The sequence below is a fragment of the Aphelocoma coerulescens genome, chromosome 4A, assembly GCF_041296385.1.
Source record: "Aphelocoma coerulescens isolate FSJ_1873_10779 chromosome 4A, UR_Acoe_1.0, whole genome shotgun sequence".
In the NCBI taxonomy this organism is placed as follows: domain Eukaryota; kingdom Metazoa; phylum Chordata; class Aves; order Passeriformes; family Corvidae; genus Aphelocoma; species Aphelocoma coerulescens.
In genome coordinates, this window is record NC_091018.1 from 18912535 (window position 1) to 19034885 (window position 122351).

Sequence of the window (122351 nt, forward strand, 5' to 3'; positions counted from 1 at the left end):
GCCCCTGCACCCTGTCACAGTGGGGGATGTTCTTGGGTGGCCTGGTTTAACCCCAGCCACCAGCTCAGCCCCACACAGCCGCTCACTGCCTTCCTGGGCACGGGGAGAGAGTGGAAATGGTGAGACTGAGAAAACTCATGGGTTGAGATAACAACAGTTTAATGGGTCAGAAGGGACGAAAATAATCATGGTGCTGATAATAAAAAAGTATTACAATGTCCAAAGCCAGTGGTGCTCAGTGCAGTTGCCCAGCCCATGGATGACTTTCCCCCAGCTTATTTGCTAAGCATGACTCCAGATGGTCTGGAATATCCCTTGGGTCAGCTGGGGTCAGCTGTCCTGACTGTGACCCCTCCCAGCTCCTTGTGCCCCCCCAGTCTCCTCACTGGCAGGGCATGAGAAGCTGAAAACTCTGAGCACAAACACTGCTTAGCATTGACTGAAAACAACAGTGTGTTATCAGCATTATCCTCACACTGACCCCAAACCACAATACCTGGAGCTGGTACTACTGGGAAGAAAATTAACTGTCTCCCAGCCCAAACCAGGACAGGGAGCTCTTAGGTCTCTTATGTCCAGAATATATGAATATTAAAAGTTTATTAATAAGCTTGTAAGGCAGCTAGAGATGCAGGTCAGCCTGATGAGGCTGACAGTGCACTGATACAATTAAAGCAGTGCCACTGGGGTGTTTATCCCACTCGGGGGTTTTCACAGCTCCCTGGAGAATCTCCCCACTGGGGATGGGACACTCCCATCCATTGGGACACCTCTGCTTTAGAAGGTGGACCAGCACTGGTGTGTTTTCTGGAGAGCAGCACACAGCCAGCCTGGGGTGACAACCTGAAAAAAGCTTTTTAAATCACAAGATTTGATGGCAGACAGTGAAAGGGAGCAGCAGAGAGAGGGGTCAAACTCCAGATTTGATGCCCTGGGCTCAAAAAGCCCAAAATCTGAACACAGATGCCAAGCTTCATTTCCAGTGATCTAAAATCCTCCTCTGTGTTGTCTTCACACACCAGGAAAAGGAGAAGACAGCAGCCAAGGGGTTTTGAACCAGGCCAGAACTTTTACTTCAGTCCAAGCAATTGACACCACACAGGGCCAACACACTCAGACTGAGACTTCTCAGGAGCAAACACTTCTGCTGCTCTAATTTGCCAACATATTCTGGCATCCCTGATGTACATTTCTGTCTAGATCCAGGCTGATGCAGCAGGAAGGCTGGGCTGTGGAAGCTGAATTTTACTCCCACTGACACAACAGTAAACCTGGAGTGATTCTCTGTGTGCCAGAGGCACTCCTGCTAAGGCAGCAGCACCATCTCCAATGGCTTGCAGTGCTGGTTGGGGGTGCCACACTACCAGCATTTGGGTTTCCTTTTAACTCTCTCCAGAGTCCCTGGAATAGCTGTGATAGATTTCACACAGCAAGCTTCAAATCTGCCATTTTCTGGACATTTTGCCTGGGCAGGAGCACTTCCTTGATTTTACTGACTTCATCCAACACACAGCTCCTGCAAGAGACACCAGGGTGCTTTGTTGGCTCTTGCAGTGCACAGGGACACAAGCACAGAGTTTTCAAAAGCACTCGTTCTGCTTTTCTGACAACATTTCCTTCACTTTCAGCCCATGCACATTCAGACAAAGGCTGCCCTGAGAGCCATTTTCTCCTGGTTTCATGATGAGAACTGCATTTTTTTTTCCCATGTGGTCTTTCCTTGCAAACAGAACTGCACTGTCTGTGCTGCTCTGGCCTGTCCTGGCATGGTGTGATCAGCCAAGGGGGTGCCAGCACTTGGCCAAGAGGGACGACTTGTTGGTAGCCCTGGTGCTGTTTGCCAGCTGGCACAGCCTCTGCTCTGGCCCACAGGGCAACAAGGACACCCTCCCTGGGCTGATGTGTGCTGGCCACAGGGAAAAAGGGAGGAAGGGCTCCATCTGAGCATGAAACACTCTGGAGAGTCCAAGGTCTTTCAGAGCACCCAGTCTGGAGCGGGGATGGCCAGAGCTGACTCACCACCCTCACTTTTATTTCTGCAGATGTGAAGCAGAAACAAACAGCAAAGTGGCTGGTGCTGGCCAGTTCACTGAGGAGGTCTAAGCCTTATTATCATTTCTCAGGGCTCACAGGGAAGAAAGCTTTTGTCTTCCCTGTGGTTCTGACAGACAGGCTGTGAAAAGACAACTCGGAGCTTTTTCAGGCCTGTGTGGGAAGGCAGGACAAACACAGCTCTCAAATCTCACCAAACTTTCCAAAACTCACGTGGGACCACACAGGCCTTGCCCAGGCCCTGGGTGCCAGGCCAGAGTTCAGATGGGGCCCACGTTTGCTGCTTTGGATCAGCAGTTTTCACTGCAGTGCTCACACAGGGAAAGACCTGCCCTAATTTGCCCCTTTTCTCCCAAAGTGGGACCCACAGGGAGCCCATCCCTTTAGGCAAAAGGATGGGTCCTGCACACGTTGGGCTGCTTCAGTCAGGCAGATGTGGGTCTTCATTAATTCAGGGGCATCAAGTTCCCTCCCCAGTCTCTTTTTTTCAGCATTTATACAAGTGGGGCAGATCTGGGAAAGCTGAGGTATCAAAATGAAAGAGTGCTACTATAATTCACAAGTCACAGTCAACACACACTCAACAAATGAAAGCCTCAGAAAGGTTTTTATCGGCCTAAATATTGAAACCAAATTTTATTTTTTGAAAATGACATTACACACATCTTGCAAATGTACATTTAGATGAGAAAACAATGAGTAACAAATATTGAGAGCAAAGCTATAAAGTGGACAGGTTCTCTGCTGCATGGCATTGCATTACAAGAATACTCAGACCCGGGATGGTTATTACAAGTAGTAAAAACAGTTCACAACACCTCACAAAAATGGAATTTTTTTTCCTAGAAAGTCAAATCTTCTAACAAAAGGAATGTTGTTAAGGGAGAAGAGCCATAGGGAATAGAGGTGTGGATCTAGGTACACTTTGTGATTTTGTGGCACGGCTTTTTGGGGTTTCTCTAAGTCCATTTCTTACAAAATGCATCTTTGTGGGTGATCCCATCTTTTCCAAGACTTTTTCCCATTTTCTGCCAACAGAACCACAGCTAATAAACAAGAAGCCCCTTGTACTCAACTCAGAGCTCGGGAGTGTGGAGAAGGAGTTGTCTACAGACCCCCCAACAACATAATTCCCTTATCCCATCCCCACCCCCTCGCTGCGTATCCAGGAAAATCAAAAGTGTGTGCAAACTCCGCAAATCAGGGGCCGTGGGACGAGTCCCAGGGACAACCAGCACCACCAGGAGTGGAGGCCACGGCCAACACCGCCCGTGCCTCTTGCCTCAGCTATGGTGGCCCAGCAGCATCTCACCCTCCACCAGAGCCAAACTTCCAAAGGCTGGATTTGCTCCCCAGCCCGAGCAGAGGCAGCGGGGGACTGATCTCCACCTGCTTCATCCTGGAAGATGGAGTCTGATCAACGTGCCAAGGCAAGGCACTGCGAGAAATACGTTCCCCGAGAGAACCTGTTGAGAACTGCTTTTCAAACCTGGTTGTTTATCGCTTTATTTATGCCCAAATCTGTACTTTACAACCACGAGAGAGAGAGAGAGAGAGAGAGACAAAGACAGAGTAAGAGAGAGGGAGAGAATCTTTCCAGGAGGAAAGGAAGAGCTAATTAAGAAGAGAGAGGTACAGGACCATGCATTTACTCTCAAGAGCTTGTTCACGAGCAAGCCAACATTTCTAACACTACAACCACTCATCTACATCTGTTTGCTAAGTAACTGAGTTCTACCTACAACTAGGGAGCAGAAGGGGTCTTTTTATTTTCTTCCCCCTCCCTTTAAAACGTCAATAAAAATGTTTTCTGTACAAGTTGAATGGCACAAAAGGTGGTTAAAATGCTAAATAACTCACCACAAATGGAGAATGCAAAATTAGTTCAAAACATGCATGGACTGTGTACAGGTAAGCAAGGAATCATTGGCATAAAGCTGCAATATATTACAAGATGATACAGTTGAGATCTTTTGGAATAACCTCTGCTTGTTCTGTCCCTTTGAAGAGACCTTCACATAAAAATTCAGCATAAAGGAAATTCAAGGTATGTATCCAAGCAGGAAGTTAACTATGGGCAACGTTATTTGTCTGAAGAGAAAAGCATTTCCCCTCCCCTTCCACACACTCCCCCAAGGTACAAAAGTCAACATGATCAGCATTGCTGCAGGCTTGCCAAAAAGAAAGGTTAGACAGGTCTGGGGTAGGAGAACAAAAGCACCATTTAAATTAATAGCTCTTTGTACAATGTCATTAATTAAATACCTTATTCTTTAAACAAAAACATCCTGAAGTTTACCAATCCCACCAAAATAGCAACGGACCCCGTCCCACCCCCGTGTCCTCCAAGGTTATGTACACAGAGTTTAAAGTATACCAGCTAAACTTTAAACCCAGCTGCCCCTCCAACCCCCACCCACTGAGCAACAAGAGAAAATACATCATGGTCTCTCAGTTATATTATATTGCAGCTTTGTCATTAATGAGGAAATCATACAAACCCAATGAATGACCTAAGACAGTAATCCATGATCACGTTCCAGTTCAGCTGCACATCTCCCTCCCTCAGCACCACTGGGTGGTGGCTCTGCAGCTCTGGGAGCCGCAGGGTCCTGAGCAAAGGCAGCTCCTGCTCTCCAGACAAGAGCAGCGTGAGGAGCTCAGGCTGAGGGGATGGGAGCTGCTCACCTCAGCTTGGGACAGGATTTGTACTTGAGAAAGCAGACAAAGGCTAGTGACAGCAAAGCCAGCAGGCTGATCCTCCTTTCCTGTGCTTCCAGACTAGACAGTGTCACAAAACCCAGAGAATCATGGTGGGGAATGTGTCATCATTTCAGAGAATAGAAGAGATTTGGCTAGACAGGTTTCCTCTTTCCAAAAGACCCTGGGTGTCTTCTAATTGCTAATCACAGCTGTACTAGGACTGCCATGGTGCTAAAGCTGCTTGGATCACCCATCATTTAAATAAGAAGCAAACTAACAACGATTTCACATGTCAGGATTCAGCATGTAATTATAACTCACAGGCTTCCTTGTTCTTACATTCAATACTTCTGCTTCACCGTATCTATAAACACCAATTAGCAGTGCAATTAATTCCCTAGACATTCTTCTTTTTAGGCAGATGCATCATTAGACATCACACTAAATCTGGAAAAAGCTCCTCTGTCTTAAAGAGAGGGAGAAAAAGGAAAAAAAAAAAAGCTGTGTGTTCTGCAACCCCCCTGTGACTGTATGGTCAGCATGAGAGGGAAACAGAATATCACAGGATTTCACCTGCCACCTGCTAAGGAAAGTGAATTACAAGTCCATCCATACCTGTTCTGCAAGGGTTGGAAGCAGATGGGGAAAAGCAGCCATGCTGGAGTTCAAAAAAACAACAAAATACTCCCCCAAACATAACCCCGAAACCCAAACAACAACAAAAATAAACCCCACAAAATGTTTCTCAGGGATTCTCTGAAGGTAAAATTTGTCATGTCAAGAACTGGGCTTGGACCCAAGCTTGGGATCCATTTTGGCCCTTGCAGGTATTTCCCAAGTTTGATCCTGTGCATGGGTTTCCCAGAACTCAGGGATTCAGAGCCAGGGTTTGGCTCTGGCTCCCCCTGACCAGGTGCCACCGCCGTGTTCCATCCTGACTGCACGTGCCAGGTGGGTCACTGTGCTCTGCAACAGCCCCACTGTGCAAATGTGACTCAAATTTAGCTCCATTTCCTATATATAACTCTTGCAAATAGAGATGAAAGAACCAGCTTGGATAAAATTCAAAAGCAGCCTTGAGTTTAGATGAGTCACCTAAAATGAACCGAACCTTCCTTTTTATTTAAGAGACATTTGGCAACACTTCTCTAAAAACCAAGCCAACCATAAATCTCTGCCTGGTACTAGATGGGACAAGAGTAGAAAAATACTGCTAGAAATAGAAATACTACTTCTAGTTCCATAAACCTGCTGGGCTCAGGGCATGTCTATTGGTAGACTGAGAGTAAAGTGAGATAAAGCCAACACTCTTTAGAACCAGAAAATATGGAGGAGGCCCATTTGCTGAGGTTCCTTGTTTAATTTTCAATTCTAAAACTTTTAAGATATTTCAACAAACTATTTCAGCTTTATCATTAACTATAATTAAACTATACAAGATATCTCCCATCTGTAACTTGCTATTCGAGGTCCATACAAGAGATCACTTTATAACTGGGGTCAGTGAGGTTTCCTCTGCAAAGGCTGCAGTTGTCACCCAGGAAACTGAATCCCCACTCAAGTAATCAATCACACAAGTATTATCAACAGTAATCAATCTCTGAAATAGGAGACCAACCTTGGACCAAATAGATTCATAGATTAATTACAGAGGAGCTTCTGCCTGGTTAAAGCAGCAGAAAATTAGGTGTATTGGGTTCCATTTGCATTATATTGAGTGTCTGAGAATTTGTGGAAACAAAGAGGTGCAATCTTTATGCAACAACAACAAAAAAATTATCTGAGCCTACACAACAAAAAAGTGTTTGGATAAGTCAGTGACTTTGTGGTTTAGGATTAAATTCACAAGCACTCTAGCTCAACTGAACTTAGGAAAAACATCTCATGAGAAAACCTGTGTTAAACACAGGTGCCTGTGTTCAGCACAGACTTCCCATTGCTGTGGTGGCTGCAGCAGCCCTCACACACGAGCTGGGCATTTCCTGGGCAAGATCAGCATCACCCCTGTGCCCGCACAGCAAACCCAGGAAACCTCCCTGAGGAGCCTGTCCTGGCTTTTCATCCTGGTGCAGCTGGGTTGCCACTTTTCCCAGAGTTTGTAGAGCTCTGTGGGAAGGGATGGGAGGCTCTGAGGTGCCCTAATTATTATCTTCTATTCTCCAGAGTGCCAGGTCTGTCCTCCCCAAGCCAGGGCACACTGTTCATTGATTGCTGTTTCTGATCTGATGGGGAGGAGTGTAAATTCACAGCTTGGTGCTGTCCTTCAGCAAAGGGCTGGATCTTCCTCCTCCCTTTGAGGGATGGCACGTGCTGGCAGGAGAGTTACACAGCAGCAGGGGAAGAGCTTCATGCCACGTTCTCCTGCCTGCAGCCAAGTTTGGCCTTATTTCTGCCAAGGGGAGTGGGACAGACACTGCTGTGGCAGGTACCTGTCCCCTGGCCTAGGTACCTGCAGGGACAGTGAGTCTCAACAAGCAGCCAGGAGCTGCTCCTGCTCTTCTGTCCAAACCAAGCCACAGATCCCCAGTTAGCCCCAGCGTTCTCTTTAGTTTGTCCCTAGAATTTCTTGGCTTTTGTCTTTCATCATTCCCACCCATCAGTGGCACTGACCTGTCCAGAGCTGTGCCTCATGCTCTCCCTGCCATTGGATTTTCTCTGAAGCCCCAGCTCATTTCACAACTCAGTACCTACCCCTTAACAAACATCCCCCACCATTCCTCTAAGGAACAGGCTTTTCCCTTCATTTCCCGTGTTTTCCATCACAGCATCTTTCCCTGATGGTGCCAACTTTCTTTTTTCAGCTGACAGATTAATTATTGCCAAGATTTCTTAATTCCCTTTGGGCATCCTCCTCCTTCTTCAGTTTGAGTGCTAAACTGTCAGACCTAGGGAACCCCTAAACTGGCTCGAGAGTCCTGAGTTCACTGAGATAAAGAGCAAGAGTCACAATAGGTGAGTTCAAGTGCACTAAGCAAGGACACTGCAAGGCAGCTCTCTTCCATGTACACATCTGGCCACAAACACTTTCTAAACAAGGTTTTCAACACCTGGCCCACTGTTTTCTTGGTAGAAAGCCACTGGAGTAATTAGATTTATTCACTGTTTATAAACACAAGGCCCGTATTTTGAATGGTGACACGAATTGCCTCTGATATGTGCACGTACATCTAATAAAAAGAGGGGCAGTGGAGGGCTGTGTTTAGGCAGGAGAGAAATGGGCTGCTGGATGAGGATATCACCTTCCTCTCCTCCCAGGGATGTTGCTGGCTCCCCCATGGTTTCGATGGGGAACTAATAATGAGGTGTCTTTCACCATGACTGAAATACTTAAGGATTTTTCCAGCAGAGTTTTTGAGAGAGCCAGAGTTCTGTGAGAGACTTGCCAGAGATACAGCTTGCTTCTACAATGTATTCAGAGTATTCATTGGTGAGTAATGAATACATTTTAAAAGCAAGCTCTCTGTATCAGCTTATCTCACAGCACCCTGCAGGTGGAGGGAAGTACTGGGACCAGCCCTCTGTGCACTGGGACACCACGGCACAAGGAGAAGTGATCTCTGCAGAGTTGTGCCACACCCCAACAGCTCTGAAACCCCACTGGCTCTGAAACCCCACTGCTGAATCCACTAGGTGTGATTCTCATTTGCTCAGAAGCTCATCTGTTGGCCAAAAATAGGTGTCAATGTGTTTAACCTTCTCTAAGCGGTGTCCTGAGGGATGGACAGTGGTCTGTGACCCCAAAACTCCACATTTGCACCTGCAGGTGTAGCACTCACACTACGCCCTGCAACTGGGATCCTGTCAGAGCAGCTGTGCAATGGCATTGCTGGAAAAAGCCTTTCCATCTACCTTATATTCCCTGAAAATCTCCCCTCTCCCTATTAAAACGTGGGTTTGTCAGCTTGGCCTCAGACCTTCAATCATCACGGACTAGAACTGTTCCAGAGGAGACAAAACAGAGTGGGGTCTATACATTGCTGCTCCCAGCCTCTCACAGCCAGGAGCAGAGGAGGAGGAGGATGAAGAACATCTGAACAGCAGAATCAACAACTGCTGCAGCAGAACCCAGCCCTGGTCACTCCACAGTGAGGAGCAGCTGTGAGGCACAAGACTCAGCTTTACCATTTCCTGAGATACTGTGGAGAGGCTCAGATTCATGCAGATGGGACAGAGGCATCAGCCAGAAGAAATCTGTGATTCTGGAGACAGCAATTTTCACGAGATGGGCTAAATACCTCGAGAATTAAAGTGTGCCCTGTCTGCTATGGTCAAGGCCGTTGTCCCCTAGGCCTTGCTGGGCACATGCACAGTCCAAAGGATGTAAGAAGGCACTTAAAGTCTTCACCTTCCTGCTCTCATTACACCAAGGTGGGGTTTCAGCTGGATCTCTTCCAGGTGTCTTGTGTAAAGCACTCGTCCTGTTGCATGGACTGGCCTGACTCTTTAGATACACAGAAAAAAGATCTTCCTCTTGTGCCATCCATTTGCTTCTACAAAGAACCTCACCAGCCCCAAACAGTGTCCCAGCCTGCTTCCATCAGCAACCAGAAAAGTAACTTGGGGCCCAAGTCATCACATGGAAAAAGAAGCTGTTTGGCTCCATCGTGGCTGTGGTCAGCACCTGGCATGCAGCAAACACACCTCTACAGAGCTTTTCTCTGGTTATGGATTGACTTAGCTTGAGGAGACACTTTCTAGACTAATTTTATATCTACTTTACTTGGCTATTTTTTATTCCTTTCTCTAAAAGTGATTCTGCCTCTCCTACAGTGAAGAGAACTCTTGCTGTGCATGGCTGTGAGGCACCACTGAGGTCAGCGACAAAAATCACACCAGAGCTCTCACAGCACACTGGGGAAAGGCTCAGCCTGGAAAATCCACACTGTGCCCCTGCAGAGAAGATGCCACTTCCAGGGATGGCTGTCCCTGGAACAGTGTCTGTGTAGGGAGTCAGCCTGGCATCACAGAGCACTCCCACAGGGTGTGCTGGAAGAGCAGCACTGACCTCAAAGGCATGAGAAAGCAAAGACAAGGCATCCTAGAAAATGTTATCCATATGGATAAGGAGAAACTAACACTTTAATGCCCTTGTTTCCCATTGGAAATGCCTGGGTGTAACAGTGCTTTGCTGTTTGCCACAATTTTTGTTTCTCCCTCCTTTTTTTCCCTTCAGAAGTACTCAACAAGCAAATGAGAAATATGTGGCAATTGTTTTCTAAGCAGAATCCTTCTACTGTCTGTGAAAATAACACAATTAGTGTTTCTAGCTCCTGAGAAGACAATAAATCATGTGCAGATATAGGAAACACAGGCAATGGTAGGGAAAAGCTACTTCCAACTCCCATCACAGAGCAAACCAAGGTAAAATCCCATTATCAAACTCTTTCCAAATCACTTCAAGATATTTAGCTGGTGGAACTGAACTAGCTCCAAATCTTTTAACAGATGAGGCTCTAAACCAGAAATTTCAGGATTATATTATTACAATTGATAAAAATCCCAAGGCTGAAGGTTTTGCTGCATTGCTCTCATCTTCTACAGTCAAGACCATCACCTGAGTGTATGAATGCTAAAGCCCTCAGTCTGTGCTATTCCTTCCTAATGACTGTGTCTGAAACAGGGATCTTTATATGCAAATTTGCTAAATTATACTGAATGAAGGCAGATTTCAAAGAAACAAAGCCCTACTACTTTAAGGGTCTCTCCAATTTGTTTTTAAATACTGTATTGTTTTACAACAATATAGTCCCAGTGATTCAATTAGTCTCTGAAAGCACTAAAGGCAGCCTCGTGAGGCAAATTAGACAGGGGTTTTATAGCAGAATTAATATGGCAAATCCTCATATCATGTGGAGCTTTATGTACTTGTAAATGTAAAAAAAATATAAATATGAAAGGTGAACTCTGGAGTATATAGTGGAATTACTATCATCTGCTCCAGGATCTCCCAGGGTCTGGAATTGCTGTAGTATATTGGAAGTAATTACTAATTCACAGCAGTTCAGGAAAGCTTTCTGACCAAACCCAAGCTTAATCTCATGAAAAGTCAACAGGAGTAAAGCACATGCTAAAATTTAAGCTTTTAAGTTCTTTCCTGAATCAGGGCTGTCCTTATGTTTAAAAAACTAAGGTCTGATGCCTGTGCACCGTTTCTCTTTGTATTCAAATCTACATGAGGGATCCTACAAAGCCAAAGATAACTAGTTCTGAATGTATGTAACATTCCACATGCATTTCTGTACAAGAACTCATGCAATATTGGCATTAATACAGACTTCACTCTATGCTACAGCTGAAATGCTCACTGACTTCTACTGCCCAGGCATTTCTACATAGAAAATTGCTTCTTAAAACTTGGGAGTTTGGCCTCATACCCTGTTTTCTTTGTGGCTTCTGCTGGTTTGAATGGCTATTTTTCCCACTGAACTTTTTTTTTTTTTAATTCTTTCAGGCCTTTTCAAAGGTCTCCCTAATTCCCTGAAGGAACTGCTGGGCTCAGCCCCACCACAGGATGATCTTCATGCAAACAAAGCTGCATTCCCAAGGGAGAGCTGGCAGGATCAGGTTTTAGATGTGTCCACCAGGTGCAGCTAAGGAGGAAGAGCTCAGTGATTTCTTAGTGATGCTCCACCAGGAAAAACATCTCCAAATAACCAAACACAGCTTTTGGCAGGGAGGAAAGGAAGCCCTTCTCAACAGCCATCCAAACAAAGAATCATTCCTCCCTTGGGATCCTGCTTTCTCTCACACAAACTGCACTCCCAGACACTGGGTGAAAGCATCTCCCAGCCTCCTTTCCTACCACCACCAGCTCCAGCAGCTCAGGCTGCAGAGAGCAGCCCAGGACAGCAGAGATTTGGGGTTTCCTGGTGGATGTGTGGTGAGTGTCCTGCACTGAGCAGCAAGAGAACCTGGATGGGATTGCATGGCTGGTCTCCTGCTTTATCTGAGGAAAGGTGGCAGGACAGGCTAACCCTGACAGGAATGGCCTCTGTCACCGTGTGACAACACCCTGGACTGCAATCCCAGTCCATCCATGGCTACTGCTCAGGGTCCCTGGAAAAGCAGAGACTCAGGGAGGGACTGTGAGATTTCCATCAACAGAACAGAGGAGAGGGTAAAATCATGTCACATTATCTGTCCCACTAAAGCTTTCCCTAAGACAAAAGCTCTGATGAATAATATTGTTATTAGCATAACCAAGGCCTTTGACATCCTTATGCTTAAAAAAAGTCCTTTTTGCTCATGACCAGTGTCTACAATAGCAATCACGGGATTAAACAGCCAAAAATTAGCACCCATAACCAAATCTGCACCCAGAATATTTCAGCACCTTCTGTTAGAGGATCTGAAAGCACTTGACAAATGTTAACCAACATTTGGCCTCACAACCCCCAGTGAGGTAGAACAGAGCTGTCCCTGCAGGGACAGACAGACAGCTTGAGGCACAGGGTTACTCAGAGACCTGCTCCCATTCAGACACGAAATTCAGCAGTGCCAAGGGCTCAGAGGTGTGCTGGCTACTGCACCCAAGCTTTGTCCACACCACCATCCTTTCCCCCCCACAAACCCTCAACACGAGCCCTTAGCCTGTGAACCAACCCCAGGATTCTATTTACAATATTTAAAATGACCATTTAGCAGTTGTGCAGTCAAGAGTTATTCAATCAAATGAAGTTATCAGTGAGAACAAATGGTTTCTTGTGCAAAACTCTGGGTGTAAATGATCATGCACTAAGACTTCTGGGTGCAAATTTGGTGCATGATAACTGTGACCCCTTGACAATTCCCAATCCTGGCCTCTCTCTGATAAATCTCTTTAAAAAAGTTGAATTAGAAGTATGACCACACAAGCCTCGAAGGATGCAGCCTGCACAGATTGTTTCATCCCAGCAATGCAAGCAAACAAAACGTGGAGTGGCTTTGGGAACAACCCAGCATTCATGGAGCATCAAACAGCACAAGGATAAAATCCATCCTAATCACAAGGGGTTGCAAGGCAAGAGGGAGTAGGTGTCTGTGTTGAAAAAAAGAAAGGCAAATAGAGCAACAAAGAAAGACTTGATTGCACAGATTTCATTTAGGTAAAGTTCTGCAAGAATCAGTTTCATCAAAGCTTATTCCATGAGGGAGGGAGGCAATGGCAGCTGGCCTAGGACAAAGCTTCAGCCATGTAAAAACCACCAGCCCTGCGTGAGGAGATGAACTTTGCATTCTGGAGGAGGCATTACAGATTAATAAAAGCAAAAGCTTTCTCTAAATACAGCGAGTTTGTTTTTCTCAGATAGAAGAGTTTCTTAAAATACGGGTTTTAGAACACCCCAAAACTTCATTTGTTATATAAGTAGAGAATCTGGCCATAGTTAGGAATACTGAAGTGTAAAAAACCAAATATGTAGTCTTAAACATTACAAAAACTATCAAAACATTCAATATTTTGAGTTGACCATTTTTTCCCCCCTACACGTGTCTGTTTTGGCAGTGATGACAAGATTTCTAAACTGAGTTGCTGTTATTATTGTTCTGCAGTTGTGGTTGGTTTTTTTTGTACTTTTTTTTTTTTCGGAACGTGTTTTTTAAACAAAAGAAAATCACCAGCTTTTATAAAAAAGAAGGAGCTTGAATCCTTACTCCCAAAACACAGATACAAGGTTTTCCTTTATAAAAAGTGTATTGATTTTTTGCTATAAAAAGTGACCTATAGGGTGTCAAACCTGAAAACAAATTCTCACAGTGTTTTCAGTGTTGGCTGTTCTCAAGGCATTACTGTTACAGAGATAGAGAGATACCATAGGGGAGGTATAAATATTTGTTACCAGCTAGCAGCATCCTTGGATTGCATGTGGAAGGTGTTCTACTCCAGAAAACTCAGCTGATTTATGGGTTTTTGCTTAATTATTAAAAAAAAAAAGGCCAAATAATATTTGAATAATTTGAATTATTGCACTAACCTTACTCAGCATCTGGCACAATCATTCCTCATCTCATCCAAGCTTCTGCTGGCATATTAAGCATCAAACTAGAAAGTCATTTTCCTTCCTGCCCTCCACAATAAAACCAAGACTCGTTAGAATGCAGGTGCCAAAACTGGGGCTGTGGATGAGGAGCAGGCGAGCTGGCAAAGGCTGGCAGTTTGCACAGGTGGAGAACATCATCTGCTCTACTCCAGCTTGCAAACTGCTCAGCAAGGGGTCCATTTGCACACCTCCAGGGGAGCTACTTTACTATCACTAGGAAAATCACATGGTTGCAGCAGAAGAAATAACAGAAGAAGATGGGAAATGCACAGGATCGTTGGCACGTCGGCCCCAAATTTCTCACAATGCCCATTTTGCATCCCTGTAACTTAGAAGAATGGTATCCCTCTATCTCTATAGACTGGCAGGTGTTGGTTTGTGGCACAGAGAGGATAAATCACAGAACAAAAATGACATATAACCGTGTGTCCTTTGACTTGAAAGCACCAGTCACCTATCTGCTTGTTCTGGCAGAAGTACTTTGCTGTATCCCAAATGCAACGTGGACATTTAGCTCCGTGCCGCTCTACATGGAGTCCCCAAGGGAATCGGAGTCATCCAAAGACAGGGGCAGGTACAAGTCCTGTAGGGAGAAAGGAGAAAATGTTAACCCTCACCATCAGTTCCCACCCTTGGCCACACAAAAGGAAGCAGCTGAGTGGCTCAGTTGTGGGCAGGTCAGAGGGTGGAGGAATCGTGCACTGGTGACTGGGCTGGGCTCACCAGAATCCAGGGGGTTCAAGGCTAAAATCAAGGCAGGTTCCTTGCACAGAGGAGCAAGAGCATCTCTGTTCCTGCTGACTGTCTGGGGATAAGTTTGAGAAGTGTTTTTTTATTGTTCTGGATCAATGTGTCCGTTCCAGCACATGCATGAAAGAGCAGCACCTTGCCTTAAACACATCTCTTTAAACCTAAGTCCACAATAAAGAGTCTTACCTTGGTTTGACAGCTGCCCTCAGGACAAATCTCCAGGAAAATCACATGTTCCATGGTTTATTCTTTATTTTAAGCAACTTCTAATCAATTGGAAGGGTTAAGAAAATAATCCCAAATTTATTATTTGGACCAAAAGCTTTTCCAGTGTCCCTTTCTGGGGTAACCATTTAATTCCATTTGTTTAACGTTCTGTGTGGGATTAGGTACAGGAACCAGGTCGAGGGCTAAAGCTCTTGTGGGACCTTTTTGAACTCTGACCCACACAAAAGTAATAACTGTGAGCAAAATGAAGAAAAACCCAAATATCCAGGAAGGAAATTCACAGAAATCTTGATACAAGAAGAGGTAAAATATGACTTTGTGGTGAACTCAACCTAAGCATTTATCATTTGAGCTTTAAGGGGAAAAAAGAAAAGCGATTTCATCATAAGCAGGAAATTGCTCCTGGGAGAAAGACAACGATGCATGAATATTCTGGTAACTTCAAATGCTGCATTTGTGTTTGCTGATTGGCTTAACTTAGTGCAGAAAATCATAGCTGGGTTGGCTTTGCCCTCAGCAGCCACCATCTATTACAAATGGTCTCCGGGCTGCACTGGAAAGGTCATAAATCAGCCAGCTGAAAACATACATAAAAGATTAAAAAGGTGAGTTTTACTTGTCTTGACCAAGAAGCAAATCCTCATCTCCGAAGTTCTAAATGAGATGGGAAGTTTGGAAAGTATTTTGTGTCCCTGATGCTGAAGCAAAGAACGCAGTTTGCAGCATTACTCCTGCTGAACTGCTGACCAGGGGCCAGATTCTGTTTTCAATTACAAATTAATAACAAATCTGGACACGTTGTGTTAAAGTTGGTGCTTATCCTCAAACTTAGACTGAGCAGCTGAGAAGAGAGTGAGGTCCTGAGGAAAACACAGTTTTCATTTGGATTCAGCTGTGCCTTCCTTAAACAGAATTAGTTCAACCCCTGCAATGTGGCCCACGGTGGGTTCCACGTGGCTGCTGACTGCAAAACCTCAGCACTACCAGAATTTTAAAATTACCCCTCAAAAATTCCGAGTCAATGCTTTTAAAGTCACACTCAGGCTGAGAGGTACACTCTGGTTACTAAAGAGAACCCCCCCTGACTTCCTCTCACACCCACATTTGTGTCCAAGCTCCAGTTTCCATATCAAGTGAAAACTGTTGGAAGCAGCACTGTGGCTACTCCAGAAATGCAAAGGCCCACAGAAATTAAAGTCTGGACTCAGCACAGAGTGGCCCTGAATAACAGGAACTGAAAAAGCTGTGACAGCTGCTGTACCTTTTAAATAAATCAATGCATGAATTATCCATGAGCCAGCACAGGTTTCCTGATCTCTGCCAGGATGCTGTGCTACCTGCTAGCCACACTGTCTTGTGACCAGCAAAACCAGCTACTCTTCCACAACACAATTACCCCACCAGCTGTAAGAATCACCTGCTTCCTGTAAAACAGAGCATGGCCTTAAATAATTTTAAAAATTAAATTCTTGAGGAGCATCATTAAAATGATGTTTCAGAGCTCCAGTAACATCCGCATTCTGCTGTTTAGTGGGCCTGGTTTGCCAGCACTTGAGGTTTTTCAGGACAGGAGGGTTTACATGAAACCATATCCATCCATGACTTTTCCAAATAGTGACACAAGTTCATGGTCAAGTTATCTCCTCTGATCCCTCTGGGTGGCCTCCAGCACAGATTAATGACTTCAGGGGAGGAATCAGGCCAATGGTTTGTTCACCACCTCGCCCTGAAGGACAACCCTTATAGGTAAAGGGCCAAATTCCACTGTTTGAACATCAGGAGTTGTCGTTACTCTTCCAGAGAATATGGCCATGACTTCAGAGTCCCACAAATGTGATGGACTGAGGCAGAAGGAGATGTAGTAAGGTATAAGAAACGTAATACCTTGTGCTTACGGAGGCTCCCTGGGCTGGTGGGCGTGGAGATCGGCGACTGCTTGGATTTGGGTGTGGACAGCTGACTGCTGGAGGTCCCATTTGCTGGCAGAAAACAAGACAGAAGCTGGAAATCAGGCACACAAGGGGAAAATCCTTCTTCTTTGGGGAGATGGAAGGTCTCCAAGTATTTAACACAGAAACACGATGGTTTATTCAGGTTAGGCAGGAGAAAAAAACCCAAGTGAACTGCATAGCTAGAAACATAACTCCAGGATTTCAGCTGCTCAGGGTGACTGCAAAATACAGTGAAATATGAAATAAATTGAAGGAGCAATATTTCACACAACAAATATTCACCAAGTCGATCTAAGGCACAGATCACCAAAAACCAGAAAGACAATTTCTGTGTTCTCAAACAGTTTAATTAAGGGCATGAGTGGGAACCAGAGGCTGAAGATATCCTGAACCCTACACAAGCAATGTCAGATGGCAATTATACACATTACAAATTACACAAACAGCAGCCTGGAATGGCCTGGATGTAGAGTTTGCTGTGGGTGGGATTAAGTGACCAAAGAGCCGGATGGAATGATGCTTTCAATTGTAACAGCTGAACCTGCAAATCATTACTTAAAATTCATCAAGTACTTGAGTGTCTGGAGGAGACTGAAGAAGTGTATGAAGTATCATAGAGTAAGATGTGTGAATGTTGTATTTTTATAGAGCAAAAGCAGCACAGCTCTTGCTTGAATGCCTAAAAAAGCTTCACCCCTCTTCTCTGTTACCTCCTTGTGAGGAACAGCGGGGTAGCTCAGGTTTGTAGCACAGGTAGGGGTCAAACAGGTGAGTTCAGAAGTGAAAAGAAACATGTGCTCAAAGCCCCAGGACAAAGGAGGAGCTGCCAGCAGTTAAAGCAACTCAGATGCAACAAATTCATGGTGATGTGGCTCCTCTGCCTTCACACCCATCATTTCCATGCATTTCCTCCTCTGCTGAAAGAGGAGGTTATTCATCACACACAGCTTTTTTCCTATTACAAATGCACCTTACTGAGGAAATGGGTATTTTTAAAAGGTGGTAGAAAAAATGATTTATAGATAATTGAGGAACACCTCCCTATCCTACTCAAGACCATGTTTTATTGGTAGGGGGAAAAAACAGTTCTGGAAAGGCAGAAGCTGTTTCCTGCTGGCCCCTGCACTGTGCTGTGCCACTCTTCACTGTGCTCCAGCTCTACAAAATGAGCTGCCTCCAGGCTGGTGGGGAAAAAAAGTGGAGTTCTCTAACTATATGCCAAATAATGAAGGCAATTCAGTAAAAAAAGAACTTGGATCTCTTTTATGTTTTATTTCACTGAGTGAATTTGTGTTTCCTATCAAAGAAAATGGGGGGAACAAGAGGACTGATACAATCTCTATTAGCTAGAATCCATTTCCAGTTTCTAAAATGCCTCTTTCTTTATCTCCAGTTGTCACTGATCCTTCTTAAGCTGAAGAATGCCACCTAACAACTCCGCAAGAAACCCCAATTTCCCTTCCACAAACAAGACTGGAACAACAGCAGAGTCAGTGTGCTGCAAAATGGATGTAATTGCTGCAGGGCAGGACAGAAATTCCCTAATACAATGAGAGTTTTAAGTGCTACAGCAGGGGTGTAAATATTTTATGAGCATCAACAAAAAACCAGATGTGACATCCAAATCAGAATGGAATGAGATGGATGGATATCATTCCAAACACAGCAGAATTCTGCAGCAGGAGCAACAATGAAGAAGCCCAGCTTAATTTTCTCTGTCTGCTAATGAAGAATAGTGTTCATAAGCAAACCTGCCTATGTTCCCTTTAAACTGAAATGCAAGAAAATAACAGGAGGCAAAGAGCAGATCCCAGGTGGTGCATAACACTGCTGCTCCACTAAAATCTGCTGATGATTGAGGGTAGCTCAGGATCTCACCTCCACTCAGCTATTAGGAACTGTGCTTTAGAAGCAGCTTTCATTTCAATTCTTGGGTTTTTTTTCCCCACCACGTTATTCTTTGTGCATTATGGCTTGTTCATGGCACTGTATTTGCTCTGCAGCATCAATTTACCTCAAAGTGCATGTCAGATCCTTTAAGTGCATGAGCACATGCACCTTTTTCCATAGGATCCCCACCTCCCCCCATGCACGAGGCAGTTTGTACTCAGGAGAGGAATCAGGCTTGTCCAGCACATGAGAGGGAGGATGGAGAATATTCCTGTCACGTTTGAGATAGCCATGAGAGATCCAGGTAAACTGAATTCTCTGTCTGCTTCCCCCACAGGTATTTTAGAATCCCAAAATGGTTTGGGTTGGAAGGGACCTTAAAGCTCATCCCACTCCACTCCCTGCCACGGGCAGGGAGACCTTCCACTATCCCAGGTTGCTCCAAGCCCCATCCAGCCTGGCCTTGGACACTGCCAGGGATCCAGGGGCAGCCACAGCTGCTCTGGGCACCCTGTGCCAGGTCTCACCACGCCCACAGTAAAGAATTTCTTAATATCTAAACCTGCCCTCCTTCAGCTTAAGTCCATTCCCTCTTTGTCCTATCACTCTAAGCCTTTGTCAAAAGTCCTTGTTCAGCCGTTTTTTAGGCCCTTTTTTAGTCAGATTTCTCATATGGAGTTGCTCCCTGAGTGTTGCTCAGGTTTGCTGGGATGACTGAGGCTCTGGATCCAAATTTCCAGTGGTGATAAGCACCAAGACCTGCAAATGAGGTTAGTGAGGTCCATCTTTTGAACTCAACATTTCTGTCCACAAACAGAACTGGAAAAAGCAGGGCCCGAGGCTCAGACTGAGTGCTCAAAATGTGTGTAGGTATTTATGTCTACTAATTTGTAAAGTAAGGTCAATAATCCCTGCTTGATTGGGGTTCCCAGGATTCTGCAGATGAGATCCCACTCTGAGGAGCTTGTACACAACAAGAGTGAGAGAAAGGACCATGAAAGACATGGATAGTTTGGTCTCCAGGTCAGGGTTTGAAGTGCCACCAAGAAAATAAAGAAAGGGAACAAGCAGAACAAGGACAGCATGAAGTAAATGTAGGAACAGCAGCTTGTTCAGTGAGCACGAGCCATCCTGCCCTTCAGGACAGACAAATAAAGCCTCAGGAGTGGAAGAACTCAGACTGCACAGGCATCCTTTGCTCAGGCACCTCCAAACTTCCAGGCACTCAGCTCTGCAGTGCTGACACCCTTTTCCCACCGTGTTTGGTGAGGGGGATCTCTCCTGGGTGTGCCCTGTGGGCTGGCAGCAGGGACAAGCAGGGAACAAGCTGTTCTCTCCCGTGTGCCATTCCCCAGACATCTGCTGCCTTTTGGACACACTCATCTATAATGACCCTGGGGAGCAGCCCTGCAGCCAGGACAGACGGACACTCTGGGTCTGCTTGCTAATTGCTGCTGCCTGGTGAATGTGCTTTTGTCCCTCTGTCCAAACCCTGCCATTAGTGGACAGAGACACTGAGGTCCTGCAGCAGCCTCAGCACCCTGCTCGTGTTCTCCCTGAGCCAGATCAAGGCAAAGACATTTTCAAATTTCAGTTCATGTACCTATGACTCTGTCCTGGTTTGAGCAATCATAAGCTCTCCCATCACAGCACATGGTTTTATACAACTGAACCCTTGTTTGATATGTCAGCTAGAGTAAGATAAATTCATATTGTTTTAACAAAGAAAGAATGGCAAATGACATCATTATTTTCTCTCCTGTGTTTCTCCCCTGAGATTTAGCTCTGGCTTTTGCTTGGTTTGACTTCTTATTGGAGCAGTCTGTTAAAGAAATGTTGCCAAACTTCATGCTGACCCTAGTCCATTTAAATCTCAGGGATCAGAGCAGCAGCACAGAGACTTTTCTCCTGATGCCCAGTTTCCCTCTGTCATGTCAGGAGGAGCAACTGGATGGTGCCCTGCAGGTGTGGTTTAGTATGAATTTCACTGCTCTAAGCTGTGCCTTTTAGCAAAGCTGACTCAGAGGAAGAAAAATTGAGGCTAGAAATACACAGAAGCTTTGTAACTCCAATTTTGCCAGAAATACACTGGCATTGCTTAGGAAGTGTATAAATATGGGTTGGGGGTTACTGAGGGAAGGGAGAAAGGATTTCCTTGGGAATGTAAGTATTGGGGTCTGAATCACTTCTTCATTCTTCATTCATTCATTTAATTTTCATTCCTTCATTCATTGAAATGACTGCATGGTGAGTAAAGAGAAAAGCACCGTGGCAAGAAACCAACGTTTAAAATGCTTCTGTGGGTTAGCAACCTCACTTTTTTGGATATCCTGGGAGCTGAAGGGCTCTGGCTGCTAAGAGGGGATTGAGTTTTTCACAGTGAGGCCATGACACCTTACTGAGAAGCGGGTTCAGACTTCTCTCACCCAAAGATTTACCTCCAAACCTGCACTGGCATCAGCGCCCAGATATCTCATAATGGCCTTGGAGACAGAAACCTACACAGAAAAGGATACAGAACCTACAAAACCTACAAAAAGGATACAGAAACGTACACAGAAAAGAACTGGAAAGAATAGAAGCAGCACAGAACCAAGGAAACTCTGATGACAGCCACAGCAGAGTGAAAGGCAACAAAGTACAAATGGGTGAGAGAGCAAACACATAGCAGAAATATTGAATATATTTGAAGTAAAACTGCTTTCAATAGTTTCACAAATTAAATGGGTGAGATTCTGTGGGGAAAAAATAGGTCAGATCATCTTTTATTAATCAGACTTCATTCAGCTTTGCTTTTTGAATGTGGTAACTTCAAAATCCATCTAAATGTAAATATTGATTCTTAAAAGATGTGTAAATCCACTTAATTTATTACCAATTCAATACAAGAATACAAAATGGTATTCCTTTTCCTCTCTGTCCTGAGAAAACAAGAGTCTTCTATTTTTCAGTGCTGAAAGAGTTCAGTCTTTTTTATTCTCATTAAGCAGGACAAGTGCCATTTTTTCCTTCACTGAAATTACAGGAAAGCACGAAAGACCCTTGTCTGGACAGATTAAAGAAACCTGATTTGCTCTTCATTACTGACCTTAACTCCAGGAACTGGTCATTGTTCAGCCTTTCTGGTTGTTTTAATCTCCCTCTGAAAAGCTCTGCTAAATGTGTTCATTAAAGCTCATCAGATGAGTCACCATCCTGGGCCTGGAGTCACTCAATCAGTTAAAATCAGGCACACAATAGTTGCCATTTCATATTAAACTGTTGTGTTCATGCACTGAAGTCTGGTCCTGGTGGGAATCAGCACCTGATGCTTGTGGAGAAGGTTTAAAGCTGCTCATGCAGGAGCTGACTCCCACATCACTGAATGTTAATTTTGGGGTTTTTTTTAAATCAATGTCACATTTCCCATCACACCTTCAATGTGCCTACACAGCTTTAGCATGCATTTGGGATTGTGAAAGTGGTCTAGATTATGGCAAGCCTGAGTTTGAGGACAGCCAACAATGGAATCTTGAAGAAAAACTTCATGAATGCAAAACCACTGTAGAGAGAAATAATTTTTTAAAAAACACACAGTCTTGGCATGTGCCAGCCAATTTCACACTGGCTCTTTATGTAGCTGAAGAACACCCACACACCCTAAATAAATGAACTGCTTCCTGGGGGAAATCCTTCTGACTACTGCCAAGAGAATTTTATATCTAATAAACCCTATCTATTGATGGGCAGCTGTTGTGTGATGTTCCCATGCAATATGCAGTGTGTTAGCACGAAGGTGAAAAGGAATTTCTGGCTTATATCACCTGTGTTGATGCTGGGGGATACCTGAACTCAAGCTGTGAAGCTCTCCTGGAAATCTGATGTGCTTAATTGGTGATTTGGCTGTTTTAGTGATAGGCCATGTCTGGTTCTCTTTTGGAACAGAACAGGCAGGCAGGTGAGAGATCAATCACAACTCTAGAAACTCTCCATGACTCTAAAAACTATCAGTTACCAGAATTACTGCAATATGCAGCCCAGCCTTGGACTGACAGCTCTGCAGCTCTCCAGGCGTGCTGCCAACCCAGGTGCTACTGAAGAAGGAGGGAGCCATTTCAAATGGTGCAGGCTGCTGCAGCAAATCAGGATTCCCATTTTCCTTCTCTTCTACTACTGTGTGAGTGTCTCAGTGTCACATCAATAAACCCAGCACCAGTTCTACAATCACAAGGTCACTGGTCTACTTTAAATAATGATTGGAAGGAGCCACTCCTGAGCTGTGCAATAATCACCATTTGCTTTGCACAGGTGACACCATGATGATTTTTTGCCTTTTCTTTTACACCCCTGTTATACCTTTTTTACAACTTTTGTATTCCTAGTGCTTTTTGCCTACATTCTTGGACTTGTTAGTCAAGCTAAGAGGGTAAACATTTTAGAAGCTTCATAGTTAGGGATCAGTGTGCCCCAGAGCCCAAGGTCCTCTCCAGAACACATTCTGTAAACCAAGATAGAACATCAAGGGGAAGGTTCTTTGGGGAGGGGGGCTCACCTGAGCCTCTCATTGGGGAATCTTTGATAGATCTGCTAATTAGTAACACCTAGAATGTTATACCCGATCTTTTGTGGGGTGTGCATTGAGGTGCATTTGTCCTGGACGTGTGCACCTAAGGGTCCTTAAAATAAATACCAAGGTAAAATCCCTTTTCCCCTTCTAACCGTGTTTGATTTTTGATTCTTAAGACCAGGAAAGACAGGAGGTTACTTTAAATCACTCTCTATCTACAGGGACCATCTGGGAGCACTGTGGGCCTTGATTTCCTGCCTGGGGAATGGAAACATCTTTCAAAATATTGTTGGGGAAGGAGGCTGTGAGACTGTGGGCGGAACAACCTCAAGCCACAGTTGCACTTCTCCAACCAGGGAATTCCTTCCCAATATTTACTAAGTGCCCCTGTAGCTTCTTCTTCTTCTTCTTTCCAAAAGACACCCGAGCTTCCTATGCAAACACACAGAGTTTGTGCTTTTCCCTTGAGCAGAGTTCAATGCAGACACCAAGAAACAATCACTCACCATCTTGGTGGTTACCTGAATCGGCCGGGGACTTGCTGCGGCGCATGGGCGCGGGGCTCTTGGCTGAGCTCTTCTGAGGGGTGGGCGAGGATTTGCTGCCCGTGGCACCTGCTGGGCTCCCCTTCATCACCCGGCACTCTGGGGAAACACAAACCCACCTGGTTATGGCCCTGCTGCTCCCGCTGCCCACGGACACCAGGTGTGAAACACCCACGGGCAGCCTGGTCCACAAAAAGATGCAGAAAATACCAAGGGCAAGAGGGAAGCTGATATCATCACTTGTTCTCCAGGGCTGAAAGGAGACTCTTTAAGGGGAGGGCAAAGAGAACAGCTCTGCTCCTCTAGAGGAGGTGCTGAGACTCTGTACGTGTCAGGCTGGCTCCTACCTCTGTCCTACCAAGTATTTTCTGACTTTCCCCTTCCCTTGGCTCTCATGAGCACAATGAAAATGGTCAGCACTGACTGAGGGAACACTCAGGCCAAAAAAATCCAGCTCATTTGCTGTAACCCTTCCATGAAGACCCAGTAATAGGAACAGTGAGTGCCCTTTCTGCAGGTGCAGAAAGCCAGCAAGCAGCTCATGGTGTGATGTAAAGTCTCCAAGTGGCAGATGGGGCAGCTGCCCCAGGAGGCTTTCACCCAGCTGGAATCAGCCTCTTCTGTCCTCAACAAGCTGCAACTTCTCAGATGCAGAAAGCAAAGAAGACAAAGATGTGGTTTTACAAAGCACATCCACTGGTCCCTTTCAGAAAGGTTTGTATAAACAAGCCCAGCAGATTTATGTCCTGGAAGACATGAGCAGAAGAGAACCCCAAGTGTGCTTTCTTAAAAAATAAATAGGCCAGGAAGAGTGGAAAATGTAAACATGATCTACAGGGTCCTGCAGAGGGGAACTGAAATGCTAACAAACCTCCATGCATCCCAGGATTTCAGGCATGCCTGATCTTCAGAACCAGGCTTTATTTACACTGAGAGCTAACAGAAAAAGAACTTTCCACCCCCAAGTTATTGACTCAACCCAGTTAAGAAGAAGGCAATAAAAAAGGGATTTCCTTTTTGTCAAATGTTAGCCGGTCCCACCTCATCTCCTCCAACAGCTTGTCCTCACCAAGATGTGAAAAATGTGTCGTTTTTACAGATGTGAATTACGTGTTCCACGTGCAGGCAGTTTTTTATGGGAAAGTTCAGCTCAGCTCCACATGCTCCACACTGAGGACCCCCTGGAATGGATTCCCCAGTGGAATTAAGGCAGCACAGAGCAGATAAATAACTGGTCAACCGAAAGCAAGTTGTCTGACCTAAATGTATGTGTTATTTAATTACATATCAGTATATCTATGAAAGTGGAATTGCCTTAACATTTTCCCCAGGCTTTCCTCATTCTCAGACAGCCAAGGGTCCATCTCTGCTCCTTCCAGATGGTTTGAGAGAGAGTTTTGCTGTTGGGCCAGGCAGCACAAGAATGTGAGGAGAGGAGGCCTTGTGCTCCAGGGATGCTGCATGGCAAGAATTAAACCTACAGTCAGATTATTTTCTCTCCTGCTAAATCCATTTTGGAAATTGTAAATCAGGGACAGAAAAAGTTGTGGGTTTTTTTTTTTTCAAAAGTACTTGACTTCTCACAGGTGATGTCACAGAAAGGCTTGTACAGGTCCAGCACCAATACAGCCCCAATTTTTTATATGTGAAAAGCAGTACTCATGTAGTGAGGGGACTTAAAGGGTGTCAGGCAGCTGTGTTTAGTCACCTGAATTACTCACTAAAAAAAAAAAAAAAACTAAAAAGTAAAAATACTTCATGTTATGTCATTGAAAGGGCTTCCAAATTTATCTTCTTCCCAGGGGAGTAATTCCTTGGAAGGGAACCTGGCTTTGCATTTTCCAGCACAGAAAGGCTGACTCTGAGGAATTCCTTGGCAAGTGTCAGTACACCAGAGGCAATCCCTGAGCTTTTGCAGGAGGGGGAAACCTGGCTGTGCTGAAGTTGCTGTAAACAGGTCTCTAAATGTCACCAAAGTGTGACATTTCCATAATGCTGAAACCAGTGGCTACAAAAGGGACAGAGCAATGTCATCTGGAAGGTGCTCAGCAGCAGGGATTAGAGGGTGGAAGCTGTGGTGGGCAGCCAGGAGGAAAAAGATGACATAATCCTCTCTTATGCTGTTTCTCTTTTTGTTTCCTGATGTCCTGCCAGAGTGAACATAATAACCAGCAATCCTGGTGTGTGTCATCCAAACAGGCAAGAGAAATTTCCCCCTGACAAAGGAGATTTTAGTGAGTGACACTCATCTGCAAAACCTCAGGAATTACAGTTCTCCTGGCAGCATCTGACTCGGAACGAGGAAGGGTGATGGGTGTACAATGGGAAAACAGTGCTGAGGCTCCTCATCTGCTTCCTGAGAGCTGCAAGGCTCCCCTGAAAATACCTCTGGGACCTGCAGCTACTCAGTGCCTTCCCAACAGCAAATTTGGCTTCTTTATGCCTGAGAAATCCCAGCTGGAAAAGTGAGCAGTGGCCAGAAGTGTAGGCAGAGAGCTGGGCTTTCCATCCAGTTGTTCTGCCAGGGCTGCATCCAAACTTTTCCAGCGTGGAGCTCCCTGTGGAGCTGACTCAACTGCTGAGTGGTAAAAAACAATATGAAGCTCAGGTTACAGATCACTTCCCCAGCCTGAGACAGGCTTTATTCTCTGCCTGCAAAGTCTCAGCTGAACCTTGGAAACTTTCTTTGAATTACCCAAGACCATCAAGTGGGTTCATCTGCAGTACACAGGTCAGAAGAACCAGCACTAAAATAAAACCAGGCTTGCAAAGGAGTCATAAAAACCACGGTGTTTGAAGATTAGAGGCTGCTTAACTTCCTGGCATCCAGCAAAAATCCTCTTTGGTCCTCAACGCTGAGCCAGTTTGCAGCATGTAGGACAGGATGAGGCTTGTGTTCCTTAAACAGCACACCTAGAGCCTCAGGAAGTGAGTCTAGATGCTTGGAGACCACATTTTCTTTTAGTTTAAATGGTCAAAATGGCATTAATTTCCTCTTGCTGCACTCACTGGCACCTGCGGACAGGTGAGTACAGTTCCACGTGGGGTGGGTGGTAAGTCCTACAAGCAAGCTCTGTAAAATCTGTAAAATCAAGGATTTCATGGCTTAATTGATCATAGAAACTCACATTATTACAGACTTCTGCTGGCAGTGGTAACAAGGAAAAATAATGGCACTGCCCCAGTCATGTCCCCCAAAAAGGGAATTATTGCCCTGCTTTTTGAATCAGCAGAAGAAAGCAGTGGAAATGTGATTTTTTTAACTGTTGCTTGTTTCCATCTTTAATATGCATGTGTCTACATAAGGATGGTTAGTTCCCAAGAAAAATGTATCTATCTGATTGTGACTGGAGAAAATTGAAAGTATAAACACTCCCAGATTTTGCAGTGGATGTCAAAATGCTGTAGGAATTAATTTATTCTGACTTGGGCTACCTCAGTCGGTATTTGCCTGATTATAATATCTGCTGACTGGATAAGTCTCACAAAAAGATGTTAAATTCCATGTACTGGGTCTTAAAAACCAGAACAAAGGCATGCAGCATTATTATCTGATACAAGCAAGTGAATGGCAATCAAATAAAACCACAGAGTGTGTTTGATGTTACCGCTTTCATCCAGGGAAAAGTCATCCTGTGCATAGCGGAATTTTTCTGGACCACAGGCGATAAACACATCATCATCCCCAAAGAAATCGTGGAGACAGGTCACCTACAGAGAGAGCAAAGTCATTCATTTTATTTTTAATTGGCAACATTCTGATGTGGCTTAGCTTTCACTGGAGCAGAAGGGGGCTCTGCCTCTCTGCTGTTCCCCCCAACCCATGTTAACGTGGTCCTGCTTTCCATAGGTGCTCATCACACAACTTCCCTGGGCAAATCAAATGTAACAGAGTCATTAAAAAAACAGAAATAAACCCCAAACATGTCCCTTGCAACTTCTAGGAGGTTTGGCATTTCCCACCCTGCTGACAGGGTACAGCAGTCACCTGAAGGAATGACACAGCTACTTCTAAAAGAACAACAGAGGTGCCCTCATGCCATGCTGGCAGGGCTGTGACACCACTGCCCGTCCTGGGGAGTGTCTTGGTACCTACAGAGCCTAAAACTTCAAAGAACCACTGGGTGTAAACACAGATGTAGATGGGACTCCTCCTGAGCAATCCTGATGATAAATTTTAAAGCCAAAAGGTTTGGTGGAGAGACCCAAAGTATGACAGGACAACTTTCCCACCCAAGCACCATTTAAATCCACAGATTTACTGCAGGTGTTGTGCCAGCCTCTCCCTCACTGAATGCCTTGCTCCTCTCTTTTTTGCCATCCTCAGTAGGAGGAAGTTTTATCTTGCAGTACCTGAAGCTCCAAACTCTGCCTTGCCTTGTAGCATCAAACAGAAGCAAAGCACAAGATGTGGGAGCTCCAGATCCACTGATTTAATCAGAGAACTGATACCTGGGAGTTTGGAAATGTGAAAATGCATTCAGGTTGCTCAGAGCACTCCAGCAGGAGAAAAGTCTAAAATTCCGTCAGGCTGGGAGCTCCTCCCTGTATTCAGCTGGCAGAGATCTGCAGTTCTCTACAGAGAATGGGCTTGTTTCAACAATTCCTAACAACATCCTGATATCCCAGCCATATACTGACCAAATCTTGTGTCAGGAGCAGCAAAAATGCTCGTCTGCAAACACCCCAGTGTGGAACAGCTCCAGCACAGCCAGCCTGGGGCAGCCCCCACATCTGAGCACCCAGCAGAGCCCAAGGTGGCTTCCTAAAGTTCCATTTTTCCAGGAAGCCGTTCCAAGCAAGCACAAGGTCAGCACTGACATTCAGAACAGAGGTAAGAGGCTGAGAGGTGCTGCTGCTGACCAGTGTTTCACCATGTCTGGGCACTGGAAGGAACTGGAGAGAGCACTGGAGATAACCATGGTGGAACTCACTGGAGGCAGAGCTGAATTTCCCTATCTACTGATCTCTTGGAGCTGGACTGTGAAAAGTTAATTTCAAGCTCTAATAAATCAACTATAAAGAAGGCTTTTGGCTATCTTAATAAGGCTCAGTATTTCACACTGGTTAGTATAATGTGTAATTAAAGCACTGCCTGTGAGTGCCAGCACTGGTTACGATGCCAAACCTTAGTGAAAAGCCTGTTTTTCACATTGTCATGACTTTCCAAATGGAGCAGGCTGAAATCTGCCGTGGCTTTGATCAGAGTTAGAATTTTCTCTGCCGTGGCTTTGATCAGAGTTAGAATTTTCTCTGCTAGCTCCGGTGAATTCCTATTTCTGAGTGCCTAAAATTAGATTGAAAATAACTAACTCTATCTGTAGAGAATTCTCCCAAAGAGAAGATGACATTTCAAACCGGCACTTGGTATTACAGCCCTCCCCCCGAGGATGTGTGGCGCTGATTCATTTGCAAATAATTGGGTTTGGCTCAACACACAAGTTCCCATCTGAATGCTAAGTACTACACTTATGCCACTGAAAAGACCAGTGGGTTGCTCTGCTCCACTGTGCAGTTAAATCCGTGATCTAAAGTTGGATCAAAAGGCTTCCAAAATTTCCCAGCCTTTTGCAGGAAATCAGAAAGAACCCACCAATGCTTTTGTTGTCTCCAGGTCAGAAGCCCAAGTGTGGATTTTGTCCTTGACTGCCCACAACCACCCCAAGCACAAAGGAAGTCCAGGCAAACAAGAAAACCTTCAGATCCAAGGGTGCAAACAAGATGGAGAAGTTCCAGGGTGCCCAAGGACAGGAACCTGATTGCATGTCAAGCAGAGCTACTTGCATTTCACTTTTCTGCATTCCTGTCCCTTCAGAGGGCAGCTTATTATGGGTATTTTACAGTTATGAACAGCTGGCTGGCTGAGCACTGGAGGCTGGCAGAGAATTAGGGAATCCACTTGCTGAACTCTGAATATTCAGGAAACAATAACTTTTGTATTTGCCTTATTTGTTCCTTTTTGATTTCCTGTTGTAACCTCCACTATTAAGAGCTCACCACTACACAGTAGAAAGGACAGCCAAAACCCAACCCCTCTCTCCTTAAACAGTGCAAAATATTGCAAAATTCAGAAAATAACTGATGTCCACTATTATGGGGCTGTAGCTCTGTTGCTTATGTTCACCACGTGTGTGGTAATTTCTATTTACCTTTTGTTTATTCAACTCCAGTCCCTGATGATTGCTCTGAGTCCCTGAAACACGTCCCAGATGGATTCCTGTCCACAGGAAGTCGCTGGAGTAAACTTTCTTTGGGAAAACCTGTGACCTCATTGCTGGATCTGAGAGCACCAGAGCCAGCTTGCCTGAGGGGTGCATGGAAAAAAGAAACCCACCACAAGAAAGCCCTGGATATGCTCATCCCCGAAGGACATGAAGCTGGGAAGTGGGGCCATGCTGGGATAACTGGTTTGAGACCTCGTTAATCAGTATGGAATATTTAAGGGTTGTTCTTGACAGGCAAGGCCAAACCTCTACCTGCAGTAATGGTGTAGAGGCTTTTAGTGACTCCCAAATAACATTATTGCTTTTCTCTCCATTCTTCAGAAGTCTTTTTTCTTGTGTTTTCTCAGTTTCAATAAAATAAAAGCAGTACAAGTCTTCCCCCAAGCAGTAAGGACTTTTTCAAAGAATATTTTCTGCTTTAGCTTACTCTGATCTACCACTCTAATTATATCCAATAATTCACCTGGAACATCATGAAAAAGGAAACAAACCCTGAAAGAAGGTTCATATCAACAAAAAAATTATCCCAGATGATAACCTGATAATAATTTTTTTTACATGCTGCGTTTTGCTTTTAGTTATAAATTTATTAAAGCACAAGACAAACCCCAGCAATAGCCAGATAGTGCAAGGACCAATGCTGCCACCTGAAAATGGTGATTTTGTTGGTGACTGTTGCCATGCACCCTCAGCAATGACAGGAATGACAGGAACCAGCAAAACAGAAAGACTTTGTCTTTCTCCAGTTCTCAGTCTAGAAGCATTTTTCATCTATAATAAAAATTAAACTCGTGTATATAATACAGCAGACAAGATAAACAGCATTGATTTCCAAGCATGCCTTTGTTTAAGGGAGGATAATATTTAATTTGAAATTCAGGATTGAAAGGACAATATTGACTTAGTAAAGGATCATACTGCATGAAATGTTTGCTCTCCAATTCCTGTAGCTTAAGCAATTCCAACGAAGGAAATCATATCCTCACGCTCCAGTCGATGATGCACAAATTTATTTCTTACAAAGTCATTATTTCTAATAGATCTGATGGTAGCATTTTTCTTTGTGCCAAGGTCTGATCTTTAAAAACCTTTATAATATATATTATGGAAGAAATAGAAGGTGGTAGAGATTAGTTTGCAGTTCCTTAGGTTTTCCTTGTTAAATGAAATCCTTCTCTGCTTATATGAGAAAAAGCTTCCCTGAGAGGACAATAAAGCTGGGGTTTCTGCAGTGACAGTCCATCAGTGTCTGCTGCAGCAATTTTAATTGCAGAAAGGAAAAGCTACAGCCTTGTGAGAGCTGCTGAGCCCCTGCTTCATTTTAATACAGCACTTGTGGAACTAAGCATTTTTCAGGGTTTCAACAAAATGGAGCTTGCCTCACACACATCCCTGGATGGGAGCTCACAGTTTGCTCCAATGCCTGTGATGGTACAGACAGGAATTCTGAGGTCACCTGCAAGAGGAGCAGTGAACACACAGGACCTAAGCTGGCGCAGCTCAGAGTAACTGGCTGTTCCCACCTTCCTCCAGGAGGCAGCAGCACTATTTAGAAACAGTAATTTATTAATAAATAAAACAATTAAAAAGAATTAGAAATAAAAAGTCTGAAGACTTCAGCCTCAGCCTGAATCACCCAGCAGTGCAGAGCCTGGGGTGCTTTGAAGGGTTAGGATTCCCCAGCTCCTTTTGCCCCATCTCAGCCCCTTGCTGTCCCTTACAGGTGATGATGTCCCTCACTGTCACTCCAGGACCAACATGGGCACAGCAGTGACACAGGGTGAGCTGAACTGTCCTCTTCACCTCCAAAGAAATGTCTTTTTCAGTCAGAAAATGTTCTTATTTCTAGCTCTCTCTTTCAGTCATAATGATTTTGTAAACCATTCTCTCTGCAATATCCCTCCCCTTTAGGAATTTAGGCAGCAGAACAGTGATAGCAGTATATAAGTAGCTTCAAAGTCCCTACATTTCTGCAAATCTAAAGATTATGCTCCAAGAAAATCAATCTCCACTTGCTTTCTTTAAATCATCACAATCTTCTTTCAGCTTGTGGGCTTCCAGAGGTCAGAGCAGGGGGAAAACTCTCTACTGAAACAGCTTCCTTTAGGGCCAAAAAGACCACAGAAGATATTTGTGTGCCACACACATGTAAAACCTGTAAGAACAGGGCTGAATTAAGAAAGACTCTTCTTTTCTAGGCTGCTTTGGTCAAACTGAACACATCCAATAATGTTAGCTAAAGACAATTAATGTATTTTAGCTGCCTGCTCCTGTCCTTTCTCTCTCAGCACTAAGCCGAGCAAGTCAGACCAGCAGCCAGACAGGCACCAAGAGTTAACTGAGCTGAGAAGGTCACTAAAACCTCCTTAAACTCTGTTTTAACTCACACCAGCAATCTCACGGATTTATTGATACCCCATCAGCTGTACTCCAAGTCAGACTGGCAGTGGCCTGTTTGTTTCAGGTCTGAGGAGCCAAAGTCCTAAATCACAATGGCAATTGTGCTTTAGGATGTGTCCTTTGGGTGTTTGCAATCAGCAAAGCACAGCAGAGAAACCAAACACACTCAGATTGACCCACAGAGAGACTCAGAAGGAATATGGGAATTGATGACCATGAGTAGTTCAATCTTCACCGCACACCCACAAATAAAAAGATTCCAGAAGACTGAAGGGTTAAGGGAATGTGATGGAAAATAAAGATGTTGGTATTGGAATGCACAGCACTTAATACATTTTTCTTTTTAACAGTCTGAAGACTGCAAGCCCAAAGCAGACACTGAATTGATTTACATTTTATTAGATTCTGGTTTCCTGCATTTAAAAATAAGAGATGTTTGGATTCAATTATTTCTTTAAAGTACGCACACACCCACTCAATAGATTCCACATTTGCATTCACAGAAAGAGAATTACTGATCTGCTTTCCTGAAAAAATACTGCTTAAAATTGACAAGCAATAGAAAGAGGAGCAGGAAAAACACCAACACTGCAAAGTGGACCCAGAGCACTCCTGCATGCCCAGCCTGTGCCACACAAACATTTTAATTGCACTTTGGAGAGCCCTTCTCTGAGCTACCCAGCAGTGAGGGAAGGGGCCTCTGTCACCTTTCATCTCTGCCCCCCTGGGCCACCAAATGTCCACGTGGAGACCAGGCCAGATCGTGGCCATGCTGTCCCCTCACTCCTGTGTTTGCTGAGAGTCACCAAGAAGGGCAGGAAAAGTCACCTCTGCCATCTGTGTTTCGCTGTGACCTCTCAAACAGAAACATGCAGAGACTTTTCCATTCCTTCATGCATTATTCAGAGATCTCAACTTTTTCTTGTATTCACAGAGACCACTCAGGCCCACCTACACAGTTTGATTGAAACAATCAAATTCCACTCTCCTGTAGAGGTTTTTTTTCTTCTTTTCTCACCTACAGAAGAGAAAGTTCTGGGCCAGTCAGGATGATCAAATGTTTTCTTTGATTCAAGAAGGAATTTTTGCACCTTTTTATTGCTGAAAAATGCAGATGCTCTTAATTAGGCTGCGTAACTCCAGCACGTTGATCACGAGTGCTTTATGCCCACTTTATGAGGCAACTAAACCAAAGCAGGGACACCAGCTCCTGAACAATATGCATTATTTCCAGAATAAGCATTTGTGATGCTTATTTAAGTGGAATGAGAAATATTCATGCATGTATGTCCACAGCAGCTTGTAAGACTTCATGCATGAAGAAATGCTGCTCTCAAGGGGCTGCAGCACATGGTGCCTGTTTATTTAAGTACTGGAAATGGGTAAGTTTGAAACAGAATGGGATAAAAAGCAGGAGGGAGGAAGGTCAATAGCCAAGCTACCCAGTAGGAATGTTAAAGCTGAATTTTAATATATCTGATGAATTAGTGGTGCTTCCAAACTGTGTGAAATCCAATTAGCCTCTGGAAGAAAGGTTAGTTTGTTATCCCCATTCCCTATACATATGGAGGAGACTATGAAACAGATATTCAGGCAGTTGATTCTTTTTAACCAGAAGAAAGGCTTGCTCTTGCATTCATGAGGGTATTACGCCAAGGATAAATGTGCTGTGAAGTTTGGGGGAACAAAGAGCACAGCCATCCAAAGCAATCTATAAAACATTACCATTTTTCCAGCCAGAAAAGCATGAAACAAGGAATTCTGGGTGACAGATTGACTTTGAAAGGAAAGATTGCCAGCACAAATAGCCCCAGAACAGGTAGCACTTAGGAATTCAGAAAACTGAATCCTAATCAGCATCCCCTCATCACTCTTGAAAGGAAAGAGTTTTGGATGACAGAGGAGCATCAGAGACTTTGGAAGCAGCACTACTTGAAATGGGAGTCTTGAAACTAAGGACACAGGGAGCCTGTCAAGGTGAGGCTGGAATATCCATTAATGAGACTTCCAACTCCAAAAAACTCCTAAAACCTGTAGCTGTTGCTGGTCCTGTTGTGCACAGTTTCATAAAAGGGAAAGGCTGTTGTTCAGCTTTGTGCAGCTCTCTCTCTTGAATGAGGCACTGACAGTGATGAGGAGACTTTGGGAAATAGATCCTCACCCTGTTAAAACACAAACACAACACACTGTGCCAGGATGGAGTGGTTTGGGACAAAACTGATGTATTTGTGCACTTCCATTTTCCAGGGATAAATCCACTGTCTTTCAACCCACCCATTCTGCCTAACTGCTGCCCAGCACGCAGCCATGAAGGAGAGGGCAGCATCCCAGCACGGGGCTTTCCAGCAGAATAAAGTTCTGGAAAAATGGAGATTACACAAAATAGCTGTATTTGTTCCTACAGCCTCTGTGATGTGGTGTAAAGAGACATGAAAGAAAATTCTGTGTTCAAAAGTCACCCAAAGTGACAAAGGAAATTACATTAAATACAATTTTGTTTCCCCGTAGCACGTGGATGTGTTTTACTCACTGAGCAGCCACTCTGAGAAATGGAGTTAATTGAGGTTGTCCTGTGTCCTGCTGACATCAGTAACTTCCTTCCAAAATAAGTGCTAGGGAAAAATGAGTGTCAGACTTGCTGTTTTTATCAGTGCATCAGGAGAGCTCGGGGACATTTCAGCTCAAGTCAGGCGTCAGCACTCCTTTGAAGGAGCAGATTTTGAGCTGGCTGTGTCTCTCCTGGCACAGCAGCACACTGACACTTCAGAAGGGACACCCTCCTCCTCCTTGGCACTTGTGGTAGACAGAATATGTTGATTAGGATTGAATAACTCACAAAAACCCCACAAATCTCACTCTAAAGGACACAGCGGCCTGGCCTTGTTTGGCCTACGTAACTTTCTTTTCAAGAGTGGGCAATAAAATTTTTTTTAAAACCCAACAAAACACAATAAATCAAGAAAGTAACAGGAAAATTGCTTTCCCTCCATCTTATTTGGTACTTTGGCAAATGTTTTTGGACTCCTCTGTGCCATCCTTGGCTCCCCACCCCAATAAAGACACTTCTGCAAGGGCTGTGGGCCCCAATCCTTCGGGGCCTGGGGCACAGGTACAGGTTTTACCCCTCTGTTTTGTACATCTGTAAAATCCTACACGCTTTCCCATCAAGGGAGTTGTTGAGGAATTGATATTTTTACTTCCTGCCATCAACCTTAATGGAAAAAAGACACCAGTGTGAAGTATTCAGCCTCCAAGTAATTCTTCCTAATACATCTCCAAACCTGGTGAGGGACACACTGTCCTGTCCTCCAGCAGTATAAATCCATTTACAGCCTAAGAATACAAGTCAGCCTAATACTTGAATTACATGAGAAGATACAACTGGTCTGTGTCTAATTAACACTGGCTTTGCATTTCATCTCGCTCAAAGCATCAGTGCTGTTGCTCCATTCCTTAAATATTCTGTAAAGGCTCCTAGAGGCATTTTGACTCGTTAAATTTCAGTGTTTGCCAGGATCTTTATCACACTGTTAATTCTGGAGATTAATGGGAATTAAAAATGGTGGCTTTTAAAAATTAAATTGTAACAGATGCTACGTGAAATCTAAAGGAAAGTAACAATTGTTATCAAGCTGTTCTTCCAGGAAGCTAAAATTTCTTCCTTAATTATAATTCTGAACCTGTTCTTTGTGTTTTGGGAGATATCCTGAATTTGCAGCAAATGCATATCCCCTCTCTATCGGAAGAGTTTTGTTTTCACCCTAATTTCTGTTAATCTTTGAATAAAGCTATTAATTTCTTTTTCTAATTAACAGGTCTTTTCAACTCAGCTGACAGCGAATAGAGTAGTGGAAAATTCAGCATTATGTCCTGAGCTAAACCATATTAGGGTAGAAATTAACAGTGTTAAGCAGGCTGGGAGATAAAAATACTTTGTATAGCACATGTAGTGAGGCTGCTGAAATGGATGTCCCAAAGCCTTTCACATGAGAATACCTTTTTTTGCCTTTTTTTGAAGTGTGTTTCACCCCTTCCACGTCTGCAGGACCAGTGACAGGCTCTAGCTTAGTGTGCAGCAAGGTTAATGGAATAATTGATGCAGGAATAGTGAAATAGATGATGTGTAAAATGGCAGGCTGCATAATTGTCTGGAGTGAGTTCAAGTACTTCTGCAGTGAAAAACTGTCCTGTTTTACACTCCCATCACGTCTCCTTGCTGCTGCGTAGCAAGCAAATTTCATTTGGAGAAGATCCCAAGATGCAGTTGGTTTACTGGCGGGATTCCAGAAGACAGGAGGTTAAAACCTTCTTACCCCATCTAAACAGCACCTGGGAGAGGCATTACAGGGTTCACACTGGTTTGGGGAGTAACCACTCCAATTCCAGCATGGTAATAAACACAGAGCACATCAGGGTGGATCTGTGCCACTGAGCAGTGGCAGAAGAGCACCTGATAAGAGAAACAAAAATATGACTTTCTAATATTTGACCTTTTTTTTTTTTTTTTTTTCAATATAAAATATCCTGTGATGGTAGAAGGGGGACTGGAAAGAACAGGAGTTTTTAAAATTATGATGCAATTAATTTCTGCTCCTGTGAAACATGCAAGAACCATTACATTTGCATGGCATTTCTCATCAAATCAGTTGTAGACTACTGAAGCAATTAGAAACTAATTGCTGTGAGATTCCCCCAAGAGATATATGACGGAAACAGGAGGTGGCCAGAGACTTACAAACAGAAGTGTATCTGTTTCTCTGCCAATCTCTAAGAAACAGCACATTCCACTTCTGGAATGGTGCAGAGGTGACTGCATGAGCTCACAGATCAGCTCGCTGCAGATGGTTGCACACACTGACATTCCCCTTGTACACTCTCGGGGATAATTGGGTGTTGCTTTGCTTGTTTGAACCACAGAAATCATGCAGCTGGATTTTTAACTCCTCCGTCCACTGCTGCATGAATTCATCAGCTCTTCACCCATCCTTCACTCTCCAGCTCTTCCCCAGCCCTCACCCCTAGAGATTGAGTGTCATTTCCATGATAAATGGATCCTTTCTGCTGGCGTGAAGGACACCAGCCTGGCATCTGCCACGCAGTGCTTCCCTCTTCTCCTGCCACAGATGGGCAGGAACTGGGCTGAGCTGGTCATTCCCACTGGCACTCTGGTGTGAGACAATAATGAACACAGGGAGCACCTCACAATGGTCTTCACCTTTGCAGGAGTAGGTATTGTAGATTCTTTCCTCTCCTGACCCTTCCTGCTGATCCTCACCTCTGCAGAAAAGAGTTTCTTGTTCCTTAGCAGGTTTTGAGTCAGCTTCTGATCTCAATTATGCACCCACCAGCCCTGGGTCAAAGCATTCTGAGTCCTCTTTGTGGCTGTGGAGATCGGTAACTTTGCAACTACAGTTAAACAAAAGGATGTTAAATAACCCTTTGTTAGGTTCAGCAAAGCAGACCCATTAATATCCATTAAAAGATGCAGGTGTTTTGTTTGGTTGGCTTGTCATTGTGGGGTTTTCTTGGTTTTTTTTTTTTGTTGTTTCAGAGTTTTTTAATTTTGTTGTGGATGCCAAGAAAGAAACAAGATTTGTTGTCCGTTCATGATGGGAATGCTGCTCACACATAAACTGATATGTAGACATTGCATAGAGACTGAGCACCCAGTTGTGAACAGGAATGTAAATAGAAGGGCCAAAACCACACTGACACATGAGCCTCTTGGTGCAAATCTACTGAAGAATTCCACAGGGCATCAATCGGGCTTTACTCCCTGATTACACTGACAGCACTTCTGAAACTTTGTATTTTTAGTTTTTCCCCCTCGAATGTTTTACAGCCTCCCTTTGCTGCCTTCCCCTTTCATCTCAGACCCAGATCACTTCTGACAGGTAATCCAGCAATATCAGCCTCTCCTGTAGCAATCTCCCTCCCCACGGTGGTGTGCTTTCAATTTGCTCCAGCACTCTCATAAACATCCAGCGCAGACAGTCAGGGCTGAGCTTTTCTAAGAAACATTGAATGTCTGCAATTCCAGCTGGATTCAAGAACTAGGGAAACACAGCATTTCTGAAGCATGGGATAGCAGGAATAAGTGGAGACAGGTAACTGTAACAAAACCGGTGGTACATTTTCCTTGGTGTCTCTGAAGAAATCATGCTCAGAAGATGTATTTCCATCCGGAATGTGGTGCTGGAGTTCACCAAAATGTCACTGTGCTAAAACAACTGCACTTTTCCTTCCTCTTATTTCCCCCCTGTGTGCCCAGGCAGTGAAACATCTGTAACCAAATAAGGCAACACACGAGCATCCTTAAAAAAGAATTAGGGAATCATGTCCTGACAATTAACATGCTGGTGCAGTCAGTTCCTGGAACATCAACTCAGCCATGACATTGCACACTACAACGGCTTAACAAGCATTTTGCTTTTGCTGTCTTGAACTCAAACATGCTGAAGTAATTTTAAAAACTTGACACTCTTCTCCCTTTGTAGTCCAGGCTAAATATTTTGTTTCTTTCCTCAAGAGAATATATAATCTACACTATTGTCTTGTTTTAGTTCCAGGGCAGCCTTCTTAGACAAAAGAAAAATACTGGCTGCCTAGAAAATCAGCCTGAGATAATGAACAGTACATTTTCTTTGCAACTCCTTTTCACTTCCTTGTAATACCAAGGCAAGTATTAAATTCACTTATCCAAGCTGACTCATAATTCAGTTTTCCCTGAGAACTCTGCTGTCCCTTTCCCCCAGTTATCTGATCTGCTTCCATAGATCCACCCACTGTCCCTGGGTGTGTTTGATTAAGTCACAGTTTTATTCAGCTGGGTTCTGACCATGGAAATCCCAGCTTGGGCACACGGAGCCACTGGGAGAGCAGGGGGAAGCTCTCCAGGTCGTTGTGTGCAAACCAAACTCTTCTGGTCACTGCTCTCTCAGTGAGATGCTGTTTTGCACCCAGACCTCCTTCACTGGAAGCAAACCCAGACTGTACCAATATACACTTATTTAAGGACTACCAGGTGGTCACAGAACTAAGCATTATATCAATAATACATTTTTAAGTGTTATAATAATATATAATGCATAAAAGGGCATTTTTATGTTATTTGGCTACTATGTGTAAAATTTAGGCCAGCGAGTGGCAGAAAAGGTTTCCAGTCTTTTCCAAAACAGATTTTTTTCTTCTCTTCAGGATGCAGATGGAAATCTGGAAAGTCTTATCTTATGACCTGAGCCTTTGTCTTTGTAATCTCATTTAAGGTGCCCATTTAATCCCACTTCAACTCACCTACCTCGAATTAGAAATAAAGCATCACTCTTGTAAGCTCTGCCAGCGTGCAACACTGGTCCACTCCAATTCTGCATGAAAGGGACAGGCCTGAAGAGCCCTGGGGTGCTTTTATTCAGTCCTCCTCTAATGCTGATGAAAGATGTCCCAGAATTTGGGGGAATTTTGGGTTTACCCTGGGGAGCACCACACCCAGTGAGAATCTGGAGCAGGTCTGAGCCCTGGACAGGAGATGAACGCTTGAGAGCTGCTCCTGGAGCTGCGTGTGAGGCAGAATTTAAGCAATGTGACACAGCTACTTTGAAACAAATAATGAGATACAAAGAGCAGCTGGACCCCATGTTGTGGTGTCTTGGGTCCAAGTGAAAAATAATGTAAAATTCCCTTGTATTAGATTTAACTTGGAGTGTGCTGATGAGAACTTGGTTTGGTTGGTTTGGTTTTTTTTTTTTCCAGCAGGTAGCATCACAGCAACACACAAGAAAAGGCATCCAATTAGAACTGTGTATATATTCATTCTGTTGTAATTTCCCACTCACGGTTACAGCCCCTAATAAGATGACTATTGCTCCCTTGTTTGTGTACCCTGCCCAGCCTGCCATTTGGGGGTTAATGAATGATAGCAAGTGGAAAGCATGAAAACAAAATTAGCAATGCCCAGAGCAACCCACTTTATCAAACTCACCAGTTTATAGGATTAGCAATGGATTCTGTGCAAATCTCTGCTATGGGTATTACAAGCAAGATTTATGCCAATTAGCAGTAACAGTGCAGATTATTTGGGAAGAGCACTGGCAAGAGTTAAAAGCTCCCTCTACTTTCAAACTATGTTGTTGGGACATCCATTTCAAGCATTCAAGTCCACTTACAAGATTATTTTTACTCATCTCCCAAGTGCTATTTGATTTCTTAGATGTATTCATGGCATTGTTTCCTGAGGCAGTGAAGAAGGCTGAGTTGTTCCTTTCCTAAGATAAATCTTGCACTCTCAAACTTCTTTGGATTCGGGTCAGGCTGCCCTCAGCAGAGCCCCACACGTGTTCCATTCTGCACTCCTCTGCAGCAGAGCTGATTCCTACCACACAGACCCCACTGGGGAAATTCCCTGCTGACTTCAAGAGGGATCAGGCCCAAATTCCCGTGGCAATCAAGGACCTGAGGGAAAGAATTCCAGGGAGTGTGTCAGTAGGTGCCACTTGAGCAGCAGCAGAGTCCAGCCTGTCTCCAGCAGAGGAACACTGCTGATGGAACACAGCTCCTAAAACCTGCACTTCTCCTGTGGGCACCAGGACAGCAAATCCACGTATAGATTTCACTGCTAATCAGATTAGAAAAGGAAAACTTCATGGAAGGTCAGCTTTTCCCATATGCTCAAACCTACAAGACAGGGACAAGGCTCAAACCGGTGCCACTGCAGATAAACCATCCCTTGGAAAGCCAAGGTTTTGGGGGGAGGGCCATTTGTTCAGCTTCTCTACAACCAAGTTTTAATAAATTAATGAACTTCCAAGACAGCATCCTCTCATCTCTGCACAGGGGATTATTTGGAGCCCCGGGGGATGCGTGAGCTGGTCCCACTCTGCAGGGATGAAGGTGGTGAGTTTGGTCTAATTCCACACACACACGTGCCACAGAAACACTAATGGGTTTTTGCTCTAAAACAGCTGATAATCTCCCAGCCAGTTTATCCTGAAGAAAAGCTGGTTAATAGAACTAGGTATTTACAACTGTGACAATTACATTGAAGCAATTTGTGTGCGGACATAATTATGTTTCTAATGAAGATTAACTTAAATTAAATGCTTTTAATTACAATTTGCACTGCCTTTAGCTATTGTGCAGACAATATTCTGACATTTCTGCCTCACCAGACGTGAGATTTATACTTTGCTGTGTCAAAGCTGACCATAATTATTGGCTGGATATTTGATGTCAGGCGCTGCTGACATTGCAGAAGGGCTCAGTGCTGGAAACCACAGTGTGGAAGGATCAGAGATTGAACCTTTCAAGAGAGATTTGCTCAAACTCCTCTGGTAACACCCTGTCTGCCTTTGTGATTGCAAGTTCTTCTACCTGTCTGCTCCAGCTTTCTCCAGAAGAAGAGGGAATGTTGCTTTTTATTTCAATAGGAGCACGTGGAAGCCTCCATATCTGCATAATTTGCTGGAGTCCCTTCTTCTTGACAACTATGGGAGCCCAGCTTACATATTAGATCCAAATTTGAAAAAATTAATTCCAAAGGGTCCTTAGAGGCAGCATCTTCATTATTCAGAAAATCTTGGCATGTAAACTCCACCTACCAGCATTCAAAAGGAATGAGTGATCAAAGCCAGATTACAAATTCATTAGTGATTAATCTGTTCAGGAAAACCTTCCCTGGTGCTTTGCAGGAATATGATAGTAATATGATTAATAGTAATAGTTACAATAGATTATGGCCAAAACCATGAACAGCTACTAAGAAACATAACCACAGGAGCCTTGGAGCTTCCTTCCTAAAGAGATCTCCTTTGGTGGAGATCTGTTCAGAGCTCTGTGACCTTCCACTGTGGCTGGAGACCTTTACAAGCCTTAACATCACACTGAAGAGTTGGTAGTAAGAGACCTCAGCACTGGAGATGCACTTCACTGCCAGAATTGCAGAGCCTTGCCTCCCTTATGTCCTGTCCAACTCTAATGTCTTCAGTAAAATCGAAGATGACATAAGGCAGGACAGAACTTAGCCCAGGGCTCTCCTTTTGGGGCTTGCCTTGTTCTTTCTCTCTGTGTGTTGGAATGGGAATGAGTTACAGAAAATGTTTCAGCTCTCCTCCTTTCTTTCTGTAAAGACTGTCACAGAAACAACTCTCACTGTGGGCACACATGTGATGCTCCACCTCCAGCACAGCCCTGTGGCTTGGAGCCTGCATCAGCACATTGTCCTTCCCCAGGGGGCTGTGGCAGCCCCCTGCCTGCCCTCCTTGTGAAGGGGAGATCAGGAGGGGCTAAATTCCCCTTTAAAGCATAGTCTCAACAGAGAGAAGGAGTGTTTTGTGCAGTAAGAAACACAAAACCACTACAAAAACAGTTATAGCCCATCTGATTTGCCTCACAAGAAAGAATCACAGAATGGTTTAGGTTGGCAAAGAATCCTGAGATCGTTGAGTCCAGCCATAAATCCAGCACTGCCAAGGCCACCACTCAGTTGAGAATAATGCTCATCCCACTTAGCATTCATCCCAATACATATTTCATCATGTTGATGCATATTTTATTGCACTTTTTGTACCAATTCCTCCAGCATTTTGCTTTTGCAATGGTGCCTAATAACCCATGATTGCATGTAGCCCTGTGTGCGTGTTTGTGACTGCTGTGATTCCCTCCTGTCCTCAGGAAGGAATGATCATTCCAGGCTCCTATTTGCCCTGGGTATTGCTTCCAGTTCAGTTCTCCATCCCTGGGTTTCTCAGCCCATGTCTTTTCCATGGCAAGAATGATCCCATATTATGTCTTCCCATCTCCACTCAGGCCATTCCTACAAACTCACACCATCCAGCTTTCCAGATACAACATCCACGGCCACTCTACCCAGATAAACCAGATCTTGTAACTTCTATTTTCACCCACAGCCATCCTGATTGGAATAAGTCTTATCCACAGAAATGCAGATTATTATCTGGTAAAATATGAAGGAAAATGCGTATTTGCACAAAAGATAAACCAAAGCTCACCATCATTGTTTTCTTTCTGAGCTGCTATCTCTGAGTTAAGAGGCTGGCTCATGGGTGGCCACTGCAGTGCACCACACTCTGCAAAATCAGGCAGGAAACCATCAACACTTGTGCAGTGCATTATTTCCAACACGTTATTTGACCCACCAAAGAAGCCTCCCAGCTTTTGAGAGCTCAGCAAGAAAGATGCAGAGCACAGTCTGATGATTCAGTTCATTCCACAGCCCAAGCTAATCCTATAAAGAGCCACCTGAAAATGCATAAAAGGTCGTGTCTGCAGAGCTGCACGTGTGTGTTTATGTTTATATACTTTATGTATATTTATATCCTTATGTGCAAGTTCACAGAGATGATTTCACATCTTGAGAGAACACCCAATATAATATATTACAATATCCCAGAGGAAGTGAGGACATGGTTTCACCATCAGATCCTCAAGGACAAAATGTCAAAGCAGCTGTTGAAGGTCCTACATCAAATTAGTTCCTATAAGGAAATAGATTCCTGTCTACAGAAATCACTAGTGGCTTTAATGACCCATGTTAGAACTTAAAGCTCCACGAGTGCACCAAAATAATTTAAATCAATACACTTGCAGAGTTACGTCTTTTTAATCAAATGCCATATGTGTTTTTGCATTTAAATTTAACACATCAATTTTAGGCTGTTTCCCTATGAGAAATCGAATAAACAAATTTCACATGTATTTATTTCTAGCAGTACAAAATACATCCCCTTCCCAACACACTTCAGGGCAGATTTGCAGAAACTAATTTAAAAAACATGCACATACACACGCATATGTGTGTATGCATATATATATATATATATATATATATATATAAAGTTACCATCTTTGTGGACACCCAACCATGCCCAGGGAAACACAAGAGTGAGCAGCACCACTGACATTTTTTTCAGTGTGTTTCAGGCCACTGGGAAGGCAGTGTCCAAATGGGAGGGCCTTCAAGGTAAAGTTACCCCTGAGGTATTGGATTTGGGAAGCCCTCAGCACACCTGCCTGATCTTTGCTGGTCTGAGGAGCCCTCTCGGGAACTCATGTCCCAAACTATCTGCAGTTTTGGAAATCCAAGTCAGTACCCTGATTTTGTAACAGAGGAGCAGTGAAAGAAAAAAAGAAGGAAAAAAGTGTTTTAGGAAACGACAGCCTTGTACTTTTTTTCCCTCCCCTCTTGATGTTCTCTAGGCAGAAGAGCAGAGAACAAAGCCCAGACTGCCAGGTTCCAAAGGGCTGGATTAGCATACTGAGACCCAGCTCCCCAGAAGCAGATGGCCATGGGAGTCCCCTGGGACAGGATATCACAGACACAAAGCCTGTTCCCTGAGACAAGCACACGAAGAACAGGTCGAGATCCCTTCCATGACTGCAGCCAGAATCTTGTCTGGGTGGGCTTCAGCCAGCTTGCTCTTTGGCCAGTAAAGCACAGACACTAAACTGGCTGAATTTAGCCAAATTCAACCATTTTGCCCTCTCACTGGAGGTGACATAAGCCAGCCTGTTCCCAGTTTGCACAGCCCTAAGGAGCACTGACACAAACCAAGCCCCAGAGATGTGTCCTGACAATGCACCAGTGTCCTGTGACAATCCCTGCAGTCCCTCAGCAAGTACCTGCCCTCCACCTTTTCTGCAGCCAGGAGACTGGATCAGGACGGGCAGGACATTCCCTGCACATCCAGGTGCTCCAGGAACAGGTAAGGCCATTCATCTCATCACCAAATCAGCTTGAAAAGCCTCTTCTAATAAACAGCAAGCTTCAGTGTTTGCAAAGGATGCTGAAAAAGCACAGCTGACTCCATTTTAGCTAATTCCCTTCTCCTGCTCTTTCAATTCATTCTGTTCCCTGTGACAAATTAATGATGAAGAGGCTCTTCTACCCAGACACACTCGGGGCAAGTAAGGATCCCAAGTTTTAGGTCACCAGCCTGTTTGTTGCCCTCACCTTTCATCCTGTACTCTCCATGCACACCTCCCCCACAAGGAATTCTTCATTCATTTTGGAGCTGTGAAAAAAATCAAGTTATTTCAGCTGCTCACACCTACAGACCCATTTCCACACCTGGAGGTCCTCCAGGGAAAAGTGGAGATTATTTGTGCTCTCCCCAAGTCCTTACTTTGATAAATGAAGTTTGCCTGCATGCTTTGTCCAGGAAGAGCAATTTCAAACAGGTATGGAGTGCACACAGCGCAGCAGTTCAGCACAATGCAGTTGGGAGCCTAGTTAATTGACAAGGAAAAATAGAAATAAACCTTCCAAGGACTGTAGGGAACCAGGCTACATTAGTGGGGGAAGGGAGAGAGGTGTGGGAAAGGATGGCTCAGCTGGGCAGGGGAGGAGGGGAATGCTGAAACCTCTCAGTTGTGGTACCTGCCAGGTGACCTGGACCAGCCAAGAGGGCTGAGGGTGTAAAGTAAAAAGAGATCAGTGAGGGAAGGGGTCTTGGCTGCTTTTAGGACCGGTGTGACATCTCCTACCCACAAAATGAGATGTAGCACATGCTTCATTTGTAACACACCTGAGCTGCACTGGTGATGTCCTTCCTGAGGATGCAGCATCACCTCCCACATCCAGCACCGAGGTCTCTGCATTCCCCAAATGTATCTGATTTCCCTGGATTTTGGTCTCACTCATCCTTGAATAATTTAAGCAAGCGAGGTGCCTGGGGTATTCTTACGCTTGACTAATTGCCTGTTTTGGAAGGTGCTCTTCTCCCCCCAGATTAAAAGGTGTGCTCAGCCAAAGTAATTCTGTTTTGTTGAGCCATAAATCCACTTATGCTCATTACCAAAGTTACCACTCGGCTTTTGAGGGCTGGAAAACTTAAAAGGGTGTCCTATATTGAACTGAATCACAAGTACTTCTCCATTTCATCAATATTCCCTGAACTTCCCACTCTGAATTCCTGCAGGAGAAAGTGTCTTTCCCTATCAGTGTCCTCACATGAAAATTTTTAATCTTTCATGCTGCCTGCTGGGACCGTCTGAAAAAGGAACCCAGAATAACCACAGTAATCACAACAATTCTAAACTTTGTACTTGAATTCATCCATTTGGCACCTGTGATTACTGAATTTGAGCCCAATTTGACACCGCCCTTATTTTGACGCAGATTTGCCACAACATTTCTTTTGCCATGTGCCAGTTCAATTACAAATACTCTGTCTCCACACTGCTGCCTTCCAGATGCACTGAACTTCCCTCCTGCAGACTACGAGAAAATGACTTGGCTCCCTTTCCACTGCTTTCTTTTTATTCCATTACATCAGGCAAATAAACAAGACTAGTTTGCATGAACTTAGTACAGCACGTAAAATTTCCTGGACTACTTTTTTCTTCTGAAGAGGTACCAAGAAAAACAAAGCATCCAAGCCCCATTCATTGCTATCCTGTATACTAAAATACCCATATTCTTCCTTGTTCTAGGGAGAAAGAGAGGGATAGAAAGCTAGAGGAATTACTATAACATCTCTCCATAAGGCAAATGTTGGTTCTTTCACATAACTGAATTTTATTACTGGTGTTAGAGGGCCAAATCCTACTTAAGCTTCATTTTCAGTCCACCAATTTTATATAAAAGCTGGAGTAAGAGGGAGGAGAATCTGGCCAAATTCACTATAGTAGGTCAAATAGGCACTGGATACTTGCCTCCTACAGGTTTTGGGGAGGGTTTCTTTGTAACTTCCAAGATCTGGTATCTTGGTTATAATTCATCCAGTACTAATTCTTAGAGCAGCACTGATCCACAGACAGAGATGCCAAGCACATGGCACTGCTCACTGTCCTGAGGCCCCAGTGACAAATCCCTGACAGAACAAGTGCTCACCTTACCCAAGGCCCTTTAGATTTGGGATCTGCTCTAGCAAGCAAATGCAGGCAACCAATGTGATAAGGCTGAAATAATAATCAGACTGGATACCTCTTTATAACTAAGCAAATGAACTTTTCAACCTTATGATGCCCCTCTGGAGCTCTACAAGAAGATGAACTTCTCCAGTCTAGTGCACTGGCCATGCTGGATTTAGAGCACCCGAGCATTTGGTCTTCTACAACAATTTTATTTCTCTTTGCAAGAAGGGGTCAGCACATCCCCTGGGCACCCTTCCATTCATTCACCTGTGCAGATGCATGTTTTAATTCTCTGCCCACTGGGGTGTGCAGAAACGTCTCTTTCCTTACCTGTCTCCCTCCACAGGCACACAGAAGCTGCTGTTGCTGACCTGCCAGCCAACCGCACTAATGTGAATTGGTGCAGCACCTTGGCAATGACCCGGGTGAACCAGGGCTATCTGCAGAGCAGTGCTACCACAGCAAGGCAGAAGAGCCCTGTATTTGCTCCCCTTCCGATCTGCTCTGGCTCTGGAGACCTCACACCACCAGAGCTCTCCTCAGACCCCACTGCCAGCAGCCGCAGGCTTTGTTCAGTCATTTACACCAACACAACGTGAGCGCAGACAGCAAAGGAAGACAAAATCAGGGGCTCTCTGGCCAGCTGGGCAATAAACAAGCACCTCCACTAATAGGATTAAACTCTTGCTAGATTACAAGTGTGTCAAGTTTACAATCAGATTGGGGCCGTGCCCTCAATTTGCAGCGCTTGCCGCTACAGGTGGCAGCTCTGGGGCAGGCACACTGAGCCCTTTGCTACACACATTTCTGTTTGGAAGTTCCATATAACGCCCTCATCCTCTCCAGTCAGACATTTTCCTATTTTTCTTTCAGCACATTAAGTGGATCCCTACCTCAGTCCCTCTGACCAGGTTCATGTCACTTGCTGCCACACCGATGACTCGTGCCTGCTAATGGCACCTGCACAGTGGAGAAGCCAAGTGAGATGTCTGCTCAGTGAGTAAAAGAAAAGTCTGACAATTCAGGAGTGTTAAGGACCCCAAAGGAGTGGAGGAAACCTGGAATCAGGAGATTGTTTTGTGTTCTGCAGCTAAACAGACAAATGGTTGGATTGATTAAGTCCAGCTCTGCTTACAGATTCTCAGATGAGATTTGTACCCCACTATTCCTCGCTGCTCCAGTCCGTCTGTTCAGTACATCCCTGTGAATTAATGAGCCACTGTAGGGTCTCCAAAGGTGCTTGTCTCACCCTCCAGTGATGCAGCAGAGGAAAAGGGGCCGTGTCCTGGGCGAGGGAACGCTCTGGACAGCAGGAGCTTGGGTGGCTGACAGTCCAGCTCTGACCCGTGCCAATGGCACAAACAGAATGAAAACAAGGGAATTAGGGAAACACCTCTGAGGAAAATCTCCCTTCTAAGGCAAGCACGAGAAGTTATTTCTTGGAGCCCTTCCCTGCGAAATGCAGCTCTTCAGCCACAGCCCGAGCAGCTCAGCATTTCCAGCAGGCTGAGGCAATTCCTCAGACAAAGGATGTGCCGGGAGCTCGGTTACATCACTGCTGCCGGCTCTGGCAGGCTGCTGGGGAGAGCTGTGAGCCCAGCTCCACCGAGATGCTGCGTGCTCAGCCCCTGGCAGCCCCACAGCCCTCACCTCCCCTCTGCTGAGGGAACTCTGCTACAAGGATGCAGCCGCTTAGAAATTATCCTGAGCTGCTCGGGCTGGATAAATTAGGAGGGATTTTTCTTCTGCACGTTTTGTTTTTCCTCTGCAGCCACGAAGAGGACAAACACTGAGCCTCGTGCCTGGAGCTGCCTTGGATGCTGGCAGGGAGAAAATAGTAAAGGTTGTTTTGTCTGGTGCCTAAGTGGATAAAATGGCAGATTTGCCCTGAGAGAAAACTGGGTAATTTCTGAGACTGGCAGAACAATGCTTCTGTTAACAGTATCATGCTCAAAATCCTCTGTACTCCCTTTCCAAATGCATTTTTAAACTGTTAGCACTTAAACAAGGGACAGAAGTAACACTGTTAGGAAGGACAAGGGAAAGCAGTATGAACTCCATTACTTTGGTTTTAAAAGCAGCTTTAGGAACAGATTATCAGCCAGTGTAAGTCAATAAATCTGCACAGTTTTTAAAAGAGTGTCCCAGGCTTATATGAGTTCTCCCTCTGCAAATAGCACCTCAGACCTTCCCTTTTACAGCATCTCAAATTCATGCTTTGGGGATATTCCACTTCAAGAAGGGTCTATTTTTCCAACAGTTCTCTTGCAAACATATCCCAAAATGTGACAGCCAGACAACTCCCATACCAGCCCTGCTAATGGATTTCTGCAAAGTCTAGACCTGCTTGCACTGCGCTTTGGGAATACCTTTGTTTTGAGTGCTACCAGAAATAGCATCTCCACCACTGTGCCATCAATTATATGGGTGCTACCCACAAGTCATTCTTTCACAGCTCTCCACTGAGTTCAGCATCCTGCTCCCAGCTAAAAGGAAGAAAGGGGATAGAAACCTCGAGTATCATGCCTAGTTGTTACAAATACACTTAACTGGTAATTGATGTGGCTGAGCATGCAGCCTCCTATCTCCATGAAGCCTTGTTAGCAGCACAGAGGTTGCTCTCCTGCTTGGGAAGCAGTTCAAATATTGAGGCATGGTCCCCAAATGACACCAGTCAGAGCCCCTGTGATCTGACACCAGCATTACTGGTGTGTAATGACCAGGGGAACATGGCTGAGGCAGATGAGAGTGTGGTGAGGGCAGGGTGAGGGCCTGCTCTGCACCATCTGGCAGGCACAGGATGTGCTCTGGGCCCCACAGAATGGTGCAGCAGCAGTGGCTGTTGGAATATCTGCTGTCCCAGGGATGCCAGGGGCACAATTCCACTGGGAATGGCTGTCAGCACACACCACTATGGATCCCCTGCCAGGACAGAGCTCACACTGCTTTATTCTGAGAGCAGGGCCAGGAGCACATGCTGAGAATCCAGCTCACCACCCCTCTTTACCCTTACTGCTGCAGCCTGATGGAGACAGTAAAAACCTTGAGGCTATTTATGTTTATGGCATTCATTTGCCACATTCTCCACGGCTACACCGAGTAGCTGCTGCAGTGTGACCCACGCAACACAAACACCCCCACTCAGCCAGGTACCACCTGCAATCTCCATTAGATTAATCTGCACTTGCTTCTGGTGTAACTTCCCACCTGACAGGCAAGGTAGGAAGCTTTAGCCTGGCCCTGGCAGACTCCAGCTGTTTGATATGGGAGTTTGTTAATGCCTGGCTAGTGGCTGAATTATCACACTGCATGTGAACAGAGGAGCACTGCGGATGTTCCTGGGCTGAGGTCCCCCCCTGCAAAGTGTCACAGAGTTTAATCTCTCCCTAAGCTTAGATATTTTCTCTCTTACAGATCTTATTTAAAATCTGAAATCAGGCTGAGGCAGCTCCAGCCGTGCCCATTTCTGCATTCAACAAGATGCACTGCTTCTATGGGAGAACAAGCAGAAAGTGCTGAAACAGCACTGGGCAACAGAGAACAGGCTCTGCTCAGGCACCTTTAGTACAAGAAAATGCTGATGCAGGGCATCAAAACCAGAAAATATCAGAATTGCTTTAGTCAGGCTGAAAAAAAAATTACATGCAATTATCAAAACCATTAGAAAAGGCTGCATTTGCAGGGGATCCACCCAGAGACTTGATTACTGCCACAGCTGCCTCTGGATTTCTCAGGGGTTCCTTAACATCACAAAAACTGAACCCAGCCAGGGCAGGGCCATCTGCAGGAGGGGACAGAGCTGCACAGAGGTCACTAACTCCATGCTAGAGGCGAGTAAAACAATACAAACTGCAAGTAGCTCTTGGGGATGCTGTGACCTTTGCTGTTACAGATGGGTTTATTCCAAATGACAGAAGCATTTAAATGACTGGGTAATGGTTTCCCCTCCAGAATTGCATTTCTTGCTACATCAGACATTGCTGACTCTTAAATTATAGTTTGTCATAAAGTAGGTTTTTCCAGTCCTTGCTCCTCAGGAGCTGGCTGGGACAGTGATATCATTCCTAAGGAAAAGCCACAAACTTTAAGTGAGCTACAGTCAAATTCAATTAAAAACAACACAAGCATTTAGAGTTACAAAGAACAAAACTTTCTAGAGCCAGCTGGCCTGGGGGGGGGGGGGGGGGTGGAAAAAATAAAATCAAGGCTTAGTTTGTATAGCAGCAGATTTGAGTCAGTGCTGGCATTTGGGATGCAAATGCTGCAAGGGGCTGCTGTGGGAGAATGGACTCTGCTGAGAATGGGGATAAAGGCCTGACTGTTGAAGAGCTTCATTCGTGCACCGGTGAAAAGCAAGTCCAAAGTGCAGCGTGGAGTAACAACGGGGCAGACAATGAGCAGCCCAGAGAGGCTGGAGCCACAACAAGAGAGCAGGCAGGGAGTAACAAGCTTCTGCAGCGAGAAATGAAGTAAAACAAAAGGCTGGTCTGGAAAAGCTTTGGCAGTGGAAAAAACAGGACACATTTATACAGGTTTCTTCCAAATGGCCAGCTAACCACTGCTGCTTGTAAAGCTGGGCACACAGCGTGCTCTGGGGTAGTGCTTGATGCCAGCTGACTGAGATCCACCCTGCCCAGGTTGAGGAGGCAGAGCAAACAGCAGAATGATGCTCCATAGCAGCACATCCAGGTGCTTCATTGGCACACAAAACTATTTCCACAACCAGGAACACAAGAGATACAAACGTGGCCCTTCTGAGGCTGAGAAAAGGAGCCTCTGTGTGTGAGGCAAGTAGCTCCCTGCTGTGAGGGGAAACACAGGGAATATCCTTCTTTTCATCCTTATATTCAGAGGTGACAATTCAGGAGCAGTGCTGGTCTTCCCCTTGTCATGGAAGGCATTGGACCATCAGACTGAGGTCATGGCCTGTGGAAGTGTTCTACAGACTTCAGTGAGCTTTGGATGAGGCTCTGCAGCTGGGCAAGAAGTAAGTCTCCATGCCTGAGAGAGTAATGCATACCTATGTAGAAAAAGATGAGCTCAAGGCACTGCCCAGTGCCGTACTTCAGCCTTTTTAGTGCTTCTTCGAGGTTACATAATAATGTAAATTACAGGTTTATTCAGAATGACACCACCTGCACTGATGGACACTTCCTCCAACCTGAGCAGTGGAAGCCCAGGACTCAGGGAGCCGTGTCAAGCTGCAGGGCACAACCTGGATTGCTGCAGGGCTCAGGAGGGAATCCTATTCCTCCCACTCCTGCAGACCCTACTGTATTGCCCAGGGAGCATTTCCAGCTAAAGCAAAGTCAGCCAGGGGCAAAATGAAGGACTCAGTAGGTTAATGGTCTCATTTGGTGTGGCAAATCCTCTGAAATCCACTGACAATTTAGGAACATAATCCCCTCTCTTGTACTAGTGACATGCTTCAGTCTTCCCTACAAATCTGAGACTACAGTTTCCCTACTACCCCAAACCTACACAGAGTAATTTTCCTCAAAAAGGATGGACTCGTCAAACTGCCTGGTAGGAATGTCTTTGCCCCTGAACACAGCGAGGATTAAGGTGTGAAATTCCTATTAGGGCAAGGGGATTAGGCTGTTGCATTTACATAAGGATTTGACACAGAGGATCAGTTCATCCTTCGCTGGTGCACAGCCTCTGTGAGGGGCTAACAGCTGATGTTTCAGCAGACAGGGAAGCTCCTCCTTCACAAATGTACTTACATCTTTCTGCACGATGCTGCCTGGGAAGGCAAATTCCTTCCTGATCCCTTCAGCAGTCGCTGTAAACCCTAAAGCATGAGCTACAGGATTGCCCCGATTATTGTCTCGATACATTTACATCGGAAGCACCGGAAAGTAATCGGTGAGAAAAACTGCTAGATTTGGAATCAACAAAATCCATGCAAATACCATGCCTGCAAAAAGTGTCTGGGAAGCACCAGCTCAGGGATGAAAACTATGCCAGAACTGCCTGTATTAAGAGTGACAAAATGTTTTCAGATCAAAAAAGAGACTATAGCTTAAGTATGTGTTTTTTAAGAAACAAATTCCACCCCGGCTGCTGTTTCTTCACTGAAAAGGTTCCTGTAATAAGGCCCTGTGCAGGCATGTGGGCATAAATAAAAGGTGCAGGGCACCCAAGTGTCCACTACCACACCTGCTATCACAGCTCATGAGTGTGAGGCACTAAAATTCAGAGTCCTCATTCTTACAATAAGGTCAGAAGATCACACCAACGCAGCCCTTTCCCTCAGCAGCTCTGCATGCTACATTTAGCACTCAGTTAGGCAGGTACGTTTCCACTTCGGTTCACGTTCCTCAATCATTCTTGACTTTAGCCCTGGGAGAACAGCAGCCCAAACTCTCAAAAGGTAGTTTTAGTTCTTGGTACCTCAGGGCTTTTGATCTGGGAAGAAAATGAAGAAGCCAGCAACACTTTCTGGTCTCGAGTTTAACAGCAAACCCTTAGTACATTCATTCATCAGCTTATCCGTGTTAGTGTGCATTTCATCAGTGAACTGTAAACACTCAGTGCCAGGGTTTCCTTGTTTGGTTGCCACAGAGCACCTCGAATAAATAAATTACCAAAAAGCCATTCACACCTGACTAGAATAAATACATTATTCATTGTTTTATCTTTCACAAAATCCGAGGAGCAGTGTGCTCTTCTGAGGCAGAGCAGGAGTCATTCATAGCTATTTAATAGATGTGACCTGCACAGCAGAGGATTATTACAAAGAATGAGCAGACAGGCAGTCACACACGGGATTAAGGAACAGTGATTCATAAATCCAAATCCCTGTCTCACATGTTGCTTTTATACGGAACCTGGTAAAAGCCTGCCTGAACCAGCAGTGGAAATCACACCTTTTAATTTCATTCCTGCATTTCTGAAATATCAGGCCACTTCTGGCACACGCTGTCACTTCCCTGACTCGGGAAGAAAAAGGTACATGCTAAAGAAGCCATAAATAGTATCTGCTGGTGCTCCCAGCAGATATTTGTTGACTTTGATTCAGGTCCTTGTAATTACCAGGAACAAGAGAAAGACAAATAAAATTCTGCCAGCTGTTTGTGGCGGACAGCCCCGGCCTCCCAGCTGAGAGCTCTTTGTGCTGCTGAGAGCGTCACCAAGCAACCAGCCCTTGCAGCTGCCAGGCTGCAGGAAAGAAGTGAAAGCATGACTTCTGGAAAGGAAGCACATGTGAAGGTTGGGACTGAATCAATCTCAGCTTTGTCTCCTGCCTAAATATGGCACCAGAGATCGCCCTCAATGGATCTCACCCGCTGAGGGGGCAGAACCCGGATGCTTATTTTGTTTTAGAAGCCAGAGCCTTGCAGAACTAAGCCCAGGTACTCTGAAAGCTTTGGGTGCAATGAAAAGAGGGGACATTCAGTCTGTTAGGATGCTGTTGAGACTTCTACTCTTCATCAGCCTTAGCTGGTGGTCCCAAAAGCAGCAGAAGGTGGCCCACAATGCAGCTGCCAGAATGACTGCATCGTCCCAGCTGTAAGTCACACCCACGTGTAAGTCAAGTGGAGGTGAAAAAGGATTGTCTGGTAATTGAAACAGTATGGCAAGGAAAGCAAAGCAAACAGGCAAATCCCCATGCACACAGGCAGGGAGTGAATAAAATGGGAGGAGGGAAAATGGGGAGATAAATGACCATTCAAAGTGTGCTCTGCTCGTCACCGATTGTACAGCACTGTTTAGGGATGGGCAATAGACATTCTTCCTGCAGAATTTAGGGAGGATTGAGAAACCCTGGCTGGCACCATCCCTGAGCCATAGCTCCCCCCAGCTCTCAGCAGCCTTACAAGAGAGTCCTGCTTTACCTAAAGGCAGCTAAGACAGAGATCCGTGAAAACTCTTCCAACCTGGACATTGAAGACAAATTGACAAATTCATTTCAGCTCCCTGAGAGTTTAAATGTGCCACAGCAGCCCTGTCTGAGAACACCAAATTAATTGCCTTGCTCCTGGTCACACAGTGCAGTTGGATTCATGCCAGGAGCCCCGAGACCCACTCTTGAATACCTGCAGCACACTGCCACTCATCTGTGACATCAGATATTTCCTGTGGCAATTACCTTCTTCTGCTTTTGAGAGAAAGGAGGTCTTTGTGAGTGTGCTTAGAAGAAAAAAACAAGTTGGTTTTCACTCATTATGAGATCTGTAAAAGAGTGCTCAGTGCACTTTTGGCCCAACTTTATTTTTCCTTGTCTGCTGTCCATTTTACACTACAGTGAACACATGCAACTGGAAACAACCCAAACAATGAATGTTAGGGTCAGATGCCATTTTTCCCAGCTTCTCCTTTTTGTAAGCCTGAGGCTTCTGCAGAAACAGTAAAAATGGAGCAGTTCTACACTGCTTGGCACTAAATCACTACCTGCTGCCAAGAGCAGTGCAAAAGCTTTATGAAGAAGCTCATGATATGGATGAAAATTCAAGGAAAAGCAGACATTTCAAGAGCTGTTCTCCATTTTAAAACTGCAAGAAATGCCAAGACTGTAAAGATCTCTGTCGCTCTACAGTGCTAAAAATAACATTTGCCAACAACTCTACCGAGTCTCTTGTACAAAATTCAGCCTTATGGCTTTCATTTCAATTGTGAAATGAACACATCATTTTGCAAACCTCCGTTACCAGGGTTGTCTAAAATGAAGGAAATCCCCAGTACCATTTACTCTGAAAATATTAAAATTCACTAGAAGCAAAAGAGATGCTTCAAATTTCAGCTGGTATTAAGAGATGTAAGTTCTTGTTTCTAATCCATTATGAAGGGCTTTCAAGTAGGCAAGAATAACGTTCTTAGATCCTAATGTTGGCTACCTAACTCAACTCTTTGATACACTTCATTTACATGTAATCCTGCAGCCTGCCAGCAGTTGATAAGGTTCCTGATATCTGCACATTTGAGAAAGGGAAGTTTAGTTCCTGATGGGCTAAAACTGAGCTCCGTGATGGAAGGCTGCTCAGGTTTAGGGTTTCACACAGATTTTTTGCTTGTCTGCAACTGCTTCTCAGCATTTCTCCCCAAATAATTTATCTGCCAAGTTAAAAACTCTTGACCAAGTTGAAATGGCTGCACTGGATTTTCCCTTTTTGCCATTATTAAAATATTTTACGAGTTCCTGTTAACACTGGGTGGTGGTGTGGAGAAAAGTGAGGGGCAGATTTTTCTCTCCACTCCAGTGATACTATCTGGTAGATAAAAACAGTGCACAAGTTACATATTGAAGTGGCTGAGAGAAGTTACAAACACTGAGTCAGTGGCTTTACAGCACATCTGACTGAAGAATGAACAGGTCCATACTCATCAAGAGCAAGACATTTACAAGCACTAAATTTTATGTCCCTCATGTAAAGAGCAGGATCACTCCATGCAGTTTTGAAAAACCCATTTCAAATGCTCCACCACAAAATCATAGAACAGTTTGTGTTGGAGGGGACCTTTAAAGGGCATCTCATGCAACTCCTCTGCAATGAGCAGGGACACCTTCCACTGTCCCAGGTTGCTCCAAGCCTTGTCCAACCTGGCCTTGGACACTTCCAGGGATGGGGCAGCCACAGCTTCTCTGGGCAACCTGTGCCAGGGCCTCACTACCTTTGTTGTAAAAAACTTCTTCCTTTTATCTGATCTAAATCTACCCTCTTTTAGTTTAAAACCATTACACCTCGTCCCAGGTAAAAATGTGTCCCCATCTTTGTTATAAGACCCCTTTATTTACAGAAAGGCTGTGCCATGCCATGCCATGCAGTGGGATAAGATGTGTCACCTGGCTGTAGAAATTCTGGGTATTCCCCACACGCAGAGCTACAGCTTCTCTCAACATCTTCACATAACTGGAAACTCTGGGTCTCCAAAGGAAGTGAACCTGGGTGCCAGGTCACCTCCATAGCCCAGCCACAGGCAAACTCCCAGGTTCAAAGTTGCAGGCACAAAAATACAGCAAGCAGGGGGTGATTCACCACTCCAGAGTGAACAGGCTCTGACCATTTGTAACCTCACCAGAGCCCCAGTTCCCAAACACTGCAGGGACACAAGTACCCCAGCCCTGCTGGCTGCTTCAGGAGAAGACAGGAGCACAGCACAGCCACTCGAGCAGCTCTTTATTTCCTTCCATACACTGAGACACATCTGAGAACATGGAGAGGTGAAGTGGAAAGATAAATGGAATATAACAGTATTTTAAAAAGCTGCTCCTTTCCCTGTGAGTTTCGAATGGATGCCATATGCTTTAGCGTGCTGTTTTGATTCTCTGCTAAGATATTATTTACTAGCCTGCCTCAGCAAGACAATCCTCTCTCCAGAATAGTTATTTTTAGTTTGAAAAGATAAATATAAGAGTAATTTCCACCTGTGCTGCTTTGAACTTACGATCATCCATTACACTGCCTGTTCATCTCAGTCCCCCAACTTTTTAAATTCAAACAGTCCTTTCATCATCTTCACCAAGTGCTTCCACCTCCAGATCACTCAAGAAGATAGCAAATACCACTTGTTTCTTGATATTTCATTTTTACTCTGGTAAGAAGTTATTCCTACCCTGGTTTCTTCTTCTAAACCTGTTTCAAATCTGTGATAATATTTTCACTTCTTATCACTGCTTCAGGTTCCTTCACAGGTTCTTGGAGGAGCCTTTCTTTCCTCATGAATTCTGAAGTCCAAATGTCCGCTGGCTCTCCTCCATCCATGGTTTTATTATTCTATACTAACAGGTCAAGTTGAAAGGGGTTTTTGCATGTTATACCATGTTTTTTCATGGTTTTATCTTTCAGTTGATTTATCTAGCACAGAAGCTGAGTTTCCTGGAGTATTTTTACCGCCAGACATACAGAGGAGAGCAGGTACCATTAGTCCCACTCTGCTCCTCTTTCAGCACTATTTTGAGCATGAGGGAGTCAGGAAGGGCACAAAGATGATGTCAAGAGTGCAGGGGCACAGCAATAACTTGAGGAAATGCTGCTTTCACTCACAGAAGAGTGCACACACGAGATGCTTTCCTGGACCCATTTCAGTTCCCTGCTCAGAGAACCTGAATAAAGACAGAAAACCCAACACCTGCAGCCATAAGCTGCTCCCCCAGGAGCACAGGGAGGTGCTTCAGGTGGGGGCTTGGACTTCCCTGCCACAGCCAGGGATCGATGTCCACGGCCCCAGGACCAGAGCTGTGGGTCCTGCAGCCCCAGGGGACTGAGCACAGAGCAGATGGCGAGGGCAGGGAGTGAGGAAGGAGCCCGAGTCCTGCTCTCCCCTGCTGCCCTGCAGGCTCAGGGGCTGCATAATTATTCCTGTGGAGCCAATAAAGCTCCTTGAGCTCATTGTCCTCCAGATAACAGAGCTCAGACCTGGAGGACTGGCAGGACTGACCTCTCATGCCAGTTCTGACTGGAGCAAAATCCCCTGGAAAAATCCTGCTAATGAGTGGTGCATATTATCTCATCTTCCCCATGTCTGGTTTTTGCTCATAACTAAATCCCCCATTTGGGAAAAAGGAAAAAAAAAAAGAGAAAAAAAGAAACAGTAAAAGGAAGGATAGATCTTACACCCACTCTAGCTGAAAAATCCTTGTTCTGAAAGTATTTTTCAAGATAAAAAAAATAGAAAAGCACCATGAGCTAATACACGCTAATTTCCTACTTATTTCAGATTATGTGGATCATTTTAAAACTGTTAATAACAATGAGATCTGCATTTATCTCATAGAATAATTTAAAAGTAAGCAAACATTTTCAAAGTGCAGTGAAAGACTGCAGTGAGATTCCTTTGGTTTTGGTTTATTAGGGTGAGGGAAGCAAAAACAAGAACATGGCTCGAGGATATCAGAGCACAATAGTCCCTGGGATTCTTTAACTGAAGGAAGAGTTTAGATTGCTTAGACAGCAAATTGAGCTGCAGAGCTGTGTTTTACAACACTTAGTAAAATGTATTTATACATATAAAATCATGTTTACTCACACACACAGTGCCTGCTGTTAACCAGGGAACTAGAACTAGGTCTAAGAGTATAGATTATTATTGTCTATCCCTGTGTAACATTCAGCAAGGTCTGGCTGCACATTCACAGGGGACAGGGTGTGCCTGTGGCTCGGAGCAGTGAATGCTCTGGTTATTAGCCCTGCTTATTCCTCCCTATTCAGCCTGAGCAAATCTCCAGGAGCAGAGCTGCAGTTCCAGCTCTGTTTTAATCGATTTGCCGCAGCCTGAGGAGCACTGGGACAGCCCTCAGCTCTCCCAGCTCCTCTCTGCACCTCCCCACACATGCAGGCCTACCTTAACCAGCTCTGAAAAGCTCCAGGGATTGCATCCAACTTTTTTTTTTTCTCCTCAACTCCTTTAGACACACTGGTATGACACACATTTCTGTGTATCTTTTGTCACTCCTGGCGGAGCTGAGGGTGGATGGAGGCTGCATCCTCTGCACGTGAGCAAGGCTCTCACTCCTTCCCTTACTGACCCAGACAAACACCTTTGTTGTCACTGGCATCATGGTCAAAAGATGGGGTGAGGAGGCTTTGACAACCTCTCACACTCACAGGGCCCTTTGCAGCACGGATTAATTTCCTTAATATTTAAGCTCCATCAAGACACACAAAAATGAATAACCACTGGTTCAGCCCCCCGTGCATTTTCAGAGCCAAGAAAGGAGGAAATGCTGTTGTGCTGGCTGACAGCTCTTTCCCTCCATTTCTTGCCAGCCTCTGTTACCTGGTTGGTTGCCTTTATTCACACCTAGTGCAGGCTTTTCCCAGAGAGAAGTGTGAGCCATGCCATAACTTACCTCCTATGAGTGAAAACAGCTTTTTGGGGGAAGGGAAGGGAAGGGAAGGGAAGGGAAGGGAAGGGAAGGGAAGGGAAGGGAAGGGAAGGGAAGGGAAGGGAAGGGAAGGGAAGGGAAGGGAAGGGAAGGGAAGGGAAGGGAAGGGAAGGGAAGGGAAGGGAAGGGAAGGGAAGGGAAGGGAAGGGAAGGGAAGGGAAGGGAAGGGAAGGGAAGGGAAGGGAAGGGAAGGGAAGGGAAGGGAAGGGGTTCCAGGCAGACAAGAAGAAAATGTGAACTTGGCCCAAGATGTGGAACATGGCACCAACCACCATGAGATTCTCAAGGTGTGTCCCCCTGAGGGAATCCAGGGGGTATTTGCTCACTCTGTGACCTACTGCAGGTAGGGAGAGGTGAGCAAAAATAATATATGTGATGCCACTCACAGCCTAACACTAAGGACACTGGCACACCAGAATAAGCAAGACATTTCCCCACTAAAAACAGGGCAAATTCACATATTGGATTATTCCAGGTGATCAAAATAAGACATTCACAAGAGTCCACACCCTGAGGTAGATGCTTGCTCAGAATATTTTAAGTGTTACCTTCTCCCTCTCAGAGCAGGAGGGACTCTCATTCACACTGGTGGGATTGCTGCCCAAGCATCAAAAAGGAACCAGAAACTTGAGTTTAATATAGCGACACAAACTCACAATGGAAAAAACAACAGGGCTTTCTTGGCCTGTCCACAGCTCCAGATATTCAGCCTTATTTCCCTTGCTCATTTTCAGCCCATTTATTCCAGGATAAACCCTCTGGCACTACAGTGAATAATCCTCTTCTCTCTTGGGATTCAGAGTGAAAAGGGAACATGTCACTCTGTATGACAGAGAGAACTGCTAAAATAAAGATGCTACTGAGGATCGAATTTTTAGCCTACGTCCCTTTCGGGGTGTGAATAGCACCAGGATGCAGTAATAGGGGCCACGTACTTCTAGGTCACCAGGTCAGGTCTGACTGCATCTTTCAATAATTTTGACAGCCTGCCATCTGTGACACAAGGAGCAGGTGTTCATGTGGAGCGTGGTCAGTACATGGCTCTAAAATCAACCATTTCCAGCAAACAGCAGCACAACTCTGGAGCCTGCTTGTGGACTGGGAGCCTCACTGCCTTGAGAGAAAAATGGATTTACCAGTATTTTTTACCACAGCCAGGATCTGCATAACAGCAACGTGCCAATGAGTACACAGCACCAAAGCCCTCTGGATGGCAGGCAGGAGGATGACACCTCCTCCAGAACCTGAGAGGCAAAGCAATGGCAAAACATCCAGCAAAGTCTGCAAGCTGATGTTCTCCTCCACTGTCTCCCTTTGCTCTACACACAGAATTATAGAATGCTTTATGTTGAAAGGGCTCTTAAAAAACATCTCACTCCATTTCCCTGCTGTGGGCAGGGACACCTTCCACTATCCCAGGTTGCTCCAAGCCCTGTCCAACCTGGCCTTGGACACTTCCAGGGATCCAGAGGCAGCCACAGCTTCTCTGGACACCCTGTGCCAGGGCCTCACCACCCTCACAGGGAAGAATTTCTTCCCAATATCTAATTTAAGTCTGCCCTCTGACAGTTTAAATCCATTTTCCCCTGTTCCATCACTACCTATCTTGGGGAGTGGCTGGAGACCACACCAGTGGTAACCAGGTCAGTACCATGCTCACAGGAGAACAGGTTTGATTAAGCCTTCAGCTGCTGAGATCAGCCTGTGTCTGCTTTAAGAAGCACAGGAATCAGGATTCACAGTGTTCCTCTTCACCCAGATTCTGTGGCCCACAGACCCGAGGAAACAGAAATTAATAAGCATAAGGTTTCTGAATAACATCTCGGAAAGTCTTCTGAATATTTTATCCTAAGTACTCAGATACACACTCGTGGAAGCTCGGCTTATTCATTCGAGCGAGCGCTAAAATCCTTGTGGGATACCTGCGGACTAATTGGTTTTGTCTGTGTTAGAGTCTAGTCACTGCATGAATCAGGCAGTGCTGAACCTCCAGCTTAGACTAAGAGCTCCCTGAAGATAGAGAACTAGGCTGTGTTGTCTGGCTCTCTAAGTGACTTGGGTTCAGAAGTTCTCCAGTCCATACATTATTACTAATCCTCCTTGCATGACACATGGCTGCTGCAGAGGAGTCATCTCACGCAAGCACCCTAAGCCAGAGCATCTGCAACAGCACTGGGGAGGAGTGAGGCTGGGAGCTAATCCCCATCCTGAGTGATGGGGAGGTGGCTGTGGGCAGGGATCCTGCCTGCTCGATTCCTCTGCGAACCCAGACCTGTCCTCTCACTATTAAAATGGGAGATTTATGCGGGGCCTGGCAAATCTCAGCAGCGAGCAAGAAGCTCTGAGAGGAAAGGGCTGAGGAACAGACACAAACCAGATCCAGGTTTGTTGTTGCAGCTCTGTGCAGCAGAGAGGGACGGTGGGACTCGCTGCTCCCCTTTGCACTGGCTGCTGCAGGAGCTTTAGCAGAAGGTGGGATACAGAACACACTTGCACTTCTCTCCTGCTCTTACACTTCCTTTGGGCCCCAGCTTTGTATGAGTGCATGGAACTGCTTTTCTGGGGTCACTTCAATGCAGTTTTTCAGTATCCCAAAGGGCAACCAACAACTTAGAAGGATGAGGAGTTCTGACATCCTTCCCCTCAACGTGTGCAATAACCCAAAGCAATTTGCTCACTTCATAACCTTGAACCTCGTGCCTCAGGGTGTGAGGTACCTTTGCCTGGGCTCTGGAGGGAACAGCTTCCCTCTGATCTTCCAGCCTTGCAGATGCTACTGGGTACAGTCCCACAGGTGTCACCTTCTTCCTGAGCACCAATCACAGATTACAGATGTTGGAGGAATTTTAGTATTTCAGTACAAACCTTGTCCTATGTCCCATTGATACAGTTTCATTAATACAATCAATAGATCTACACTATCTTGGAAAAGTTTGGTCCACTATTAACACTTGAGCAATTAATTTTTTACTTTTTTTTTTTTTTCCAAATACCAGCTTAAAATCAGTGCAGCAGCTCCAAAGTTTGTTTGGTTTCTCCAGTGCAGTATTTAGGAGATGCTTTATCAACCTATTTCATTGACTTTGATCACAAAGTCCCAACTTTAAACTTGCTGTAAGCTTAGTCATCCTGCTTCTCCCTCCATGGCTGCTGCCCTTCCTCAGTGCAGGAAACCTGAAATGAAATGAAATGGCAACTTCTTGCCTGGCCAGGAGAGGTGGGCTGGCCCCCGGGGCACTGGCATCAGCTCTGCAAACAGGGAATGAACTCCACTCATCACCTGCCACTCGATATCCTTATCAAAGCAAAGGCTGCTAGAGGGGACCATTTTATTAAGACTGGGAACTCTTTTGGGAGCACAGTCACAAGTGCCCTGACATATGGAAATGGATGTAATTTCATCTGATGAGACAGCTAACACTCAGATGGAGCAGCAGCACTGTGTCTGGGCAAGGGAACAGCCAATGAGCAGAGCATGGGTGACTTCTCCCCGTGTTTGAAGATTTCAAAGGCCAGAGGAGATCACTGCATGTTATCGTGGCTAAAACCACAATCTGTTCCCTGCTTGTTGACCAGAATATCTCCATTTATGGGGAACTGAAGCATACAAGCTCTCCCTGCTCTGAACAGCACCTATTCTGCTTATTTGTGGTGATGATAATTGCTGCGTCACACAATGGGGTGTTTAGCTAAACAGCTGAAGAAAAAGGAGGAGGAATTCTATACCAAAAAAGCGCTAAAATTTAATGCTAAAGTACAACTGAACATGTCTGATGAATTTCTGGTTATGCCAGAGTATCACCCAACTCAATGACCAAAAAAAAAAAAAGAGTGATATTTCTCATTACATCTCTTCAGGCACTTGGCTGAACAACTCACAGACCTTGGAATAAAAAGCAGGGCAGAAAAAGAGAAGTTCAGTGTGCACAGAAGACAGCAGCTTTCACTCAAAAGCAGGAAGGAATGCAGGCAAACCCCACCTGCAAAGCAAGGTGCTGAAAGGAGCTGTGCTGGGCTGCCAGCGATGGAGCAGCCTCCCCTATCCCAGAGAGCACCGACCCATTGTGCACCACGGTGAGAAGGAAGCTCAGGCACGAGCAGGACAGTAAATCTATGCAACATTTGCAGAGTCTAGCTCAGCTTACTGCATTCAGAATATCCAAATGCAACTTCATCCACGGTCTCAAATTCTGCTTTCTAATTTGGTTTGCTAACGACGCGAGGCAGGATCTGTCGTCGTGTGTTTATCAAGTAGCCAGTGCTGCCAGGAATCCAGACTTGTTTGGGACACTGGGTAGAACTAAGAGTTTAAAAAAGGAGGAAGAATCTACCAAAATAACTGTTTTCCAGCGTGATTCACAGGCCTGACCAAATTAAATCCTGAATGTGTATATTTTAATTACATGTATTACACATCTCAACACGACAGCAGTTGTAGCTGTGGAACAAAGTGCTGGATTTGGCCCATCATAGCATTTGTTCAATGCACTGAATCCTTTGACCTACACCACTTCCTGTACAGCCATGGAAGTTCCAAAGTCAAATCTCTGTTGTGATCGCCCATCACAACCCATTTTTGGTCAACTACCTGAAAAACCTCTTGAGCTCCATGGTGTGCACCAAGAGGTAATGAGATGCTCCAGGGAGAGAAGGAGCCTGAGTACAGACATTAGAAATATGTGCAAGTTAAATATACTACTTAAACACAAGATGCTCATTTAGCAGCTTCAAGGGCCATATTTCTCCAGCCAACCCAAGACATAAAAAGAAACAAAAATTCATTAAAATAACCTAACCCCACTATTGTTTCAAGTGCTACATTTATTCAAATCCAGCCCACCAGCTCTCAATTAGCTGCTTTCTCACTCCAACTGCAGCAGGTCTGCAGTGCACAGAAATGTAATTATTCACACACCACCCTGTCATTGCCACCACTGTCTGTACTTCTAAAGCATCTTGATTACTCCACTGATGAGCACTATGGAAATGCCTATAAATAAAATAATCATCTCCCCTCATTAAGTTCCAGCTCGTGGACTGAGGAAGGATGATTTTCCTTTGTACATTCCTTTTGTAAATTTTATCATTTCACAACAGAGGGAGCAATGTGCCTCTGATGGCACTCAAAGAGACAGGCTGTCAGGATTCTTGTCAGTATTTCAGCTTTGAGCAGCTTGCGTTTTTGCATGAATATTTCCTCCTGAAAATAAAGTGCTGTTTGTCAGAATTACGCACTCAGTAATCTCTTTCTAATGTCAGCATCAGACATGCAAAACCCCCTAATGTCATGTCAGGAGGTCAGATTTTATGGAGCAGTATGTCATGGAAACCCTGAACAGCCAGCACTGCACCCACAGCAGAAGCTTCCAGCTCTGACTTGCACACTAAGAACAGACATCTATAGTGAAAAACAAGCATGGAAGGGAACCTTCCACTACACACAAAGCTTTGGTGAACCAGGTGTGCTCTTCAGGAAGCTTCAACAGTAATTGATGATGCAAATAAATATCAAACATCCCATTATTGCCAAATCACAGTCTTGCTGTTTCCAAGGACTGCAATACTGGGTGCACGTTTGCCCACACAAACTCCCAGCAGTGCCTCCAGCGTGCAATGAAATATCTCACTGCATAAAATGGTGAATTATAAAGCCAGAGAAACAAGTTAAATGTCATATCAGGGCTGATCCTGTCTTGCTCTCCAGCCAGAGGAATCACCACTTGCTCCTGTAAACAGCTAAAAGGGGGAGAAGAGAGCAGTTTGATGGAAGCTCATGGAGCATCCTGTTTCTGCACCATCCAAAGCAACATCTCACCTCCAAACTGCCAGCAGCTCTCAAAGAACTGAGGCCACTCACAGGCTCAGATGAAGCTCCTCATTCCCAGCTGGGAGAACAACAGCACTCTGTGCATCAGCATGAGCAGGGAGCTGCTCTCAGGCCAGATGGAATTGTTAAACCCTCTGCAAAGCTGCTGTGATCCAAAGGGCATGGTCCTGTGCCCATGTGTGACCACCTCAGGGAGCACAGGTCACCTGACTCTCTCCTTCCTCTTCCCCTGGTCTCTCCCAAGGTTTCCAGCACAATGCTCCTTGTATCACAGGTTACTGTGGCTATGGAGAGTGCAGCTGGACAGTCACCCTCTCATGTTCAAACCATGCACCTTAGGAAGGAAAAGTGCTGAGTTGAGACAAGTGGAAAGGAAAGCTTTGGCAGACAGATGGGATTTTTTGTGTATCTGAAGCTGGAACCAGACAGTAACTAATGTGCAGGACACGGAGGATGGGACAAAGCAAGAATCACAGGATGGTTTGGGTTGGAAGGGACATTAAAGATCATCCAGTTGCAGCCCCCTGCCATGGGCAGGGCCACCAGACTGTCAGGCTGCTCTCAGCACCCAGGCACTACACCTGGACTGTGCAGGACACTGTAGGGACCTGCATTTGGGACAAACATTTTTATATGTAAAATCTGCATGTTCTTGGACAGAGCCAGTATTTAAATAATTTTCTCCAGAGACAGGACAGAGTTAATTTAAAGCAAAACCATCAATCCCTAGAACAGCCAGCGTCCAAACCCACACAAGAGCTGTGCTGCCTCACTCCAGAATCTGGAGCAGGAAAAATAGTGACGAAAATAAGATTGTTCCTCAATTACAGTAAACAGAAATGTTAAATCAAGCTCAGAATTGTCCTTGAAGAATCCAGCTCTCCCCAGCTCTAAAAATGATCCCTCACATTCCTTTAAGGCTTTTCATAGATACAGCAATCTGAAATGGCTCATTGCTGTGTAGCTGCTAACAAGAGACAGATGTTTCCCTCAGTTCCAGCAACATGTAGACATGAAGCACATTATGATGACCTGCTAAATATTTCTGACTCTTTCTGCATGTTACCTCCTCGTGCATTTAGTCAGGGAATTGCACCACAGTTCCACGCTTTCCCTGCTCACTCTGCAGCTGGCCTGAAGAGCACGCTTGGATCAATCACTTTATCTTAGCAAGCCTTCATCAGAGGGCAGGGAAAGTCAAGCAACACGTTTTCACTGAGCAAAGCCAAAGCTGGAGAGTTCTTCCAGTTACTCCAGAGCCAGATCAGCTGGTGGCAGCGAGCCCAACTCCCCCTGTTATTTATTTAGCTGGCCCAGAAGACACGCACCGCACGCCGGCGTGCAGGGCGAGCATCTGTTCCACCCAGACCCACGGCTACATTCTTCACTTGGTATTAATATCAGGGAAAATTTAGTAACCTAACCACTGGCATGAGAAGCCACACTTCTAAGAGAACAGATGGCAGCAATCATCTCAGCTTAATTTTAGGCTTCAAGAATTGGTCTGAGTCAGCAAAGCCGCACGATAAGAGGAAGAAAAAGACGGAACATCTGTAAAACCTCCTACCTGCTTCCCATCCAAGGTGTACAGCTTTTTGACCACCCCTGTCTCCAGTTTGATAGCTTCAGTGATGTCAGTGAGGACTTGCTCGAAGGAGTGGGCAGTCTTCTTGTTGAGGAGCACCCGCACGGCCTTGCGGGGCTTCACCCCGCTGCGGATGATGGTCACCAGCTTGGGGCGCACGAAATCCTTGTTCTCCTTGGCCTGGGCGCTGTTGCTGCTGGCCAGGGACTGAGGTGCTTTCTGGTTGGCAGAGGTCTTCACGTTCACTGACCAGTTGGGGTTGACATTCTTGGTGTACTCCACCTTCTTGAAGAAGTTGTCGGACGAGCAGACGTAACTCTCCCCTTGAGGAAGGAAGGAGATTCTACAGTAACTACCAGGAAACAGGCTCTGTGCTCTTCCCCCATGGATCATGCAAACCATTAATAATTGCTTCCATTAGCCCTCCCATGACAGCTCATTCTTAAAACATTCTGCCTTATTTTGATGTCGTATTTATGCTTATTTTAAATATTGCCAGTATTTCCACAAAGTAAGCAAGTCAGCCATCAGCAAATACATACAATCACATGAGCCAGGGGTTAAAAGAGGTTGAGTTATAAAAATATTTAGGTACTTGAAGATGCAGCTAAGCTTTCCAAGAGCTTCAGAACAGTAAATTCATTTGACCACCCCCATTATTTCATAAATTTGCCAGCTTCCCCTTTGTCTTTACAGACCTAGCTACTACTTCAGTGTGTCATTCCCTGCCAAGAGGACATCAACATTCATCCACAAAGTGCCTTCTGCCTCATGCCTGAAAAATAATCAAAATCTTGTCCTGAATAGTCTCCACTAAAAGTAGCCTTGATAAATCTAGCAAGCATAACAAATATGCATTGTTAGATCATCAGTGGTTTATTAGGGGACAGACCTAGCGGCAGCTGAGATTAAACACTGCACCAAATACCACTGCTTGCTTTTACATGGCTGCTACCAACCAAAAATACATTAAATCCAAATTTAGACATGGCAGAGAAGGGTTACGTGGTCTTGTTAATAATTCACAAAAAGCCCTTCCCTATCCCACCCAAAATTACTTTCAGGCTTTGTCTGTAATTTACAGGATCCTATCTATCTAAGGTTTTAAAAGCACCTTAAAGGATTTGTAGGAGCTTCTTTTGGGCCTGCAAATCTGATGGATGCTGGAAGAGTTATTACTAGAACGAGACTGTAAACCAGTATCCCTAAGGGAATGTAGCTGTCTGGTCTGAAATGACTCAGGCTGCTGAGCACTTGAGGATGCACTGAAAAAAAGTCACTCACTGCCAGAGGAAGGAGCTTTCGTCTCGCCATTAGATAAAACTTTAATAGGAATGGAGGCATGACATGGGTACCTGTAGGATTTTAGAGTCTCTTCTGGTGTTTTCTTTGATCTTACAAAATTAAGTTCTTCGATACATTTGAAATCAAAATATAGATTTAACTATTTTGAAAAATAAAAAAAATAAATTTAAAAAATTCCTTCTTCATAAAAACCAGACTGGCTGCATTTCCTTGACTGCAAACTCCAGGGCTCAGATATCTTTGAAAATCACAACAGCTGTGTCTGGGTTCCCATCCAGGGATCTCTAGGACAGGATTTGACATCCAGTTGGTAAAATATGGATTTCCAGACATCCCACTGATTTCCACATGGCCCAGGCATGTGCCAGGTCCAGCATGAAGTTCATACTGGAAGTCCTTCTGCTGACTAAACTGCATTTCTGATGGAGGCACCAGGTTAATCCCTTCATAGAACCCATGGAGAGACCATAACAGGCACACAATAAACAGGTTTTAACAGGCTTAAAACAGCACTCTGAGCATTTCTGCCCCTCTTCCTGATAAGGGCGTGATGGCACAGGCAGCCATAGGAAAGAAGCAGGACTCTAACTTATTTTAACCCCACAGTGATGCCCACTCATGGTGCTTATACAACCAACTGCAGCTCTTCTCCATCAGCTGTACAAAAATGACCCAAATCCTTGACCAACAGGAAGCAGATACTCTGTTCCCCCTTCTAAAGATGGAATACAACTACAGAAGAGAGCTGACAAGGTTCATGATGAACACTCAGTTGGGAGTTTTGTCAACTAGTGTACCCCAAACTAACACAAATCCCACCAGCAGGTTCTGTTGGCTTGAAGGAACAGTAAAAATCTCTATTTGCTGATGGCAACACCCCTCAATAAACTGACCATGCAGCCCTGCCCATAGCTGGAGCTCCTTAATCCCTACATTTTCTGAATCTGACTCTATAGATGCTCAAATATACCCCCAGAGTACCACACATTATACAAAATTCCCTCTGGGGATATCGTTTTCCAGAAGCTTTGAATACTTCAAATCTTTCTGATTAATAAGTGATAAGTTGTGGTTTATTCATCTGCTTCAGCCAAGTAACACCTGCTGCAGAGCGGGCCCAGGCTTCTCTCCAGTTTCACAACTGAGAGAAAGCCAGCAAGGGGAGTTTGGAATGCTCCCAGGGAATTAACCATCCTAAGAACCTGAGCCTTCCCAAACCCATAATCCCTGGGCAGCAGAGCCCTCAGAAGTGTGCTCAGCAGAACTGTGCATTATCCTCTGAGAAAAGGGATCTCTCTGTTGAAATGCAGCACTAAGAACAAGTGATTTGAGTGCTGCTGTCGCCCATGCCCCAGGCTTCCTCACCTGCACCTCTGCTTCCCTACCTGAAAAGGAGAAGTAGACTATCAGCCACTGAATTGTGGCAAGGCTCGACTTTCATCTGCATTTGACCTTCATCTGTGTTATTTTCACAGTGAAAGAAAGCACCTGTTTGCACTGTGGTCTGTAAACACGGGAGGTGGTGGAGCCTATTTTCTATTAACGAGTTCCATTGTTTTGAAGTAAGCTGAAGAGGTTCTTGATCTGTTTGGTACAATACCATTACTCTTAGTTCCAGCTGAGTCCTTCTGAACTCCTCCCCGCACACCACAGTTTGTGTATTTACACCACCACACACCAAAGGCAACGGTGGCACGAAGGCAAAACTCTTGTAGGGTTTGTTCCACAGATGTGATCTCAGGCAGACCCACACACAGGCCTCTCAAGTGCAAAATGGAATCTGCCCTTTCTCCATTTGTCTCATTTAACCCAAACCCTAGCGAATAAAATCCACACTTTACTGGATTCCAAAACTGGGGAGAAATTTCCTTGGAGTGACACTCCAGAACAGCAGTTCAGAGTAGCAGCTCTTCTCAGCAGCATTTCTGCAGTCACAGCAGCACAGCTCCAGGGAAGAGGAGCTTTTCTCTCCTCCCTCCCTGACCTAAGGATGTGACCTGAAGCTTTAACTTCATTTAAAAACCACTTCAACTAATGTCTTCCCTAACTCAGTTTATGACCCCCAAAGAGCAGCAAAATCATCGTTCAAGTTCCTCAGTGAGGCACATGCATTTGTCAGACAGAAACACACTTTTCACAGTGTATTTCACTTCCCACAGTGGAGCTGTACCCAAACCTTACCATGGTGGTAGCAGGATTGGGCAAGCATGGGCTGAAGACCTGTGAACTTTCCAGCTTTGAACTGCCCACTGTGGCCAGGAAACCATAAAAAAGAGAAATCGTTCGGGGAACAGTGCTACCATGGAGGAAGGAGTGGATTCTCTGTGGGTTTCTCTGCCACATCTGTCTGTGCTAAGCCTATAATGAGAAGTCAAGGTGTACAACTGTGCCAGCCACAGAAACATGACTGACAGACACAGCGTGGTTGCAGAAGATGTGCACAGCATAACAGAAGAAATGGGAAGCAGGCTTGAGATCGTGTCACGAGCAAAAGAAACAACCCCAAGAAGAATATTGCTCCCCAGCCCTAAGCACAAGAATCTGTACACAAATATTTTCAGGAACACACGTCTCGAGCCAGCAAGCAGCTGTGCACACGTGCAGAAATCCCACTGCAAGCCACGAGAAGCTACAATGGACAGCCACATCATTAATTCCAAACAAACCCCAAAAAGGGACCGCAAAGAGACACACCCATGCACTGGAGGTGGGGAGCATCATCCTGACAATATCCCTGGGGTGCCAAGGACAGCTTTTGTTTAGTGCAGGGCCGGGTCAGAGCATGATGCCCTTTGTGCACTGCAGAGCCAGAGCCCGCAGGAGGATGTGCATTGTCACCATGCCAGGGTGCTCCAGACATGTCACAATTCCTATCGTGCCACCAAACCAGCCAGGGCATTCCCTCACTCCTCCTGCCTGCCCTGAGCAATGGATGGGCTGACTGCAGACCTCAGACCTTCTGTCATGACCATCATATTTGCCATTTGAAGCCAGGCTTCTATCACACAGAATTACTCCGGCTTCAAGTGCATGACACATCCTGGTGCTACCAATTTGATGCAAGCACAAGGAGATTATTCAGCTCCTAAAGACGGGATGATCTCAGCAAAGATAAGGTTTGCCTTAGAGAAGATTCCTTAGAAAAACTCTAAGCTCCAGATGAGCACTAATCCTCCAACCCTCTTACAGCAGCTCCCTGTGACAATACCAAAAATGACAGGCTGAGCTTTCAGAAAAAGTTATCCTTCCTCAGCATGCACCAGCAACTTTCCAGGGATAATGAACTGCGGGCAGAAGTCTTTTGAGAAAAATCAGGAAAGCTGGATTGAGGCCATTTTGAATGTCTAAGTGTTAACAGTTATTCCAGGAACAGTCTCTGTGGGCAGCAGTCAATTATTCTGGCTGTTAGCTCTGCAGTTGCAAAGTTGTGATTGTGCTACTGTGCCCAGCTTTTGTGTTTTGTGGAATTTACCAGGACTGCAGCAGGAATTAAGTGGACTTAACACCTTGCAGAGTTCATTCCATATGGTGTTGGAGGAGGCCTTTAGTTTCAAATGCATGAACTTGCTGCTGCTTTATGAGTTAAAAAGACCTGCTCCAGCACAGCAAAATTAACCCTGGAAGAGCTCCCTTCCCTTGGCTCTTCCACAGGGAGCTCTGCCATCAACAGAAGCACCTCTTGTTCTGCTGAAGAAGTGGAAGAAATGCTTGATTAGAAATCACCTCCAAAACTACACGATGCCCGTAAAGAATTTTGGGACCACACCAGTCCTAGTGTGACAGCCAGGATGAGCAAGCAAATAAAACAGAATCTCGAGGACAAATTTTGTTATGTAGGACACAATTAGCTGGGCTATCAGGCCAACAGACACCCACAGAAAACAATTCCACAGGTTACCAAGGTTTCAGTATTAGACTGCAGGCATTTCACTTTTCCAGGCAAACTGGAACACACACACATTGGGTGGAGATTCCAGTATGTTTCCTATAAACTCCTCGGTCCCAGCACACACCAGACTCTGCACAATTCCAGGCTGCAGCCCCTCCTATGATTACTTTAAATACTCCTGGACAAGATTTTGGAAAATATTCCCAAGGGCATGACAGGATACAAAAAGCTTGGAATCACTTTCTGGAATATCTCACGCAGCCCAAGAACATTTGCAATGAAGCCACACTGAGCAAAACAAAATCCTATTCAGCTTTTTCTAGTGTTTGATCTGCAGCAAGAGCAAATTTCAAACAAGGAGGCCAGTACAGGGCATAAAATCCACCTCTGGATGTGCCTTTCCCTCACTCCTGGGTTGTGCCTCACTGTGCATTTCATTATGTCAAGAAGCTGAACATGGGAAAGCAGCAAAATTACGGAGAGGGCTAAAAAACCCCTTTGTCTCACAAAGAACTCATTTATGGGACAGTGGGAACTAGAACAAGTGGCCAAGAGCAGCATTTCTTAAGCCATCTTGGCTGCTGAAGTCAATGCACAGCATCAGCTTCCACCTCCACCCAGCCAAGGATGAGGTGGGACAACTTCTCATCACATCAAGTCTACATGAAGAGGCTCAAATTGAACCAAGGACCAAACCACCATGCCCAGATGCCAAAGGAACTAAATTTTAGCAAAAACTTGGGTGAAATGTGAGCTCTCTAGCTTGAGAAAGGCTGGCACATGATTATTTTAGCATCTTTCATATGCAAGTTTTGTCACAGCACAAGGCACAGAATTATCCACTACAACAGTGACTCACCCAAAAATGCAGCTTCATAAATCAACTTCCTGAAGCCTTGGTCACTGGAACTAATTCTATATGAAGGGGAATAAAGCTCACCTGGTGCTCTTCTCCAAAAGATTCACCAGCCACAATAAACAGCAGCACCTGGACCCAACATCCACTCCTGTCTCAGCCAAGGCAGTGGGACACAAGTGGGAGGTGCTGTTAGCAGTTCACCACTGCCAGGATCAGCTGGAACAGGGCAGTACCAGGATGCTGCACTGCTCTTAAACAGCAAGAGATTGAGGAGGAATACAGTCCTAATCAATGGCAAGAGGTGCATTATTTACAAATATATTAAAGCTGACTGCTGAAAATAGGGACTTAGGATTGAGACAATGACTACAGCGATGGAAGATGGCCATTAGGACTGGAAGGGGGGAGAAAAAATGATCAGGCAGGTGGATTTTGAGAGAAGGTCATTGGGAGACCAGACAGCTCCCTGGAAAAGAATGGAAAAAGCAACCTGTGACCAGTGAGGGAGAATTCATATGACAGCAAAAAGGCACCTGTGTGACAGAGTCCCGTGGGCTTCCAAAATGTGAGGTGTTAGAGTGCAGTACAGGAAAGGACCAAGAGGCACATCCCAACAGATGGAAGGAATGTGAAAAAAGAGTAAGAAAAACTTCACTTGCTCTCAGTATGAGAGTAACCCCGAAGGCCAGGGAAGAACTCCGGGTCTGAAGAACAAAAGGGTGATTCCAAGCCCCAGTCAATTAGCAGCACACCATGTGGGTTTTGTTCACCTGAAGTGTGTGTCTCTAGGATGCTGCTGCTGTGCAATATCATTCTCTGCCCTCCAGAACTACATTCAGGCTACACTATGTAAGTACATTTTTAAATCACTCAGAAGTAATCAATTTCTTTGTACATGATGTGAAATCCTGTCAGTGATTTAGAAGCTTTTGCCATCAAACCACTGAGATGAGCCTCTTTGATGACTTTTCCTACGTTCTACTTGCTTATTGGAAATCACAATGATAAATTAGCCCCACTATAGCAACAAGCACTGGTTTGGTTATCCCCAGTCTCCACGCAGAAAGCCGATTTACAAGGCAGACATGCCCTGGCTGTGTGTGCACTGTTCTTGTGTGACAGAGCAGAATTACTCCCAGGTCCTGGGTTTCATGCAGGTACTGTGCACACAGCTATGCAAACACCCAAGCTCATGGCAGAGCTCACCACAAGGCTGGTTACAACCACGGTGTTGTAAATTGCTTTTCTACAACAGAGGTGGAGGTCACCCCTAGAAATACGGGATCAATAACAGCATGCAGACCCACTCTGGCATGTTCAAAAAATGGATTCCTTTGTCTTCACTCTGCTCAGGCTTTATTTTCCTAGATGATGCTCTGCTGAGGACACAGCCACACAGACAATCCCATTTTGGTTCTAGTGTCTCTTCTTCAGTGCTGTTTCCAGATGCCATTTTGGCAGAAAAAAGCCAGAACCCAAATGCCAGCACCTCCTGTCTCTACCTGAACCAGCAAGATACATTTTCATGAACTAGGTACCTCCTTACCTGCAGCAAAACCCAGTGTAAAGCAGCTGTAACAACTGAAGGTTTCTTAACTCCACAGACAAAAAGCAGGAAGAGTGTAAAAAGAGAATAAAGAACTGCATTTTCTCCTGGAGTTATTTCTGAAGATTTGCATAAAACCTAGGACAAGCAGGACTGAGAGCTGCCATTAGAGAAAGGCTGTGGCCATATTAAGAGACCAGAATGAAACATGGCAGAATCTCTAAAATTAAGGGAGGGCACACCTCCATTCGACAGCTGTAATTGGGCTGAGAATAACTCCACTAGGAAGCATCACAGCTCTGAAAGGCAGCAATTTCTTCCCAGGAAAACTCCTCTGTGGAAACCAAGATTTATTCCGCGTCCTTGTCCCCTCAAAGTATTTTGGGGAAATGAGGATCCTGCTTCACAGTCAAGGAATTCTAGGGAGAGCTGCTTTAGTCAAGGTCACACAATGACTCGCTGCCGAGGCAGCCCCTGCAGTTCACGCCTCACACACTCACATCCATTGTCTTTTACTAAAGGCAAAAGCCTCGTGGCTTTTCGGTAGTTACCAAACCGGCCAGGTCGTCTGCTTGGAGAAAAACACCAAGAAAAAGGGAAGAGCAACTCCCCTCTTGCAACGGGATATTCCAGGTGCAAACAAAGAGCGAACTGCTCGGGGAAGAGAAAAGCAGGGTGGCTGTGGGTGCCCCGTGTCCACGCCGCTTTGGCTGTGCTGCCAGCAGAGCTGGCCCACGGTCGTGCCTCGGGCAAGGAGGCGGGACTGGCCATCCCAGCAATTTCATCCCAGGGCTTCTCCTGACCCTCCCGGGAAAGGCAGCACCCAGGGCACCAGAGGGAGCACCCCTGGCACAGGCACGGCTGGCAGCTGAGTTCCACGGGAGCAAACCTTCCCCCGGGGCACCCCTTCCGAGCAGCACTGATTTTTGACTCATCCCTCATGCCACAGTGACACGCGGAGGGACAGGCACACCCACACCCCCTCTGGCCACACGGACACGCTCAGCCCTGCCCTGAGCACCCCCTGCACACCCAGACCGGCCAGGCAGGGGATGCCTCCCACACTGCCCCCCAGACCCACCAGTGCAGCCACCCCACGCTCGGTCCCTGCAGAGACCCTCCCCAAATACACCCGAGGCACCTCCCTTTCACCCAGCCCCTGCACGAACCACGGTCGCGAGCAGCCCGTGAACTCCCCGTGCCCTCTCCGCACACATCGCTCTGACACACGCACACCCAGCCCAGCACACCCCGCACAAACCCCGCCGCAAAGAACCCCCCACACCTCCGCTGTAATTAACCCTCCTCGCACCTTCCTCCGCACAGACACGCGCATAAACCCCCAAATTTCACCAAGTGCAACCTGTCCGAAACGCCCTTCTCCGTTCATTAAATCCCCTCTCTATTGAGGCCGTGAGAACTCCCAACACAGCCCTGCACACGCTCCCCGAACACTGACAGCCCCCAACACCCCGCCCTCCAAACATCCATGGCACACTGCCCTGCACCCCGAACACCCCTCTCCACACACCCCCAAGTGCCTGCACGGCCCTGACCACACCCCTCTGCACACACATTGTGCGCATAATACCCCAAAAACCCCGCCATACGCCGAGCGCACAAACCCTTCCCGCCCCCATTACACACTCGCTACCGGAATGCCTCAGCATCCCTTCCTTTTCCCTTCATCCCCACCCACCCCACTGGGAAACCCAGCGCACCCTCCCTGCACCCATCTGGGGTCACCCCCCAGCCCGGACAGCCGTGGGGACACCCCGAGCCAGCCCCCCGAGGCACGGACAGAGCCCCGAGTCGGACACACCCCTCCGGCCGCACAGCCGGCGGGCTCCCGCACCGCTCGGCACGGCTCGGCACGGCACGGCTCGGCTCGGCACGGCACGGCTCGGCACGGCACGGCACGGCTCGGCACGGCACGGCACGGCACGGCTCGGCACGGCACGGCACGGCTCGGCACGGCACGGCACGGCTCGGCTCGGCACGGCACGGCACGGCTCGGCACGGCGGGGCTCAGCATCGCCGAGAGCCCGGGGCAACGCGAGCTGCTCGGCAGCCCCGAGTGGTGCAGCCCCCTCCCCACCCCGCCTCCTCCCTGCAGCAGGCGGCGATGCTCATTTACCTTCCTCCAGCTCGTCCATGCTGCCGATCTTCCGCGAGCCATCGATGGTGTAAATGTACCGCACTCCCTGAGGCAGGTTAATGTTGTCGGACAGGGACCGGGTCAGGTCCGCCAGGAGGGCATCAAAACTTCGGAAGCGGTCGGAGGACACGGCGTATACAATCCCCTTGAAGTAGCGGTCCCCGTTGCGATAGAAACGCACCTTCTTGGCTTTCTTCTCGTTACTCAGCGCCTGTAAGGTCCGGGTTCTGTAGAAGCTACAGTGAGCACTGTGAGTGGGGCTGGGCAAGCCGTTCATCCGTGTGCCTCGCATGTTTCTGGACGCCTTGTCTCTTTCGTCAAAGTGTCCAAAATCAAGTTCCATAGTTTGGTGAACCCTAAAGATCTGAAGCTAGGCAGGAAGGAGATGGGGAGAGAAGGAGGGCAAAGGGACGGGTTAGAGCCCAGCAAGAGCCACAATCCGGAGAGCAAAATGACACTAAGGCTGTGTCTGGAGCAGGACAGATGCATTTGGGAAGCGCCCCCTCCCCTGACCCAGATTTGTATCGATTCTGGGGACTGAGAGTAGGAGGGGTCCTCGCATTTTGAAAGGGATCCAACTACTGGGGGCAGGGAACACGTTTCTAGAGAGCTGCCTGCTCCTGCACCTGGGAGTTTTCAAAGTGCAGCAAATCGGGACTTGGGGCCAAAGGGATACATGGCAATCACAACTCAGCCCCCAAAAACTCATCCAAACACCAGTTGGCAATGAATTAAACCTCTGAGCCCTGTGAGGTTTCCTTTGGCAACAGAAAACAAGGAGATCCCAGTAAGTCAGCCCTTCAATCTGTCGAATCACGGAAGGACCCAGAGCATCTGAATGTTTAACATTAGAATAAACTGGCATTTATGAAAGAATGGTCACAGGGGAATAAGCAGTTTCTTTGTGACAGCCTGTTCAATAAGGGTTAGCAATGAGATCCAGCCCACCCTTCCCCCTATCCGCAGCCCCCTCCTAGCCCATCAATCAATTCCCAGGACCAGCCTACATCTCTAAGAAGAAATGACTGCAAAGAAAAATCTGTCATTGAAACGCAGCTTCGGTAAGCTCTTTTCAGCCTGAGCCTCCTCTGAATTGCATTTTTGCTCCCGTTTAATGAGGAGAAAATAAAGGGGCTATTTCCACCCCACCCCACTCCCCCCCGGCAGCCCTAAGTGATTTAATAGCTGGAAGTGCCCGTGCCCCAGGGACACGCCGCCCCTGCTCCTTACCTTTCATTGTTCTGAGCACAGAAAAGCCGAGACTGGAGCTGACACCCAGCGAGCAGCGATTTTGCACTGTCTCTAGTTTATGCCCAAGAACAACCTTTCTCCTGCACCAAACCCCAACACAAAAGGAGAAGGAACCCCCCAACCCTGCGACAGAGACCCTTCCACTCCCCCAGCACCACCAGGAACATGCACCTCACGTATGTAGCTCTCACGTTAACACAGAGCTGAAATGGGATTTACAACAGTACTTGGCAGCCAGGTATAAATCCAGGAAAAGCTGTTGCTATCTCATCCCCACCCTTTACACTCGCCAGAATGACGCTCCTTCCCTGAATTTTACAATGTCAGCGTGACCCATGCAAGAAAAAATCATTGTCCCCAGCTTGCAGTGAGGCAGATGACAATGCAGGCGACCTGCACAGAAACCCCAAGCTGGGAACATTCCCCCCACGATGCCAGCTGGGGTAGATTCAGTCTGGTGTCATGCACTGAACAATGAAACATCCAAGCAACTTCGGGAATGAATCAGAGGATGCAGGGGTTTTGATTTTAAAATGAACTGCAGATGCTGTAAGGCACCAAGGAAAGATTCCTCCTTTCTGTTACTTTTCTGCATGCAAGACGCTCGGGGAAGCTCTACTCACCGGTTTTCAGCGCGCAGGGTGGAGATGCTGAGAGAAAGAAAACCAGGCTCACTCTGCCTTTGTTGTCTGAGCTCCAAGCAAGAAATTCCTGCCAGGGTGGATGAGACGCCTCCTAGGTCCTAGTGCCTTGTTCCATCCCTTCACGGTAACTTTGCCTCAGTGATTTTCACCCTCACCATCAGTCGTCTGCTTGTAGTCTGTGTTTGAGGGGAAAACGGGGTGCTCATTGCAGCTCTGGATAGGTCAACAGATGAGTAAACAAAAGGTTTAGAGGGACAGGTTTAGGGGTGATGTTTGGAAGGATGCAAATTTCCCCTTGAATGCAGTTGTACCAAGAAATCATCTGGCCCCACTAGGAAAAAAGAAAAAAAAAAAAAAAGAAGGAAAAAACCCAGGATAATTGCCCCAATCCTACAGGATTAGCAGTACAAGGGGGTCACAGTCACAATCCTACAGTGTGGCACAGCGCTGGCACAAGACTCCTGTGCATTGGGAAGGCAACTGAGAAAATCTCTGACCAGTGGAACTGGGCACAGTCCTGCTCCTGTGCTGGTTTTGCACGGCATCTGTGGTTTACACTGGCAAGCAGAAAGGGAGAATTCACTTGGTGGTTCTGCATGAGGTGCCCCTGAATACTTTTTCTCTGTTAACACTGGACACAAGCCAAAGCCAGAGTGCTGAATCCCAGTTCATTCAAATCCCATGGGGCTTTGGGATGGAGTCATTCAACACAAGCTAAACCCAACAGATCCAGCGTGCCTCATATCCCACAGTAAGAGAAGTTTATTTTCTGATTCCACTACAGGAGGACACAGCTGTTAAAAAATTGTACTGGGCTCTTTCACTTGGACAGCAAAATCTTTCACCTGCCTTCTGGGGGGGAGGCTTCTATGCTGCTGCACCACTAACCCTGCTCCTAACCCCATCGGTGCTGGCCTCATCTTTCCTTTAGAAAAGAATGGGATTTGCAAATTGAGAGTTTTCCCATCTGTAGAAGGAAATCTTTCCTAACAACACTGCGTCTGTTTCGAGTGCAAACATCAGATGTTGTCATTTTGGCACATCACAGCAGTATCACATTTACACAGAAGAAGTTGGTATTTGTTCCAGCTTTGTCTGCCCTGTGCATGACAGTCCAGGCAACACTGACACAAACCCACTGAGAGCTCATCTTTGTTTGCCAGCAACTTTCACACATGACATTTGTAAAAAGTTTCTTTTCCCTGTAACCACCCTTTTATTCAAAGGCTCCCATGCACTCTCTGAGCTGGAGCTTTTGGCTGCTCCCTTCTGTGCGTGGTCAGATCACTGCAGAGACAGATCTGCTCTCCTTCCTCAGGAATCAGCACTTGAGAGGACCATGGGGAAGAACAGGGTCTGTGCTGTCCAGGGCATATTTCAGGAGGTCTCTGGATGCAGTTGCAAGAGGTACATGGGACTTCCAACCTTCTCCTTCCCATTAGATCCTATTCCAAATTAGATAATTCCTGGCTGTTCATCACCATGAGCTTAATCTGCCCAGAATTAACAATTCTTTCCTTTACCACAATACTGCTGTAAATATAAATCTGCCCATGCTTTAAAAAATTGCCAAAAATATAAATCATTCAGCATGTGCCAAGTACAGCAGCAGCAAGAACAGAGAAAAGGAAAGTCCTCATTCAGCCTTCAGTGGCACACACAGCTCTGACAGAGAAGAGGCAGATGTTGGGATGGTGGCTAAGGATGCAAGTACTACACCAAAGTGACCTGGCAGGATGATGTAAACACACGTGGGATTGTACCACAATGTGTTAATCTCCCAAATTCGACTTGTATGGAAAGTTCTGAGGACAGCAAAGGGTGGAAAGCAGCACTAACAGATGGCTCCTCTTTCTGCATGTGAGACCATACCCGCTGTGAGATGAGCACGTCTGTATGGACACGTCTGCTCAGGACATGGACAGAAGCTTTTTGAAGCATGGGCACTTCCTTTGAAAAGCAGAATTACTCCAACAAGAGAACAGGAATTTGTCCCTGACTGAAGGATGAGGTTTCTATAGCAAATGATGGTAAGGTTCATCTTGGGTAAAACCTCAAGTTCCTCCTCAATGGTGCCCAAAACACCTCCAGTGTGTCCTCCTTTAGTCCTGCCACAAGACCAGGATGATCTCACAAGCCAGAGCACCATCAGAGATGAAGAGCCCTGGAGCCAGACTGATTTCACGTGTTCTCAGTGAAATCACACCATATTTGCTTCTCTCCAAGTGAGAACAGAATCACTTCATAACTCATACCACAGACACAGAAATAAGCAGCACTTTCTCAAGGAAAGCAAGGGCCTGCTCCTGACTTCATTTCTGTTGGCCAGGCATGAGAGCTTCTTCCCTGGCCTTAAGGAGTTAATGCCAGCCAAAACATATTTACGTCAGAAGAGTCTCACCTTCTGGAACACCATCATCTAAACAATTTTAGGCAGCATGAGTGATTGAGAATTGGAAAGAAAATTCTGCTTCCCATCAATAATTTCATCTAGCTGCAAAGGAAAGATATATTTAGCTCTTCAGATTAAATTATCTACCTTGAATCAAGTGAATCATCTTTCCTCCAGGAAGGTAATATTTAGACTTCTGCCTGTGTAACTAAATCTGTATAAATACATGTTTGTTGACACTGCTGAGCAACCGTGACACTCTGGAAAGGAATAGACTGCAGGTGACAGGGGTTGTGTGAATGCTGTGTGCTAACTTCTTCACATACACCTAGAAAATCCAGTTTCTAGCATCACTAGGAGCTGCAGTCCCAAATATTCTATGTCAATGCCCAGTTGCTTTGCTATGTAGCTTCCTGACTGCATCTGATAGCACAGCACATTCCCTGAACAGGATGTAAGTTAGGGTGATATGCAGCCAAGGCCTGGCTGTCCCACAGAATCATGGAAAAATCAAGTGATCACTGGGTTTGAAGGACGTCTTGGATCAACATCTTCAAGTCAGTCTATTTAGAAGCACATGTTTAGTTAGCAATTCTTATTTTAACCTCTGTTGTTCTGGACTGGTTTGAAATTGTCATCCCTGGTCACTGCTGTCACAGCTTTGCTTGATGTAACTTACACACCAAAACCCTCTGAAACGATAAATTATTATTTCAAGGGTCTGACAAGTGTGTCAAGGCACTCACAGCTGAAAGGCCACAAAGTCAATAGCTCGATCTTGACCCTGTAGAGCAACATCCTTTAAATCTGAATCTTCAAAAGAGCTGAGAGCTCATCAAAGAATTATCCTATCTCAGACTATAGAGTTAAGTTTCTCCTACATAATACTGCGAGCTAATAAGCAATGAGGACTTGGCAGACTTTCACCACATAACATTTGTTTCCTTTGGAGATTTATTTTTATAGGGACCACACACATCTGAAAGTCTTTTAAATACCAGTGCTGGAGAGCCAAAGCCAACCCAGCCGCTGGGGAGAGAGGGGTGGAGGATCACCCCCAGAGCAGCTTCCCCTCTGCAAGCCCTGGAAACATCTGCAGGGGCTGCTCAGAACTTGAGGATGAAGAACCGGACCCTTCACAGCCCGAACCACTGGAACCCCCAGGGAGGAGCAGGGACAAAGTTTTCAGTGTGAGGAAGGAGGAGAGGGTGGAAGAAGCTGGGACTCCTCACCTGTGCCCAGAGCAGCAGTGTCCCCTGGGTGGGACCTGCCACTCCTCCACGCCCCACGGGCTGTGCTGAGTCAGGGCATTGCAGCCCCACACCCTGGGCAGATGCCCTCAATCTCAGCAGGCAACTTTAGCTTTGGATATTTCTGAAATTTGGGAGACAGAGGCCTTTGCATCTTCTGAGGGGCCATCAGGGAGCAGGCTGAAGGTGAAAAGGCCATTTCCTGTGCTGAGTGTCTGGAAACTGTGCAGCTCAATGAACTCACTCAAGATGTTCCCAACGCACCCAGATACAACAAAGCATTAAACCCCACAACAGTCATTCAAAAGAATAACACCTTCCACACTAGATCTCTTCTGGCTCCATCCCCTCTCTTCTACAAGCAAACCACCACAATCAATAATCTTTCCCAGCTGAAAACAAATTCCCTGGCAGCAGAGAGTGAAGCACCCCGCCCCAGCACACCCCCTGGGTATTTTGGGTGAACTCTGCCAGGGACAGCGAGTTCCACGAGCCAGGTTCTGGTGGCAGCTCAGTGGCAGCGTTGTCCCTTAAAATCAACACGCAGAGCTTGCAGAAATCCATGGCCACGCCTGCCTCGTGCACTGCCTGCAGCCCCAGGGATGTGCAGAACCCCTCTGAGGCTGTCAGGACATTTCTGCTGACCAAGTTATGGATGATACATGGTCTGTGAGCCCCAGCCGAGGTCATGGCAAACAGAACAACAAAACAGCCAAACTCTCCTTTTCCCGAGGTTGTCCACGTAGTCAGGAGACTCATGGCCAAGAATTTTGTAACTTCTTGACAATTCCATTTTATACAGTAATTCTAACTGAATACCTGATTGCAGCCTCTCTCAAAATGCCTGCTGAGTGTAACATTGGCTTGAAGGACTTTCCTGATGGAATTCTAAGTGATAGAAAGGAAAATCCCATCAAAGCCATCCTGGGGGATCATGTCACATTCAAGTTGGAAGTGCAAGATGTCTCCTTTCAAACACAGATCCTTTCTGTCACTCTGAAGGCAGTGACAGTGAAGTCAGGTGGGGGAGCATTTGTAAAAGATACCCTAACAGCTCATCTTGCAAGCTCAGAAATCACAACAGACCAGTTCAGAAGTTGTTTTCCATGAGACTTCCACTCAGTGAATGTCATCCCAGACCAAACCCAGCAGAGGATGTGGGATTAGCCATATCAGTGTCCTAGGAGTAGGGTAGGAGAGTAGGAATTAAGAGGTAGGAGAGTAGGTAAAGAAGGCTTTTGTGCCTGTTTTACTGTTTTCAGGAGATGATTCCAATCTGTGTTATCCTAAAAATTCACACAGCACTAATGAATGGTGATTTTTTTCATGGCAGCAAATATTCCCCAGCTATTTTGCTATTGTTCCTCAGGCACACATATCATGTACCTACAATAAACTATTGATTATCAGTGCTTTGCATCTGTATTGGCATTTAGAGGTGGATACAGCAATGAGAAAACTCATTTAGCTACATCAAAAGAAAAGCTTATCTGCCCGAAGTCTCATGCAAATTAGGAGCACACTGAAAGACCATTGTTTAAACATCAATGAACTGGGGTCTCTTGTCTGCAGAGCTGCAGTCCCTCTCTCCAGAGAGACACGGAATCTCAGTCTGACAGGCTGGAGAAACAATTAAACACTGCGAGTACAAGGTCAGCACTGGCATCTTCAGCCCCCTTTCCCCAGCAAGGAGAGCCAGCACTGCAAACTCTGCCTCCAAATAAACCAAATCTGGTATTTCTTCTCCCAAAATTGCTGCCAGGCTTTGGAAAGCTGGGTCTTGCACACAGCAGCCAGCAATACCCTGTTTGTTTCTAGCACAAGGCACCCTTGAGCACGGGAAGGAAGCAGGTTCCAAACACATCCTGACCCAAGCAGCTACTGAGGCATCCAGGGATTTCTAAAACACCTCCTGAGAACCAACGTACAGCCCTGTGTATTTTTTATCTTTAAAGCAAAGGTCACAGTAGGGAAACACTGTGGGACATTCTGCCTTCTGAACAGCTTTATTTCAAGTACTGAAACTCTGAGCTGGACTCCTGCAGCTCTTCCCCTGCTCCCTCCACGCACACCAGAGTTGTGCTGACAGGTGAGAGATGGCTTCAGGCAGGAGTTCTCCCTGTCTACAGCGTGACCATCAAGAGAGAAGCACTGAGCATCATTAATGTCCCTGAACAGACTCATTGGAGAGAAGCATCACCCAGCAGGGACACAGTGACTTTGGTACTCACCTTTTTGGGAAAAAAGCAGTACCCTTTTAGCTTGTGAGCATCTGCAGCTTGCTGAAAACTAAGTCCTTTTCAACATTGCAGGGGAGTACCAGATGATTGTAGGAGCTACTGGACCAGAACCCAACACCAGAAACTCCCCAGAGCTGATTCTGATGCTATTTTATCTTCATGTTATGCAGATTCTGTTTGTTAGGAAACCCTCCCAGGGGGGCACACACTGCTCACAGATTATTTGATGAAATTCCCAGCCTGGAAAACTTTGTGAACCACAGCATAACTGATCAGGGGAATGAGAACCATATCAGAACATCAGGATCCGCATCCCAAAGTCCGGATGAAGAGCCAGGTCAAGAAGAAACTCCTGGTCTTGTCTGAACGTGCTGCCAACTACATTTCTGATTCCATGAGCTCTCCTAAGGGCTACCCAGCATCAGCTATGTAAACACTCATGGAGCAAGGATAGCAGCTGCTCAGGCACCAAAAAAATGCAGGTTTCCAGTGAAAATCCGTTCTGAGCAGTTATCAGTCACCACAAAGCTGGAGCCAAAGAGCAGCTACTTGCAAGTCACAGGGAGATATGGCTGTTTCCTATGGCCTCAAACTCCAGGGAAACAAGCCCTAGAACCACTGTGTAGTGTGTAAATGGGACTTAAATTCACCCAGTGTGAATTTGAGCACTGTCTTTACATGGGATGCAAGGGGCAAGTGACTCAAGACAGAAAATCAACTGATGAAATGCTGTGGTAGTGAAAAAAAAAAAAAAAAGAAAAGAAAAAAAAAGAGTTTCAATCCTGGCTAGATGCAAGAAAATTGTATCAGCAGCAGCCTGACTTTACCAAGGGCCCTGTGGGCTGTAACCACAGGCATCTCTTTCATTAGAGCAGCTAAACTGCAAAGGCAAGGGCTCTCCTGCAGCAACAAGGGCTCATTTCCCAGTGCTGTGTGTACATTAAATCCCAGCAGAATGTGTCCATCCCACCCTTGTACGGTGGGATAATGGTGTATTATTATATAATTCCTACAGCCACTACCTTTGCCCACCTCCTGCTTTACTCTAACTACCAGGGCAAGGCAGCTGAGCTGACTGCAGCCCCACTACAGGACCAGGGTGAGCCATAAACACTGACAGGCCACTGATTTGTTCTCTGTGTCCATGAAGTGCTGTGCTGCTCGGAGCTGAACTTTTTATTCTGTTTCCAATTAGAAACCCAAACTGCCTGTTGGATTAGGTGACTTTCACTCTCTAGGCAACCCAACAAATATTTTCAGTTCAATCCTTATGTTTCTGACCCCTGAAAGCACACGGAGCACTCTGCCCAGATACCCTGTACCCCATAACTGCAGGGCCACCCCACATGAACACCCCTGCACGTCCCCTGGGCATGGCCGTGACTGGTTTCATTGTGGTCACCCTGCAGCTGTCCAGCCCTCAGCTCTGCTGACCAGCCCAAATCTCCAGTGTGTGGGCTCAGGCTGTAGCCATAATCGGGGCAGAGAGTTATGAAAGGCAGGGCTTGTCTCCCTTTTAGCCCACAAAACTTTTAGGACCATCTCCAGGCTGGTCAAGCCAGAGACGCTTTCATTTTCTTCTTTACAGCACTTTCCCCTCACTTCGCTGTGGAACATCCATTCCAGGCCTCCTTCCTCGGCTCTTCCATGGAGAGAGGACCTGCAGGGAGCTCTCGAGTGCTCCCTGCAGTGTTAATTATATCACACACCCGTGTCACAGACAGAGTGACATCAGTGCACGCTGGGTCCCTGTGAGTCTGGAAGGAATGACAGCAAATATTTGTGAGGCACCAACATTTGTGAGTTCAGCGCCCATAGGGGACCTGCCCTGTTGCCCTCGGAGCAGCTCGGACCTGCGGAGTGTCCGTGCTGGGCTCGGTCACCCTGAAGGACCCGCGGTGCCACCTCCCCGTGCCGCGGCAGCGATGCCACCCCGTGGTGACACCGAGCAGGAGGACCGGGGACAGCCAGCCCAGCTCGGGCCGGGGACAGCCATCCCAGCTCGGACCGGGGACAGCCAGCCCAGCTCGGACCGGGGACAGCCAGCCCAGCTCGGACCAGGGACAGCCATCCCAGCTCGGACCGGGGACAGCCAGCCCACCTTGGACCAGGGACAGCCAGCCCAGCTCGGACCGGGGACAGCCAGCCCACCTTGGACCAGGGACAGCCAGCCCAGCTCGGACCAGGGACAGCCAGCCCACCTTGGACCAGGGACAGCCAGCCCAGCTCGGACCGGGGACAGCCATCCCAGCTCGGACTGGGACAGCCAGCCCAGCTCGGACTGGGACAGCCATCCCAGCTCGGACCAGGGACAGCCAGCCCAGCTCGGGACAGCGCCGTCGGTCCCTGGACACGAGGGGAAGGACGGAGGGGGACAGCGGACACCGACACCACCCGTGCTGGCAGCAGCAGCTCTGGGATAGCGATTTAAGGATGTGGAAAAAACTCCCAACAACTGCACAACACCGGCAGGAGTCAGATGAGAGGAGTGGGAATATGTGAGTGAAGGAGTGAAGCTGAGCCCAGGAAGAAGGGAGGGGTGGGGGGAAGGCATTTCATGATTTGCTTTTATTTCTCGCTGCCTTACACTGATTTGATTTGTAATAAATTAATTTCTTCAAGACGAATCTGTTTTGCCCGTGACAGTAATTGCTGAGTGATCTCCCTGGCCTTATCTCAACCCATGAGCCTTTCATCACATCCTTCTCCCCTTATTCACCTTCTCTCAAATCATTTTGAATGGTTACTCAGGCCTGGACTGCCTTACAGGATCAGAAGCAGAATAGCCCTTATTTAGATTATACCAGCTTTTAATTTGAGTTATTTCAGGGCTGAAAAAAAACTCCAGAGATGGAGTTTTAGCTTAATCAATATTGCATTGAAACAGCTGTAACGCAGCTTATGTGAATGGGGTCAGACCAAGTAAAGACAGTGGAAGAAAACGAAATATCGGGCATTTTACCTTTTGTCCCCGTTTTGTAGGTGTCCCCTCTGCCACCCCGGCCGGCAGCAGTTAAATGCGGTGCCAGCAGATGGCAATCCAAGAAGGGTTTGCGTTCCCAGCAGCTGCCGGAGCCACGCCGGCTGTCAGAGCCACGGGGACCAGCGGCCACCAGCAGCTGCTTTCCTGCCTCAGCAGCGCAGCGAGAGGGTCAGGCAAGCTCTGTGTCACTGCAGTCAAACCTCTGAGGGAGCTCAGAGGCTGAAGAGAATGCCTGGGTGGTTTAGACTCTAGCCAACCACTCTGAAGTAGAGACACCTTCGTGGTATTCCCCAAAATACTCATTTCAATAGCCTTTAACTCATTCCACTGAGTTCTTACCCATTTCAACAGCCTTTAACTCATTCCACTGAGTTCTTACCCATTTCAATAGCCTCTAACTCATCCCACTGAATTCTTACCCATTTCAACAGCCTTTAACTCATTCCACTGAATTCTTACCCATTTCAATAGCCTCTAACTCATTCCACTGAATTCTTGCTGGCTTCTCAGTGCTAAGACATGGGGAGTCCACCCCACTGCATGTGGTCCCTGCCTGCTGTGATTTTGCAGTGTCAGAGTGTCCCTCTTCACTCCCAACACTGGAGGTTGGGTGCAGGTGGATTCCTTTGAGCAGTGCTGTCCAGAGCACAGCGTTGAACTCACACACTTTGGTATTTCATGCAGCATAAATCCATATGCACTCAGCCCATTTTCTCAAGTCCCCTTGCCCAGGAATTCCCTTTGGCCATCTCTAGAAGAGCTCCTACCTTATGCACTGAACTGCAGTGATTTGCTGTTCGTATTTCCCTCTTCCCCCAACAACTTGTGATTAGGGTTTAGATGCAGAAAACATTTCAAATATTGCTTTAAGCAGAGTCCTCCTGCATTTTCAAAGGCTGTCAGGGAGCAGGTCTGATGTTCCCTGCAGACTTGCTGTGCTGCCTCTTCTGAAGGAGCAATTCTTGCCCACAGCCACAGGACCAGGGTGCCCAGGGACATAGCAGAACCCCAAGGACTGAAGCTAGAGCAGGAATTCAGACAAGCCACAGCCCACATGCTTTTCCTTCATGTTGCTGTCAATGGCACAGCTCTGTGCTGAGAAAGAGCCCAGCTTAATATGCCGGTCTGCTGACTGTGCCTTACCTAGCCTACATGAGAGATACCTGCTCAGATTAGAGTCCAGACTATTCTTAAACCTCTGTTTCTACTCCTGCAAAGTGGAGAATTTAGATCTGAAATGGAGAAGACTGCTCAGTCTTCCCAGCACTTGGACAGACCTTAAATGCAGGCACATCTTCACCAACATGAGTTCTCTTGAGAAGAGATGAACTATTGAATATCCCTCCACAGGGCAAACTACTATGGCAAACACATACAGAAGGACTTGAAGTGACCACTTGGAGTCATTAAAGGGGATATGAGTGACCTGTCTAGTGAGGGGTGAGATTACAGCAACATCCAGCTAATTAATAGACAGGAGTCCCATCCATTAACTACGGAGCTGGTCTTTTAATTAGACTCAGAGTTGCTGTGCTGCAGGGCTGCTTTCCAACCCCTCACCCAGAACAGAGATTAGCAGTAGTTTTTATGCTAATTTATGTTGGCTGAAAAGCTGGTGATTTTAGGAGACATTTAGATTTCAGGGAGGAACTACTTATTAATATTCATCTCAGCTCCTATAAATACATTTCTAATCCACTGCAGGGTTTAGTAGGCTGTGGATGGCAGCTGTGTCACTGCACACATTGGATTTGTTGCAGAGCAGGGGTCGTGTTGGGTCAGGGGGCTGTTGGAGCAGAGCAAGCCTGGGCTGTGACAGGGTGGATACAGCTCACAGCTGTGGGATGTGGTAGGTGGCATTTCTGTGTTTCTGCCACAGTGATAGGAGCTAGACAAGTCCCAGGATGAGCACACACAATCTCTTGGGCTTTTCCTAATTCTGGCTTCGCAAACTAACTTCAAGTTACAGAGGAGGTAGAGCTCAGCTTTTTTCTTATGCTTCTTCAGGGGCTCTCTGAGCCTCTCCTTTGCATAATAATTGTTCTCTGTCTTGCATTTCCCAAACACCTTCATATATCTCTTTGCCCCAGAGGAATGTAGAGAGCTTGAACCCAAATTATACTTGCTAACATGAAGCAATCACTCATCACACTTTCAGCTTTGCTACTCCCCACCTAAACTCCTCTCTCCAGTTTAGCCACAATCCAGTTGGATATGGACATCCCAGAAAGTCGCAGTATTTTCTAGCCTCTCTGCACACACATCTCCATGCACTGACCTTTCCCCCCACACCCCCATTTACTTTCCCATCAATAAGAACTGGTTCCAAGATAGCTTTTTTTGCTGTGGACAGCCCATATTGGTTTCAGCCACAGCAGAAGCGAAATTTTGTTTGGTTTGGCTGCCCTACTGTAAAATCTCTGCTGTTGCAAAGTCTCCAGAGGGTACAATGGGATCCATAAGCAAAATCACACCATACAAGACCTAGAGCCCTAAATCCACATTTCTAGAGCACTTAAACAAAGGACACAATATGAGTGGAGCAGCACCATTCCAAACAACCACCAGCAAGCCACTCAGAAGCTGGCAGAGGTTGCATCACACCAGCTGGCAAAAGAGCTTTTACTTCCTTTATGTTCACCACACCAGCCGGGGGAAAAAACACAGCCATGGGGTGGATAAAACCAAGAATAACCAGCCCTAAAGTGACAGTCATCACCAGACCAACAGCTGCAAGGAGGAGAGGTGCTACTACACCTTTGTTAGAAGGCAGCCTGCTCCACGCCTCAGCCAGGAAGCCCCTGGAGCAGATTCAGATGATGCTAAACAAAGATGCCTTAAACAGCGGTGAACGCGTCCTTCAGAGGGGAAACAGGCAGCGACTCCTCCTCGTGTAACCATTCCCTGAAGTGAATAGCGTTGGATTTGTGTCTGCAATAACGAGCTCGGTGCCTGAGCCCGTGGCAGAAGCAGCAAGTGGCAGCCATCTGGAGTGTGAGGTGGCCCCGTGCCAGCATCGCTCCGGTGCTGGGGAAGGCTCGGAGCAGGGGTGACTTAGAGCAGGGAGCACATGCACAGCGTGGAGAGAAGGGAGAGCAAGGCAAGAACAAACCGAGGGAGAGCGACTCTTAAAGAGCCTGGAATTGATGTTTCACTAAGAGCAAGCACATGTTGGAAACTGTAGGAAATATTGATTATTTCCAGTCTGTTTGCTCGCATGAAGACAGGGAAAGGAGGGAAACCTGAGAGCAACACTGGGGGGGGGGTTGGGGGGAAAGAAGAAAATAAACCACCGAGGAAAGTTCTTAACCCCACTGCACTGAGTCAGGAAATCCCCCAGCAGTGAAAATACTGTGATCTGAACACCAAAATGACAGTGGGGACATCACAACACACAGTTCTCTGCCACACTTGCAGACAGCCTCCCTTGCTGAGGGAGTCCAGGGTCTGTACAGCTTAGCACACAGACTTCTATAGACTGCCTGGCATCTTTGGCACAAGTCATCACAGTCTTCCCGTGCCTTTATTCTGATACTACAGCACAAAAAGCACTCAAGTGAAACCAGACCTTTTGCACAGTCCAAAGCATTTTTTTTTTTCCTTTTCAGGTTAAAAATCCAGTACTATGGTGGTATTCAGTCAGAGGTTGGACTTGATGATTGTGAAGGTCTTTTCCAACCAATTCTAAAGCAAAGGCCAGGTCTGACCATTCAGAGTACTTAAAATAAAATGGATGATTTTCTTGTTCTTTTCCTGATACCAGTAAGGTAAGGCTGTGATAGAGAAACCCTAACACTTGAATAGTATGTAAGCTTTGTAGCCTGCTGTACAAGGTGTTTATTTCCCTCTTCAGTCATTATGAGCTCCTAAAGTCTAAGCCCTTTGTGCTGCAAGGGGTTCCAGGCAAAATCTGAATAGAGAAGCCAGGAGAGATGGGTTTGCCTTCTGTTGATGTGAGGATATCAACCAGCCTGTGGTACTCTCCTCTTGAAAAGTCAAGGCTTGTAATGGGTTCTTGTCCTTCCTTATTCCCTCAGGCTCCCCAAAGAAAACTGTTCCACTGTTGAAGCCACACGTGAGGGTCATGCCTGCAGAGAGAACTAATGCAGCAGTGCTGTGGGCAGAGCTGGGGCCCCTTGCTCTGGAAGCACGGGAGAACAAGGCTTTCCCTCTAAAGGATAGGCAAGTTGGATTTTTAGGTGAAACACAACAAAGAGTTTTGCCTTTTCCCCCAAATTAAAATGTGCTCGTTTGGGCTGATTCTAGGGGGAAATGCTGAATCACCAAATGATCAGGAGGCCAGCAGCTAACACTGATTGCGCCAGCCACAAACTAGAAGCTAGATCAGATCAGGGTTCATCTGGATTTGTTGGTCAGGGACAAAGCCTGACAGCTGCTTCTGAAGCTGCTGTAAAACCTGAGCAGTAAGGCTGGGGCAACAGCTTATCCCTGGGTTGTTTGTCAGCCCCAGATGGGTGGTGGTTGCCCACGGTGTAAAGTTTGGGCAGTGCTGACGCTGCAGCAGGAGCCTTTTATGTCAGCTACAGCTTTTGGGGTCTGGGCTTTCAGTTGCCCCTTTCTTCTGGAGTCTCAGTGAACCTACACTGTGTGAGCTACGAGCTGTCCCTGTCCCAGCCCATTCCCTGCTTGGCTCTCGTTCTCCACCCCTCTCTCACTGCCATCCTCAGCTACTTCTGCCATTCCTTGCATCTCCTGGGTTTTAACTGGTTGCCCATTAGTTATCAAACATATTAATTACAGAGAGGGTTTTATCTTAGCTTTTATTTAGCTTTTATCTGCTGCAGCCCCAGAGAGGTTTGGGGATTCATGGCTGGAGAATGCAGTTTGATACCACCTGCCTTGGGGGAAGGATGTAGAGCCCAGGGCCATTACACCACTCTGATATCTAATGGCAAAAACATTCAAGTTTCATCCACAGACAGCAACAACAGAAATCGTGTCCATGGGGTTTGTTTCAAGTGGAACCCTCCCTGCAGGTGCTGCATCCCTCTGGAGTAGTTGGACTGGGATGCAATGGGAAAAAGTGTCTGCTGGCACTTGTAGAGCAGCTCTTCCAGCTACCAGGGAAAAGGTTGTGCTCTCCAGGCCAAACCTGGATGCTGCTCTTCTTCAAGAAGGTATTTATCAAAAAGGCTGTGCTCTCCAGGCCAAACCTGGATGCTGCTCTTCTTCTCCAAATAGGCATTTATCAAAACTTCCTCTGGTTCTCTCAGAAAAACCCACTAAACAAAAGGAAACATAGCTGGGTGATGGGAGAAAAAGAGCAAGAAATCAGAAATGAATCTCTGCCTCTCCTTTACATCAGGGTCTCCAGGACATCTCTAGTGAAAAGCACCTTTTTGGTTTCCCTGTGCTGGGAAGAAAGCCATGCTTTGCTGGTATCAGCCATCTAATTAGGAAAGGGGTTGTGTGAGTGAGCAGGTAGCTCAGGAGCAGATCTTTTGTGAGCAGAGCTAATTTCATTTGTGCAAAGAGAAATGTGGGGCTTAGGCTGAATTATCAAATGAATTATACCGACAGATCATTTGCCTTCACAGTGATTTAATTATCAAAGATCTTGCAAATGAAGGGAGGGAGGGAACCAGATGAGGGACAGAGCATTTCCTGAGGGAAATGTCAGCTTGCCAGCTGCATCCCTCACCTGGCTATGTCAGGCCAAGGTTATTAAGGGAAGGTGACACGGTGCAATCATTTGTGATGGAATTCTTCTGTACATCTGCACTCCCTCCAGTTGTGCCTGAGTAGCTGTTTCCAGCAGACAAGCATGTTCCCTGTGCAAGGAACTCACCCTCTTTCTCAGATGAATTATCCCAAGCACCTCAGACACTTCAACATTTCTTGTCAGGCTCATAAAACAAGTCTTACCTCAGCTGATAATGAATGTGATGTGCTGTGACAGCCACAAGCAGGCCAACAAAGAGAATCCTCACATGTCAGTAGATCTGAGCAAGACCTCAATCTCCCACTACCAGAAAGAACAGGATGTGTCTCCGAAAGTGACAGTCATGATTTCCTCACACAGGAACGTGTGAGTGCAGACATTGATGTGCCACGTTCTATTAACACAGGATTCCTTCAAAAAGAGTTATTCATTTGTGGACCTTGTATTGCCATCAGGTCTGAGATTGGGACAAAGAGCAGGAAAGAATTCCAGATTTCCTTAATATCTTTTTAAAAGTGTTTTCCTGCCCACAGGAGATGTTTGATGGGAGAAGGTAGCTTCTGTATCACAGGTCATGCACTGCAAAGTGTCTGTACATTTTAAACAGCATGAAGGTACCTTGTGGAATTATAGGCACTGAAAATGAAATATCTCAAAATATGAAAGGGCATTTTATGAGTAGAAAAAGCAGTGCTACAAATCTTCCTTCTTCTTGAAGGGAGATCAGGTATTTCAGGAAAATGCAGAGATTTAAATTCCCTTGAGAGGACTTACATTTAAATCAGCAGAGTTGATTACACTGCAGGGTGTTGTGATGATGTCCTTCAGTGACTGGACTTCACAGATCCCCAGTGGAATTTAAGCTGCACTCTCACAGTTATCTGTATGATTAACTCAGTTGTTTGCATTCAGCCAGGCAGGGCACTCCTGCAGTCTGGTGGGGTCCACACACAGAAGTTTCTACAGAGTGGTGTGAAAATCTCCTAGCTGATGATTCTGAGTCTACTCCAAGCTCATGGCCATGGAGATTTCCTCATTCTAAAGCTGTGGCCCTCGGAGGTCTCTTCTCTTACATTCTCATCCCATTTTAATGCACACATTTTGTCCCAGGATAATCTTTGAGAGCCCCAGAACATCACACACATGCTCTACATGCTCCTCTTACAGCTTAAGAAAGACACCAGCAGTTCAGCCACGTTATTCCTACACTTGCTACTCTTTCTCTTTATTCTTTTGAGCCTGTCATCAGAAGCAGAGCTGAAGCAGGAAGAAATGTTGCTAATAAATTGTATGCAGAAGCAGATAATGTGCCTTGTCCTCCCTGTAGCACAGGGCTAAAATCCTTGGAAATGGGAACAGGGATTTTGCTGGTATTAGTGGGTAAGACAGAAAGCTCCTCTCCCTTCCAGAGGTGGAAATAGAGAATTTGAAAGCTTTACAGAGAACAGCACTGAACAGACACTGACACAGACTTCCTATTTCCCAAAACCACTGCCAGAGAAGGGTTGAATACCTTTATAATTCCAGTGGGAGTCACAGGGGTGCGTGGAGAGCGGATTAATGTCCCTTAATCTGGGTACATGGAACTGCTGTTAAAATAACAACAGGGACAAAAGCCCATCTTCAGCAACAGCTTGGCATCCACACCCTGTCTCTTTTCAGTGTCCTCCCTGCAGCAAGGGACATCTCAGCTGGCCACTACTGCCCAGCAGGGAGGACAAGAAGCCCCTCTCTCCTCTTAAAGAGCATCACCTGATTTCTGCACAAGACCCATGTGGCAGAATGGACTGAGTTTGGAGCTGATGCCCAGGCACTAGAGAAGTCTGGGGTTTAAGAAGCTGGGAGCTGCTGCAAAGTCAGTCTGGGGCATGGATAAAACCTGCTTCCAGTGAGAATTCAGTGAGGTTGTGTAGAGCAAGGCAGAGTAGAAGGACCAAGTGGCCATGCAAGAACCATGTGGTGAATCTTTCTGGGTAAAGGTCTTTGTCCAAATTGAAAACATGTCTTCATCTTTGAAAAGTGAACCAATAAAGCAACATTTGTTGTTAACAGGCTAAAAATAAAAAGAGAGATCAGTCTTCTGTTCAAAAGGAAGGGTTGGTCAATAAGCTTTTTGTCCAGTGTTTTCACAGAACAGTGGCTTCCCAGACAACTTGATCCTGGAGACAGAAGGGAAGTGTATTCTGTGGCACACAGGCTGGAAGGGGGACCAAAACTGGCTATTAATAACCAGGCACATCAGTTAAGCAGAATCACACAGGGATATTTATTCTTTGTGTCACCAAAAATGAAAAATAATTAAGTGGAACTGGCCAGTGAGCTTGTTCTGCTACTGACCCAGAGGCTGGGGCAGAGGGAACTTGTGACTGCTGTTAGGCATCAAAATGGGAACTCAGACACTGTGCAGCTGTTCTTCACGTGTCTTCATCCTGCCTGCTCTCCTCCTCAGCACTCTCCAAGCACCAACTGGGCTCCCCATGAATCAGAAAGGATTTCAGAGTTAGTTTACGTGGCTTAACTCTCTGCCCATTCCCTCGCTGCAGTAGAATAAAGGGGGATAACATTGCACAGGGCAACACGTGGGGTCTGTAAAGGGCAGATATTGAGGTACAAGTGCTTTGGGGGGGAAGCCAGAGCAGTGCTTAGGGAGCCATGGCAAGAGAGGGATCCCTGCTGTTGAGAAGGGTCACTCCTGGGAACTGGATTAAAGAGAAATACCTGAATGGCTTTTGTATCACCTCTAAGGTTATTTCTTTAAAGCTTACACTATGATAACTCTTTTAGCACAACTGGCAGCAGCTCAGGATTCCTGTGCTGTGCTCTCCTGTAGAGAACAGATGCATCCAAACAGAGGATTTCCTCAAAACTGCAGTGGAAATGGGTGGCAGAGCAGAGATGGCAGTGTTTGCATCTATCACTGGTTTTCACTCTTCTGCTGTGAAGATTTCAACCATGTTTCCTCCAGACAGGTTTAGAAAGAGTTCATCCAGTGCTGCATGGAAATGCTGTTATCTGAAATGTTAAAGTGTGTGGGTGGGCAGAGCTCTCTCAGCTGCATATTTTGTAAATGAGAACTGAGAAAAGAGATTTTCTTCCCTAAGACTGGAATTAAAACAAACAAATCAAGGAAACAAAAATTGGTGTAATGGGGTCATCGCAAAATTGTTTTCCTTTCAGTATAAACTGTCATGGTTATTATTTAATGATGGCAATTGAAGAACTGGTCCCCTCGCAATAGAGGCAGAAGCCCATCTGTTAACTGTGAATCATGCAAATAATGTGGCATCAGAGGCTTCAGAGAAGGGTTTAACTGTTTTGCAGCTCACACTCCCCATGCTCTACCCACCCTGCACTCAGCTTCATGGCCCTGGCTGGGAGGATTTGGTCACAATCCAGGAATTATCTGTTCATATTTTAAAGATTTGCCTCGTGGGTCCCTTGGCAGTAGAGAGTTGGTCAACATCTGAATCCACGAGCACTGAGCTCAGACCAAAATGCCATCCTGCACAACGGGGAACTCCAGCTTAGGGATGGTTTTGCTCAGGAATTACTGATCAATACTGTGGTCCCAAGTGCTGCCTGGCAAGCTCAGGTGGTGCCTTTAGCTTGTGTGGCTGTATCTGAGACCTTCCTCAGATCATCTGTGCTGTGAAATAACCTTTCAGGGAATCACACCTGAGCATTAACCCTACAAGCCGTTCCTGCAGGCAGAAGCCTGGGAGGCACCCACAGGAGCCCAAGGGCTCTTTTCACACAGCTCTGGGTGGGCTGGGAGGGGCTTTGTGGTGACAACATGTCCAATGTCTCAAGAGTGACCATGGACTGATACCAAGAACACTGAGGGTAATGCTGTCCACAGCCAGAGCATGGAGCCAGGCAGTGGGGGAGTGAGGTGGGAATACAAAACACATTTCCAGGCTCCATCCAGAATCCCCCAGAGGAGAGCAGTTAGCACAAAACATGCAAAATACACACATTTACACACCTCAGGTGTTGGTTTGATAATCAGGCCCCTGCCTGGCATCCCCTGGGGCACCAGCCCTGCCATGCGGAGAGGAAATTCCATGGGTGACCCAACTCCCAACAAATGCTGCGTGGTCCCCATGGATTATTTGTCCATCCTGAAGGGAAACAACCTCATCTCCAGGAGGCCAGACTGCCTTCCTGTGGCTACAGCAAGGCCCAGGTGTTGTGTTTATTGTGTTTATTGTGTTTATTTTGTTTATTGTGTTTATTGTGTTTATTGTGCAGCCATCAGTCATGTCACGATGCCCTGGTGAGCTCTGGGACAAGCTGGGCTGGGAGGGTTAAAAACAAGAGCCCATTTTCAGTGAGTGAAGCACAGTGGCTCACTGTCATCTCTCAGGTTGTAGCTTAGCAACTGGCCAGCCAAAATGGAAGGATCAGCACATCTCAAAGTTTCTCCAGACCTGCATGAAGCTCCTGGGTCTAGAATTCGTGCTGAACTCCCTAAAAATAGGCACTGCTGCAAGAACTATTCCTGTTTCAGGAGAAATAATAATAATAATATTCCAGACCATGGGCTGGAGAACAAGGATCTGTTTAAAGTTCAGTCCCTGCCTCATTTTTCAACGAATTTTTGCCAAGGTCCACGTGATCCATGTGGGAGCTTGATGGAGGGTGGCTGACATGTACATGTGGTTTGGATCCTGGTGGAATGTGCTTCCCAGATAACCCTTGCTCCAAGGGTTGTCCACAGGACCCTGTTCACTGCCAGCTGGCCCTACCTGAGCCAGCCCTCTCTGACTTACCTACAGCAGTGCAAGTCCCTTCTGTGAGTGGTGCTAATGCCATTCTGGGGACATGCAAAGCCTTCTCCATGAGCTCACTGACAATAACGAAGCTCAGGGCTGTTCCAGACAGAATTCTGTGCAGAACAATGTAGCCCTTCACTGACAACTGTAAATCAAATTAGAAACGTCCCTAAAAATTAGCAGCAGCGTCAGACAACGCTGAATTTCTTCAGTCCTCTGTGGGAGATGAAGTTTCTATAAATAAACTGAAGCATTGCAATGGTGAAGTTCCAAACAAAGCCAAATTGTCAAAGCAGCCCCAGAGCCTTTCCAAGCAGCGAAACTCTTTCAGTCCGAACACAGGAGCGTTTTCAGACACGCTGTGCTGGACAAGAGGAGATTGTGTGGCAATGCACAGAGGGAAAGGCACTGCTGGAGCAGGGGACACATGACCACTGCATTTGTGTAGCACTCCAGCAGGGAGGAACTAATAATTTTTCCCTTTTCATGAAAAAGAAATGAGACTGAGAGAAGTCAGTCCATTTGGTTGGGGCCTAAGCAAGGAACAAGCCTGAGGCAATTGGCTTTGATTTTCCAGGTTGCCACCTCCTGGACTGTGGTGCTTCTCCCTCAAAGCTGGTGGCAGCTGGACCCATTTCACATGAACCTGAATATTTATCATATTTTAAATTCCATCCATTAGAGACTCCTGATTCAAAACCTACCAAAATACGTCTTTTTAATGTGTTCTACCAGCCTGTTGGTGGTACAGATCATCTGCCACTCGGTGCTGTGGTTCTAAAGACAAAACATATTAGAACAAAAACATATTTACAACAGATCCCAGGCTGCCAAGACAAACAGTTACCCCTTGCTTCAGCTCTCCATTCACTGCAGCTGCACTGCAAGGAATTTTTAAAGACCCAAAATATGCATTTACTGTGTTCATAGTATTCATGGGTTAGGGTAACAGAAGAATCCCTACAGGAACACACAGATTATACTCACTAACAATCATTCAGAGATCATGTTTGCTTCTTAAATCCAAATTTCACTCTAAGACTGGTGGGGATCATTATGAGAAAGATGTGCAAAATGACCTGATTAAAAGCTTGAGGCACGAATCAAATAATTCAAAGGAAAGAGTCCAACAACCTCCCTGGGCTTTTGCCCCCGAATTCCCAATGGCTGTTTTAAAAAATACATTCACTGGGGTCATATCTCCCAGTATCTCCAAGGGAATTTGTACACCTTCATTTCACGTAACACAAATTTGTCACTGATTGTCCCAAAAATTTACGTACTTCTCAACGAGTCAGGAATTCAGCAATCATTCAGTCAAGTATTCATCAGCCTCAGCTGGTATGAATTGTGGCAGTATTTAAAATCCATCTGTCATTATTATACCCAGCTACAAAGCAAACAAGAAACCCAAGTGCACCCACCCAGCAAGCAGCAGCTTGGCCCTACAAAAGGGAGAGATAATTTACTGCAAAATCAACAAAGGGGGAAAAAAGGCTGAGCAGAGAAGCTGGATGGCATGGACAGGGAGAGAGCCTTTCATTTCAGCACTGCTCATTAGCATTATATAGCAAGCAAGGATGCAGGTTTCAACACATCTGTCTCTTCTGGGTCTCATCAATTCAACCAGCAACACAAATTCCTGCTCTAACAGAGCTCTCACTTGTTTCTTCTTAAATACAAGGATGTGTACCAAGGGTTTGGAGGTGCTGTCAGGTGGTTTGTTGGTAAAGCAGCAATTGTAGCAATTCCAGGGGAAGAATACACATTCTTCCTTCTGCTTTCTCACTGCACTTTCATTCCTGTGTGCCTAGCAGGGAATGGTGGCATAGACTGCAGTATTGGGAACAGCATTTGATATTACAACAAAAGAAATATGAAATAAAATCAGCAATAAAAGCTGCCTTTTATGTCTTCGTTTGCACAGAGTTCATCCCTGCACAGAAGCATGGAGGAATTGGGGTTTTTTTTAAGGGACTGTGTTTTATTTATCTAAAGAGTGCTGCATTGTAATAATACACTGTGCTTGTGAACTCCAGAGACTGAAGAGCCCTCAGAGAGATGGATTTATAATACAGCTCTGCATCCCAGGAGGATGAAAGAGCTGTGCAGCTCTGGGTTTCATTACCCTTTGGCCCCTCTGCTCAGGCTGTGGCCATAGGGAACCAGAGAGGCAAAGCTATTCTAGGAGACAGTTTGGAGATTAAATGTCTCTATTTTGTCACACAGAAAGCTGCAGAAAGAGAGAATTAACTCATCTTTCCCAAACCCCTGTGTGGGACCTACTTTTCAGAGGGGAAGCTTGTTTCCTGTGCCCCAAATACAGGCCATGGAAGACAATCTGGGAATTACCAGAAGCCCAGAGGTCAGTGTGGGGCTGTGGGTCAGGCTCACCCACTCTGGCCCTTGTTGGGGCACAGGGACACGGGCACATGAAATGCAGTGCTCAGAGCTGCAAACTGCAGCTGCTTCATCTCGTGTGCTGGTCACCTCCTCTGCTGGGACACCTCGAGGGCAGCTGCAATGCATCCCAAACTGATCTGTCACAAAACATCCTCCTCACTCTGTCAGCCTGGGACATTGAAGAAATTGCAGGTCAAAAGGTGTGGCAATCAGAGGGATCCGCGTGGTCTGGGTTCTCACCCAACCCTGGCTCCCTCTGCCTCATTTCTGTAGCATCTTGTCTGTAGAGTTGTGCTTCACGAATTCATAAATCGGTGAAAATCATTTTTCCCCACAACGCTGCAAAGTTGTTACACTTATTCATGCAGTTTCAAACTACTCAGGGGAGACAGGACCTGTAAACTCAGCACAGCCCTTCCCAAACCACCAAACAGCAGGCACAGGCACAAAAATGCATCGAAAGCTCCACTGGCAAAGAGCAATGCTTGGGGACTGTCCTCAGGGTCTCAGCTGAAAAGTGCCACTGGTCCATGCTCCAGACAGGAACCCAGCTGTCAGCCCTCACTCGGTAACCCTCCCCAAGAGGCACAACACAAACAAAAAAACCCTTTGCACCTTCCAGAAAATGAGAGCACTGATGAGCTGCCCTCCAGACTCATGTCTCACTCCTCAATCAGCAGGCAGCGCAGCCTTGCAAGCACGAAAGAGTTAAACCGAGCCTCGCACAAACTTTGCAGTGAGCTGAGCTCAGAGCCTCCCTCCCTTCCCTCCGTGCCGGTGGCTCGGCTCATCCTCTGCCTGTTGCCTGTCGCTGCCGAGGGAGGGGTCTGGCTGCTTCCATCCCAGCAGCGCAGTTCAGCAGGAGAAGGCTCCTCGCCCCCTTCCCCCGCTGCCTGCGAAGGAAGGACCCAGCGGTGATGCTACTCCGGTGACATCCCAGGATCGGGAGTCAGAGCCGTCCCTGCCGGGGAGATCAACAGCAGGGGAGAAAAAGTGCACTTGGCTGAAAGGACACTGTCCTGACTCCAGCAATAAGGCAGCAAATCCTTTCTGCACAGATCCTGGGAGGAGATGTTCCCAGAGGAATCACCAGCAAGCTCGTGGTCTGAAGCAGGGACTCTGGTGCTTCATCCCAACACTGCTGCCTGCTCTGAAAGGTAACTGTGCTTTATGCTCTTCTCTCTCTGTGCACTGCCACAGCCAGCACTCTCACACATGTGCAGCATGAGAACAAAATATCCTCTCTGCCCCTAAAAGAGGAGACACCATCACCCTCCTTCCACTCTTCTCTCCCTCAGATCCTCCCTGGAGAAAATGCAAGCCATGGATGGAATTGAGAGTTTTGGTGTTTTCTTTGCATTTCTTCAGGGCTGATATTTTTCTGTGAAGGTGACCTAGACAGAATGCACTTGGTGCTGTGTGTTCAAACCCAAACCGTCCTGTACTTGCCAGCCAGTTCAGTGCACTCGAAGAAGCTACACGAGTAATGGTTCTATTTTGTCCCACTTACCTGTTTGTAAGAGCCAGAGTGGGTGGAAAAGCAAAGGGGAACTCAGGAAAGTTGACTGCACTTTCAGAGATGCTGTGCTGGCAAGTGGTGCTCACACTGAACTTGGGAGTAGAAGGAAGCAGGTGGGCAAGACAAAAACATTTACTGCAGCTGCAGGATCAGTTTGTCTGTCTGTCTGCACTGTTTGGGGGAAAATCTGTCTTTCTGCTCCCCTGTGACCTCCAAATGTGCAGTGTAGAGCAATGCAGGCTTCATAAACACTCCCCAGACCTGAAGCTCCCCACACCCTGATAGCTGCAGTGGGAGGCTGGTAATGGCAGTGCCCATGAAGTTTTGGCTGATGAATTTCCTGGCTCAGCAACACACTCTGAAAAGAAACCCGTCTCTTGTTGTGTATGAAGGCTTCTATTTTCATGACAGATTTTTATTAGATGAAATGTGTTGGGTTTGGGTTGGGTTTTTTTTAATCCCTGATTAAAAACAGCCACAAACTGATAAAAAAACTCCCAAATGTCTGCTTGGAATCAATCTGCACCCACTGAGCACCAGTGATCACTCAGAATTGGAGCATTGTTCAGCCAGAGAATGACTAAATCTTGAAAACTGGGATCACAGGGAATGTTCCTGTGTCCATGAAGTTGAGGGCTCCTCATGGTAACCAGTGAGGTTCTGCCTCCTCCAGTCTGAGTCATACACAGTTATAGTCTGACCTGCTTTACACACAGAATTATTGTGTACCACTTATTTTCACATCCTGTTGGTCTCTACAGTCATTCAGCTTCTCTTCCTTAAAGGGGAGTGTACAAAATCTAAATCTACTGGTATCCAAAGAGATGTGCTCAATGGGATAATTGGTAGATTGAAAAGCAAAGATCTTTGGGGTTGCCTGGAGCTATTGAATTATTTCTGGCTCATTTCTGGACAAGATGCAGTTAATGTTGCAGCTTTCAATAGTCTGAATAGTTGATTGCTCCTGACAAATCTATAGTTGAGCCTAAAAAACCCCAAACAGTGCCAGCTCCCCACCGCTAATACTTCTTACTATTAATCTGTTCCTTTTATCAATAAACACCCAGCTGAGCTTTACTAATTCAACATCTTGGTTTGCAGATAATTACTGAACCTCAGACTAATGTCCTTAGCATTCTGCAGTCTAATTTTATGAAGGATATAAAGCCATCAGGCTCTCTGCTCGTTAAGGACAGAAACCAGCTCTGGCTTTTTCTCTCAGAGCAGATGGGATGGGCAAAGACATTGCTCTGTACTTTAACTCACACAAGTGTCAGATTCCAGACTGGTTGCACTTCATTATCAACAGAGAAATCATATTGTAAGAACAGAAGTTTAATACAGTCAGTTACCTTCACACCCTCTATTTCCCACCTGCTGTGTAACATGAGAATATTCTTCACGGGGGAAGAATTTCCATTTATAGATTCCAAGCGTGAAAATCACAGTTATTGCCCTGTAATTGAGAGCAAAAGTGCCTGGCTGTCCTCCCCACACCTCTGCATCAGCACCAAACCCTCTGCCAGAATAACTGGCTCCAGAGGGGTTGGGTCAGCCCCTGGAAAAACACTGAGCTTGCCCACAGCCTCCTACACACAGCACAGCTCAGAGTGCACTGCCCACACAGGGACTGCAGAAGTCCAATCCCCAGGTCGTTTTTTCAATCAGCAATTTGGGCCAGTTTATTACTGAGCAGGATCTGGCCCAATATTCCCTAAAGTGGGTAACTGTTATCTGAAATGCTTTGGTACTGAAGAAGGAGCTGGGAGGTAAAGTGTAGACAAGCCCCTGTGTCCCTTCTCCCAAAACTCAGCAGATCAGATGTTTCCCCATCACAAGAGCCAAAGCAGGTCTTTCTTGCTTGTAGTGAAAGCCTGAGGCTCCTGAAAGTCAAAATGTTCTGCAGCAATATGTCATTCAGGTGAAATGTCACGTGTCAGAGCTTTTATCCTATTGACCTAATGGTTCATTTATTCTGATTATCACAGTATATTACCATGTTAATATTACTCTATTTATATCTCCTGTAGGTATATAGGCAGTGGACATTCTAAATGATCGCACCAGCTTTTTTCTGTGCTTTCATTTTTGTTTCAGCTAAAACCAAAATTCTGGTCTTATCAGAGCAGAACATGATGCTTTTGGATGCACCATTTGCAGTGAAATTTCAGCATTTTCATTTTCTGCTTCCAGCTGGAAGAACTGAAACTGCAAAAACGTTAAGATTCCCCCTATTTCTAGTAAGTTCTGCTGCCAGGAGGTGAGGGAAGCATCATATCCTGCAGCAGAGTTGCTCCAGGGGGACAGGTAGGGCTCTGGACAGCTGTCAGGTACACCCAGCCTCAGAAAAAGAGGGTCCTGATACACAATAAATGAGACACATGGTGAAAAACACTGATTGGATTTATGTCTTCCCTCCCTCTCTGACATCTGATTCCACAGACTGTGGGGCCTTCTTGTACCCATAAGTAACGTGTTACCAGAGGAGACATTAACAATTAAATTTGCATGATTTTTTCCTAAAGTTAAATACACTCAGTGCTTCTCTTCTCAAGGTGTCCCCCAGGAGCATGACAGGGGTTTTCTTATCTATTTGTTCTAAAGATACCACATACAGGCTAGGCTATTTTGGTACCTGATGTCATTTCTCTCTCTCTCACTTTTTTCCCTTTAGAAAGCTGACTTTTTGACTGTTCCTAAAGAGCAATTCAGAACTCCATACTCCTTAAGCAAGTACCAATAGCCCTGAATTGGGAGAGAAGGGATCCCCCAGAAGTCTGGCAAAGCAGAAAACAACCTTCCCCAGCTCACCCAAGGATAAATCACCTGCTGTGGGAGAAGCTGGCAGAAAGCTGATTGCTCAGTCTGTCTGGAAAAGCAACACTTGCAGAGACCAAAGCTGTGCAAACCTTTGCAGCTCAGCTTGAGAGAAGGACCAGAGCTTTTCACCTGCCAAAGGAGGTGACCTACCAAAAGGAGGCCCAAAGTATTTTTAGGACGAAATAAAAGCCAGAAGGAAGTGTAAAGCACAAGTGTGATGCTTGTTGTCATTATGACAGCAACGTGCAAAATGGTTTGCAAAGGCCTGTCCCTCGCAGTTTGCTTAACTGTGTGAACAGCAGCCTTGACACCGAGAGGATGGAGCATCTCTTGCTGAAGCCATCATGCCATCTGTGCTAAGTTTCCTCTCCTGACCTCCTCTGTGAGTCTGGTGAGGGGAGACAGGAGATCTGAAGGTAAACACAGAAAATGGACCAAAGCTGACAGAGAGCAATGACTGAGATTTATTTCAAGTTCCGCGGAAACCTGACCGGCCGTGTCCACCTTCCAACTCTGGCTACCGAAGTAGACACGACAGCAGACAAATATTCCAGCCTCTACGTGTACGTGGGATTGTTCCTAACCCTCCTGGCTATCCTCCTGATCCTGCTTTTCTCCATGCTCCTGCGCCTGAAGCACGTTGTCTCCCCCACCTCAGCCTCCCCTGAGAGCACTGAGAACGTGCAGCAGTTCACAGACGTGGAAATGCACAGCAGGATCCCCAGCACTTAGGGAGCCCAAAGCAAAGAGGGCTCTGTGCTTGGGAAAGGTGCTTTGTTCAGCAAAAAGGTGGTGGAAAGAAGGTCTGGCTGCCTGTTGAGCCCCACAACTTCTTGCAGAACCCTCAGCAGCATCTGGAGGGTGTCACTGGCTGTTGGCACTACAGGCAGCACGTGTGCAACAGTCTCCATAAAATCGATGTTGCAGAAACCTACTGCTGTCAGGGAAGGCTCACATCCCTCTAAAAACCTCACAGAAAATGGGAAAAGTCATATTAATGACAGCCAAAAACCCAGAGAAACACAGCAGAATGTGTCCTGGGGCCTGAGTTTGCTGACCTCTCTCTCTAAATCAACAAAGTGAAGTGGTGTAAGTGGAAAGAGCCCACAGGGCACGCACAGAAATTATCAGTGGCTTGAAAATTCTCAGGCATTTCTCCCACTCAAGAAGGAAAACATTAAATTGCTTTTTTCCACTTGAATGGCAATTAAACAGTGGAGTTTCTGAAGTATACAAATGTTTCATCACCTGCTGGAACTACGCCTTTCTCTCATTAGAACCCATTTAGTTGCACGCCAGATATCAAAAAGAGACAGAGCTTTAAAAGAGAAAAGAAAATAAAGCCAAAATTTAAGCAAGGTTTAAAAGAAAAAGAAAGCAGCAGCAGGAAATAAGATAAAAAAAACCTTAAAAGACATTCTACCTCTTCCTTTGTCCTCCTTTATATTACCTGAGCTGAATACAAACATTTTTATGCCTTTTAGGCTCCCCAGTATCACTCAGTAATTAAAATGAAGTGTGAGTTTTGGGAGCCCAATTGACATAGCTCTCCTAACAGACTCCAGTTCATAATAACATGTTCTCTCATATCCCTACTGGGTTTTCTTCCTCAAAAGACAGACAAGTTCTTCCAAAGTTTTTTTCATTTGTTTTCCTCCAAAGAAAGCTGAGGAAATGCCAGGGCCTGGCACTGCAGTAAGGAATAGTGGGAACAGCTTTGGACACAGACTAATAGGGAACATGCAGATGGAAATTAAACTCACTGAGCACTGAAAGACACAATTGGATTCAAAGATCCTGATGGAATCTCATGGGGGAAAGAAATGTTTATTTAAATTTATGGAACAACAATCTGACCCAGTCCTATGAGTGGCGTACAGAGGTAGGCTTTGCTTCCACGGATGGAAAAGATGGAACCAAATACTGCAAATCACTCCTGGGAGAGCCACTGCCTCTCACAGAAAAACCTTCAGTGAATTGTTTCAGCCACATCTCTAAAGGGCAGGTATTTTACACAGCTTATCCACTTTATTACAGTCCAACTCTAGTTTAGCAATAAAATCCCCTGGATGCTTTCCACATGTACATATGCTCTTATTTGCCAATTCTGCTCTCTGCAAGGGCTTGGAAAGTGTAAAGTCCTCACACAAACCCAGTGCAAAATTAGAGGAGACACTGTCACATGGACTTGTGATAGTAGCACGAAATTGTTCTTCAAATGCTTTGTGTACCACAGGTTTTTTGCTTATCTTTAAAGGTCTGGGTGAGCTGTTTGGACTGGGAATGTGGCTTGTACAGATGGTTGGCAGGAGGCAAGCAGAATGACAAGTACCATCCCCACTGGATCCACTGGATCCACAGGCAGGACTAGTGTTACTTCTCACTGATGGATTGAGTACAAAACCATTTAAACATTGCTTCCTTACATTGAATAACTCTTTTTTACTTCATTAACCCCCACATCTGTGAATCCCAGAATCCCAGAATGGTTTGGGTTAGAAAGGACCTTAAAGATCATCTCGAATTCCACCCCCTGCCATGGGCAGGGACACTTTCCACCATCCCAGGTTGCTCCAAACCCCGTCCAACCTGGCCTGGGACAGTGAACCAGAACAGTGATTGTGTGAGGGAATACAGCAAAAAATTCACTCTCAGCAGTGTCTCTCCATGCCATGCTTGGCTGTGCTCCCCTGGAAAAATGGCAGGAGGCAGGTTACCCTCTATGGGGACAACACCAGGCAGGATGGTGGCTTCACACCCCATCTAAAGATTGGCTCCTCGAGCAGTGCTACTCTCAGTACTACACAAGAGCCAAAATTTTGTGTGATGATCTGGATATTAATCCAACTAAGACAGATGGCTAGTGAGTTAGTCAATGACATTTAAAATTAACAAAAATCTACGCAGCTCAAGTTGGCTTGGTATGTGTCATTCATTGAGCCATCATGAGGCAGCCTAGCCCAGGCTCAACATCTGACTTACCCTGTAAAACTTCTCCATTCAAAAGCTACAACTTACCTAGACCAGAAATGTTCTGATGTTATTAAATCAGCAACTAAACCACCTTATCTTCCCAGAACAACTGTCTGCAGAAAAGCCTTGTAACCAAGAGTCTGCAGGACAGACTCAGCTTTTATTGACAGACTTTTATTGACATAAAATATCAGACCTACTAATGGAAAATTACAGATTCTGATTGCTCTGATCTCAGCCAAAATGGCCCCTGAGGTACATGTCAGGACTGAGCTTCTTTCCATCACACCAAGGAATGTTAATTCAGAAGAGTCTCACAACACTTTAAAACATATTCAGTAAATATCCTTTAAATAAATGAGTAATCACTTTCTATATCAGATGGTATCTTTGGGCAGATTGTGTATTTTTATGTAGTACTCTTATGGAAGGCAGCCCTATCTTCTCCCACGAAAAGGACGAGTTTTCCTTTCTAAAGCTTCATTTCACATAAAGTCTCTGTACCACTTGACACATCTCCAGCCCCAGAGGCACTCAGGGTGCCTCATTTGTCTGTACAATGCCAGTACATTTCAAAGCCTTTGCCACTGAGAAATACAAGAATTCCTTTCCCCTCTTTTCCCTATCATTTGCAATGTCCCAGACCTGAGGGATGTCTCTGGGAAAAGAGACTGTTGGGATGTGTTGAGCTGTTTGATGAGTGGTCTCTAGTGGAGTTTGGCATTCTTTGGCTCTCAAAAGTGGTTATTGGAAATTTTGCATGGGTTTGCTGCATCTTGGAGCACTGCAGGTCTCACAGTCATACCCTTCCCCTTCAGCAGGCTGTTTCCTTCCCACTTGTCCATCTGCTATCGAAAACGGGAGGTTTTACAAAAATAAAGAGACTTAGTGCTATCAATGGTGAGTCACTGACTGCTCTGTACGTTCCCACCCGTGGATCTGAAAGACCAGCTCACATACAGACTCAGATGGTGCCACTATTCCAAACCAACTGCTGGCCACAGGGAGTGTCTGGGCAAGAAAACCTTCTACCAGTCTGTATGAGTATTACTTGAACCAGCACAGTCTGCCCCCATCCTTAGTCCCATCTCAGACACTAGAAACAAATTGAGTATTGAGTAAATTCCTCACCTCCTCCATGCCCTGCCTGCGGGGGAAGACAGCCACCTGTTGTTCTGAAGGAGCAGCCCCTTGTGGGTGGGACTGTGAGGCCAGAGCGAGCCTCCTCTCATCAAACAACCAGCATCGCTCCCAAATCTCCCCGGGTTCTTAGTCTGGGAGCTGTCAGGAGTATGGTGTGACTCCCCAAACCAGACAGGATTAATCCTTGAGTAATCTCACCCACATGATTTCCATCCACAAGCATGCATTTTCTGTATTAACAGACCCTTAAGTATCGAGCAGAAAGGGCTGGTATGTAGAATATTTTCCTTCTCTACGTCAGAATAAATATAAACATTTATTTTCAGATCCTTGCAGGGCTGCAGAGAGAGATGTGATTTTGCAAACAACATAACTCAGCAGAGGATCAATCCTGATCCTTGATCCTTCCCAAAGAACCTTTTTCGATTTTACTTGAAAAAGAAATAAAAAATGTTCAAAACACAGAAATTATGTGAAGTCACCCATCCATTTAACTGTCAGCATTAATGACAGCTTAGATGTATGACTTGTCCTCACTAGGAACTTACATATCCTTACATATCCTTACATATCCTTACATATCCTTACATATCCTTACATATCCTTACATATCCTTACCCTGCAGTCACTAATGAGGTAACTGCTTATGAGGGAAGAGTCCAGGTAAGTGCAGCCAGACAGCTCCAGCTTCAGAGCAGGTTTGGAGAGCAGGAGACATGCAGACAATTCCTCTGCTGGCAGGAAGTGCAACAAGTCACCTGTTTTGCTACAGGTTAGGGAGCAAGTGAGGTGAAATTGTGGGATGGTTGTACTTTTTTTCAAAGAGTATCCATCTTTGTGTTGTGTCTACACTTCAGCTACATTCTGGTATGGACAGGAAGTTTGTTCACAGTTTGTTCATGTGTCTTTCAAAAAATGTGCAGTTGTACAATGACATTCATGACTAGAAATTCAAATGGGAATATATCTGGAAAGGGGAAATCCCAAACGGTATTTTCTTGGTACATGAGCTGTGGACTCAATTGTTGACATTTTGGGAGAAAAGCAAACCTGGAGATGGTGAGGTCTGCTCGATCTTTGCAGTGGGCTCAAAAAAAAAGACTACACAGAATGTTAAATAAAAAGGATAAATACTTGTGGATTGGGGAAGGTATTTTCAGTTACAGTCCCTGACACAGATTTCGCTTTTGTTCACAAAAAGGAACTGCATGTTATACATTCCATCTGCCAAGAGCCCTACCCCATAAAGCCCTCTCAGGTCTTCACCATTCTCAGGCTTCACAGAAGGTTGTGAAATTCTAGCAAGAGTAAGAGCAGTCTTCAGTTCCTTGCCTTCATTCTGTGGGCACAGATATCAAAATAAAGCCTGAAAAAACCACAAGGATAATTTGGTTTCTTGTACACTTGCTCTCCAGAATGTGATATATGAACATTTCCTCCTCAGTCCTTTCATTATCAAGAATAGTTAAAGTATCATCTAAGATGACTGATGTTAAGAGTGAAAAAATAAACTGAATATGAATTTTGATGGATTGGATTTTTCAAAGGTACTTAGAATTTCTTCAGCTGAAGGCAAAAATAATTTGTCCAGCTGTAGTCAAAGCTAAATTGTGAAAGCAGATCTGGCTGCAAGAGGGAAAGATCTGTGCAATTCATATGTAATTAATAAATAACCCACTCCTTATACTCCCACCTGCATTTCATGGCTATGTAAACTTGTCAAACAAATGATGAATAATTCAAAAGACCTTCTCCTCCCTTCCTTCTCCTCTAGATTTATTAATCCATTTTCAAAGTATAATTTGATCAAGCTAATAGCAATAGCCACAGACTTCCTCAGCTGAGTCTCTCTTCATTAATTCTCTCTGCATGGCCATAGTCCTACTCTCACAGTACCATTTAATAAAAATCAATTACCAGACAACAAAAGGCACCTGAAAGCCAAATGAGAGCTCAGCAACATTCTTTGATGCTTGAAATCTGTTCTTCTCTGCAAGCAAGAAATTTATCTCATTTAAGCTGGGCTGTTGTCCTGAAGCCAGTTCTTCTTCAAGTCCTCAAACACTGGCACCACAATAGCTACTGGATGAAGTTTATTTATGTAGTTTTATGAAAAAAAAAAAAAAAAAAAAAAAACAAACCAAAAAAAAACAACAACACAACAAAACACATCCCTACCAACAATGCTGAAGGATCAAGTAGGACCTGTCTGGGATATTTCTGTGTACCCCACAGGTGGGAGCAAACGACAGGCAGAGAAGCTCTTCCTTACACTGCAGGGGAGATACAGAAGCAAACTGGCCCTGGGCTACCCTTTGAACTGTGTGGACAAGCAAGTGCTGCACTGGGACACTCTTTACAGGACAGCACAAAGCCACGAGCTGGATTTGAGTGTAACACGGGCTTTGGCATCCTCCAGCTTCCCATTATTCTCCACATATCAGAATTCTGTCTTTGGCCCAGGACTCACAAGTGGGTGTTTCCAGTTTACTCCTTCTGCCTTAGCAATCCTAATTCAACCTAATTCATGGTCACAGCAGTTAGCATGCAGCACTTTTTGGGATATTACTCCATAATCTTTAGGTTATAAGGACCTGTCCAGGTTGCTGTGGCATGACTAGGACATAATGCCCCAGGAAGCTCAAATCTGGGCCAGGGTGAGGTTGGTGCAGTAGACTCAGTGGCAGATCTTACAGCTTGTCACTGCAGAATCAAAGTGACGTGGGTTTGCTGTTGTTCACAAATTTCTCATGCTTTCACACCTCGGAAAAGCTCTGAACAGCCCTTTCAGCACTGACTCTGTCAGGATGGGAACACCAAACCAGTTTGCACTTCATGTTGGCACCTAGAGGGGAAGAAATGTGACTTCTTGTTGTTGTTTGTGTCCAACAAAACAGAAGAAAGCAGGAAGCATCCTGAATGCACCTGGTTTGGGCTAATGCTGTGCTGAATTTCCGAGGTGTTTATTGTTTCAGAGCATAACCAGCACCGAAGGGATGGGTAACAGATAACCACAGCACAGCAATATTCTCCATATGCACTTCCACAAGCTTCTCAGGAAGAAAGAAACCCCTGGGATCAGAGTGCTGAGGCTGCTTTTCCTTTGTTTGACTTTTGCTGGTACCTATCCATCAATTTACTATAGACACATCATTGCTCCACTGACTTGCTTCCCTCCACTCACACTGCTCAGATGAATAATAATTTGCTGCAAAGCAATTTGGAAAATAAATGCTGACAGACTGAGTGTATACTTAGCCAGGGTGAGATTTTGTTCTAGTTCTACTTTTTCAATGAATTTTGCTGGCTTAGAATTCTTAAAACGTCCCCAAAAGGCTACTGCTTTAGTGGAAAGTCGGTGTCTTGTTGCTGGACAACAGCAATAAGAAAGAGATTAGAAAAGTTGATCATGCTTTGAGGCAGTGGGATGTCTTGAAGGCCTTTCTCTAGAAAGCTGCCTTCCATACCCACGAGCAAGTCACAGTCCAGACATAAAGCTTGTAGACAACACCTTTACATTTGGTGTCACTTCTGCCACTTAAAAGCTCAGAGAAGCCTTTCCATCTTATGAATACTGATTAGTTCAGCATCATTGTCTCTTTCTTTTTAATTATCCTTCTGAGGAAACTTGAGAACACAAGAATTATTCACGCCTCAAGAGCAGGGGACAGAGCAAGATACTTATCATGAAAACTTTAGGTCAGAGTGTCCAGTTCATGCAGGCACACAAGTACCCATGACACAGAGAATATTATTCCATACAAGAGGTGTGCAAGGCCAAGGAAAGTCTGTTGTGGAGAGATGTGTATCTTTCTCCTACTGGTTTACTCATGATCCAGCTGAATCTAAACACAACAGCCACACAGTAAATCACAGGAATGAATCAACAGCAGAGTGCCAGCGATGTTCATAGAAAGTGAAAATACACATTAGGATACATCAGACAAGAAGACCAGTCATTTCTCACTTCAGAGCAATGTGATCTCCTTCACAGCAGGCAGCAGACGCTGAGAAAGCAGCAACAGCCAAACCAAATGCAGGAGGCAAAGCTGCACTGCCAGCCTAGGACTTGGGAATGCAGACAGAGAACGAGTCTGCTTTTTCTAGGTATGACCTGCTTTGAAAAGTTTCTTTGGACAAGCAGCCCTTTCCCCTGAGGTCGGGTACAGCAAATGCAGCTTGGCTGTGCCCAGTTTGCCTCTGTGCACATTCCATGCGCTGCTCCTTCCATTTACCTTTGCACATCACAACCACTCACAGAAGAACACAGGAAACTGAGAGCAAGGAATTATCTAAATAAAATGTTTGAATGTAGTTTAAAGGTAAAATAAGGAGAAAACAACCAGCTCTCCCTGGACTGCTACTACATGGTTTGAGTTGGGCTATTGAAGCAGGAAGATTTGAGAGTTGCAAGGTTTTGTCTAACAGAGATTTTGTCTTTCTGGGTGTATAAATTCTCTCAATGGTTTCCTTGAAGGAAAGACAAACATGACAAACAAACATCTTTACAGCCTGAAAGCCGTGAGAGCTGTTGTCACTCCCTCAGGTGATTAGATCCAGCTGTACCAGGTTTTCACTTCCCAAGGTATCATCTTTCAGTAGTAATCATCATTTGGTTTGGATTTTTTTAGCAGACCAATCTGTAAATAAATGCAGTCTTCCTCTAGGGAAGGCTGTTTATTCTTTCTTGTAAGCGAGTCTGAAAAATCTTTTATTCAGTGTTATAAAGTATGAACATATATTGCATTCTATGGAAGGAAAATAAGAGTTTGGATTCAATTTCACCAGCAGCTGGGGAAGGCAATTTCAATATTAAACACTGCCTCTTTAGTTACCACTGCTGGTTTTAAACTCATAAGAGAACGTCAGGCAAAATAAAATATGTTTGTGTGGAGTTTTCATCCCTGAGTGACCGTAGCCTCATCTTTGTCATTCTCATCCTCCGTTGTGTCAAAGAAGCCTTGCACCTCTTCTCTCTGCTGACTTTTTTGTCACTCAGCAGTCTTTTGAACAACCCTCAGCAGAGCTTTGCAGCTTAGTGAACCATCTCAGATCTGCAGTGCTGGAACTTGGGCTGATGAATAGGGCTGTGAGTGAGGAAATCAGAGGTTTTTCCCTTCTTGACCACAGGCAAACCATTTGGGGATGTAACATGCCTGGTGACAGAACTACTGTTCTCATTGTCTCAGAATTTCTTAGTGGAGCAGAACATGTTTTCAGCCATTTTCTTCCTCTCTAGTCCAACATTATTCCTTGAGTGTATGTCAGTAAATCCATCAGCAATCAATTGACAGTAATGCTTCATAGATCAGTCATTTTATTTACCACGAGCCTAGATAAAGTATGAGAGGAGTTTATACAAACTATTACACATTCCCTCTTTGTCTCTCAGGGTAGTCCTTCATGTTTTTCTGGCGTTTTTGTTTTGTTTCTTTTATTTTTATGTGGTAAGTGGCTGGCACAGGCTCTCTTTATCTATTGCAAAATGCATTATAATTGGAGTACTTTAAGATTTTTAGCATTTCTAGGGGGAATTGGTTCTTTGCAGAAGAAGGGTTTCTCCACTGTGGGATTCATACCATAATTAGACAAAATGATGGGCTAAGTCCCAGTGGAAAAAATGCACTGTAATTGGTGTTCATTTTTGTTGCATAAACCCATGGAGATCATGCTGGTTCCTCCTAGTGCAGCCACTTCTGAAGCACAGACTTCAATTTAAAACTGATGTATCATTATTACCTAGAACCCACAAATATCTTCAAGACTTTCATCTGAGTCTGATGTGAACATTCTTCCTCTGAGCGAAATAAAGCATCCCAAAGAACATTTAAGATCAGTTTAAGGTGTCTGCATTACCTAATCTCAGAAGCCACAGATTACAACCAAGCCATGCTTTGCCTCATGTTTGTTCAGGCATCCTTGAAGTCAGAACAGAAACACCTGGCATGACACAAATCATATTTGTATGTCAAAGTAAGGCACACAGAAGAATTTCTTCCAGCCTACACAGCACCTGGGACAAGAAAATAGCTGATGACAACCACAGAACAAAGGTACCACCCCCCAAGTACAGATCTTATTCAGTGCAAGAAAGATGTGGCCAGATTTTGTGGAAGTTAAAAAAAATATTTAAATGTGTTTATTGCATCTAACAAATCCCTAATGAGGACGGTTGTTACTAAGAGTTAACCAAATATTTGTAATTAGATTGTTAGGTGAAAAATACCAGTCTCACAAATTTTTGCTATTACCTTGCTGATTTCAGAAAATACAGGATGTTCAAAATTAAGCCAAGTCACATCAACCCCAAATGTATTTTTACAGAGGAACAAACCAGTGCTCTGTGTATATGCAACTCCTCCAACTAATTAGCACCCTGGGATAGGTTGTTCATAAACAGAAAATGGTAAGGGACCACTATATCCCAGCAGTAATAATAACAAAAATAATAACAAAAAATTGTACAAAAAATAATAACAAAAAATTGTGTAATACCAATCTCAGAATCAATGAAGATTTTACCTGAATCCTCACCAAGTCACTGCCTCACAAAATAAGAAAATAAAATTCCAGGTTCAGAGAAACCAAAGGGAATGATTTTACCTATGATGACAGAAATCTAAGGCTCTGGAGGGACATGGGACACTGCTTCAGAAGACATTTCCTTTTGATCTTAGGCATGAATCATTTCTTTAATATCAACCTCATTACCTTTGGAAAAATTAATTTATTTTACTAGTTATGTCAGAAGTGTCAACATATAACTGTGGGTGCTGCCAGGCAATTACATCCCTTTGATAAGGGACAAAAAAAGAACATTATTTGCCTCATGGCAAAGACACTGGGTCAAGTTCAGCACTGTCTGACAGCAACCTGATGCTGTTCTACACAACAGTGGCCCAGCAGCCTGCAAGCATCCTCAGTCCAAATTCTGATGGCCAGCTGCCCATCCCCACACTGAAAGCTCAGAGCCATTACCAAAGGGATTAAACATGGACCATGCTGGGAAGTGTGAAGAACTTTTCAGCCTTAATAGTTCCACCTTCCAAGCAAGGCACAGAAAGCTGACATGTCTGTACATCTGCCATGTTTCACCCCACTTTTGGACAGATTTAAGGCTTCAGTCTACCCTCAGCCATCATTCCAATCTGTGATACGCTTACAAATCAGACAAACCAAAACCAAGGCCCTTCATTTGGATGGGTTTAACCATGAATCACCGTTTTAAGATGGCACAGTGACAAGAACAGTGCTTTGTACTGTGCTGCTAACAGGAAACACTGGTACACAAAGCCTCATGTAATGAACACAAACATTCAGCAGCTGAACAGCTCTTGTTTTCAGCAGGGAGAGGGAGAGGGAAAGGCAGGATTACTGTGGATGGAAGTGCAGGTGGCCATGCACAAACATGCTACAGGGTGAAGCAAACTGGACTATGCTGAGTTCAGAAGCTTTCTCTACAGGCAAGATAATATAAAACAGTCTTGTTTTGACATCAGTGCAGGCAGCAATAATGGCTCTCCTAAACGTAACACCAAGATCTGATTTAGATGTAAGCCAGTTCAGTCATACCTGGGATGAATCTGGCAGTATTTCCCAGCAAGTTGTAGAATTATTTATTTTAAACAGCTTAATGTTATCCTGGAATTATGACACAAAAAATCCTGAAAGAAGATTCACCAGTATGTGTTGATACCTAAATAAGAGGATGTATTTGTAGAGTACACAGGCATACAGACTCAAAACAGATTTCCAGTTTTCCAGTTGTAAGTATGACTTTAGATCTCTCTTACATGTCTCTCTGCATATATCCTTAGAACATTAAAAAATAAAAGCCACAGTTTTTCATCTGAGTGAAATTCATTGCATACCATTAACCTCCTGGTTTGCCTCTGCATAAAATATTTCTAGCATTTCTGGTGATAAAAAGAAGGCCATAAACAGGAAATGCATGCAAAGATGTTTCTGGTATTGATTCTTCTCAGTATATGCTGTATATCATGCACACAAAACAAAAATGGTGGCCCAGAGCTGTTAAAGAATCTCCAAGTTGAGATCAGTGGTTTTGCTGAGTATCTCGTGGCTGCTGTGATCCCTGATGTCTAATGGGAACTAGACTGCTTGTAAATAATAAGCTACCATCTTATTAGCACAAACAAACAGGAGAGAGGAATGAATCCTGACTGTCACTGCTTTTAGCACCCCTGCTGCTGTTGCAAAGGCTTGGGAGTGTTGCAGAGGGCACCATTCCTCTGAACAAGACTGGCTGCCAACAGGCAGGCTCAGTCCAAGAAACATCACCGGATTTTCAGACCTTGAGTGGATCTCTGTTGCCTGTGGCTGTTGATCGGCTGGGAAGTGAACCTCAAATGCTTTCACTGATTCACTTTGGTTCTGAGAGCCAGCTTGGGAATTAAAAACAGGCATTGCAAATGGGAAGATGCTAATGCTATGCAGAAAAGATGGAGCCGAACGGAGCCTGCAGGCTGGGTGCCCTCACTGCAGCGAAGGCAGGCAGCCCTCTCCTGGTATAAACACCACTGCTGTGTGTCTGCCCAATACCTCTTTGCTTTTCTGGCAGAATTAGAGCAGCTTTTCATTAATTGTAAGGCATATTCAGCAAATCTACATATTTCCAAAATCCATTTACTTCATCAGTGGACTGACTTAAGTGTCCCTGAATACTTCTGGAGAACAATTCAAACACTACATAAACTGCTGCTGTCTCAAGCCAGCTTCTGGAGAACAGCAGGCAAATGGACAGAAGTGAAATTAGTCTGAGTTCACACTGGGTTCACCTCCTTACCTATTTTTCTGCTGCATGGCAAACAGAGATATTTGTATGCACTTGTATAATTGGGACTGTCTGGGAAAATGAATTCGGCTCACTTGGAGCTCCTTCCTAAAGATCTAAAACTGTTGGTTTGCTTGAGCATAATATTCTAATTTCCTTCAAAAATGCACATCAAAAAGAATAATTGAAACACAAATTCCATCTCAGTGCTTGTAAAAATGCATGCAAGGCACCTCAGGATTTGATTATATTTGCACCAGCACAAGCTGCCCTCAGAGAACAAAGCTCAATTGATTTCAGGGAGTCTGATTTGCCTGGATGAAAATGAATTTTTAATAGATTTGGTTGTCAGAGGGATTATGTAGGAAAATGAAGTGGCAGGGTGTTCACACAGTGGACTGCTGTGGAGGTGTTTGCTGGTGGCCAGCAGGCAGGAATGGTGCTGTGTGCTCTCCACAGACAGCAAGGAACAGTGCCAGGCTGTCACGGGAGGAGAATCCCGGGGTAGCTGAGGGGACCAACTGCCAGGAGACATCACCACACTGAGTCTTCCTTGCAAGAGACCTCAGACCCCTTCCTACCTCTGCACACTGGCCTGGTTTGCCACCACTCTTCAGATTATTTCCTTTCATCTCCCAATAACCCAAACACTACTGAAAATTGCCAGCTTTGAGAAATTTTATTTGATAAAGCCCGTTTTCTGGTTCTCTAAGGCGAGCATTTCATTCATGACAGAAAACTAGCAGAGGCCTCGAGCATCAGTAAGGATCCAGCTCAAGGGCTGGTACAAATCAGCTGAGCCACAGTCCCTGAAACAAGGATTGAAGCACAGCATGTGCTCTATCCCAGGGCAGAGATGCCCTCCCGTTCACATGAGAGCAAAGGCCAGCAGCACTTTACTTTTATAAATGAGTAAGCTCTGAGCTTCCTGAAGCTCAGGTCTCCAGGAATCATTACATTGTTTAAATACAAAGCAAAACAGGAGTAACAAACAGATACATAGTTATAGATCGCTAACAAATATTGTTTGTGTGTTAGTCTTCGGGGCCTTAAGAGTTACTGAGTGGTTTTCTGTCTCCTCTTCAGAAACATAAGGCCTTAAAAACTATGATTCCATAATTCCAGAAACAGGGGCTCCAAGGGACACCATTGTATGTGGCAAAATTCAGAAAAATCCACGAGAGTTGTCAGATGGTGGACACTCATTCTGGCTAAGCCACAGCCTCCTCTTCCATTTAATCATTTAATCAGCAGGCAGAGTTCCTCCATGTGCTTCTGTGTCTGTCTTCTGCCAGTCAGCCCCGATGAGGAGGTGATCCAACATCTCCCTGCCTCCAGTCAGTCTGAGCCTTTGTGTATCCACCTGTCAATCCAGCTGCTAAATTACAAGCCCACAAAGACACAATCCAAAGGATGTAGAAATGTTGTGATGAAATATTTCAAAGTACACAATTGACATTTGCCTGACAAATGCTACTCTGTTATTTTCCCAGACCAAGGATCTCGAAATCATAGTAATATGAAGGAATTACTCCCCAAAAGATCCTCCATCTGATTTTCAAAGCTCCCTACAGTAACAAAAATACCAACCCTCATAGGTACAGCACTACATATCAATGAGAGAGGAAAAGGAAGCAAACATTTTTTCAGTTCAAATTTTTACAAAGCAAATCAGAAAGAGAAGCAGGAGTATCTTTACTCTTTTTGCACATCTATAAACATATAAAAAGTACTGAAATATAACATAAATTTAGCGTGGAGAAGTCTAATTGCTCTCCTGTGCCTCATGTCAACCACTGCAGCAGTGTATCACAAGCCTTATGGAGAATCAGTCTGTGCACAAAGTACAAGGGAAAGGAAAGACAATAACTAGCCAGTCATTGGGGTTTTTTCCTTCAAAGAAAATCAAAGTTTGTAGACTCATACAGGTTTCCTGCCTTCCTGTTGGTGTATATTTTTTAATGATTCATTATTTGATACACTGTGGCCCATGCATTTCAGGGGTCATCAGAATTTTATCTCCACAGTTGTGGGTTAGCCTTTAGACTTCAAGAGCAAACTAAAGACAGGATGTAGTTTTCAGAAACAAAGATGTGAGCTGACTATTTTATTTTCATGCACTTTCTTACCCCTGAATAATATAATTATAGAGCTTTCCGGGTAAATTGTGGCAAGATGAATGGAATACAAAGCGACAGTGCTCAAACCCGAGCTATCCAGAAGCATTTCAAATACCAGCTAAGGAGAAGAGGGGAGGGATGTGTCATTCCTCTCTCAACAAAAACCAGCTTGCACTCACGACATCTTCACTTTCTTGCCCAGATGTTGTCACAGGAAGAAAGTATCAGAATATAAATTATGCCCTATAAAGTACAGATGGGAGCAAGAACCTATCTTCCATTTCAGCCCTTTCCTAGCCTGGGGTCCAGGACTATATTAGGTGAGATTGAGCCTCAATTTCTGGACTGTCCCAGATAATATCCCACATACACAGAGCTTGGAGAGAGACAATTGGCACTGCAAAGAGAGACTGTCCAGCCCAAGCAGGGCCAGGTTCACACAAGGTTTGCTGCAAAGGCTGCGGGCACTCAGCTGCCTGAGCCACGTGGCTCAGAGAATGTGGCTGCAGTTTATGACAATGAAGGGGGGCACAGAGGTGCAATCCCCTGACCTTTAAGCCAGACTAAATCTAAGGTACCACAGCTCTGCCACCTCCCTTGTGCTGGTAGTGCTGCTTGAGCAGCTGAGTGAGCTGATCTAAATGCAAACAAGTCTCTGTCAGGTCAGTTCTCTGAGCAGCATCGCTGTGGGGTTGTATCTGTAGGAACACAGGGCAGAGAGAGCAATGAACCAAGGCACAGCACCAAGCCTGGATTACATGACCTCTACCTGCCTTAAAGCTGCACAGGATGAACTCGAAGTATCTCATTTTGAGAGTGATCTGTAGTTCTCACGGACCAGAGCACAAGCACTCATGGGCAAAATTCTACTTATGCCCTACACATCTTCTAATTAAAACAGTAGGTACAAATTAGCATGAAATTGAGTCCCTTAATGGATGGTTTTCCCTTTTCTCTTCAGTTTAAAATCACCCTAACAAGCCTAATTCAACATGCAAGCAGAATGTATCCTCCAGTGAAAACTCCGAGACAAAATTAAGTCACTGCAATTTTACACTGAATATTTTTTCTTCTAACTCCTATACAGCATGAAGCCAGGAGTGCAAGCTACAGAGGACACTGCCTTTCAGTGACACATGGAAAAAAAACAACCAAAACCCCTAACATTTAATTATCCTGTCCTTTACCAGGTGCTGAACCTCATCTCCAACACAGCTGAAAAATTTAGCATTTTCCTTTCATCCCAAGTCTACCTTCTTGTCCAACAGCTGTCAGGACCCTGATTGCACTAATAGGTCTTAATTGCCCAGATGAGCCTCAGCCGGGGCTTCCACTCACACTCTCTGACAGGGACTTTATTTAACCTTGAGGTTAGAATCATAAAATGGTTTGGGTTGGGAGGTACCCTAAAGTTCATCCAGTTTCAACCTCCTGCCATGGCCAGGAACACCTTCCACCATCCCAGGCTGCTCCAAATCCCATCCAGCCTGGCCTTGGACACTTCCAGGGATCCAGGGGCAGCCACAGTTTCTCTGAGCAACCTGTGCCAGGGCCTCACCACCCTCAGAGGGAAGAATTTCTTCCTAACCTCTAATTTAAATCTGCCCTTTTTCATTACCCTTTGTCCTGTCACTCCAGGCCCTTGTCCAAAGTCCCTCTCCAGCTCTCTTGGAGCCCCTTTAGGTAAGAGCTGAGTGAGGCTAGGCAGAGCCACCAAGTCCCTGCACACTCAGGACACCAATATTGTTTGGTTCTATAGCATTTTTTCCCCCAGACAAAGTGCCATGTCTGCTGTCAGCACTACTTGCTTTAATCAAAAAATAAATACATTTCAGCGTGGCTCATTATGCTAAATGAAAACAACGGGGGGCTAATGAGCATTGTGAACGAGGCATTAATATAGCAATCAGAGGTATCCTCAAGACAGCTGCATCTTTCTTTGAACATGCAGTGTGTACAATTGTGACCTCATCTGTTAAATTTAATTCAGGGAATAAACAGATTTAGACGTCTAAATTTGGTTTATTTTTGTAGCATTGTGCATCGTGTTACACTTACAATTAAGAAACAAAACTGCCAGCCCGGTTCGTGCAACTGTTCATTGGTCATTCTTACTCTTCAATGAACAAGGCTGTGTTAACACATTTAATATTCAGAATTTTGGGTAGAAGTCAAAGTGTTACTCTCA

General features: G+C 45.5%; 2 protein-coding genes and 1 long non-coding RNA gene across 6 annotated transcripts; 1 reads left to right on the plus strand and 2 right to left on the minus strand.

Moving 5' to 3' along the window:
* Positions 1-12634: 12634 nt before the first annotated feature.
* DCX (doublecortin) lies at positions 12635-77519 on the minus strand. 4 transcript variants are annotated; one of them, XM_069015649.1, is made up of 7 exons: positions 77153-77516; positions 67399-67739; positions 27292-27394; positions 23660-23782; positions 16635-16729; positions 16468-16470; positions 12635-14355 (listed from the first exon to the last, which is right to left on the minus strand). In XM_069015649.1, the coding sequence occupies exons 1-7, from the start codon at positions 77514-77516 to the stop codon at positions 14299-14301; spliced, it is 1086 nt and encodes a 361-aa protein (XP_068871750.1). In that variant the 3' UTR covers positions 12635-14298. The 4 variants fall into 4 exon arrangements, with proteins under 4 accessions (XP_068871750.1, XP_068871749.1, XP_068871751.1 ...); XM_069015648.1 differs by having other exon boundaries at positions 23645-23782; XM_069015650.1 differs by lacking the exon at positions 16468-16470 and having other exon boundaries at positions 77153-77519.
* On the minus strand, positions 39279-45009 carry LOC138110577 (uncharacterized). The gene is made up of 3 exons (XR_011150992.1): positions 44941-45009; positions 43311-43388; positions 39279-40755 (listed from the first exon to the last, which is right to left on the minus strand). It is a non-coding gene; the product is annotated as an uncharacterized lncRNA (long non-coding RNA).
* Positions 77520-105322: 27803 nt separating the features above from the next.
* Positions 105323-109106, plus strand: SERTM2 (serine rich and transmembrane domain containing 2). The gene has a single exon (XM_069014951.1). It carries the CDS (start codon positions 105587-105589, stop codon positions 105863-105865), a length of 279 nt encoding a protein of 92 aa, XP_068871052.1. The 5' UTR covers positions 105323-105586; the 3' UTR covers positions 105866-109106.
* Positions 109107-122351: the final 13245 nt, after the last annotated feature.

What these genes read in the sequence shown, in the direction of transcription:
- DCX (XM_069015648.1), bottom strand. Translation starts at nt 77,516, where the DNA reads ATGGAACTTGATTTTGGACACTTTGACGAAAGAGACAAGGCGTCCAGA. An exon ending in CATGGACGAGCTGGAGGAAG is followed by an intron (nt 67,740 to 77,152) that starts GTAAATGAGCAT and finishes TCCTTCCTCAAG; the next exon opens with GGGAGAGTTACGTCTGCTCG. An exon ending in ACACCTTGGATGGGAAGCAG is followed by an intron (nt 27,395 to 67,398) that starts GTAGGAGGTTTT and finishes CTCTCTCTGTAG; the next exon opens with GTGACCTGTCTCCACGATTT.
- SERTM2 (XM_069014951.1), top strand. Translation starts at nt 105,587, where the DNA reads ATGACTGAGATTTATTTCAAGTTCCGCGGAAACCTGACCGGCCGTGTC.